The 144,179-nt window shown below is 35.9% G+C and overlaps 2 protein-coding genes, 1 non-coding gene and 1 pseudogene across 3 annotated transcripts; 2 read left to right on the plus strand and 2 right to left on the minus strand.

The window, feature by feature from the left end:
• The first annotated feature begins 14,960 nt into the window (after positions 1-14,960).
• LOC145562528 (disease resistance protein RPV1-like) lies at positions 14,961-22,395 on the plus strand. Its single transcript, XM_081622832.1, has 5 exons — positions 14,961-15,622; positions 17,945-19,067; positions 19,290-19,718; positions 19,883-21,448; positions 21,614-22,395. The coding sequence occupies exons 1-5, from the start codon at positions 15,075-15,077 to the stop codon at positions 21,629-21,631; spliced, it is 3,684 nt and encodes a 1,227-aa protein (XP_081478958.1). The 5' UTR covers positions 14,961-15,074; the 3' UTR covers positions 21,632-22,395.
• Positions 22,396-22,537: 142 nt separating this feature from the next.
• On the minus strand, positions 22,538-24,600 carry LOC145562529 (non-functional NADPH-dependent codeinone reductase 2-like). The gene is made up of 4 exons (XM_081622833.1): positions 24,101-24,600; positions 23,472-23,715; positions 23,063-23,236; positions 22,538-22,963 (listed from the first exon to the last, which is right to left on the minus strand). The coding sequence occupies exons 1-4, from the start codon at positions 24,430-24,432 to the stop codon at positions 22,739-22,741; spliced, it is 975 nt and encodes a 324-aa protein (XP_081478959.1). The 5' UTR covers positions 24,433-24,600; the 3' UTR covers positions 22,538-22,738.
• A 15,513-nt stretch (positions 24,601-40,113) lies between these two features.
• LOC145565390 (non-functional NADPH-dependent codeinone reductase 2-like) lies at positions 40,114-88,620 on the minus strand (annotated as a pseudogene).
• LOC145565903 (small nucleolar RNA R71) lies at positions 48,620-48,726 on the plus strand. Its single transcript, XR_014095260.1, has one exon. It is a non-coding gene; the product is annotated as a small nucleolar RNA R71 (small nucleolar RNA).
• Positions 88,621-144,179: the final 55,559 nt, after the last annotated feature.

Here is a 144,179-nt window from a genome sequence, read left to right on the forward strand (position 1 = left end):
TTGCTTAAGAAATAGTCACTAGAGAGAGAGAGAGAAAGAAAGAACAAATAAGAGAGATCATTTGACGATGTCAAGATCACTTAATAAAGTAAGAAAAATTAGCTTAGGTTAAAGAGTTTATAATTAAATGCTACAGAGAGAGAGCCCACTTAAGATAAATCAATAAAGAAGAAAGAATATTCTAGAAGAAAGACCACTCATTTAACAAAAGAAAGATTACTTAAGAAGAAAGGTCACATAAGAAAAGAATGATCACTTAAGAAAATCAAGAGATTAGAAAACTTAAGAAAAATTAGGGTAATTAGGGAAATTCGCTTTAGAAAGAAAATTGAGGCAATTATCTTAGGATAAGGAAAGTTATAGAGAAACCACTTAGTCTTTTATACAAAGATGCTCAGATACTAAATATTGTGTCATGAAAATTACTATTAGATAAAATGTGTTACTGCTACAAAATTCTTAAAATAATTAAATAAGTCAGATTTTAACTAAAAGAACAAGGAAAAATTGACACATAAGAGTATGATTGAGAAGAGGATCATAAGGATGGGAAAACTCGTGTAACTCTACCTAACAACAGCTCGATCAATGACTCAACTTCGATCTCCGGACACTGTGTATGAATCAGTATGTGTATTTCTAAATTACGTATAGTAGTAGATAATTTCTTATTAATTTCTCGATTATCCGTTTCTTTGATTATAAATTTATTTGCTAAGTGCTCTTATTTAATGGTTAATTACTTGTCAGTATAATCAAATTGTGATTATTTTAAGGTAAACTATCAAACTATTAGTTATACTTAAGTTCTGAAATTTTATAATGAGAGGTTTTTTTTTGCTAAATTACTCTCTTACACTACAAGAAAAAGGGTAATTAGCGACGGCCAAAGTAGTCGCAAATCCGTCGCAAAAATAGATTTGCGACGGATTTGCAACTACTTTGGTTCGTTGCCAAAGACCTCGTCGCAAATCCATTTTTGCGACTAATTTTTGGACAGTCGCAAATTTAGCGACGGATTTGCAACGTCTTTGCAACTACCATTTAGCGACTAACTTTCAAATTTTAGCAACTAAATTATTGTCCGTCGTAAAATATTTGCGACGGATTAACAACTACTTAGACCAAACTTTTGCGACTACGAGACCAAACTTTTGCGACTACGGAGACTAGTTTAATTGCGATGGATTTGCGACTACTGAGACTAATGTTTTTTGCGACGGATTAGCAACTACTTACGAAACAAATTTTTGCGACTACAAAACTAATTATTTGTGACAGATTAGCGACTACTGAGACTAATGATTTTGCAACTAACCAATCAGTCTCTAAACCAAATTTGCAGTCGCTAAATATTTGCGACTGACAATCAATATTTGAGACCATAATTTAGCGACAACCAATATCAATCACAAAAAAAAAGGTACCCACGCATAAATTCAAATAACCAAAATGTTAACTTTATTCAAATATCCAAAATATCATCAAATTTGTATCAATGTATTAAAAAACAATATTTAACTCATATGAATAACTATTTCAAAAGTCACCTCCCATATAAAGAAAGCTACTTCAAATAAGAACCAATAATGACGATGTAAAAAAAACCAGTTGTTCACAAAATTACCACCAAGAAAATAAAAATCACTTAGTTGTATCACGAGAGCGGGTGACTGTAGGCGTAGGAGGCTTACAAGGACGGTAACCTTGTTTAACAAGTGATACCATTTCCTGCAATGTTTTTTGCATAGCTAATTTTTCCTTCTTCCATGTAGCCTTTTCGATCTCATGATTTTCGACGAATTCCTTAGCATATTTAAAGCTCTCTGCCGCTATTTTTTGGCTTTCTTCTACCTTGTTATGGTTTTCGTCTGCCATCTTCTTTAATTCTTCAACTTGAGAGCTTAATTGAGAAATCATGGAAGGAGTAGAAGATGATGCCGAAAGTTGAGAAGCAAGATCGCTCTTGTAATACATTTGTGAAGCACTCTCTAAACCGTAGACTTTTCCTTTCTTTTGCCCACCTACAACCTCCAAATAGACTTTGTCGGGGTTTATCTCAATTCCTTTATTCTTATGTTCCTCAAGTTTTTCCATATATTCTCCCTGCATTAAGATATGTATTAGTAACTATGATCTCAAATGTTAAAACTTAAAAAGACTAAAAACATCAAAAAAAAAAAAAAAAAAAAAAACCAAAAAAAAGAAGTTAACATAAAAAATGCAACACTTATAGCAAAATAATTTATGTAAGCAGTTATTAGTAAAAATTTCGGCAGAGTCTCCTTTGTAAATTGAAGAATCCCCTCCTATAGGGTATGGCTTCAAAATAAACCTGTCTCAATTCACATTGTGCCATACCACATTAATCATATGATTAATGCCGACAAATCATTCTCATCCTCCAACTCAATCACATAAACAAATAAACAATCTATAATATCTCCACACATTAACTACCATATATTTTTTTTTTTTTGTAATCTTAGCAAAATATAGAAGTATACTCATACCATGACTTTTTGAGACTTCTCACCCATCAATTCAACTTCATCATTGCCCACACAAACAGAATGAGTGCTCTCATAAACTTCAGCAGCTGTTGGTAAAATTCCATCCTTTTTCTTTGCCTTGTATTAGAAGAAGTTGTTAGCACTAAAAAAAATACAACAAAAAATAGGGGACAAAGATTACAGAGCAATTATAACAAAGACTAGTTATTGTCATCTCTTAGTGGCTAAAAATTTTCTACTTGCTTCAATCTTATATAAAATCATAAGTTTGCTGCTAAAATCATACACTTACCATTTTTTTAATCACTGTAGATATGCTACCTTGGCGCAGGGTCAAACTTCTCTAATGTTTGGCCAAATAACCGATTATCTCTTGCTTGGTTAGAACGTTTCAGAAAATTAGGATGCTTACGCTTATTTATGAATTCAGCTCGAACACTGTCAGTCATGAAACTAACTTCCTTATGGAGAGGCATTTTGTAAACTTGGTTCAATGTGCCCCTAAGTCTGTCCCCAGCTTTTTTGTCAAATTCTCTCCTAGCCTTAGCATCGAACTTCGCTACACATAATTAACATGTAAAGCTTATAATTTTAACTCAAAATAGCATATTATACATAAATAATTTTACATGGGCACTCTGAACATCTAAGTGAGTTTTTGGTTGCATTTGTAGTGAGATGTGGTTGTGATTACTTACCAGAGTCTTAGCAGTTTACAAATCGAAGCTGCATGGAAGTTGGCATCCTTAGTTGGTAACTCAGGAGTCGTTGGGCCGAACATGTAATCATGGAATATCTAACTTGCAATAGTTTTTGGTTTGTCTATCTTTGACACCTAGGCACCCCCTTTCCTAGTTTCATAGATTGCTTGGAAGGCTAGTGTTCCTCTTAATATGCACCTTGGTGTTTGGTAAAATTAACATTAATGATATGATTTAATGCCTTTTGAGAAGACAAGGAATGGTTATTTCACAGGATGTTTGCATTTTGTGTCATAGTATTAGTGAGTCTTGCTCTCATCTGTCTTCAATGTGAAAGGGCAAAGTTGGAGGAGCCTATTGGTTGTATATGCTGCAAGTTCGCTTTGTGATTTGAACAGGATGCACTGCTTCAACTAGTGCTTTGTTGTAGGATAGCATAATCTATTTTCCTTTATTTGTGGGCTAAGGCAGGGGAGGACTTTGAAGTTGGTGGGGGAAATTCAGTGGGATCGTGCTAATATGTAATTTGTTCATTGCTGTTTTGAGGGTAATTTGTCTTCTGTTTTAATTATTATTAAAATAAAATATGCGTTTAGTATACTTAACTTTATTAAGCAAATCAAACGTTGTGGTAATTCATTTGCAACATAGAAAATAATATCATAAATTTCTTGAACAACATTTGTTGTGGACCGAGTTTGATTCTCTGTATCTTTTCCCTGTCAGAGGATTTTAATATTAGATGTCTTAATACCCCCCCTTTTGCACCAGAAGGTTTATAATTTACCAATATTTGCTAATGGCTTGCTATGGATCGTGGCTGTTGGAGGTGCCCTGCTGCTGGCACTGTGTGCATCAACACTGATGCATCGGTGTTGGAAGGGTGGGGTGTGAGCTTGGGGCTGTGATTAGGGACTCTGATGGCAGCATTATGGCTGTGATGGTTCGTAGTGTGAGTGCTCAGGTCCGTGTGGCTATGACAGAGGCTTTGGAAGCACGAATGGGGGTGGTTTTGGCTACTGAGTTAGGCTGTCAGAGGGTGGATTTAGAGTGTGAGTGCTCATTATTGGAACTGTTGGAAGTTACTGGAGTCATACAGAAAAAGACTACTAATTCTGGGTCAAGCACAAAAAGTACCAAAAGCAGATTCAGAGAGGTTAGTCTCTGACAATATAACTGTCTTTGATAAATTCTGTTACATGTTACAATAATCGTTGGATTTTTTTGTGCTTAATGTCTTTGATTATGGTATTGCTGTGAATTGGTGATTTGATTGCAGAGTGCCGAAGTGAACTGAAGCTGAAACTCTTATCATAGTATAATGAAAACTCTTGTCTGGCAAAGATTTTTAGATTCTCTTCTATATGTGTAATAAACTGAAATTCTGGGCAAAAATAAGAGGGAGATGAACTTGATTGATTATATGAGAATTACCGAAGATATAATTGATATTGAGCTTTTAAGAGTATCTCTCTCAGGTACAAATTGAAACTAAAATGAAACTTGATAAAATTCTTCATCATTTATGTCTTCCTAATTCCTCTGATTATAGATTAACTGATCTTCCTCTTCTTGCTGCTAAAGCTACTTTTAATTGAATTGTAATTCAATTCCTAATTTGTCCATCCCCTATATATCTAGCTATCCCCAATGCATTACACATAGCAGACATGTCGTAAAACTGCAGAATTCAATATTCTAGAGACGTGTTCTAGGATAAAAAGAAAGCATGAAAAGATATCACAGTGCAGAATGGTTGTCTTATTTATTTTGGCTCATGATTTTGGATTTTTAATACAGTCTGCATTAGAACACTTGTTCAGATTCTGGTTTCTCTGATCCTTGTCTGGTCCGAGTGTTTTGATAGGTATACATATGTATTAATTATACTTGCAGGTAACCTGTGGTATATATGATTGAGTGATTCTCTTCACTATAATAAGTGTCTAGAAGTTAAACCACTAGACAGAGCCACATATCATTTTCTCTTCTTTTTAGCATGATACATTGTCTAGCATTAGTAATTAGGTGATGTACTAGGCCAATACATAAAAAGATTAAAGACAATGTCTCATGTTACCCCCATATCCCCAAAAAATTGATGGGTTATATCACAAAATGAAGTTTATGTTGTACTAGTGCACCAGAATTGCAAGTGAGACTATGAGAGGGACTGAGGAAGAGCAAGAGCAAGAGACATATATTCAAGCAGAGGTCATGTTTAGCATTCAGTACTTTTTAAGCCCATAACAGAAATCCAACGATGACAGCTATTCCGTTACAGAAGAATCAAACCTAAGTCTTCTAGGACTGATAGAATTACGAAGTTCATTAAGTCAATGCACCAAACAGAAATTAGTAATCAATCAAGCTTTCCTCTAAATTCTTAGTTAATTTGAGAAATACTAATTCCTAATTCTAGTTACTTAATTCGTATTATTTTCAAGAATAATTCTCGCATCTGTGATATCATCATATTAAACCAATTTGCAATTCAATCAATAATCAGATTAATATCAATTCGCAATAGAAACCCAATTAAAATAAAAAAATTGGACAAAAAACTCAATTAACATACTGTTATTCTAGCCCCTAACTTGCTGCCCCACAACTCAATTAACTAACACCACATCATTCTAGAAACCACCCACAACAGTTGCCATGACAATCAACCAGCAGCAAATTAGGCTCAAAAACATAATAAAATCAGAGCAAACAAGAATTCAATTATAACTAGCGAGCCTGAATACCCTCTAATGAACAGGAATTCAGAGCAAAACGAGAATTCAATTAACAACAAACCCCCTCCCCCCCTCCCCCCCCCCCCCCCTCTTCATGAAATATACTTATATATATTTTACAAATAATAGTTAAAAAAAAGGGGTCGAAATAACTAGAAATGGGATTTTTACATTGAAAATCATTAGGGATTTTTGCATACTCAATCAATTTTGATTGATTTTAAATTAATTGACTTCAATCAGACCATGGAAACCAAATTAAAATCAATAATTGGACCCAAAAAAAAAATCAATGATTACCATAAAATTCATAGTCGACAAATTACAATAAGCGAAGGGTGGAAGGCATTTAAACTTACCTGGGAAGAGACGTGGTGGCGCAGCGGAGCTAAGGAAGATGAAGAACGACGGTGAGGGGCTGAGGGTTGATTCTCTAAAATTAACCCTTCTGCGTATATCTTTCAGAGTGATTAATTCTTTTTTTTTTCTTTTTTTTTGTTTTGTTTCACGAGATAAATGATTTAAGGGGATTTTTGAGGAAGAGTATGATAGTTCTTGTTTTTGACAGTGAATAAGAAGTATAAGACTGATTGATAATTCTTATTTTTTTGGTGGCAATAACCTTTTTTTTTCTTTTTTTTTAGGAATAAGGGGTGTTTTTATTTTTTTATTATAGTAAGGGTTTTTTTTAATTTCTTTTTAATAAATATTAAAAATAATAGTAGCGACTACCGTGTTAGTTGCAAATTATTACAAGAGCGTCGCAGATTAGCGACCGCATAGCAACTATTATAAATTCGGTTGCAAATTTTGTGACTACTCGTCTTTTTCTGTCGCAAAAATATTTTTTGCAACTGATTATTATAGTAGTCGCAAAAATCAGTCGCTAATTAACAACCGCATAGCAACTACTGCAAATTCGGTTGCAAAATTTGCGACTACTCTTCTTTTTCAGTCGCTAAAATTATTTTTGCAACTAATTATTATGGTAGTCGCAAAATTCCGTTGCTAATTCACCTTTTTCTTGTAGTGTTAAAGTCTTGATATCAATTGATTGTTTTTGGCTAATTACTCTCTTGAATTGATATTAATTAATTGTTTTTTGTCCACTTTTTAATTGAAAACAGAGAAGAGTCATGGATTACTCAACATGTTTAAAGGGTTATCACTTTTCTTAAAATAGAAAAACACTATGCCACTTAGTTTTACGGGAACAGTATATCAATATATGCCCATACGCAAAAAATACACGACAAATAATACATAATCATTTTAAAGTCAACCATGTATATAACACACATTTTTTGTTTTTGGATTAAAAAAAACACACCCAAATAACACCGAAATAAATTAACTTAAAAAATGTCATTTACTTTTCGCCAAAATAACCTCTTTACTATTTCGCCGCAGTTATCATTTTTAAAATATAGGTTAAATATTACAATTTACCATAAATAAAATATACAACAAACTATTTATCTTATCTCCCAAAAATCATCATATAATAAGTGCCTAATAACTATAAAATTACTTTAAGATAATCAAGTTAACATAACCAATACTCATTTTTTTAGTCAATTAGCCAAAAATAAGCTTATTGAAGCTGACCCAACTACAATTGCCCAATGGGTCCATTAAGAACATGGACCATCCCGTTTTCTAAACATGAACAACACTTTATTTACCCTTATTATCACCCTAATAAACAAATACCTTATGTATTGAGCTCAAAGAAATTCACATGAGATCACCTACAGCCAGTAAGCAAGAACATAATCAATTAACAAAATTGAATGTTAACCCATCGTAATTATTTACACAAAATTCATCATAAATATCCTTCATTATACAAAACTTATATCTCGGTGCAACGTATTAAAATCGCAATCATTTATGATTTTCCATTACTCCTTTTCCATAGAACAATATTTGCAAAAACTTAAAGTTTTTATAACCTAAATACATAACCTTTATATGATTGATAACCGAGTAAAAAGAAACTAAGTTACGACACTAAGCTAGCATTTGGCTTACAAAAAAGGTCCATATATTGTTTAGTAAATAGGCCAAGACTACAGGTTTGCTAGCAAAATTTAGATTGCCAACCAAACTTATACATTTGGGCTTACATGCAAATTGAATGCATCTCTACATTCTTTTTTTTTTTTTTTTAAAAGTATTATTCCTTAATAGAATGCACTTTATTTTCCTTACTTTACAAAAAACATCATTTTACTGTATTTGGACTTCAATCGGGTTTATACATTTAGGCTTACATGCAAATTGAAAAGCATCTCAAAACACCTATTGTTAACACAAAAATAACGTAACTAAAGTGATCATTTTTAACACTTTTTTCTTTTAAAAAAATAGTTTCTTAATAGAACACCCTTCATTTTTTTCCGTTACCAAAAACATTGTTATCAATTTTTTAAAACAATAACCATGCTCAATACTAATTTAGACACATATGTAACAAGCACTTGAACATAATTTTTTTTCAAACTCATTACGTATTTGGAAAAAAAAAAAAGAGCCCCCACATTGCCTCACCTCAATACAACAATTACATCTACAGCGATGTTCTAAACTTTGGAGAACACACTATTCTGTGTATAATTTTGTATATCTAATATAAATTCAGCGTCATTGACTAACTATAAAGCTTACAAATAATAATATATAAACATTGCAACAAAAAAATACCATTGCCTATAATTAAATTTAAATTATTGTTTTTATAATTGTCAATGATTCTTGACACATATCAACTAATTAGGCAAACACTTGATAGACAAACACTTGATGATGAACCCATCCATGAACATATTGCTAAGTCAGGCCCAATTCACATTACAATTCAACAATTTAATAAATGGCCCATAAGAAATTATCTTTTCTAGCTTTGGTCTAAGTACAAAAACCAATACTTATTAATTGGTTTACAAACCTATACCCTTCCATAGAAAACAATCAAAAAAACCTCTTAAAATGTTACAACAAACTATAAACTTATTTGAAATTATTTAATGTCTATCTTTTCAAATATAATCAAGATTATTCGTTTAGACTTACACGCAAATCGAAAACCGACTCTAAACACCTATAGTTACCACCAAAATAGCATAACTAAATGACCAATTTATTACACTTTGTTAATAGAACACACTTCATTTTTTCACCTTACAAACATCATTATCATTTTTTTATTTAAAATACCTAAGAAAAATTTATTTTCGAACTCATAACCTACTTGAAAAACCAAAAAGAAAACCCCCTATATTGCCAAACCTCAAAGCAAGAAATACAAGCCATAATTCAAACTAGCAACGCGCGCGTAGCGGGCGTGAACCACCCTAGTAAGAAATAAAAATGAAAAGAGAACAAGATCAACTTACCTACGTTGGAGGTTGCGAGTTGAATCTAGAGGTTGCAAGTTGAGTGTTGAGAGTATAGATTGTGTGAGAAGTTAAGGATGGGAAAAAAATGAATAGCCAGTAGAATGAATGAATGAAGGATGGGAAAACAATGAATGAAGTTTTTAATGCTAGTTTTATTCATCTCTAATAACATATGTATGGTAGGTAGGATATTAATTGCTCTTGTACTTGAAAAAAATGTGTTTTCATAATTTGTATACAAACAGTGATAGTAGTTGCTACATAGTACTAAATATGAAATGGTAGAAATTATTATTAATGAATGAAATTGTTTGACAATCTTCACGCTTATGACTCTAGAATAGTATTTATAGTTATCTTTTGAGTTTGGATAACTTCGGCTTGTAGCCATTATGGCAGTATGACTTGCAATTTATGCATCTTGAACTTTTAGCTTGTTGATTATCATTAATTATTTTAATTGCCTTGATTTTAAAAAAAAAATATATTTTAAGTATCATAATAAAAATAACACAGTACAAAGTATTATATGTAAATTATTATTTTACTCCATATTATAATGTTTCCATTCGATAATTCTCCAAATAATAATAATAATAATAATAATAATAATAATAATAATAATAATAATAATAATAATAATAATAATAATAATGATGATGTTGATGATGGTTTCAAAAAAAATAATAAAGTATGTATCCTGGTCCGATCTTATCTGAACTTTTCTGGTCTGATCTGAATTAATCTGATCTGGTCTGAGTAGTTCTGATCTGATCTGAATTAATCTGATCTGAACAAAAAATCTGAAATAAGTATCTGAAATAAGTTGAAGAGAACACGTCCTAACTTTCCGGACATGATTAACTATGACGTGAGCGGATGCGCGCGTAGCCTCCCTAATTAATACTTCGTATAAATGTTTTATAAAATAAAATAGGAAATTTTTTTTAATGATAAGCGTAACATGTGACACTATTCATTTGTGTGATTAATATACCGAATATAGAAGTGTAGATTTTTTTTACAAATAGTTGATACTTATGAGTATTTTAGATACTTCGCAAATAAATACAGCAACACAAAATTTTAGATACAAGTATTTGTATAAATTGTTCCGTAAAAAAAAAAAAAGAGTAAAGCATAAATACGGTCCTTGAATTTTTGTATTTGTGCACTTTTAGTCCCTCAACTTTCATTTGTGCACTTTTAGTCCCTCAATTTTTTGCGAATATCAACTACCATTTTTACATGGGTCAGGTTTTACAAAGCGATAATTGGAACCCGCACCATCGTTGCCGACTCACAAAACGGTGAACCATGTTGCCGTCCTTAAACTGTGGCGAAAAAATATTAAGAACTCGTTAGAAGATCTGAAAAAAAAAGAGGTATTAAATTTTGGAAATTGAAAAGGCATTAAATAGGTGGTTGAAGGTTTAAAACTGTATTTGAATTTCAAATTTTAAATTTTTAGAAATTAGATTGAAATTTTGAATGAAATTTTCAAGGGACTACTTTAAAATAGATGCTTTTTTAGCCAATGAGAGAAGAGTGTACAAATTCTTTTTGTATACCTTTTGTATCCCTACCACCTCTCTTTGTTTCCTCAACCACTACTCTTGGTGTTTTTGAACAAAAAGTTGAGGAATTTAGCCTAGTTAGCAAAGTTTAGGACTATAACTTATTAATTTATTTTTTTTCCATTTTTTTTTGTCAATTTTTTTTGTATTTAAAAAGGGATCTTTTCCCCTTAATTTGCTTTTATTTTTTGGACCATGACTTATTATAGTTTGCTTTTACTAAATTAAATGTCAGATAATTAAAAAACAAAAACAAACAAAAATTGTACTATCTGAATATGAGACCGTTAATTTGACAGAAAATCCAGAAGAATTCTCGGCATCAAATTAACTTAATTTGTGACGTTTTTAGTTTTTTACTTTGGGTTTAAAATATCATCAAATTTGCCTCAATTTTATGTAAATGAGATTTTCGATAAATCTCCTTCACATTCAATCAATTTTAAAAATACAGATGTATTCAAAAAAACATAATATTTATTTGACAAAGAAGATTTAGGAACAATGAAAATGAACTTGATACTAGTAAAGAGTCGGATCAAGTGTTGTATTATATATATATTTTATTGAATTATCCTCATCAAACACTAAACAATCCAACTAAACAAAAAAATAATTAAAATTCAATTGTGGTCACCTCTCAACTTGCCGCAACCGCAGCTCCCACCACTGCGCCACCTTACCGCATCTCCACCACAACAACCTCCACCTTCGCACACCCTAATTCGCGCAGTTGCATCTCCAACACCAGCCGGCAATTCCAACAAAAGATAAATCCGACGCTAGAATTAAAAGATGGTTATTGCTCAAAGTAGGGAATTGTTTCCCTCGTTAGAGCAGCAAAACTGAAAGAGAAGAAGAGGGGGTTGACCACTCACTCCTTTTTTTTTTGTTTTTTATTTTAGTTTTCTTCTTTAATTTTTCCCTTAATTCTTTCTTTATTTTCCATTTTCCTAATTCTTTAAGACAACATTTTTTTTTATAAAAAAAAAAAAACCAAGACAAGAAATTAAATTAAAGTAAAGCCCCTAAATTATTTGATCCTAAACTAACGAAAAGATATATTTTTTAATAAATCTAATGAAAATAAAAAAAATATAACTTTTGCTCACTTGGTTAAATCCCTCAACTTTTTGGTCCTAAGAGTGGTGATTGAGGAACCAAAAGACCAAAAGTGCACAAATACAAAAGTTAAGGGACCGTTTTTATGCTTTACTCGGGAAAAAAAAAGTATTTGTATAAATTGACTACAAGTAAAAAAAAAAAAAACACAGTTGTATAATTAATGCTCCGTACGTACTTGTATATACACGACGTGCGTACGATGTACTCCATACTAGACCTGGCAATTTTGACCCAGACCCGAATGACCCAACCCATACCCAAAATCGACCAGAAAATAGTGACCTGAAATTGACCCAAAACCCGAATCAATCCGACCCGACCCATATCCGACCCTAAGTGGAATTGACTCAACCTTAACCCGAAACCCGAAATGACCCGACCCAAAACGACCCGACCCAAAACGACCCGACTCGAGATGACCCGACCCGAAATTGACCCGAGATTTGAAATGACCCGACCCGAAGTGACCCGAGACCCGAAGTTGACCCGATACCCAAAGTGACCCGACCTTTAACTTGAATCAATTGACCCAAATAAACTCGAAACCCAAAGTGACCCGATCAAAATTATCTTATACCTTAAATGACCAGAATCTATTTAAGCTAACACTAGTAGAATAAACGCAATGGGAAGCCCCAAATGGCAAGCGGTTTTAAAAATCCGCTTGCCATTATACCCAATTTTTACAAAAAAAACCTCTAATATTAATTGCCAAGCGGTTTTGGCGCGAACCGCTTGCCAATATATATAATGACAAGCGGTTTGGGGTTGAACCGCTTGCCATTAGTTATATTGGCAAGCGGTTCAACCCCAAACCTCTTGCCATTACTTAAAAAACCCTAAGACTCCTCTCTCCTTCATCCTTTTATTTCACATTATCACGCTCTCTCTCCTCTCTCTCACGCCTCTCTCCTCTCTCCCCTCTCCCCTCCATTAATTCTCCTACCCACCCACCATATTCTTCTCTTTCATCTCAAGCCCCCCTTCTTTCCTCTTCCTCTTATCACCGACCACCCGCCGCGCGACAACCGAGCACCGCCGAGCAAAATCGAGCAAAAAAAAGGAACCAAAAATCCCAAAATCAAAGCATGCGTTTGGGTTTTCAGGTTTTTTAGGTTAAAATCGACCATTAAAACTCTAGATCTAGAGTTTTCATGGTCGATTTTGACCTTTTAAACCATAATTTCTAGCCAAATTGGGGTTTTGGTGGATTGTTTCAAGGTATTTTCCTTTTTTTTTCAAAGGTGGGTTCGGGTTAGGGAGGCTGGAGGTGTGGGGTGGTGGGTGGGTTCGGGTACGGTGGGTAGGGGTACGGTTCTGGTGGCTGGGGCTGTTTCCGACGTGGAAAATTAGGGAAGGGGGTGGCGTGGGGTAATCGGGAAAGAGGAAAGTGAGGGGTGGGGTGGGTTATTGGGTGCTCGTGGGTGGGCTTGTGTGTTAGAGGTGTGGGGTTGGTTGGCTGGGTGCTCGTTGTGTGTGGTGGTGGTGGCGGGTTGGGTTAATTTTCTTTTTTTTTTTTGAAAATAAATTATGTGGTGGTGTGTGGTGGTGGTGGTTGCTCGTGGTGTGTGGTTGTGGTGGCTGCTCGTGGGGGTCGTGGTGGGTGGTGGTGCTGGACGGTGTTCTGCTATTGGTGCCGGTCGTGGTGGGTAGTGGTGGGCCGGTAGTGTTGGTGGTCATGGCTGGTGGTACGGTGGAACATTTTTTTTAGTAGAGCTAATTTTATTATTTGTATTAGATGTATTAGTTTTATTACTTGTATTAATTTTTTTTGAAGTAAATGTTATATTACAACAAATAATTAATAAAAATATTAATGTTTTTACATATGTTTGGTTTGTGTATCAATTTATGTGAAAAAAACCAAAAAAAAAAAAAAAAAAAAATTTATTTTTTATACCCATAATGGGCAGCGATTTGGCGCCAAAACCGTTGCCCTTTCTCTAGTAATGGCAAGCGGTTCTGAACCGCTTGCCATTTAAATGGCTAATGGCAAGCCCCCTAACCCCATGCGGTTCAAAACCGCTTGCCATTAGGGGGTTTGAATCGCTTGCCATTACGTTTATTCTACTAGTGTAAAGACTTGACCTGATCAAACCGAAATAGAAAAAAACCGCAATCAAACTGACTTAATTTTTTTTTTATTAATTTGTAATGTGTAACAGTGTAAGTAATTTACATATTTTGAGCATTACTTTTCTCGATTTCTTCGGCCTTTTATCTCTATAAGTTATTAAAAAATCGTAAAAAAATTGAAATTTAACGACTATTCTACGGAGTTTGTCCATAAGATTAAAAAAATTAACTAAAGCTCGAAATAAAAGTCACAATTCTCACAAGTCTAGAAAAAAAAATAGTACAATAGTAATGCGTACATAACATAATGTTCAATAGCAAATGAAATTACAAAATAATCTAAAGTCAAACAATTACTGTATTCCATGAAAAAAATAGCTTTAAAAAATATAGTGAGTTTCTCGTTAAAAAATATATAAATATATACTACGTATATAGAGTTGAATTTAACCCAATGCATCGACCCGAATATGACCCGACTCGAAGTTGACCCGAAAATTGGATCCGAAGATTGACTCGACCCGAACTGACTCGACCCGAAAATTGACCCGACCCGAAATGACCCGATCCAAACTTGATCCAACCCGAAATGTTGACTCGAAACCCGACCCGACCCGATTATCAGTTGACCCGAAATCAACTCGAAACCCGAAATGACCCAACCCGACCTGAACTTGACCCGATAACTTTTGACCCGACTCATACCCGACCCGAATGACCCATTTGCCAGGTCTACTCCATACTAAACATTAAAATGGAAAAGTATTACTTCATCCGTCCCTTAATTAGATTCCTAATTCTCTCTATTATATGAGGAATAAATGCTAGAAATAGGAATCTAATTAAGTACGGAGGAAGTATAGGACTAAACATTAGCATTCAATTCCATTCATTTATCTCTTATCTCAACATCTCTATCATACTCTCACTCTCCCAAGACATGGAGGGAGGAGGCGAATATTCGCCGTCGTCACCATCATCGTACATGATTCCAAACATCGAAACGCCGCCTTATCTTCCACCATCAATGCTAGAAAAACGGGTAAACTGGGATGCATTCTTAAGCTTTCGAGGCGAAGACACGCGTCACAACTTCACAACACTACTACGTGACGCCCTCGAAATGAAGGGCTTAAGACCTTTCATGGACGACAAAGGCATGGAGAAAGGTGATAAAATACAGTCTACCCTAGACGAAGCGATAGTGGACTCCGCTCTTGCGGTGGCCATTATATCTCCTAAGTACGCTGACTCACGGTGGTGTCTCGACGAGCTGTCAAGACTTTTCGAGTGTCGAAAACGGGTCATACCTGTTTTCTACGGAGTCGATCCGTCCGATGTTCGGAGGCAGCGAGGGGAGCTTGGTAAGGGGTTTCAGAAACTTATAAATGATGATGCGAAGAAGATTAGTGAAGCTGAGATTGAGAAGTGGACAAGTGCTTTGAAAGTTGCCGGTAATATTTCTGGTTATACATGCTATTCTCAAAGGTAATTATTTAAGTACTAATTAATTCGGTTTGAATTTCAATTTGAGTTGATTCAATTCAATTCACGTACTTGTCGTGTTTGGAAATACCAAATACATTAGTTTATTTGAGTCGGCAGCACATGTATGATTATATATTGTCTTTAATATATTGATATATACTATATAACTAGGTTAGAATCCGTATAATACACGGTTTATATAAAACCTATTATTAATTTGTATATTTTAAAAATACATTGTTATTATACATAAATATAAATAAGAATTATGTATATTTTTTAATTTTTAAATTTTGTATTTTTATCAAAATTATGATATAGTATTTGTTCAACATTGTCTAATTCATAGTTCAATGAGGAGGTAATTTATTAGTGTGCTATTTAAAATTATTTCAATTTCCTACGATAAATTGATACGTTTAAGTTGTAAAGTAGAAGCTTTCAATATTTAAATTTCAAAAATGTTAAATATGAAAGCTCTACCAAAAAAAAAAAAAAGATGACATCATCATTGCATTTAGGCGGGAAAATTTTAATTGGAAAAGCGACACTTGAACAATTGTAACGTCAGCAATTTTTGTTTTAGTAATAGTTAATAAATGTTAATAGGTACGGAATGTACCTAGCTAAGATATGAACTTATCGACATTAACTTCTTCTACTAGATTATTCTCTATGCATAATCATCATATTAATGTATACTCTTATTTATAACTAGTTGGATTAATTAATAGAATCTCATCTTATATCAATTTCATTATGGTACAAGGATTTTTTTTTTTTTTTTTTAATTCTTTACCATAATTAAAATCTTATAAAATACAGTAATGAGCTAACAATTTTGGTATAATTTCAATTAGTTTACTGTTAAAATTTACGTTCAATTTATTTTACTGTCAACTACTCCGTAATTATTAAGTCATTCCTCTCTCTCTCTTTTTTGGGAAAGAAGACGTTCAAACACAAATGACTTGTGACTTGTTATTGTGTACTCCTTTTTTTTTTTTTTTTTTTTTTTTATTTTTTTTTTTTATAAACATCACTTTAACAAAATATTATTCATATATTATAGTTGACTTAATTTTTTCACCTTAACAAAATAAATATTACTATATAATATATTATTAGATTTGTCATAATGTCTAGTTTCATAATATAATTTTGTTACAATTTTTACTAATACACAATTAAAAATATTAATAGTCAAAATAATATCTCGGTAAGTATATCGATCAAAGTGATTGATATAAAAAAAAACAGAGGAGTAATTATTGAGTCATTTCATAGCTGTACTAGTCTCAGGATGTGACTTGACTACTATAGTGCCAATTTAAACTTTTTTATTTTTGAGACCATAGTGCCAATTTAAACTTGGTCCATACTCTGTATCTCTTTTTCACTAGTGCATCTTGAGTTATTGCATTATTTGAAAAATAAATTAAAAGTCTAAATAAGTAATGTTTCCTTAATGTTATAGTCAATGAGATCTTGTTAAATTCGTCTTATTTATCATATATTTTATTAATAGTTAATTTTTTACAAATTTTACACGTATTAAAATGAAGATAAAAACGTTTTAAAATATATTTTGAAAAGCGTAAAAAATCAATGAGACAAGATATTAGGGATGAAGGGAGTAGTACAAAGTATCGGAGTACATTATTAGGTTCCAATAGAAAAGTAAAAATCAGTAAAAGACGAATGTGAAATGTTAACATCATGGCATTAAAGCAAAAGCAAAAGCAAAAGCAAAAGAAATTTGTTTCTTTTGTCATCCTTTTTGGGCCAAAATTTGAAAATTACCTCGATTCCTAGCAAAATCTTGAGATGTGTAAACTGTAGTTGCTTGTTGTATAAGAAGTATTTCCTCAATTCTTTTAGATTGCTAACCCACACCTATGACTAATACTTTCTCCGTTTCTTTATATCTGCAATACTTTTTTAAAATAAAAATGTCACAATAGTTGCAACACACTGTAAAATGAAGATTTTTATGGTAAAAAAATTTACTATTACCTTTATTTAAAGCACATAACCCACTTGATTATACTCCTTACAACCTATTAACCCCATTTTAAGTGTATTATATTATGTAAGGTCCACTTTTTTTAAATATTATGATAAAGTGTGTGTTGCAATTATAAAGAAACGGAGAAAGTAATTATTTTACCATGTATAAACAATTTTTTTTTAAAAGTTGATAGTTGAAAAAATGTAGTACATGTAATTGTGTGTTACACTACAAAACACCTAAATGAACAAAACTTAATTCAATTCCTTAATGTTCCTACTAACAAAACTTAATTTCAAACACAATGACAGTAATGAAACTGAAGATGTTATACAACGTATAGTTCTACAAGTCTGGAATGAGTTAAAGAACACTCCAGAGTATGTGGTGAAACTTGCAGTTGGGTTGGATTCTCGTGTTGACAAAGTGATTGAAACGTTAGATCTTCGCTCACAGGGTGTTCGGTTTTTGGGAATCCATGGAACGCCAGGAATAGGCAAAACAACATTGGCTAAGGCTGTCTTCAATAAACTCGTCGTAAAGTTTAAGCATCGCTGTTATATTTCCTATGTCAGAGAACAACTATGTACTAAAGAGGGTCTTATGGGTGTTCAAGACAAACTCATAAGTGATCTTTCCTTAAAAACAATGTTATTTGTGAAAGAAGACGATGTTGTGAATAGACATAAGATCAAGATGATAGTTAATGAGAACCGAGTCCTGGTTGTGTTGGATGATGTCTCTGAAGCAGGCCAGCTTGAAAAACTTGGCATTGTAAGAGAATGGTTTGAAGACGGGAGCAGGATAATCGTTACAAGTAGAAATGTGAACGCATTACATGATTTTGCTCTTAATGATCGTGAACTATATGAAGCAGAGAAGCTTGATCCAGGGGAATCACTTGAACTTTTTAGCATACATGCTTTAGGAAGAATGGATCCTACACAAGAGTTTCGGGATGTTTCTGAGAGGATTGTTTCTCTAACGGGTGGACTTCCTTTGGCGTTAGAGGTGTTTGGTTCTTCCTTGGTTAAGAAGACAAAAAAGGAGTGGGAGGATGCTTTAATGAAATTAAAAACATTTCGACCATCTAATCTTCAGCAGGTGTTGAAATTCAGCTATGATGGGCTAGATGACCAAGAGAAAACTGTATTTCTTGACCTTTCGTGTTTATTAATTCAAATGAACCTAAAACGAGAGGATGTTGTAGACATTTTAGAAGGTTGTGGCTTAAGGGCCGAGTTAGCTATAGGTAGCCTTGTCACAAAATCACTCCTGAAGATAAAAAAAGACAGCTATAAGGAGCTGTGGATGCATGATCAAATTCGGGACATGGGAAGGCAAATAGTCATAGAGGAAAGCTTTCAAGATACTGGAAAGCGTAGCAGACTGTGGGACTATGAGGAGATAATGCATGTCTTGCGCCATGAAAATGTATATTCTCTCTTTTTTATATTGACATTGAGTAATAGTTTAACAAAATGCAAAATAAACTGTGGATCAGATTAGTTGTTTAGTTTTTTTCAATGAATCAATGATGCATCACAGGTACTGAGTTTCAAAATATTTCAATGATACTGAGTACTGAGTTTCACTCTTGATCATGGTGTTTCAGAGACATATATACTTAAATTTGTGCAATGTGATTCATCACAGGTAACAGATGCAGTACGAGGAATTGTTCTGGACATAAAAAAGCCTCCTCTAGACTCCTCTGATGAAAAGAGTTATTGGAACAACTTCAAAAGGAATCACATTATCAGTACATTTATCAGGTACGTGAAAGAAAAATTCAAGGGACTACTTTCACAGCATCTTCCAGATGAGGATCAAAAACCTGCTCTTCAAACAATTTGGTTTAAGAAGATGGTACATCTGAAACTGCTTCAAATAAATTACGCAAACTTGCAAGGAAACTTCAAATATATGTCCTCCGAGTTAAGGTGGCTGCAATGGAAAGGATGCCCTCAAAAGACTTTTCCTGCTACTATGCCAGAGCAAATTCGTGTGCTTGATCTTTCAGAAAGCAGAATAGAACATTTGTGGTACTCAGATCAGGCATGTTGGGGTTTCAATTTCAACAAGGTAAATGTCACACTGAAGTGTTCAATGCTGACATAACTCATAGTAGACTACCTCACCTTAAGTTTGGAGCTTTCTCTCTTATGGTTGAGGCCCAGGAATATGTTTTTATACACTATCATCTTTATTCTGTTGTAAATTTGGAATATTCTTGGCTTGGCTTTCAGGTGGTTGGGAACTTGGTGGTGATAAATCTCTATGGTTGCCCTTGCCTTAAAGCTCTTCCTGACATGTCTGGACATCGACATTTGAAAAAGCTTACACTTGAGCTTTGTATGGGACTGACTAAAATTCATGAGTCAATCGGAAATATGAGCTCCCTTGCTCACTTGAATCTAAGAAGATGCTCAAATTTGGTTGATTTTCCAAGAGATGTGACGGGGATGAAAGGTCTCAGGGTGCTGCTCTTATCTGAATGCAAAAAGTTAATAGGACTTCCCCATGATGTTCGTAGCATGGCATCGTTGATCCAACTACATCTCGATGACACAGCAATTTCTGAGCTGCCTGAATATTTATTTCACCTTACACAGCTTGAAGATCTTAGTCTACAAAGTTGCTACCAGATAACTAGGCTGCCTGAAGAGATAGGGTCTCTTATTTCTCTGAAAAAGTTATCACTTTCTCATACTAATCTTAAAGAGTTACCTGTATCTATTAGATCCATGACAAGCCTAGAGGAATTAAGTTTGTATTCCTGTTCCTCGCTTACAGCCCTTCCTGAATCAGTGGGAAGGCTCAAATCTTTGACTGAGTTGCACCTTAATTCTACTTCAATCCAGGAACTTCCTTCATCCATTTGTACACTATCCTGTCTGAAAGTCTTATCACTTGAAAGGTGTCATTCTCTTGTCAAGCTGCCTGATTCAGTTGCAAGATTAGCTTCTATTGTCGATCTCAAGCTAACTAATACACCGATTAAATCACTGCCAGATGATATTGGCTGCTTAAAATTTATTGAGAAGCTTCAGATGACTGGTTGTAGTTTCCTTGAAAAACTACCAGAAACAATCGGGAAAATGTCAAATCTTACCATGCTCACTGTTGCAGGCGCCGATTTAATACAGCTGCCAGAGTCCATAGGGGAGTTGGAGAATCTTACATGGTTAAACTTGAACAATTGTAAAAAGCTATGCAGCCTACCGGAGTCTATCGGATCATTGGGGTCCTTGTGTGTATTTATGATGGAGGAAACTGCTGTGACATGTTTGCCGGAAAGCTTTGGGTTGCTTGGTGACTTAAGGGTATTGAAAATGAAGAAGTCTTCCAATAAACTCGCAAGGCTTAGTGAACTTCCTGCTTCATTCTGCAAGCTTTCCAATTTGGAAGAATTTGATGCTCGGACTTGTGGAATTTGTGGTCAGATAAGTAATGATTTTAACAAGTTATCCAAGCTGGAGATTTTGAATCTTGGATACAATGATTTTCACAGCCTTCCTGTGACACTGGAGGGCCTTAGTGCTTTACAGAAGCTATTGCTGCGCTACTGTACAGAGCTAAGGTCCCTACCTCAACTTCCATCAACTTTGGTAGAACTAAACGCGGCTGACTGTTATGAACTAATGTATATAAGTGACCTCTCAAATCTTGAAAGATTACAAGAACTACAGCTTTCAAACTGCAAGAAAGTTATCGACGTTCCAGGTCTTGAATGCTTAAAGTCTTTGAGAAGGTTATTTATGGGGGGCTGTAACAAAGCAATTAAATCAGCTGTCCGGAGAAGACTACGTAAGGTATCAGTATCATTTCTTTATCAAGTTGCATTTTTCAATCAGATTGATTAGAATTTTCAGTCATTTGTCACTAACAGTCATCTAAGACAACAACTGTGGATTCTGAATCGTTTAAGAAGTAAAGCGAGTTGCTGGTAATATTGTATGTATCGTGTTTTTCTGCAGGCAACTTTGAGGAATTAGAACAATTTGAGCGTTCCGGGATGTGAAATTCCTGACTGGTTTTCTCAGACGGCTGTCACTTTTGCAGCTCATCCAAACCTTGCAATAAAAAATGTGATTGTCGCTCTTGTAGTGTCTGTGGATCCCGGAGTATTAGATGAGATACGAGTTCATCGGTATCCTGGCATCACTGATATTCAGGCTTGTATTTTCAGACTCGAAGAACCCATTTTCCGTACTACACTATACTTAATGGGAGTTCCACGCACGCAAGAAGATCAGCTCTATCTGTGCAGATTCAAGGCATATAATCCCTTGGTTTCTTTGTTACAAGAAGGAGATATAATCAGGGGAAGTTGGAGGAGAGGAACTGTCACCGGAATTGAGATCAAAAGGTGGGGAATTCATCTAGTTTTTGAAAATGATGATGATTTTGATGGTGATGAGGACTCGTTGTCATTAGTCGAAAGCCATCAATCTGTATCCCAGAGGCTGCTGAACTTTTTTCGCTCCATGGATCAATGATGACAAAATTTCGGCAGCTGTAACTTTTGAATCATTGATGGTGTTAGAATGAGTATGTTATGATGCGTGCTTGAAAGGCTATACATGATTTTATTTCTAGATTATATCAGATAATATTAGGATGAAACATGACAAGTATTTTAAGGTTTGATTTTCATGGAAGGTTGTGCATAACTTAGTAGGATTACGCTTCTCATTCTAGGCTCACCCAACAGTACATCTAATCTGACTCGACCTTCATTGAAAGCGTTACTACTAATTATAAATCACAACTTCTCATTCTAGGCTCATCCAGAGTACATCTAATCTGACACGACCTTCATTGATTGCGTTACTACTAATTATAAATTACAATCTTATCAATCTGCTTTATAATTGGGCTGGTATTATAGTATCCTTCATAATCTTCACAATCAACATTTTGCAAAATTACTAACAAACTGCTCAATAGTCCACAGATCATTTGAAAAGTATCTTAATCAACTCGCTCATTACTTATTCCTGGATATAGTAATTAGTAAACACTTGAGAAAGCGAGTTTTAAACAGTCCTAAATCACGAACGGAAGAAGAAAGAACTTAAGGGGTAGAAATTATGGGATTCTTAGTTTTCACCATCCCAAAGCTCCTCAATTGTATATATAGGACCTAAAGGTGAAGTGTAATCCAGTCCATCACATGTCCTGCCTTGTGGGATACAACGAATCCTCTCATGGTCATCTGAGCTCAGTTCACAGTCGAAAATTTCAAGGTTCTGTTTCATCCTGTCTTTATTGAAGCTCTTCACGACGACTGTAATGCCAAGCTCATATGCCCACCTCAGTGCAACCTACAAACAATAACTTGTTAGGGGACTTTTGAGTATAAAGGACTAAATAAGATGTTATAAGAGAGCCTAACTACTCCAATGTATGATGATTTGAAGTACCTGAGCAACACTCTTTCCTTTAGCCTTTGCTATGTCTTTGAGTATATCGGATCCCATTACTCTGTTGTGCCCGCCAAGAGGGCCACCCAACGGCGAGTATGCTGTTACTAAAATTCCTTTCTCCTTGCAGAAGTCTATTAGCTCCTTTCGTTGCCATGTAGGGTTAACTTCCACCTTAACAAATATTTTGACAGTAAAACAATGTTATTTTGATCTTATGAAGCAATCTTTAGATAATTTTAGCCATATATCTGTGTATTTTGTGATAATGTAATATGTATTCATAGTAAACCCGAATCACATTACATGTATGGAGCAAGTAGGCTAATGGCCTTGTAACACAAATGCAAGCAATTATTTTGAGACAGAGGGCTAATACATCATACGAAGTATAACATGGAGGACTCACCTGGTTGACTGCAGGTGGTATGGTTGCAGTTGCCATAAGCTGTTTAAGCTTCTTTTTAGTAAAATTGCTAACACCAATGGCTTTGGCAAGGCCAAGTCGTTGGCACTCTTCCATGGCAGTCCACACACCCTTGATGTCAAAAGGAAGGAACTCTTCTTTCTTAATAGGATAGGCTGGTGGTCCTGGCTTGGCGCTTACAGGCCAATGTATAAGGTATAGATCCAAGTAATCCAACTTCATATTCCTGTAAAAAGTATATAAAAACTAATGTAAGCTACCTTCATTTGTCTGGAAACAATAGTTACATATGCTATTTTAAGACAAATTAAGGGTAGGTTATCCCTTGTATTCCCTCGCCTCCTAAATAATATGAACTACTCATTTATAATATGTCACATTTTAATTTTGGATTTTTTGACACTCTTTGGAAAAAACTAATCCGAGCCGTCTTTTTTAACATAAAGGTTGAATCTAAGGGAAGATAATCACAAATTTTCAAGCTAATTCCTTAAATGAGCTTTAATTTGATTGAATGTGATTTGATACTTAGGGACGGCTAATTTAATCTATCACACAATAATTGATTAAAAAAAAAAAAACAATTGTTTGAAGTATAAGGAACAACTTACTGTAGGCTAGTTTTGAGAGCATGAACAACAAGGTTAGGATGTCCATCACTAACCCACAACTTAGAAGTGATAAAGAGGTCCTCTCTTGACTTAACCATCCCACGTTTAAGCACCTCAGAAATGCCCTCCCCTAGAGCCTTTTCAGTGAAATAGATGGTAGCCGTGTCAAAGTGCCGGTAGCCTACTTCCACCGCGTATAACACGGCATCTTTTGTTACTTCATCGGGTACCGGAGGGTTCGGGGCCATGCCTAGACCCAAAACTGGCATTGACACTCCACCATGGCTTAGCTGAATTGTTGGAATTTTTGATGAAGTTGCCTCACTTGTCATGTTTTTTTTTTCCCTGCTTCTCCAAATTTGCCCTGTTTCTTTGGTTTGGTGTTGTAGTAAGAGTAGCTAGTAAGCTGAGTGTAGTGTCTATTATTGATGATCACAAAGTTAGTGGGGTAATTGGGTACAAGTATCTTTTTTTTTTGGCTTGTATTTTGTGGAAGCCAAGTGCCACGTTAATGTTGGAGTGAAACTGAAAGTGATTAGTTAGATATGATATATATGTAATTGTTGCTAACATGTGAGAGTAACAGAGGACACATGTAGCATTTTAATTTGAACTCGTGCATGTACAACTTTCAATTGATCAATTGATGCTGCCAATTTCATGCTCGATCATATGTTTGATTTTTTAGTCATGGTTGGTTGAGTGACTTGAGTCTAGACCACAATCATATTCAAAAGTAGATTAGAACAACATCTTGAGCAAACCTGTTTATAATCTCACATGAGTTGTCTTACATTAAAAGGAAAAAAAAAAAATTACTTTATAAATTTGAAGAGTTACTTTGATTATCACCAATACATTAAGTATATATGAAGTCTCTTCTCGACATACAAATGACTAAATTCTTACTTTTTTTTTTTTATATTTTATTGTGTTGCCAAGCTCATTTCATATTGCGTGACCTCTCTTAATCAGTATCATATATAGAGTTTCATTATTAATTAGGAACAATATTCAAAGTACAACAATAATACCAATCTTGTCCTTTGGAGCCTTGTACAATTATGAAATAAATTAACAACTTATTGACATAAGTTACACATATGGATATAGGACTATAGGCAGAACAAGATCACGCACTACTAGAAAACAGACAAATAGTGATGGAATGGTTTCGATGAACACATTTTTCCGTCGCAAAAGTCAAAATTTCCGTTGAATTTTTATTCCGTCGGATATTTGCGACGAATTCAAAAATTCTGACGGATTATAAATCCGTCAGAAACTTTGAATTTTCCGATGGATTTTTCCGTCGTATAGTATCATTTCCGATGGAATTTAAATCCGTCGGAAATTTCCAACGGAAATTCCGTCAGAATATAATTTAAAAAAAAAACCCTTTTAAAGAAACCCTAAAACCTACGGAGCGTTCTGAAGGAGTTATGTTTTCGTCGTGTGCAATTACTAGATATATAATTGGATCAAATTATGGAGATAACTAAGTTCGTACATTTGGGTCGCCGTTTTTCCATAGCTAGAGGTACTAACGATCTTTGGAATAGTAAAATAGCCCAAAGCCCAATTGGACGGATCCTATAAGGTCACACAAAGGGGCTAGATCGAGCATTAGAGGATGAGGCCCATCATGGGCCTCATCACTCTAGGTGGTCGGCCATATGGAGGATTAGAAGGATTTTTTGGGCTTCGTGCCCTAGTCTAATTATAATGAGATTATAAATAGACTAGGTGCCTAGGTTTGCAAGCAATCAATTAACTGATCATTTGATCAAACCCTAATTAGCAAACACAAAACCCAACCCCTCTCAAAGTCCTCTCTCACACGGTTCTTTCCTCCTCCTCGGCACTGGTGGTGTCTCGTGGTGGTGGTGGTTCGTGCAGTGGTCGGTTGTCCGTAAAGGTGGTGATCGCGGTTTTCCTCAATCACTCGACCAATCTAGTATTGGTGGACGGCTCGTTCGAATCTCGTGGACTAAGTAGTGGAGCAATGCTCGGGGCTCTATTCTCTCCCTGATTTGCCTGTCGAATAGCTTCGTGGAATTCACGCATCAAAGGTATGATTATGTGTCTTGTGTGTTATGCATGCGATTTTGGATTAGGTGCTTAATTGAATATGATTCATATTATTTCCGCTGCGTAGTACCTATAAACTCCTACAGTGGTATCAGTTAGCCTCTTGCATGAACGCGCTAGATCATAATAATACGATTATTTGATGTCCATGTTAATTTTATAATCAATTAAGAGGGAGAAATTAATTTAATTATGGTTCAATTATTATTTTAATGTGATTAAACTTTTGGAATCGATTAAATGTGATTTAATTATGCTCAAATAGCCATGAAGATTACCGAATTTTAGCTCTAATATGTTTGAAATTTTCGAACCCCCTAACCCTGATTTTTGAAATTTTCGAAATTTGTAGCCCTAAAATGTGATTTTGTTTGCTTGATTTTTATTTAATTCGATTTATTTTATAATTCATAATTTTGATCGGATTGATTTATGCATAAAAGGGTTTTGTGTATGATCATCGAATTAATTTTAAAAGTTAGAATTAAATTGGGATTAATTTTATGAAGAACCCTAATTTTAAGATTGAATGTTGATTTAATTTTAATCTTTTGGACTGATTTAATTTAATTTTAATAAAGTTATTTTAATTAAATTCAAACACAAAAAAAAAAATTTAGAGGCGGCAGCCACGGCTGGGTGGCGCTGACACGGTGGCTGCCGCCACTGCTGGTCCAAGAGGGAGGGGAAGGGGAGGGCGGAGGTCGAAGGGTGGTTGTGGGCAGCAGCGTGCAAGCATTACACGGCTGCTGCCACGGCTGCCAGTGCTGCTGCCCTTGTGGTAGTGGCTGCCGTCAAGGCAGTCAGCCACCGTGGCTAGCTTCGGCTAGCCAACCACGATGGCCGGCGGTGGTTGACTCACGTTTTTCAAAAAAAAAAAATTTATTTTATTTTAAAATTATTTCAAGATAAATATGATTTATTTTGGATAGGATAAAATATTTTGAAAATATGATCTTTTATTTTAAAAGATAAAATCGGTTTTATTTGGATAAAATCTTTTGTTTTAGGATTAAATCAAATATTCAAAAGTTGTTATATTTGACATTATCCATATTTAAAGTTGTTAAATTGGTAATTATCCTAATTAAAGTGGTTAATTATGGATAAGATTGATTAGGATATTCTGAGCATATTCCAAAAGGATAATAATTGATTTAAATAATGTGATTATCCCATAATTAGATTAGGATATAATTAATTTTAAAATTATTTGATTGGCTAGTAATTAGAATAGAATCTCCTAAATTTGTTAGGATAATCATGGAAGATTAAATATGATTTATCTTTCTAGATTAAAATATGATTTGATTCTATCTCATGACTAAATTAAATATATGATATTTTATAAACGGTCACGAATAATATATGATATTATCTAATTATGATTAAAATATAAGATATTTTAGGAATGCGTTGATTTTATTATGAACATTCGATGTTATAGTTTAGACAAGCATGTTGAGTGATTTATTATATGACACTTTTATATAATATATGATATTATGTTGCTGTATATAGACTAGTATGGCCCATAGATTCTAAAATACGATCTGTGCATCGTGATATATTTTTGTAATCTAAATACGGTCTGCGTACCGTTAAGTATTTTTGTAACTTTTATTTAAAGTAAATAGATTAGTTATTTAAATAGTGTTAGTCCAAAGAAGCCCATGAAGTAAAGGCCCAAAGGAGCAAGGTGGATGGAGATCTATGATGATTCAAGTGGGAGCTTTTCATTTCTAGTTTTCTTAGGACTAAGGGGCCATGCTATGTCATGTTTTATTACATTAGTAGATTATGCATGTTAGATTTTATTTATGTTGATTGATGATGTGCTAGAGTTCACTATATAATCACACACATAAATGAATCTAGGTCCCAGAAATATTGAGATTGCTTTTCCAATTAAAAACCCAATGAAACCTTCGATTTTTATGATGGGTCATGCCAAAGCTGGGTGTCATATTATATCTTTGGGAAGTTGGGGTAAATCAAATTTTAAAATTTTAATTGGTTATGCTCAACAAGGTTACCTAAAGAGTTTAGAACCTTGAAGCAAAGGAAATAATTAAACATGCGATGATTAATTATTCAACCAAGAGTTACAAGAGTTGTAATCAGTAAATAGTTTGCTCACCTTGAAAATGTAATGGTTGATGGTAGGGCCAAAGTCCGGTCAATTATTGCACGAATAAAGGGTCTTGGAATCACTTAAATTCAATTGGGATCAATTAATTATTGAATAAAGTGTTTTAAAGTTACCTAATGAATGCGTTTATGGAACTTTAATTTTAATTAAACATAATTATTACACTTTGCCTTATTTTGACATAGATGGGTAGTCGTAATCACAATGACAACAACATTTACAATCTTCGACCTTTCCTTGAGAAGGATAGGTTGACAGGAGAAAACTTTTCCACTTGGGAAAGAATGCTAAGGCTCGTTCTGAAATCTGAAGGTAGAGAGGATGTCATTGACACCCCATTGCCAGGACCTCTGCCAAAAAATGCAACTACGGCAGAAGTCAAGAGGCAGAAGGAAGCTCATGATAGAGCTGTGCCTATCACTTGCTTGATGATTGCTACCATGGAACCTAGTCTTCAAAAGCATTTTGAGGATCAGGATGCGTACACAATCATGCAAGAACTCAAAGCCTTGTTTAAGAAACAAGCAAGAGTTGAAAGGTACGAGCTTCATCGTGAGATTCTGGATTGTAGGATGGAGAAGGGTGCCATGATCATGTTTTCAAAAATGATCGGCCTTATTCAAAGTATGGAGAAACTAGGGCACCCATACAGTGATGAGATGGCAACAGACATCATTCTCCACTCACTTCCAAAATTTTTTAACCAGTTTATCATGAATTTTAACATGACTGCGACTGCAAAGACTATGAATCAATTGCACACAATGCTGGTTAGTGCTGAAAAGAAAATCCCTAAGGAACCTAAGAAGGAAGTTCTTATGATTCAAAAGGGAAATGGGTTCAAGAAGAAGGGGAAAAAGGCTAGTGCCAAAAGCAAGGGCAAGCAAGTTGCCAAGGCTCTTGAGAAACCTAAGGCGAATCCAAAACCCAAAGCTGCAAGTGAAAGTGAATGCTTTTACTGCAAGAAGAAGGGGCATTAGAAACGCAATTGCCAGAAATACCTTGACTTCCTCAAGAAGAATGGAGCATCAACCTCAGGTATTATATTATAAACATTTTAACTTTCACTTAGGTATGTGATACCAAGTTGCAGTGCTTAACATTATTAATGTTGTACAGAAGCTGCAAAGAAGTGAGGCTAGCATGGAAATGGAGCTTGAAGGTGCACTAGAAGTGTTTGAGTGACAAGAGATAGCTTCATAGTTTTAATTTCTGAACATTTATCATGATTTTAGAACAATTTCCAGTTTTTGATGAGACAATTTTCAATGTTAGTTTGAATACTGATTTGTTTTTACTTGGCTTGGACAAATGTTGATCCATGACCAAGGTAAAAAATTGTTTTCATTTTGCTATATATGAGTTATTTTGCTTTATGACATTGATATAAGTAGATCACAAAAGCAAAGTTAGATGATTTAAAGTAAACTTACTTATAACAAATTAAGATTAGGTCACATAAACCATTTTGCACATCCAAAGTTATATTGGGTGGACTCTTATTCTTATATGATTAAGAATCACTTGAGAATTAGAAGTTATGCTTGATAAGGTAAGATGACTTATATGCCCATTTTATATAATGTTTTACCCCCGTCCTTGGTCATAATTGGTAGTGTTTTTGGCTCTTCAGAGCCATTTTTATTACTAATATGTGTTTTCTAGTGTTTTCGTAGTTTTGGTTGAGTTTATAGGGAATTTCACTCTTGGAGCATTTTCCCGGAATTTTATGAAGCGACTACGAGCATTGGAGGAGCACGACCACCTTTCGTAGACTAAGATCGGTTAGAGTCATCGAACCGGTGATTAAAGGCTCGACTTATGAGAAGATGAGGCATTGGACCGAATGATTAAAGCCCCAAGGAGGATATTTGGTTTGGGACGAGTTACAAGCCTAAACAAGGGTCTCCGCCCGATCGGGCGCGAGAAGAGAAGCTCACGAAGAAAAAAAGGTGGGCCCGATCGGGCGGTGCCTCGCCCGATCGGGCGCGTGTTTCTGAGGAGAAGTTTAAGCGTCGTTTAAGTTGTTTTAACTTAGGATTTTCGAGCTTAGTTTATATATGCTTTTGTTAAGCGAGTTTAGTATTCTTTCTCCCTTCCCTTACTCTCTCTCTCTTTCTCTCTCTAACTTTTCTCTCTCTCTCCTCTTAAACTCTAGTATTATTTTCTCTCTCTACAACTCTTTGTTTAATTCCATCTCTTGTTTCCTTCAACTTTGGTAACGATTTCTTCTCCTTTAATCTTAGTCATTTATTCTTTGTCTTTCATCATGACTTGTTTAATTGCTTCGTTTAGTTTATATTTAATTATGTGAGAGTAGTTTTCTTTTTAGGGTTGCGGGGATCCATAAATAATATGAAGGGGTAATTTATTATTGTTAATTGTCAATGCTTGATTAATTTCCTATTGATTGATTTAATGTTATGCGGTTAGATTTGGCCAGATTTAATTTGTATGAGTTTAGCAATATTGATTTGAGATTCGAGAGATGAGAACTGATGTTTAGGCTTAGTTTCAATAGACAGACTAATTTATAAATGGTTAAGTCGAGATTCGAGAGATGAGATTTAATACCGGTAAATTAACTTTGTGATTGTAATACGTAGCGAAAACCCTTTATGATCTGATTAATTGATGAATTGATAATTGATTGTTATGTTTTACCCTGGAATATTGTTTATTGGTGAACCTATGCCCTAGGCTTTTATTTCATTGATTTTCCTCCTACTTTTATTCCTTCCCACTTTTACTCTTAGTAGTTTAGTTTCCTTTTACAATAACAAATTGGTTACTTGATAATTTAGATTATATTGATTAATTAGGAATAAATTAACTCGTTTCCCTGTGGTTCGACCCTTCTTCCCTATCTGCATAGTTAGTGGATTTAGGTACTCCCTCCGTTTCACAATGTTAGTCCCATATGGAATCAATCACATAAAATAAGAAAAGAAATATATTTGGAATCTAACATTAAATTACAATATAATTCATAAGTAGTTTACCTTATTTAAATTTTTTAAATTTTTATTAGGAAAGCACAAGTCATAATTGCATAATTTAAGATAAAGATTTCCTTACTTAAAATCATGTCATCAATCCACAACTTATTAGTTAAAAAAAAAATCAAGTTATACATGAAATATATTCAATATGGGTATATCTTTTTAAAACGCCCAAAAAAGTATATGGGACTAACATTATGAAACAGAGAGAGTATTATTTTTGATTGGGTGACTACGACTTTAGCCTATCAAAATTTGGCGCCGTTGCCGGGGAAACGGTTTTATTTTTATTTCTGATTGTTTTTATAGTCTAGATTATTTTCTTTCGTCCCAGAGAACGTAGTTCTTTGGGACAATTCTCATATTTGTCGTCTAGTTCTTTGTTTATGCCTAGGTGTTCTAGATCAGGTTACATTCCTTTCGATCTTGAGATCGAGTGCTCTTTTCATAGACAAAAGAATTTATATAGGAAAATACTGGCAAGTTCTGGTGGTAATATTCCTAGCGGCCCTCAAGTGATTCAGAAGTACCTTCAGATTCAGAATTAGAGATGACGGCACCTAAAAAGCTCAGTGATTATTCGCAGCCGACGCTTACAGATTTTCCACATCTTACTCCCACTCCGGCTCTTGATGGGGTACAATTCGAGATTAAACCCCAATTTATCACGATGATAGAAAGGAAGCAATTCAGTGGAGCTAAGGGTGAAGACCCAAATCTTCATATTGCAAACTACTGTCAATATTGTAATACCATCAGGCAAGCTGGGGTCACATAGGATCAAATGAGGGAGATTCTCTTTCCTTTTTCTTTATGTGGAAAAGCCAAATTCTGGTATAATGGATTAAATAGAACTGCACTTGGCATTACTAACTGGGAGACTCTTGTTTTAAATTTTTATAATAAATATTACCCTGCAGAGAGAACAGCTTTGGTAAGAAGCGCAATTCAAAACTTTGCCTAAGAGCCAGATGAAACTTTGTATGAGGCTTGGGAAAGATTTAAAGATCTGCAGAGGGAGTGTCCCCACCATAATTTGGCAAAATGGCAGTTAATCCAAGCCTTTTATAATGGGATTGGAAATTCATCTAGAACAATATTGGATTCTGCAGCTAGTGGGAGGTTTATGAACCGTAATGTTAATGATGCAGGTCAAGTTATCGAAGATATGGTAATCCACAATTCCCAATATGGGAATCCTAGAGGCTTTGCTAACAAAGGGAAACATAGTGTCGACTCTGTATCCTTTTTACAAGCTCAATTAACCTCTATTTGTCAAAAATTAGATAATCTTAGTATTACAAATATAGCTAATGTTTTTGCAATTAATAATAATGCTAATGAGGCTTTATGTGAAAACTGTGGAATTGTAGGTCATTGGGAGCAAAATTGCAGGAGTTCCGTGGAGCAAGTCAATCCTTTCAAGCTTATAGGCAGAATGACCCATACTCCAACACCTACAATCCTGGGTTCCGGAATCATCCATATCTTTCTTACCGGAGCACCAATGTTCAAAATCCTCCACCTCCACAACAATCACAGGCGCCACAACAACCCCAGCAGAAATATTACCACCCCAATGCTGGCCAGAATTCCCAACCACAAACTCCTCCACCTACTGATCCTGCTTTGGCAGAAACAAGAGCAATGCTAGGAAGTATGCAAAAGCACATGGAGAGTAGAGATGCTCAAATTGATTCGATCATAGCACATAACAAAATAGTAGATAATCAAATTGCGCAGATTTCTTCTACTCAACAAGCCCGTCAACAGGGAGCCCTGCCAGCACAACCAACCAGGCCTATGGATCAAGCTTTCGGAATTACTCTAAGGAGTGGTTCACACTATGAAGGGCCCCCTATAGTATACCTTCTCAGATGTCCAAGGAGGGTAACATACTTCTAAAGAATACTTTCACGTGTAGCCTTCGAATTACCCCAATCCCTAAGCTAAAGCCCCCGCTTTGCAAGTATGCCCAGAGATGATGAACCCGTTTTAATGAATAATGCTAATCTTGATTCCATTAAACCTAACAATGTTGCTAATAGCCCTACAGGGCTAAAGAGTAGTACTAATATTTCTGATAATACATTGCAGGGTATAACTTCAAGGAAGATAGCAGCTCCAGATAAGAGCAGTTATGCTCCAAAGCCGGTTATCAAACTACCATTCCCCAATCGTCACTTAAAAACAAATTTGGATAAGCAGTTTGGTAAGTTTCTGGAGATGGTTAAAGATCTGCAGGTAACGGCTCCCTTCACAGAACTAATTACACAAATTCCTACATATGCAAAATTTATGAAAGAAATATTGACTAGGAAAAGGTCTATTAGTGAGGTAGAGACTGTCGCTTTAACTGCAGAATGTTAAATAGACAGACTAATTTATAAATGGTTAAGTCGAAATTCAAGAGATAAGATTTAATACCGGTAAATTAACTCTGTGATTGTAATACGTAGCGAAAGCCCTTTATGATCTGATTAATTGATGAATTGATAATTGATTGTTATGTTTTACCCTGGAATATTGTTTATTGGTGAACCTATGCCCTAGGCTTTTATTTCATTGATTTTCCTCCTACTTTTATTCCTTCCCACTTTTACTCTTAGTAGTTTAGTTTTCTTTTACAATAACAAATTGGTTACTTGATAATTTAGATTATATTGATTAATTAGGAATAAATTAACTCGTTTCCCTGTGGTTCGACCCTTCTTCCCTATCTGCATAGTTAGTGGATTTAGGTATTACTTTTGATTGGGTGACTACGACTTTAGCCTGTCAATGACCAAGTTGCCTTTTAGTTGAAAGGGTAAAAGAGCTAAAATGACCTTTTGGAACACAAACATATGATGTATGTGGACCATAAGTTCAAGAATTAGCAAAGAGATTTAACAATTTTATTGCGTTAACTAACGATTTAAGTAAATATATTGATAATTACTTAATGAAGTGAAGCTTGGAATCATTAAAAAGGTCAAGAATTCCAAAATGAAATGTAAAATCAGTTTGAGATAAGTAATTTAACACCACAATATGATTGTTGTGATAAATATTTAACTCAAAAAGTAAATGATCATCTAAATGAAATTGTTGAATTAGTTCATAATCCAGAAACATTACATTTAAAGCGTATGTAGAAAGAAGGAATCAAACTTTGCTTGCCATAGTTTGATCCTAGATTAGCTTTAATGATTTACAAATATCGTTTGAGGATATGCATTTACAAAAACAATTGCAAATATACTAAACAGGAAACTTAACCAAAGCAATAGAAAAGATGTCATAAGAGTTATGATTTGGAAATGTTCCAAAAGTTATTTTTTTTTAAATAGGATTAAGGTTTATGAAGTCGATGTAAAATGTTTACAAAGATGACATAATGCACCCTAAATCAGACAAATAGTTCTTCATGGGTTTTCTCATGGAAACTAAGAGGTATTATTCCTACAATCGCGTAGAAACAAAGTGTTTGTTGCTCACGATAGTGTCTTTATAGAAAGAAATCTCTTCCTACAAAGCCAAGTGAGAGTAAAATTAGATCTCGATAAGATTCGAGATGAGCAACAAATGGATGTGGATAACACTACATCAGAGATGAAGGCGTATGAAATCAGTTAATTTGATAAACCATGTGTCAAAGCAAGCTAATTCCACTAGCGAGGCTTCTATCGTCCCAACTTGAATGAAAGGCTTTAAAGAGTTGAAGAGAATAATTCTATTGTTGCTCATACCTATCGCAGGTTACTTGGGATCAAAACAAACAGTTTGTTGAAATCTTGAGAAAAGGTGGATTCTAAAATATTCCTATTAGAATGGTTAGAACCCATGCCCTACAAGCAAGCTTTGGATAAGTGCCAACTCAAGAAATGGCTTAAAGCCAAGAAATCTAGTATGGAATCCATGTCTGTAAAGATGTATTAGTCCATGATAGTCTTATAAATAGGGTCAAACCTAAGAGATGTGTAAGCCTATTCGGATTATTCTAGTTATGGGTATCAAAATCACCTTCTTGAAATGTTCTTGATGGAGGATATGTATATGATACAGCCTAAGAATTTTGAAATCCAGAAGTTTTGCAAACTTCAGAAATTCATTTAATGGATTGAAGTAAGCATCAGGGAGTTGAAACATTCGTTTCGATTAGGCAATCAAACAGTTTGATTTCCTCAAAGAATGAAAAGGAATCTTGTATAGACAAGAAGTTTAGTGGGAGCAATTGGTCTTCTTGGTCATGTACGTAGATGACATACAGTTCATATAAAATGACATATCAATGCTTGAATAAGTCAAGCAATGGTTAGAGAGTTGTTTCCATATGATAGACTTAGGAGATGTTCAGTACATATTGGGAATCAAGATCCACAAAATGAATCTTGAAGAATGATTGGAATGAATCGAGAGACTTATGTTGATAAGGATCTTGACAAGTTCATGAAGCAAGACTCTAAGAGAGGATGTCTTCCCATGTTTCATGGTATTACGCTCAGTAAAACTCAGTGCCTTCAAAAGCTAATAGAGTTGAGTTGTATGGATAATGTACCTTATGCTTTTGCATAAGGGTTCATTATATGTTCCATGATATGTACAAAGAAAAATGTTACATATGACTTGTGCATGTGTAGCAGTTTTTCAAGTAAATTCAGAACAAGCATACTGATAGTTGCAAAGAGCAAATCCTTGAGTACTTGAGAAGGACTAAAGGAATTTTTCTAGCTAATGGTGTTAAAAGTGAATAAGTTGTCAAAAGGTTATACGGATGCAAGTTTCCAAACAGGCAAGATGACTTTAGATAGTGATCTAGATACATTTTGTGTTTGTATGAAGAAGGACAATAAGCTTGAAAGAGTTCAAAGCATAATACAATCGCATACTCATTGTCAGAATATGTGTTAAGGAGGAAGTTTGGATCAAATTGTCTTATGAATAAAAGGACATCTTTGCCATAACGAAGGAGTTCGGGCCACATCACAAATCCAAATAAATAGATATGAGATATCACCTTGTTTATGAGATCAATGACAGGCGGAATGTCGTGATCTGCAAAGTTTTATTATGAGTGAGAAATCACTAAACCCCTTCTAAAGACTAAGGTATGAGAGTCATATTAAAGTCTTGGATTGAAGCAAGTTATGTAATTCAAGTTGTATATGTTTTGAGAAAACATGTTACATAAGGAATGCATCAATTTGCAGAATTATGTTTAAATAGAAATTATTATTTCTCTTATTTAATTATGGTTTTGGAAATTAAATAAAATGTCCAAAATAATTATGAATTGATGGGCTCATCAGGTTGATGACCTGGTGAATGAAACCCCACAGGTGAACAAAATTCATATATTATTTAAGTTCCTAGTTCGAAATCACTAAAGTGGACATAAATGATTTCAATAAATGGACTAGCATGTAAGATTGATTGAATAGCGCAGTTTCATAGGCTATAGGGGCATAGTGATGCTCGGTCAATCACTTGGATATGCATGAATGATGAATGATCGAACTATTGACCTACTTTGAAGTTCAAGTGTAGAGCTTCCAGATATATTAGTGGATTCCTTTGACATGAGTGGAACATTGATTTCATTCAATGATTGATTTAACTGTGGTACACTCAAACGTCTGCCCGTAAATGGAGATTATAAAGTGTGTTTCCCGGTTATTTCAAAAATTGAGTGGGAGCTTTGGTTGTCACAAGATTGGATTGAGTCTACCTATTGAATTAGGAAATGTGTCATGGCCGCTTGAAGAGGGAGAATTCAGAAAATACGTGGCCGCGTTCAAATGCATTACTTAGTAATCATTTGGTTTTGTAATTCTAACTCAGATTTCATGAAATGATTTGTAGATTAATATGATCTCGACATGTGATGCAATCATATTATCAAATAGACACATATTGACTTAAGGAATTTGAATATTGCACCCTTGTCTCAGACAAGTGGGAGATTGAAGGAGTTATGTCTTCGTCGTGTGCAATTACTAGATATATAATTGGATCAAATTATGGAGATAATTAAGTTCGTACATTTGGGTCGCCGTTTTGCCATAGCTAGAGGTACTAACGATCTTTGGAATAGTAAAATAGCCCAAAGCCCAATCGGACGGATTCTATAAGGTCACACAAAGGGGCTAGATCGAGCATTAGAGGAAGAGGCCCATCATGGGCCTCATCACTCTAGGTGGCCGGCCATATGGAGGATTAGAAGGATTTTTTGGGCTTCTTGCCCTAGTCTAATTATAATGAGATTATAAATAGACTAGGTGCCTAGGTTTGCAAGCAAGCAATTAACTGATCATTTGGTCAAACCCTAATTAGCAAACACGAAACCCAACCCCTCTCAAAGTCCTCTCACACACGGTTCTTTCCTCCTCCTTGGCGCCGGTGGTGTCTCGTGGTGGTGGTGGTTCGTGCGGTGGTCGGTTGTCCGTAAAGGTGGTGATCGCGGTTTTCCTCAATCACTCGACCAATCTAGTATTGGTGGACGGCTCGTTCGAATCTCGTGGACTAAGTAGAGGAGCAACACTTGGGGCTCTATTCTCTCCCTGATTTGCCTGTCGAATAGCTTCGTGGAATTCACGCATCAAAGGTATGATTATGTGTCTTGTGTGTTATGCATGCGATTCTAGATTAGGTGCTTAATTGAATATGATTCATATTATTTCCGCTGCGTAGTACCTATAAACTCCTACACATTCCCATTCTCTTTCCTCCTCCTTCTCTCTCCTTCTTCCTTCTCTGTTGCGCCTCATCTCTTTTTCCTCTCTCCTCTTCTTCTCTCTCCTTCCTCTTCTCCTTGTCAGCCTCTTCTCTTTTTCCTCTCTCCTCTTCTTCTCTCTCCTTCCTCTTCTCCCTGTCGGCCTCTCCTCTTCTCTTTCCTCTTCTCTTTCTCTCTTCTGTTCTTAGTTTGTGGTGTTCATGACGCCGACGGGTATGGTTGGTGGTGTTCAAGATGCCTGTGTGTATACTGGTGTTTAAGTCGGTTTCTCGTCAATTTCTCACCGAAATCTAGAAATTAATTGTTTTTCATGTCAAATTCGACCATGCTAGAGTTTTCATGGTCGAATTTGACCTTTAAATCCCAAATTCGAGCCAATTTCGGGGTTTTGTTGGTGAAATTCAAGGTATTTACTTTTTTCTTACTTATTTTTGGTTTTTGAGATTTTTTTTTAATTTTACGGTGAATTGTGGTTGTATTGCGGTGGAGGTGGACTTGTCAGTGGCGGTGGTCTTTTTTTTATGTTTGTTGGTGGCAGTTGTCTTGGGTGCCGCCAGGGCTAAGGGTTAGGGTAGGGTAGGGTGGATTAATTTGGTGAGAGAAGGTGGGCTTGGTTAGGGTTTGGTCAGGGTCTAGGTTAGGGTTTGGGTGTTTTAGGTGGGTGGATATGAGTATGGGTTTGGTGGGGTTTTGGTTAGTGTTCGGTCAAGGTTTGGGTGGGTGTGGTGAGGGTTTGGGTTGGTGGGTTTGGGTTCGGTTTGGGTGGGTGTGGTGAGGGTTTGGGTTGGTAGTGTGAGGTGGGTGCTGGTGGTGGTGTATGGTGGTGGTTTATGGGTTTTTGTGGGTGTTGAGGTCGGTTTGTGGGTGGTGTTGGGCGTTTGATGGGGTGGTGGTACGAGTTAGGTGGGCTGGTAGAGGTGGTGTGGTGCGTTTTTTTTAAAGCATTTTCCGATGGAAATTTCGTCGGAAATTTTCGACGGATTTGTATTCCATCGGAAATTTACGACGGACTTTTCCGGGCCGGAATATCTCTTCCGATGTATGATTTCCGTCGGAAAAGTGGTTCCGACGGAATTTCCATCGAAAAAGGTCATTTTTCCTACAAATTGTTTTCCGACAACCGGTTCCGACGGAAATTCCGTCAAAAACAGGTTTTTCAACAGAAAACAAGGTGTTTCCGACATATTTTTTCCGTCGCAATTTGGCCGTTTTCTAGTAGTGACGACAATCATTAAAATTAGAACAGAACATAACAATAATTGCAAGACATCAAGTGCAATTTGTCACATGATTATTTATTAGTAGAGAAGGTTTTGTGTGAGTCCGTTTCACGTGAGTCTGGTTTATAAAGCATACTCCCATCCCCTCCACTGTCACTGTTCAGCCCCTGCCGGCAGCCGGCGACCTTCTTCCTCCCATTCCCCGGTGCCGGCAACCCTCCCCCACCCATACTCCAGCGCCGGCGACCCTGCCTCTGTTAAACCGGATTATACAGCAAACAAATTTCCTCATAGATTTACTTAAGTTCCAGTACTAGAACTGCAAAGCTTCATCAGTAACAAATGCACGTTGGAGCTTGTTTGGATAATTATGGGAATATTGTGAGAATATATACTTGATATATATGCTATTTTCTTAGTTAGGCATATTTCTATCTTTTGCCTATACTGGCCGTAGGTTTAGGAGTTAATTTATGGCCTACATCTTGTATAAATATATGGTTGCATACATGAATGAATTTTAACTTTGACAGCCTGTCTTTACATATCTTTACAGAGCTGCTTCAATCTTTTCCTCACCTAATATCTGATATATATAACCTATTTTCTGACAATTATAATATAATATCTGACCATTATGTTCTAATTACAATTAAAATCTAATATCTGACAATTATAGTCTAATACCTGATAAGTATAATTTAATTTCTGACCATTATTATCTAATTTTTTTTTTATTTTGAAACAATTATTATTTAATTTCTGACACTTATAATCTAATATCTAACACTTATAATCTAATATCTGATTGTATGACCGGACTCACATAAAGTGGTCTCAGATTAAAGATCTCCATCCCAAAGCTCCTCGAAAGTGCGGTAAGGCCCAATGGGTGAAAGGTAATCCCATCCAGTCAATGTTCTACCTTGTGGGATTTTACCAATCTTCTCGTGGTCTTCTGAGCTCAATTCCCAGTCAAATATTTGAAGGTTTTCTATCATCCATTCCTTGATAAAACTGCTCACCACTATTGTTATGCCTTGCTCATATCCCCATCTCAATACAATCTTAATAATACCAATCAACCAGGCATGCATGTAGAGCACAAATTCATTAGTAGCTGGTTTCTTGGCTAGTTCGCTATTGTTAATTGTTCGCTATTGGCTTGTTCAACGATGAATGATATGTTCGTTTAAATCATATAACATTTGTTATACATGTAGGCGTATATGATGCAGTAAAAAAGAGCATTTTTAATCATGTGATGATATCTTTTGTTGATTTGAAATTTAGAAATTAGCAAAAAGCATTAAATGAAAAATAAATACAAATGAAATACACGTAACTCCAAATACACCTAAGTACATGTAAACATTCAGAAACTGTGGGGATGATTTCAATTTTTTTTTCTTCTTAATGTAACAAGCAATAATCAACATGGTTTGATAGATTCTCAATTCACTATGTGATCAAAATTGTCAGTGATCCCGAACATGTAGTCATTATGAAGAATTTTCATTGAAGGTGATACCAAAAAGAATATAATGATCAAAGAAGTGACAAAAATTAGGGATTATAATATGAATGAATCACCTACCTGGCTACCGGTGCAACGGATTTTCCTTTGGCTTTTGCAAAAGTGACAAAAATTAGGACCGCCCAATGATGACTGTGCTATCTGCTATCACCAAGACTCCATTGGTCTTGCAGAATTTTATGAGTCCCTTTTGTTGCCATTTAGGATTAACTTCGACCTTTTTCAAAATTTGCCACACATTTTTGTTATGTCTTTTCCTCTCCAATAGTCTCCAATTTCCGGAGGTTAAAATAAAACAAACATGGTCAAGAGTACTAGTAAGTAGTAACGACATACCATATTTAGAGTGATTATATGAAGCACCATCGTCTATATTTAAAATGTATGCACCAATTTTCGAGTTTGAACTTTGACCATAAACTTAAATATTACTGCATCGTGAATTGATACAATTATATACAAGTAAAAGTTAGCATGGTTACATAAATTTCAATACAAATCTAATATTCTAACAATATACTTTTGGAACAGTTTTGCAATTGCTAATCCTCATCATCATCTTCATCCATCCTAGCATAGCACCACCATGGCTAGAGCCGACACCTCCATGGCTCGAACCAACACCTCCATGACCCGAACCACCTGCAAATTAGTTAGGATCCACATTCCCCCCAATCCCACCAAAAGGAACATCGGTCCCATAACCATGGACCGAAGAATAGTCCACATAGCTACCAAAGGCACCGGGGATCGAATATCCTCCTTGTGGATATTGAAACCAATCGGGAACAAGAGCCTCGGGGGGAATAGCCCCTCGGCGTGCATAGTCATCATACATGGGGTATAAACCCCTCCCTAGGTTTCTCTCCACGTACCCAACCCGTCTATCTAGAGAACCTACTCTAGAGTCAAGGTCTTGAACTAAGCCCTCCACCCTTCCTTGCTCCCTCTCGATCCTATCAAGTTGGCTCCTAAAAGCCGAGAAGTCATATGGTGCATTGGGATCGATGTTGTAGTCAACGGAAGAAGTAGGGATATCATGCATGTAGGGTTGGGTTTGTGAAGGAGGTTGGAATTGGGGTTGTGGTTGAGGTGGTGAGCCTCTCCTTGGTTACCTAGTTCAAAAGTGTAGGTGGACTTACCCTTATCGAACTTGGTCAAGTTTGGATTAGGCAATGTGAAGGCTTGATCCCTCCTACCAGACTCCCTATGAATTATCCATCACATCTCATTGGGTTGAGTCATGTAAAGGGTAGGTTGGACCTAATTGAGGCTTCCTAGATATGTTAGGTCCATAAGGGTAGGGTCATCTACTCTCCTATGGTCATTGGGTGTAAAACCCATTAATTTTACCGCAATGTGGGTGACTAACCCACCAAAGTAGATAGGGGTCCTAGCTCTACCGGCCTCGACCTCCTTAGCACTTCTTTGGAAGTGTTGGGCCATCCTAAGTGGGATTTTTAGCTTCTTACTCCTAGGAATCATGTAGGTGGCCAATAAGTCTAACTCATCCCTCCTCACATTTTCCAGTTCATGCCTCCCGAAGATGGTGAAGCCAACAAACCTTTGCCAAAATTTTGGCACGGGATGTTGAATCCAAATTCCCTTGACATGTTGGAGGTCCTCTAACACATTCCCTGTTAAAGCTAAGTAGACTTCAACACAATAATCCCTAGGTGGTTCCATAGTCCTATCGGATTTTAAATCAAAAGGTTTACCAAAATCTTTAAAGGACATTCTCACATCATTGTTAAGTAGACGAAATTGAACATGATAAACAGATGCACTAGACTTAATCTAATTAAAGGTAGAGATAAATTCCACAGTCAAGTAATCATAAGTGTCATAATGCAAGTTAAATAGACCACTCATGCCAATTCCCTTAAACAAATTTTCAACTTGTTTGTCAATTCCTAGTCTAGACAAGGTAGGGTGATGAACAAAGCGAGTAGGAATTACCTGCCTCTTGACGAGGTTGAGCATCCCAGTCTTTTGCTCCATGCTAGTAACCACCACCTCACTCCATCCTGGAATTTGGAGCTCCGGGTCGACCGTGGGTGCCGGTTGTTGCCTTGATTGCTCACCCCTTTGAATTCTTGATCTTTTGAAAGCCATTTGAATTGATTTCTTGACAAATTTGAAGCTTTCTCTCTCTAGGGTTTTCGAAAAATTTGAGAGGAACAAGTGAAAATTAGATGGAGAATGTAGAAGAAGGTGAGAGGATGAAGAATATGTAAAACTTTTTGAGTTTTGATGGGAAAATTTGAGAAGATCTTGATTGGAAAAGTGAGTTTGAAGGTATGATAATGGAGGTTAGAGAGAGAAAGTGTGAATGAAAGAGATGAAAGAAGGAAGAAAGTGAAAAGAAAAGAGGAGAAAAGAGGTAAGTAGCCCGGAATAAAAAGGCGCGCCCGATCGGGCGAAACTCCAGAATTCTAGATTGTGAATTGCGCGCCCGATCGAGCGAGCTTCGCCTGATCGGGCGCGAGTGGGACTTGAATTTCTCTCGATCCTCTTGCCTGATCGGGCGAGCTTCGCCCAGGATATCTTTTTCTATCACTCAATTTCTCCATTTTTGCACCCGATCGGGCGAATTTTCCTTCGAATTCTTCTTCCACTTGCGCGCCCGATCGGGTGAGCCTTGCCCGATCGGGCGAATTTCAAACTCCAGATTGCTCGACTTGCGCGCTTGATCGAGCGTGGCTGCCCGATTGGGCGATTTAACGCTCGAATTCAGCTTCACTCTCACGCCCGATTGGGCGAGCTCCGCCTAATCAGGCCCCTGCCTAACTCGAAACATACACTTTTTTAACTTTTTTCTCTTTAAATCTCCTTACTTGTTGATTCGAAACTTGTACAAAAACACTTTGAAGGGGTAAAATTACACTCTCCTCACCTCTCTAAAAAAAGGAAAAATAAAAGAAAGGAAAAACTAGTATAGAAAGCAAGAAATACGGGTTGCCTCCCGCAAAGCACTAGTTTATCTAGGTCCCGCACGACCCTCTTACCACAATGTCACTCAAGATGAACCAGAATCGATTAGGTGAAGTAATTCTACCGCACCAATCATAGCCCCGTTAGGGTATAGCTTAAGTCTTTGACCATTTACCTTGAACTGATTACCATGCTCATCGATTAGTTCCACAAAACCAAATTTATTTGCCTTTTTAACAGTAAAAGGACCCGACCACCTTGACTTTATCTTTCCTGGGAAAAGTTTAAGTCTAGAGTTGAACAACAAAACCTTGTCACCCTCTTTGAAGTCTCTCGGAAGGATCATCTTGTCGTGCCATCTCTTAGTCTTCTCCTTGTAGACACATGCACTATAATAGGCCGTCAACCTAAACTCATCAAGTTGGTTAAGTTGAAGTAGCCTCTTTTCTCCCGCTAGCTTAGCATCCAAATTGAGCTCCTTAATAGCCCAATATGCCTTGTATTCTAATTCCACCGGGAGGTGACATGCTTTACCATACACAAGTCTATAAGGAGTAGTACCTATTAGGGTCTTAAATGCAGTTCTGTATGCCCAAAGGGTGTCATCTAACTTATCACTCCAATATTTCCATGATTTTGCTACCACCTCTAGAATGGCCTTGATCTCACGGTTAGAAACTTCAACTGGGCCACTAATTTGGGGATGATAGGCTAAACCTGTCCTATGGTATGCACCATACTTCTTGAGAAGGGTGTCTAACTTCCGCTCATGAAAGTGAGATCCTCCATCACTGATTATAGCTCTAGGTACTCCAAATCTTGGAAGATGGTCTTCTTGAAAAGTTTATGGACCACCTTGGCATCATTGGTAGGATTGGCTATGGCCTCAACCCACTTGGATACATAATCAACGGCAACAAGTATATAGCAATTCCCTCTTGAAGTGGGGAACGGTCCCATGTAATCAACACCCCAAACATCAAAAATTTCAACTTCTAAAATTCCAGTTTGAGGCATCTCATGCCGCCGCGAGATGTTACCAGTCCTCTAGCAAGGGTCACAAGCTTGCATAAAAGTGTTAGCATCCTTAAACATGGTGGGCCAATAAAAACCCGACTCATTAATCTTGGCCACCATTTTTGTGGGATCGTGATGTCCTCCATAAGGTGAGGTGTGGCAACTAGTAAGAATGCCGTGAACTTCCCATTCGGGAACACACCTGCGAAATAATCCATCTGCACACTCACGAAACAAAAAAAGATCATCCCAAAAATAATGCTTAACATCAAAAAGGAATTTCTTTTTCTGTTGGTAGGACAAGTCAGGAGGTAGAGTTCCACCCACTAAATAATTAGCAAAATCGGCATACCAAGGGTGTTACTCTACGGCTGCATACAAGTGGTCATCAGGGAAAGAGTCATCTATAGGAAGAGAATCCTTACCCTCATCATACCTGATACGTGACAAGTGGTCTGCCACAACGTTCTCTACACCTTTCTTATCCTTTATCTCCACATCAAAATCCTGGAGCAAGAGAACCCAATGAAGTAGCCTAGGCTTTGATTTTTCCTTGGCTATTAAGTACTTCAAAGCTGCATGGTCAGTAAAAACAATGACTTTAGAACCAACTAGGTATGATCTAAATTTTTCTAAAGCATAAATCACAGCAAGAAACTCCTTCTCCGTAGTGGCATAGTTGACTTGAGCTTCATCCAAAGTTTTACTTGCATAATAGATAGCATGTAAAACTTTGTTCTTTCTCTGTCCTACCACGACACCTAATGTGAAATCACTTGCATCACACATGATCTCAAAAGTAAGAGTCCAATCGGGTGCACATATGATGGGTGCCGATATCAATGCCTGCTTTAACCTGTGAAAAGCCTCAAGACACTCGTTAGTAAAATCAAAAGGAGCATCCTAGAGTAAAAGCTGAGTTAGTGGTTTAGCAACTTTAGAAAAATCTTTGATAAAGCGATGATAAAACCCCACATGACCTAAGAAACTTCTAACCCCCTTAACATTAACAGGAGGAGGCAATTGCTCAATCACAGAAATCTTAGCTTTATCTACCTGTATACCCTTATCAGATACAATATGACCAAGAACTACTCCCTCTGTCACCATAAAGTGACACTTCTCCCAATTTAAAACCAAGTTGCATTCTTAACATCTTTTCAAAATTTTAGCGAGATTTGCTAGGCATGCATCAAATGAAGACCCATACACACCAAAATCATCCATAAAGACTTCCATGATAGACTCTATGAAATCAGAAAAAATACTCATCATGCAACATTGAAAGGTAGCAGGTGCATTACATAAACCAAAGGGCATTCTACGATATGCAAAAGTACCATAAGGGCATGTAAATGTAGTCTTTTCTTGATATACAGGGTGAATCGGAATTTGGAAAAATCCCCAATACCCCATCAAAATAACAAAAGAACTTATGATTAGCCAACCTCTCAAGCATTTGATCAATAAAAGGGAGAGGGAAGTGGTCCTTTTTAGTGGCGATATTTAATCTACGATAATCAATGCACATACGCCACCCTGTAACAGGTCTAGTGGGAATCAATTCATTTTTATCATTTTTAATCATAGTCATCCCACCCTTTTTAGGAACCACCTGAACAGGACTTACCAATTTTGAGTCAGAAATAGGATAGATAATACTTGCATCAAGTAATTTCATTACCTCTTTCTTGACTACTTCTTGCATATTAGGATTCAACCTCCTTTGGGGTTGAATACATGGCTTGTAGTTGTCCTCTAAATGTATCCCGTGCATACAAAAATCAGGGCTAATACCCTCTAGATCATCAATACTGTACCTAATTGCCCTTTTATGGGTTCGAAGAACCTCTAGAAGTTGGAAAGTTTGTGGGTCATCAAGTGCAGTACTAATGATCACAGGGTATAGTTCCTGCTCATCAAGAAAAATATATTTCAAATGAGAAGGGAGAGGTTTTAGTTTAGGCTTCTTGACCTCTGCAGGTTTTGATTCCTGAACTAATTTCACTACCTTCATGGTCTCTTTAGGATCAAGCTCTTCTACTGAAAGAGCTTTTTCAATAGCATCCACCTCATTACTCCAGATGCTTGCATCACCTGCAGATAAATCTCCATAAAGAACTTCCTCCAAGGGATCCCTTGCAAGAACCTGTGGTAAGCTTTCTTCACAAATATCTTCCATTATATCAATGACATCAATTAAACAACAGTTTTCTTCTAGCATAGGTCCTTTTAAAACCTTCCCTAAATTAAAAGTGATATTATCATCTTCTACAGAAAGGGTTAGTTTTTCATTTTTAACATCAATAATGGCTCCTGTAGTATAGAGAAAAGGCCTACCTAATATAATGGGAATTTGTGTATCCTCAGCCATGTCTAACAGAACAAAATCAACAGGGATAAAAAATTACCAACTCTGACAGGGACATCCTCTAAAATACCTAGGGAGTATTTAACAGAACGGTCTGCCATCTGTAAAGTAATGTTAGTAACTTTCAAATCACCCATATTAAGCTTAGCACACACAGACGATGGCATAACACTGACACTAGCACCCAAATCACATAATGCTTTATCAATGAAGACATTACCAATATGACAAGGGATAGAAAAACTACCAGGATCCTTTAATTTAGGAGGGGATTTATTTTGCAATAAAGCACTACATTCCTCTATAAAAGCTACAGTTTCTACCTCATCAAAGTCCCTTTTCCTAGTCAAAATATCTTTCATAAATTTAGCATATGCAGGAACCTGAGTGATTAAATCAGTGAAATGAACTGTTACCTGCAAGTTTTTCACAACCTCTAAAAACTTACCGAATTGCTTATCAAACTTACTCTTCAAATGTCTATTGGGGAATGGTAGTTTGATAACTGGGCTCTGCACATCTCCACCCTTGTCTTGAGATTTACCCTACAAAGAAACATTAGAAGGTTAGTTTCCTTTTGTAGCCCTGCAGGGTTAGTAAGTAGCATTTGGTACAAGGGAATCAGGATTAGCAACAGGTCCATCATCCTTGGGCATAGGAGGCCCATCATAATGTGAACCAGTCCTTAGATTGATTGCATTAGCATGATCCGTAGGATGGATTGGTTGCGATGGTAGAGTTCCCTACTGACGGGTTTGTAGGGTAGATGAAATCTGCGCAATTTGATTGTCCATGATTTTATTCAGAGCTATAATCAAATCAATTTGTGCATCCCTACTCTCCATGTGCTTTTGCATGCTTAAAAAGCATTGCTCTAATTTCTAACATAGCAGGATCAAAAGATGAGGAGGATTGTGACTGGTTTTTCTGGCTAGAATTAGGATGGTAATATTTTTGCTGTGGTGGTGGTTGCTGTTGTGTTTGTTGTGGAGGTGGAGGGTTTTGTACGTTGGTACTCCGATAAGAAAGATATGGGTGGTTCCAGAGGCCAGGATTATAAGAGTTGGAGTATGGGTTATTTTTCCTATAGGATTGGGAGGCATTAACTTGCTCTATGGAACTCCTACAATCTTGCTCCCAATGTCCTACAATTCCACAATTTTCACAAAAAGCCTTATTATTAGCAACAGCAGAAACATTAGCTACAGAGTTAGGAACAGCAGTAAGATTATCTAGTTTCTAACAAATAGATGTTAACTGAGCCTGCAAAAAGGATACAGAATCAACATTATGCTTTCCTTTGTTAGCAAACCCTCTCGGATTCCCATATTGGGAATTGTGAATTGTCATGTCTTCGATAACCTGACCTGCATTTTCAACATTAAGATTCATGAATCTCTCACTAGCTGCAGAATCTAGAATTGATCTAGATGAATTTCCAAGTCCATTGTAAAAGGCTTGGATCAACTGCCATTGTGCCAGATTATGGTGGGGGCATTCTCTCTGTAGATCCTTGAACCTTTCCCAAGCCTCATATAGAGTTTCATCTGGCTCTTGGGCAAAGTTCTGAATAACACTCCTTAATAAAGCTGTTCTCTCTACAAGGTAATACTTATTAAAAAAATTCAAAGCAAGAGTTTCCCAATCATTAATACCAAGTGCAGTTCTATTCAAACCATTAAATCATAATTTAGCTTTTCCACATAAAGAAAAGGGAAAAAGAATCTCCCTGATTTGGTCTTGCGTGACCCCAGCTTGCCTAATAGTGTTGCAATACTAGCAGAAATCTGCAATGTGAAGATTAAGATCTTCACCCTTAGCTCCACTGAATTGCATCCTCTCTATCATCGTGATAAATTGGGGTTTGATTTCAAATTGCACTCCATCAAGGGCCGGAGTAGGAGTAAGGTGTGGAAAATCCATCAGGACGGCTGCGAATAATCGCTGAGCTTCTTAGGTGTTGTCATCTATGAATCCTAATTAATTAAGAGTAATCTAAATTATCAAGTAACCAAAATTGTTGTTAATTAAAGGAACTATACGACGAAGAATAAAAGTAGGGAGAAATAAAAGTAGGAGGAAATCAATGAATAACAAACCTAGGGCATAGGTTCACCAATAAACAATATTCCAGGGTAAAACATAACAATCAATCATCAATGCATCAATTAATCAAATCATAAAGGGCTTTCGATACGTATTACAATCATAGAGTTAATTTACCGGTATTAAATCTCATCTCTCGAATCTCGACTTAACCATTTATAAATTTGTCTGGCTATTGAAACTAAGCCTAAACATCAATTCTCATCTCTCGAATCTCGAATCAATATTGCATAACTCATACAATTAAACCAGGCCTAATCTAATTGCATAGCATTAAATCAATCAATAGGAAATTAAGCAAGCATTGACAATCAACAATAACAAATTACCCCTTCATATTATTTATGGATCCCCACAAACCGTAGAAAGAAAACTACTCACGCATAATTAAATCTAAACTAATCAAAGCAATTAAACAAGTCATGATAAAATAAAGAAATAAAATTACTGAATTAATAGAGAAGAAATCGTTACTAAAGTTAACAAAAATAATGAGTTGAAACAAGAACAAAGTGTAAAATTGTAGAGAGAGAAAATAAGAGAGGAAATAAAACTAAGTGGAGAGAGAAAGTCTAAGAGAAGAGGTAACTTGTATCAAAAACACTAAATCGTACTTATACAAAGCTCCTAACAAATCCTAATTATAAACTAAGTAAATCGCCGAAAACGACCTCTTAGAAACACGCGCTCGATCGGGCGAAGGGCCGCCCGATCGAGCCCGCCTTTTTCTTCGCTCTCTAATTCTGGGCAGCCGCCCGATCGAGCCAAAGGTTGCCCGATCGGGCTCGGCTTTGCTTGGACTTGGATTGGGATTCACTTCTTAGCCCACTCCGGATTTCCACTCTGGGGCTTGAATACTCGGTGTCCAATGCTCGATATTTCATATGTCCAGCCCTTAATCACCGGCTCGATGAATCTAACCGGCCTTAGGCTATGAAAAGTGGTCGTGCTCCTCCAATGCTCGTAGTCGCTCCATAAAATCCCGGGAAAATGCTTCAAAAGTGCAATTCCCTACAATACTCAACCAAAACTACGAAAACACTAGATAACACCAATTAGTAATAAAAGTGGCTCTAAAGAGCCAAAAACACTACCAATTATGACCAAGGGACGGGGGTAAAATAATATATAAAATAGACATATCAATAATTCTCACGAATTACTTTCCTTTTTTTTGGTTTCTTGGGGGTCCACGTATATGCATACTTGTATATATGTATTTGCTGACCAAAAATAAGATCAGACTACTTTTTATTTTCTTCACTTGTTATTATTATACATTGATTCGTCCATTATTATATTTTGTTCTTCATCAATTAATTTTGGAGACTAAAAATAAAAAACCCAAAACACAAAACTCAAACCTACCCTTTGAGATTTGAACAGTTCTTGAGCAATTCCAACCTTCGAGTTCGGGTACAAGAATTACGATGATCGTTGTGTAAATCTTGGGGGGCGTGCATCACTAGGATATCTGTATTGGTGGTGGCGTATTTTGCTTCTAAGACAATGGGGCCCAAACCACGGCACAAGCGAAGGAGGACATGTCTTTGATCAGGAAAGTACTTTAATTTATTATAGTCTTTGATTTCAACAGGTATTTTTTCCAACAATTTAGAAGTGAAATAATTTTTTAGATCTGTTGATATCATGGCTAGCAACTCTCAATCTCGTTTATACCTAGATCTGTCCAACATTTAGTCTCTTGATGGAACTAATTACAAGAGATGGTCACAAAGAATGTTGATTGCTTTTGAACAAGTGGAAGATGATTATTTTTTGTTTAATGATGCCCCAAAACCTATTAAACAAACCAATGTTGTTGTGGATGTACCTAGTACCCCCGTTACTAGTAAAAAATAAATTACTTCTTCTAGTCAAGATATAACCACGACTATTATTGTTAACGAATCTAAAATCAAGAAATATGATCTTGATAATAAGTTTGTTAGGGGTCATCTTCTAAATCTGATGAAAAACAATATTTTTGATCAGTATGTGAAAATTAAGTCTGCTAAGGCTATGTGTGAAGCCCTAGAAAAGAAATATGGGGCTGATGATACTGGGAAAAAGAAATATGTGATAGGGAATTGGTTGAATTTTAATATGGTTGATTCAAAGCCTATCATGGATCAAGTCCATGTCTATGAAAATCTTGTAACTGAAATTCTTGCTGAAGGCATGAAGATGTGTGAAATCCTACAGGCAAATGTTTTGATTGAAAAGTTACCCGATTCATGGTCTAATTATCGTAATCATCTCAAGCATAAGAAAAGGGACTTGACCCTCGAAGAACTTGTGAGTCACATGAAGGTCGAGGAGGCAAATGGGCTAAGGACTTCGCCTCTAAGCCAAAAAATGAATTATTTGTGAAAGCTAATCTCGTTGAATCTAACTTTGACTCTGATAAGAAGACAAGTGAGAATCGTGCCGACAAAGGGAAATTTGAAACGAAGATGGGTAACCTTAAGCCAAAGAGCAAGATTGAAAAGAAAAAGGCTACAGTTAGATGTTGGAACTGTGACAAAGTTGGGCACTTTCCTTCAAACTGCAAACTTAAGGGAAAAGATGAAAAAAAGGCAAGCGAAGGGAAGAAAGGAAAATCCAAAAATCAAGCTCATCTGGCTGAGGATGAGCATGATGATGCGATTGCTGCGGTTGTTTCTGAGGTAAACTTGGTTGAGAATAATACTGAGTGGATTGTTGATACAGGAGAATCCAAACAATTTTGTGCCAACAAGGATTTGTTTGCAAATATGGAAGAGGCCAAAGAAGGTGAACAAGTTTACATGGGAAATTCTAGTAGCTCGGTTGTGCTTGGAAGAAGAAAGGTGGTCCTGAAATTAACTTCAGGAAAGACTCTGGCTCTGCATAATGTATTGTATGTTCCTTCTCTTCGTAGGAACTTAATTTCTGGTGCTTTGTTAAATAAAGTAGGTGTTAAGCTAGTATTTGATGCTAATAAACTTGTGTTAACCCGCAATAGGGAGTATGTAGGAAAACATTACCTTAGTGAGGGTTTGTTTGTCCTTCACATTGTAACCGAATCTTTTATGAATAAGAATTCTTCTTCTGCTTATATTGTTTGAGTCTTTTGAATTATGGCATGCTAGATGGGTCATGTTGGTGCTACAAAATTAAAACGAATGAAAAGTTTAAACTTGCTCCCAACCATGTCATTATATGGACTAGATAAAATGTCAAGTTTGTGCAGAATCTAAATTTGTGAAGAAACCATACAAATCTGTCACTAAGAGGGAGACTTCACCACTTGAGCTAATTCACTCTGATTTAGCTGACTTTAAGAAGTTGGAAAGTAGGGGAGGAAAATGATATTGTGTTACTTTCGTTGATGATTACTCTAGATACAGCAGGTTTTATCTTTTAAGGTCAAAGGATGAAGCTGAGTCCATGTTTCTTGTTTATTAGGCAGAAGTTGAAAATCAGTTGGATTGGAAAATTAAAAGGGTTCGATCAGACAAAGAAGGAGAGTATGGCTCTAGTTTCCTAAAGGGTTTATGTGAGACTAAAGGAATTATTCATGAAGTCTCGGCTCCATACACGCCACAACAAAATGGGATCGCAGAACGGAAAAATAGGACTCTAAAGGAGATGATGAATGCAATGCTCTTGAGTTCTGGTTTGCTAGACAACATGTGGGGGGAAGCTGTTTTGTCAACAAATTTTGTTCAGAACAGAGTTACTCACATAAAGTTAGATAAGACTCCATACGAGCTATGGAAAGGTTATGCCCCAAATCCGAGTTACTTGAAAGTGTGGGGGTGTCTAGCAAAGGTGGGATATCCTTCCTTCAAACGGTCGACAGTTGGTTCAAGAACGTTTGATACGGTGTTTATTAGATATGTTGAGAATAGTGCTACTTACAGGTTTATGAGTTTGGGTGACAACGTCATTAGCGAGTCCAGTGATGTTGAGTTCTTCGAACAAGTGTTTCCTTTGAAGAAAATTGATGTTACTAACAATGTTTCTTCAATTCCTTTGTCTACAGAGCAGGTTAAAACTTATCCCAAGACTGAGGAGTTAACTCAGCCTAGGAGAAGTAAACGACAGAGAACAGGATTTCCTTATAGTGTTCCTAATTGAGATGGAAGGTGAAGGTGATATGGATGAGGTCATGGTTTGTCTTCAGGTTGTAGATGAAGATTCTAAAACGTTCGAAGAAGCAATAAGCTCGGTTGATGCAAGCCTTTGGAAGGAAGCAGTTGACAGTGAACTTGAGTCCATCATGCAGAATGGTACTTGGGAACTTGTTGATTTACCAAAGGGAAGCAAACCTATAGGGTGCAAATGGATTTTCAAGAAGAAAAATGAGGACAGACGGCACTTTAGAAAGGTTCAAAGCCAGATTGGTGATTAGAGGATTCACTCAGACATATGGCATTGATTATTTCTGTACTTATTCTCCAGTGACTAAGATTACTACTATTCGTACTTTATTTGCCTTAGCTTCATCATTTAACTTGTTTGTGCATCAGATGGATGTCAAGCCAACTTTCTTGAATGATGAATTGGAAGAGGAAATTTATATGAGTAACCTCCAGGGTTCGTTGTTTCTGGGATGGAGAATAAGGTCTGTAGACTCAAGAAGTCCTTTTATGGAGTGAAACAAGCACCAAAGCAGTGGTATGAAAAATTTCATAGTACCATTCTTAGTTTCGGTTTTATTGTCAATGGTAGTGATGCATGTGTTAACTAAAAAATGTTTGGTAATCATTGTGTGATCATATGCCTGTATGTGGATGACATGTTGCTGATTAGTGCTGATTTGAGTGTGTAGACACCCAAATGTGTCTCCCCAAAACCAAATCCAGTGATGAATATCTTTCACGTCGCTTGATTATCGAACAAGGTGAAAGTGTGAAAAGTCTAGTGATGTGGATGTTTTTATTAAAATACTTCTTTTGTTTTTGAAAATATTTCTTCTCTTACTCTATTTATGAAAAATAGCCAGTCCAATTTGGTTTGGTCCATGATAACGGTCCAATAATAGTGTAGTTGGATTAGGCTCGAAAAGAGTTTTCCACAATGATATATTATAAGCCCAATTCGATGAATAATGAGGAAGTTATGGATTAAATTAAATTGGGCCTGAAATGATTTTTATATGCGGCCCAATAATCTAGAGGAGGGCCTATTAATTATTATTCCTAAAGTTATTAGGATTGATTTTAATCTTCTAGAATATTTAGAAGGTTCCTTTTTAATTCTAATGAGATTATGAGTGATAATTATATTTTAAAGAGTTTTATTAGGAATAAAATAAGTGTTTTATCACAAACCTGATTTTAACACGGAATTTGCTGCTTAATCATATTAAGAAGAGGATTCCGTACAAAAGCGCGTTTTATCTTTTAATTAGCGCCAAACGCCAAAGTCTGTCGCCTAGCGCTAACATCTGTCGCCTGGCTCTAAGCTTGTCGCCTGGCCTTGATGTCTGTCGCCTGGCGACAGATGCTAATTTTATTTCGAATATGACTTGATTTGATACCGTGTTGTTTTCTTATAAATAAGGGTCGTATCTTCCTGTTTTCATTCATCAACAAACAATAATCATCAACAATAATTCACATCAATCATCTCTATTCTCTCTCTAAAAAAGCTAGAAGCTTTTCTCTCTATTCTTTTTCAATTATTTTATTTAATTGTTTGATTTTATTATTTTCCTTGAAGTTACTAACGTGTGTATTTTGTTGTTACAAAGAGATACGAGGCATCCAAGTAAGTGATTTAATTGTTATTCTTTTGATATAGAAATCATGCTTAGATTATTTTGTTGATTCCTAGTATCATGTTAGGATGTTTCATTGCTTCCCAGTATTATGTTTAGGGTTAACTAAAATTTCTAATATCATGTATATTTTATTATGATGCTTCCTATTTCTTTCCTAGTAGCATGTTAGTATCATGTTAGGGATAAAGCTTTGATCTTTATTGTTTAGTGACATGCTAGGGTTTGTTACGTTATTAATCTTGTTCGTATCATGCCTAGGATCTTGCTATTAGTATTAAGCTTTGATTATGATGATAGTTATTATGTTGCTTGACATATTTTTATTGTTATTGCTTGATCACGCCTTTTATGCATGTTCAAAGGGAATTTGTACTTGTAATCAAGCTTAATAAGATAATTAATAATCTTGTTTAGGCTAATATGATTATAATTCAAGTGATCACCAATAATAGATTTGTTTGTGCATTAATATTCAACCAACATAGATCAAACAGGTTTAGGGTAAACCTATTGATTGCATGTTAGTCAGAAAGCGCACATGAATACGAGAAGAATAAAGTAGAGGCCTATTTTTAGGGCAAGTTCAATCTCTTTTAGGTTGGATTTGTACCTTCATCCCCGAACTTCTAGTCATGGTTCCAGACCTATTGGAGTTAACGATCTCCTGGATCGTTAATGGGTGTAACCTTCATCCTGTGAACAATTTACAAGTTCCTAAAACTTGTTGGCGACTCTTTTACTCTAGCTTCCTTCCCTTTGGACGCCACCATGCTTAAGTGTAAGATCATAGTGGGGCTCAAGTGTGGGATGCTTGAAATATTCCCTACAGTTTTTTGGCGACTCCGCTGAGGAGGATTTCTATTTTAATTCCTAAAATTTATTTTGGCAATGATTTAGAATGAGTAGATGAGACTCGAAAATTTCTAAGTATTTCATGTGCGTAATTTTGATTAACATTGTGGCATATGCATAAAAAGGTCCGCATTGGAAAGGCCATTCGAAATACGTCAAAAACGTAGGATTTTTACACGTAGGAAATTAGCGAAATATCTTTCACAACTAAAGTCGAAATAACACTATGAAAAAAACTGGAAAATTCAAGAACAGAAAGCTGCCGAGGCATGTAAAAATTAGCGCTGAGAAAACAGCGTCAGCGCCAAATGATGGCGTTGTCGCCTGGCGACCGTCTTATCGGCTGGCGACAGACTCTATTTTCTCGCACCGAATTCTTCCAATACCGAGCCAGAAATCTACCTTCTTGTTTCGACTAGTTTTCTAGTACTGTTTGCTCGGTTTTACTTCCTGATTGAGTTTTTCCCTTTTTTCTGAAACCCATATGTTTTCTACATATGGCCATAACCCTCTGGGGATTCACGCTCCATCTACCCAATCGAACGCTCCTGGCAACGAAGGGTACATCCGAGTTTGTTGAATTCACCAAACCGTGAAAGCGAGTTTAACTCGTGGGGTCCCATCCACTCACGCCAACCCTTCCAAAGGTAAGGCTTCCGCGCGGTGCATCCGGACTCATAACCATGGACCCTCTTTGACTAACCCATATCCTGAACTTTAGAGATCTAGAGCCATGGTTAGGTTGCAAACTCATTGCATCATATTATGACTATTTGACTACTTGTGTATTATTTGTTTGTGCATAACCTATATGTGTTTCCACTAACCGTTTGTTTGACTTGTGAATGAGTTTAAATAAACTAATTAATGACTAAAGGACTTTGCTAATTTAATTAATTAACAAATGATTAAAGTCTAAATAAATTGATCAAACTTGACTTAGTATGGCTTTTAGGCTTGTCCCTTTAGAGTAAAAAACTGGAAACAGTCTTAGATCGATGTTCCAGTAATGGCGCAGAGATCTGGAATGCGGCGCCATGCGCTAGTGATTACCGCCAAGCGACAATATTGTCGTCTGGCGCTGACCTTTAGCGTCTGGCGACAGTTCTGTCGTCTGACGACAACCCGTATTTTTGCTCGAGTCTTCGCGACGAGTCTGACTAATCAGTTTGCTTAATCAGTTTAATCAGTTTATTATTGACAATAATCATGTTCAGTCCTTAATTAAATCACATAGTCTAGTCACATGGTCATGACACGAGTCAAACATGTCACCTACACTCACTAGTCTTAGTACACACTTTGTGTATATATCATCATGACCGTGTCTTAGGTTCATGCATGAGTCGACTTTTCCGTCATTTGAGTTGGGGGTTCACTCTATTCCTAATTTTTCCATATCTCTCCATCTACATCATCTCTCCATTCTCTACATGCTTTCTCCATATCACAACCTTCATTCTTCCTACCTCCTTCTATCTACTGCATGTTGAATAGAGTTTGAGTCAAATAATTAACAAAAAGTATCCATAACTTCCCTTTTCACAGCACTTGGTCAAGAAGAGAAGGGAGATTAATCAAGGAAAACACCTTTGTTCAAATACTACTTTTTGATAAACCAGTCAGTTGGAAAAGAAAAGCCAAGAAGATAATGGCGTCTCAAGAAGAAGTTAATGAACTCAAGAAGGACGTGGCCAACCTAACTGAATTGATGAAGAGTATAGCTCTTCAAGTCAATGTGAGGCAACAACAAATGGAGCTCATGAAGCTTGAGCAAAATATCCAATGACTATAAATTCTAGGGCATTAGCTCACAAGGGGTCTCAGTGGACAAGGAACTTCTTCCGCAGAAGTTCAATGCCAGTGACATCCCCAGGTTAAAGGCAACAGATAATCCTTAGTTCCACTTAAGAGCGTTCTAGACAATAATGAACATTAAGGGGATAGATAAAAAAATTTTTCATACACTGTTTTCTTTATCACTCGAAACCGTTTGACAACAATGGTTCTTTTTCCTTGACAAAGAGAAGACCTCTACTTGGGATGGAATAATAAACGCTTTCATTGATAGATATAAGTGCAACATTCAAGTTGAAACAGACCATAGATAACTTGAGATGTTAAAGCAAAAGGAAAATGAAGGATTCACTTCTTTCTTTAACAAGTGGAGGGAAACTTCCGCTAATATGGCCGAGGTCCAACTGAAAAGGAGTCTATAAGGATGTTCATCAAGAACCTTCAAGACAAGTATTCGAAGCATTTGAAATATCAACACAACTAGAATACTTTCAAAGTCGTCTATGACATAGGTATTGAAATCAAAGATGACCTTGCAAAGAAAAAAGTTACTAACAATAGCAACAACGGTGGCTGGAAAGGAAAGAAGAACGACAATCCTTCTTCTTCCGAAAATGCCCACTCTAGTAACAATGTTAGTACCTTTGATCTCAATGAAGTCTTAGACATGGAAAATCAAGGGTCTAAAAAGCAACTAAGAAAAGATTTCACTCATATTGGGATGAGTTATGATACTACCTTCGAGCAACTCCATGGCAAAGGACTCATTACTCCCATTAGACCTATTCAAGATCTCGCACCTGAGAAGAGATAGCCTAGTTGGAACCCAGATGCACATTGCAAGTACCATCAAGGTAGGGGTCATACTACTGAGAGTTGTTGGAAGCTAAAAGAGGCCATCCAATACTTGATCGATAATAACAAGCTTCCCATACCTCCAATCGGCAAGAAGACCGAGTGATGATCAACAAAAGACACGAGGCGAGCTTCAACGACAAGATTTCGTGACCTCTTTTTTTTATTTTCTTTTATTCTTTCTTTCCCCAGTAATTCTAGCATAGGTACCTGTTATTTTCCTTAGATTTTGTTTTGTAGGATTTTTCTTCCTTTCCTTTTAATAAAATGAGCATTTATTTTCTTGCATATGATCATTGCATTGCATTAAAAAAAAAAAAAAAATTCTATGTCGAACTAAGCACAAGGTATACTTATGATTTGAGGCACCCCTTGTAGCCATATCATATTACCTTTCACCCTTCAAATATACAATCCTTTCTTGATAAACCACTTTGAGCCTTGTCTAACGATAGACCTTTATCTTTTCGACCCACATCTACCTAACCTTGGGATGGGATGGTGTGCAATCTATGCAATTTTTAAAAGAATAAAAGCTTGAGTGATTAAAAATAGCAAAAAAATAGACATAAAAAAAAGTGTACAAAAGGGAAAGTGTTCCAATGTCTTTGATATGAATATATCTTTGATAAGAACACGTCTCGGATTGCGTCTCTTATCGAGTGCTTGGTACCGTGCCTGAGAAACATGAATGCCAAGTGAGTGGTAGACCGCATGATCGAGATTGCCCACGCTTATCAAAAAATGCAAAAGCAAAAAAAGAGAGCAAAAAAATAAACAAAAGAAAGAGAGTTAAAAAAAGTGAGGAAACCTCAAGCATACAAATACAAAGATTCAAAAGCAAGGTTGCACACCTTGGGGGCTAATCTAGGGTCTTGAGCCTTTATACCTTTCTTCTTCAACCTTTAGCCTAACCATAATACAATCCTTTAAAGACCTCTTTGAGGTATACACATACTTGTGCGAGGTTCAGCTAGAGCTACGTTCGGCCTGATTCCTAACGGATATGTAGGCAACCTCACATTGGGGTGCGGCCGTAATAAAAATGCATTCATATTTACGTTCATAATTGATCATATCAAGGATCTCATATGCTTATCCCTATCCTTAGAGCTAGACTTGGGGGCTTGATCCCTACATCATTAGCTTATCTAGCCTAAGAGTCACCATCATTTGACTCTTCTTGAAATAATACTTTTCCATACCGCTAGGCTTTGCAGCCTAACTTTAGTATCACTTACACACATGTCACAGATACATGACCAAATAATCCACCTCTTAGGAACCTTTTGTCATAAAGTCTTAACACAACGTTGAAGCAAGCATGCCTTGTCATATCAAAATCACTCATCATTGCATCATTAAGTATGAAGTACTTAGCCTCCGTGCCTAAGTTACCTAAATACTTTCACTATCGAGTCAACTAGGATAGTCTAGGATGTTACAATCCTTGCACTATGAGATACAACGTGGAAATCTATGAGATACAACGTCGACGCCTACACTTGACTAAGCTCATTCAACATACACCTTCAAAAACTTCACTTCTTCCTTTTTTGCGTCTTTCTTTTTCGGGAGAAAGTCGGTACTGTAGACACCCATTTGTTTCTCCCCAAAACCAAACCCAGTGATGAATGCCTTTCACGTTGTGTTATTATCGAATTAGGTGAAAGTGGTTTGAAAGTGAAGTGTTGCGGTTTAGTTTTAATTAAATTCTTTTCTCTCTGTTTTTGAAAATGACTTTGTTTATTTTAAAATAGCCGAACCAGTTTAGTTTGGTCCATAATTAAGGTCCAATAATAGTGTAGATGGATGGGGCTCGAAGAGACCTTTCCAATGATATATTATAAGATCAATTCCGATGAATATTGAGGAAGTTATGGCCAAAATACTAAACTGGGTCTGGTTAATTATTTAAATACGGCCCAATGATCTAGAGGAGGGCCCAATATTAATTATTATTCCTAAAATTATTAGGATTAATTATAGTTTTCTAGAAGTTTCTAGAAAGTTCTTTTTAATTCTAATATTATTAGATTTAATAATTAATTATCTTTAATAGATTTTTATTTGGAATAAAATATCGTTTTGTTATCTTAAAAATATATATTTTATCTTCTGTACGGATTCCGTAGATCAAGTTGATTAAAGATCGGATTTCGCGTGAAGGAAAACGCGCTAATACAGGTTGTCGCCAAACGACAAATCTGTCGCCACGCGACAGACTCTGGTGTCGCCTCGCGACAGACTCTGGTGTCGCCGCGCGACAGACCCTGTCGCCTCGCGACAGACATTGTCGCGTCGCGACAGAGTTGATTCCTGGCGACAGCGTGGAGTTTTATTCCTTATCAAATTTTATGATTTTTCTGGACTATTTTCATTATAAATAGCGTCCGAATCCCTGTTTTCACAATAATCAATTCACAATAATCATTCACAATCATCAACTCTTATCCTTAATTCTTATTATTTCTCTCTCTTTTTCTAAACTAGCTTTTACATACAATATTCCGCATTCATAAGATCTTAGAGTCTCTTAGCCAAGTTCGAAGTTGCCTTCGCCCTAGATGTGCAAGGTTGATAATTTCTGAGGGTTTGGTCCAAAACTAGTCAAAACTTTATTTAATTTGATTCTAATTTAATTCTTTAATTTCTTTATTTATTTTCATTGAAGTTTACTAACTTGTGTATTTTGTTATTAGAAAGAGATACGAGGCTTCAAAGTATGTAATCTTATTACTCCCTTTCAACGTAGAAAGCATGCTTATTATTGTTTTATATTCCTAGTATCATGTTAGGATGTTGTCTTATGCTTTCTAGTATCATGTTAGGATGTTATTATTGCTTTCTAGTATCATGTTTAGGATGCCTTTACTCTTTCTAATATCATGTTAGTACCATGTTAGGTTTAAAGCTTTGATCTTTATTGTTTAGTGACATGTTAGGGTTTGTTATTAATCTTGTTAGTATCATGCCTAGGATCTTGCTATTATTATTGAGCTTTATTATGCCTTATCATGCTATTATCATCGTTATTGATTTATTATGTTGCTTGATATTATTTATATTTTATTGTTATTGCTTGATCACACCTTTTATGATTGTTAAAGGGAATTTGTACTTGAAATCACGCTTAATAAGATAATTAATAATTTTGGTTTAGGCTAATGTGATTTTAATTCAAGTGATCGCCAATAATTGTATTATTTGTGCATTAATATTCAACCAACATAGATAAACAGGGTAGGTTTAATATAATGTTTGTATGTTATTCGGAAAGCGCACATGAATACGAGCAGAACAAAGTAGAGGCCTATTTTATAGGGCGGGTCCTTTCTTTTGTAGATTGGATTCGTACCCTCATCCCCGGACCCTATTTGGTTCAAGACCTTATGGAGTAGTTGACGGTCCTTTGGATTGTCTTTTGGGTTTACAAGTTCCTAAAACTTGTTGGCGACTCTTTTTGCTCTTTGTCTTTCCCTTTGGAACGCCACCGTACTTTAGTGTATGATCACAGTGGGGTTCAAGTTTGGGGTTATCATAATGCTTGAAATATTCCCTACACTTTTTGGCGACTCCATTGGGGAGGATTTCTATTTATATTCCTGAAATTTATTTAATTTTGGCAATTATTTAGAATGAGCGGATGAGACTCAAAAAATTCTAAGTATTTCATGTGCGTGATTTGATTAACATTATTGTCATATGCATTAAAAGGTCCTCATGGGAGCACCCCATGAGTCAATCCATAGGAATTTTACACGTAGGAAATTTGAGAAATATCTTTCATGACTAGAATCGAAAAGATGATGCGAAATCTGGAAAATTCGAAGAACACAGAAACTTGCCAAGGCATGTAGGAACTAGCGTCTAGAAAACAGGGCTTGTCGCCCGTAAAAAGTTTCTGTCGCCTGGCGACAGTTCTGTCGCTTGGCGACAGGAGCTTTTTTGCGGCGACAGTCCCTGTAGTCTGGCGCCAAGTTCTTCCAATACCGAGCCTGGGGTCTGCCTTCTTGCTTTGACCATTTCTAGCGTTGTTGGCTCGATTTTGCTTATTGATTGAGTCATTTTCTCACTTTTCTGAACCCATATGTGTTCTACATATGGATATAACCCTCTGGGGGTTCCTGCTTCACCTGCCCAATGGAATATCCCACTATCATGTGCAAAGTTCAGATTTGGGTACGTGTAATGTTTGTGAATCCACCAAACCATGGAGTCGAGTTCGATTTCATCACGAACTCGCGGAATCCTGTCCATTCGCTCCAACACTCCCGGTAGGCTTGTGTGCAATGCATATGGATTCATAACCATGGACCTTTTTGAATTAACCCATATCCTCGAACTTTAGAGAACTAGAGCCATGGTTAGGTTGCAAACTCATCTTGTGACTATGTGAACTACTTGTGCACCCTTGCTTGTATTTATTATATGTGTGTTAACCGTTTGTTTGACTTGTGTTCAAAACTAAATAAATTGACTAATGACTGAAAGGACTTTGTCTAATTAATTAATTAATTTTGAATTAATTAAAGGCTAATAAATTAATCAATTCGACTTAGTACGACTTTAGGCATGTCCATTTAGAGTGAAATTACTGGAAACAGTCCAGCTTAATGTTCCAGCAATGGCACAGGAATTTGGACTGTGGCGCTGCAGTCTAGTGTCTGTCGCCCGGCGACAATTTTGTCGTCTGGCGACAGGCTCTAAACCGTGGCGACAGTTTTGTCGTTTTAGCGACAGTCCAGTTTTCTTGCTCGAGTCACCACGACGAGTCTAATTAACAGTCTACTAATCGGATTAATCAGTTTGTTAATGGTACAAACCATGTTTAAGTCTTAAATTGAGTTTAGGCACTTAAAGTCCAATGGTCATACACTAGCAGTTAAAGCATGTCACTCACATACACATAAAGCACACACATAACATGTTTGTCACATTATGACCATGTCTAGAGAGTCTTGAATGCGTGTTTTCCGTCTTTTTTTTTTAGGGGGGTAAGTCGGATATTAATCCTCCAATTTTTTAAATTCCCTCCATTTTTTTAAATTCCCTTAAAATATATACCCCATTTTTTCTTTTTCTTTTAATCTCTTGAACATAAAGTCAAGTCAATTAGAGTCGAGTATTAAAACAAATATGGTTTAAATTACAGCGCGTGGTCAAGAAAGGAAGGGCGTTTAATCAAGGACAACACTTTTGTTCAAGTCTTACTTTTTGACAAACCAATCCGTAGGAAAAGGAAAGCTAAGAAGGCAATGGCTAGTCAAGAAGAACTTAATGAAGTCAAGGGACAGGTAGCCAACTTGGCTGAAATGTTGCAAAACCTATCGCTGCAAATAAGTAATCCTGAAAAACAAAAACAAATGGACCTAATCCAGGAAAGCTTGGGCAAACTGTCCAACGACTTTAGATTTCAAGAGATTAGCTCCCAAGGGGTCTCGGTGGATAAGGACCTTCTCCCACAAAAGTTCAATCCCAATGACATCCCTAAGTTCAAGGCTATGGACAATCCTTATTTTCATTTAAGAGCTTTTGAAACTGTAATGAGTATTAAGGGGATAGATAGAAAAGCATTTCATTCTGTATTTTCATTATCCTTAGAAGCTGAATGTCAACAGTGGTACTATTCACTTGATAAAGAAAAGACCTCTAGTTGGGAATCCATTGTGAGAGCTTTCATTGAAAGGTATAAATGCAATATACAAGTTGAAACCGATCATAGAGAATTAGAAATGCTAAAACAAAAAGAAAATGAAGGTTTCACCTCCTTCTTTAATAAATGGAGGGAAACTACTGCAAAAATGGTTAAAGTGCCTAGTGAAAAAGAATCCGTTAGGATGTTCATTAAGAACCTCCAAGAAAAATACTCTAAGCACCTTAAGTACCAAAGCAACTTAAACACTTTCAAAGCTGTATATGATATTGGAATTAATATTGAAGATGACCTTGCTAAACAAAAAGCTGCTAATAACAACTCAAGCAGTGGCTGGAAAAATAAGAAGAACGACAATCCTTCTTCATCCAAATCTACCCACTCAAATAATGTTAGCACTTTTCCTCTAAACGAAGTTTTGGCAATGAATAATAATCAAGGACAAAAGAAATCATTTAGGAAGAATTATACTCCTATTGGTATGAGTTATGACACCGCATTTGATCGCTTACATGCAAAAGGTCTTATAACTCCTATTGGACCATTTGGAGACCCACCTGTCGAAAGGAGAACGGCTAGCTGGAACCCAAATGCACATTGCAAATATCACCAAGGTAGGGGTCATCCTACAGAAAATTGTTGGAGACTAAAGGAAACCATTCAAGACTTGATCGATAGTAACAAGCTCCCATTGCCTCCTGCAAGTAAGAAGCCAAGTATCAATACCGCACCGCTATCAGATTCTTTGGCCATTTCTGACGAAGAAAACCAAGAGGATCCATCTAGCCTCATAGAGCCTATCGAGACCATTGAAGAAGAAATCTTCGAAGATGCTCTCGAATTCCTTGGTCAGGGACCTGCAACTAAACAAGAAGTATTGGCGTTGACATCAATATTGACAGAATTGAAAAAGTTGATCTCACAAACCTTTGAGGCTATAAAAGAGAAAAATGAGTTACTTAGAAGTAGACCCCCACCTAAACAAAAGAAACCCTTTCCTCTCCAAGTAATTGACACTCCCAAAAAGAATAATAGAAAATATACTCCAATTGGGATGTCATACACAAACATGTTCAAAATGCTCTTCAAGAATGGAAAAATTCAACCTCTTGAACAAGACCATTTGAATCACTGAAAAGAATAGACAAATACTATTGTTCATATCATCAATCAGGGGGACATACGATAGAGCAATGCTTCAAGTTTAAGGACTTGGTTCAACGTTTGATTGATGAGAAGAAATTAGTTCAACTTCCACAAGATGCCATGATTAATGGAGTATGGGACATTGACGATGAGGATGTTTACCTTAAAGACATTGAAGAAACTCCTCTTTCAACAATATACCCAGTAAGTGACATTTCGGACGAGGAGGATTCGCCCATAGATGTCCTCACTAGGTCCGGGAGAATACAACCTCCCATTTCAACACAACCTATACCTTCTATTCAGCAAATTCCCGTGCCTATTATGGAAGACAACGATGTTGTCAAACAGTTAAAAAAGACTAAAGTGGAAATGAATGTATGGACACTACTCCTGAGGGACTTGCTAACTTCCTCACGAGTGACCTTCCAAGTCCAATCAATTTAGTCATTTTTTCGGATAAATATCTACCACCGGAAGGTGACAAACACAATAAAGCTCTAAACCTCACAGTCATATGCAAAAGAATGAACGTCCCCATGACTCTTGTGGATAACGGTTCAGCAATTAATGTGTGCCCACTTAGAACCGCAAGAATGTTGGGAATAAGAGATGAGGATTTATTCCCATCAACCCAGGGCATAAGAGCTTATGATAACTCACGTCGTCAAGCACTAGGGACAATTACCATGAATATAACGGCGGGTGCAATTGAGCATGCCACTACATTTCAAGTAGTAGATATCAAGGCATCTTTTAACTTACTATTGGGACGCCCTTGGCTTCATGATTTAAAGGCCGTCCCTTCATCTCTTCATCAACAAGTAAAGGCCATAGTTGGAGGCATTCCAATTACCATTGATGCTTCATCTATGAGAATCAAACAGTAGAAAATCCACTAATTAATGTGGAACATGATGAAAATGATGAAGATTTGTGGGGCTTTAGCGAAGAGGTCTCCTTAATAGAGGAAGATGAAAGGACCTCTCTTCATTACGACCTCCACTCAAACATGACAACAAATGCTATCCTAAGAAAGCAAGGACATTTTCCTGGAATGACTCTAGGAAAGAAGAAAGGAATAGCTAAACACATGGGCGTACCTGGCCTCCCTAAATTGGATACTTTCGGACTTGGTTTTGAACCAACTCGCGAAGACCTTAAGCGGGCCCAGGAAAAATCAAGAGCACGAAGAAATGCCCGCACACAAAAAAAGGAGATACCCATGGACCAATATCCTCTCATTTTAAATGGACAATTTATAAGAGAAGGAGAGGACTACCCTTGTCATGAATTTCCCGAACCCTTCGTTGTAAATGGTATAAGACAACCTGGGTTCGAAATCTTTTTGGATTGTTGCTTCCTAGACGAGATCCCAGCTCCAATTTATAAGGAGAAAGCACCTCCTTGTTTCGACTTTAATGTCATGGGACTCCTCTTTGGAAGAGAAAAGAATGAATCAAGATACACGGAGGATGATTCTTCACTTATCCAAACGGTTCTCCAAAGTGAAAGTTTTAACCCCTCCGAATTTATCACTCCAATAAAAGATCAAGAGCGTGGATGGCGCAAGACGGTGAAGATAACCACTACAAATGGAAAGAAGATTTCAATAACTACAGGACAAGGACCAATGTTCGAAGAATCGTCTGAGTCATAGTCTGAGTTAGAGTCTTCCCCTATCGAGTCTTCTAAGCCTTTAGCTGTAGCAACCTTATCTTCCATTTCTACTCCTAGGATAGTTAGTAATCAAGTCCCGACGGACATTTCTTTATTTGATGTAATGATTTCTGAATTTAATAGTATGTCTTCTTCCCCGTATTCTTCTTGTTCTTCTTTATCTAAAGATGACGAGCATTGCTTAACTAATGATGAAAATGATAAAGAAATAATTAAAGCAGTGGAAACACTTGAAAATAAGACACCAATAATTGAGGATACAGAAACGGTTGATATCTCAAAAGATCCAACCATTAAAAGAGAAGTTAAAATCGGACTAACACTAAACAAAGAAGAAAGAATCGATTTAATTAATCTACTTAAAGAATTTATCGATGTATTCGCTTGGTCATACGAAGATATGCCAGGCATTAATAGAGAAATAGCTCAACACACAATACCATTAATTCCAGGAATGAAACCTGTAAAACAAAAGTTACGTCGAATGAAACCCGACGTGGCTCTTAAGATAAAAGAAGAAGTACAAAAACAAATAACTGCAGGTTTTATCAGGGTATCCAAATACCCCGAATGGGTCACCAATGTTGTCCCGGTTCCGAAAAAAGATGGTAGAGTTCGAATGTGTGTCGACTATCTAGACCTAAATAAGGCAAGTCCAAAGGACGACTTCCCTTTACCACACATCGATATTTTGGTAGATAACACAGCAAACCATGCACTTCTCTCATTTATGGATGGGTACGCAGGATACAATCAAATCCTCATGGCCGAAGAAGATATGGAAAAGACAACATTCATAACACCTTGGGGTACTTATTGCTACACGGTAATGCCATTCGGGTTAAAAAACGCGGGTGCTACTTACCAACGAGCAGCAACTGCCCTACTCCATGATATGATGCATAAAGAAGTGGAGGTCTATGTGGATGACATGATTGTAAAATCAAAAGACCGCCAAGGACACCCAATAGCCTTAAAAAAGTTCTTTGAAAGACTAAGAAAATACAACATGAGATTAAACCCCTCCAAATGTGCTTTTGGAGTTACCTCAGGGAAACTCTTGGGATATGTCATAAGCTCTAGAGGAATAGAGATAGATCCCACCAAAATTAAAGCAATCATATCCATGCCACCGCCAAAAACCGAAAAGCAAATCTGAGGATTTATTGGCCGGTTGCAATACATAAGTAGGTTCATATCCAAGTTAACCACGATATGCGAACCAATATTCAAGAAGCTTAAGAAAAATGTACCAATCATATGGGACGATGAGTGTCAAAAAGCCTTTGAAAAGATCAAAGCCTATTTCTCGAATCCTCCTGTATTAGCTCCAGCACTCCCCGAAATACCCTTAAGACTATACTTAACCGTCACAAAGGAAACAATGGGAGCTATGCTTGCACAAGAGGTAGAAAGCAAAGAAAATGCTATTTACTACCTAAGTAAGAAAATGCTCGAGTATGAAACACGCTACACACCATTGGAAAAGTTGTGCCTCGCGCTGGTGTGGGCCACAACTAAATTAAGACATTACATGCTCGTGCATACCGTTTACGTAGTCTCACGAATGGACCCCCTTAAATACCTATTCGAAAGATCTACACTTAATGGGCGTATCTCAAGATGGATAGTAAATTTGGCCCAGTTCGATATAAGGTTTATGCCTCAAAAGGCGATTAAAGGATCAGTGGTCTCGGATTTTCTAGCAGATTTCCCAATAGAAGATTCGGCACCCTTAGAAGAGAATGAATTCCCAGATGAAAGTTTAATGATGACAGAGGATGATACATGGACTCTATATTTTGATGGAGCCTCAAACCAAAAGGGATGCGGCGTAGGAGTCTTGTTAGTATCACCTAAAGAAGAACATGTCCCTATATCCATTAAATTGGATTTCGACGTCACTAACAACGCAGCCGAATATGAAGCATGTGTGGTAGGCCTCGAAACCGCTTTAGCCTTAGGCGTAAGGAAACTCCGGATATTTGGAGATTCCTCCCTAATTATTAATCAAATTTCCAAAAGATGGAAGGTTAGGAGTGAAAGCTTAGCTCCTTACCAAACGTATTTGGAAACTCTCACCGATCAATTGGAGAAAGTGGAATACACTTACCTACCTAGAGAGGAAAACCAATTCGCCGATGCCTTGGCAAGACTAGCCTCAATGGTCTAAATACCTAAAGAAATTGAGCAAATGCCTTTAACCATAGAAAAAAGGCATAGACCAGCATATATTCAAGCTATAGAAGATGATGAAGTGATTCAAGAAGAGGAACCTGAAGAAGAACCATGGTTCACGGATATATTAAATTATGTCACCAAAGGAGAATATCCTCCTCATGCTGACAAAAGAGCGAAAAGAGTATTAAGACTTTTAGCTTCCCAGTTTGTACTCATAGGAAATGAACTACACAAAAGGGTACCTAAGGGTCGAGCTCTATTATGTGTAGACAAAAAGGATGCCCAAAGAGCTATGAGAGTAATCCATGAAGGTATATGTGGAACACATGTTAATGGCAAAATGCTAGTCCAAAAGATAATGCGAGAAGGATATTACTGGACTACCATGAATAGAGATTGTCATCAATATGTAAAAAGATGCCCAAAATGTCAAATTTACGCAAATTTGCAACATATCCCACCTTCTCTTCTCTACACCTACACTTCACCATGGCCTTTCTCTACATGGGGAATAGACATAATTGGAAAGATTACACCTCCCGGAACAGGAGGTCATGAATACATCTTGGTTGCAATAGATTACTTCACAAAATGGGTGGAAGCACAATCATATGCCAAACTCACCGCCAAACATGTAGCACTCTTTATCGAAAGAAACATAATTTGTCGATACGGAGTCCCACATGAAATGGTAAGTGACAACGGAACTCACTTTCAAGCCAAATGTGAAGAATTGCTACAAAAATATGGTATTCAACATCACCATTCTTCACCTTATAGACCTCAAGCAAATGGAGCAGTTGAGGCCGCTAATAAAAATTTGAAAACGATCATTGAAAAAATGACTGAAAATTATAAGGATTGGCCTGATAAACTTCACTTCGCACTGTGGGGTTATCGCACGTCAATCCGAACATCAACAGGAAATACACCATTCAACTTAGTATATGGAATGGATGCCGTACAACTTGTAGAGTTAGAAATACCTTCTCTACGCATTGCGTTAGAAAGTAAACTTGATGAAGTCGAATGGACTAGAGCACGATATGAAGAGCTAATCCTACTCGATGAAAAGCGACTAGAAGCTCTACATCATACTCAATGTTATCAAACCCGCATGGCTAGACATTTCAATAAAAAGGTCAAGACTAGAAATATCAAGGTTGGGGACTTGGTATTAAAAGCATTAAGAAAAAATGTTTTAGATCCAAGAGGCAAATTCAGGCCTAATTGGTCCGGACCATATACTGTCAAAACAATCCTGTCAGGGGGCGCGGCTAAATTAACTGATATGGATGGCAATGAATTTTCAAACATGACAAACCTTGACCAACTTAAGAAATACTACCCATAAGTACTTGAGTGAAATACTCAAGAGAGCTACGTTTGGCCAGATTCCTTAAGCAAAGGATACGTAGGCAACCCAGACAGGGTGCGGCCACTTTAATCTCTTCAAATTCTGTATCCCCGAAGTAAAAAACGCATGTCTGCAAAATTTCAAGACCGGCGCCAGAAAATAGACTTTGTCGCCAGACGACAATTTTTTCGCCAGGCGACAGAGCCAAATGGTCAGCGACAGTGAATCAGATAGCAGCGCCAGCTTTCTGCGAGTGTCTAGACCAGTTTCGCATGTTCTGGAAATTTATTCGACTTCCGTACTCGAATTAATTCTCCGAAAAATAAATGTTGTAATTGTTTTCATTGCTTTAATTAAAAGTTAATCAAAATAAAAGCTGAAATTTTATTAATTAATAAAAAAGTACATTATTGATAAAATAAAAGCTGAAAAATTAACTAAAATAAATTAACTTTGTCTAATAAATCAAAGGAAAAGCAATGCTCTAGTCTTTTTTCTCTCTCTTGATTCTCTTCCAATTTGTGTCTTCATTTTCTTCCTCTTGATCCATAGCCTTTGCTAGGAGACAACCATTAGAAGACCTACACTCTATCTTAGTATAGATGGTTTCTCCCTCCGCTAGAACTCCATGTTTCTTCTCTACCCAAGCTTCCTTCTTTGTAGAGTCAACTTTTCTTTTTCCTTGATTTTTCTAAGAACTTTTCTTTCCTGGCATAATAGGAGTTTTGAATTCAATCCTTTCCCCTAGACGTTCTTTAGCAGGGACCTTTTTGTCACCTAGACGATCCTTCACATTGGTCTTCTCAATTTTGACTTGAGATTTTTGAAATCTTCCATCAAGCCATTGTTTCACTTTATTTGACAAACAAGGTGGTTCCTTGTGGGTAATCACTCCCCATAAGGGCCTACCACTCCAGTATCCGTCAAAACGCTCAATCTCTTGTGACACAGGAAATTCATAAGGACGGCGGAGATCTCCTATAGGGATGGTTTGTGCAAGACCATATTGTCTCATAACTCTACAAGGAAAATAAAAGGTTAATCTTGACAAGCTCGGGAGACGACAATATGCTTGGTTACTGCAACCAACCATTGCCTCAATCTTCCACCAAGGAACAATCCAGCTTATGGTAAAGTCACCGGCAGCAAACACCTTGCTCCACTCACGGCGACCTATTTTCAAAAATCGTTTCTTTCGCCGGACTATGCAATTTGGAACATATGTGTGTATATCGTTAGGAGGATTAATAAGCTTTAACCTCTCCATGAGCCATATCTGTAAAATATGTATTGAATTAGTATTATAGTGTAAAATAATATTCTTTAATTCTTGGTAAATTAAAAATAGCATTATTTTATACCTGTAATAAAATTGGAGAACCTCGAAAAGGTGCTCTTGGATTCTTTCTTAATGCATCCAACCATAGCATAGTCTCTCCAATAATTAGCGGCATTGGATTTCTCCCAGATTCAACTTGTTCTATAACAGATATAATCATTGATTGGCCTTCATTATCCTTACCACTAACTAAGAGTAATTGGTTAAACAAGCAATAAAGAAAAGCCCTTCTCTTATAGACACGAAAATCAGGATTAGGATTATCATAAAAATAATGTGCAAATTCTGTCAAATCAACTATATTCCCATGCACTATATGTTTTAAAGCCGTACCCCTCAAATCAAAAAAGCATTCAAAATCTTTATAATAATATTCATTGATTCTAGGCATTACCGCAAGATCTGTGGAATAATAACCTATAATGGCTCCAAATTCTTCCGGTAAAGGACATATTTCATCATGGAAAAATCTAAAACAGTGAGTATCAATATCCCAATAGTCTATGGCAGAATAAATAAAATCAATGTCAAGACTCATCCCCTTGATTCCAAACATACCCCCCATATGAGAAATATCTAATGCTTTTTTATCTTTAGCAGTTAAATGACGACACCATTCATCCATGTATCCACAAAAAATTCTTTTAGCTAAAGGCATGATTTCTAGTTAATTAGCTAATTAATAAACTGGTTAAATTATGCAGTAAACGGATAATTCGGGTCTATTTATAACTTTTTTTCATGACAGACTTCAATTCCTGTAGGAAACAGGAAAGCGCGTCTGTCGCCAGGCGACAAAATTGTCGCGTGGCGACAGACCCTGTCGCGTGGCGATAGGATGAATTACACGACACCGGTTTATTTCTTTTCAGCGACACCTATTTCGCGTAGGAAACCGTGTTTTTACGTCCTTGATTTCGACTTTGACTTGACTTACTGTTCTATTCCTATTCATACACCTTTCTTATCATTATTATTACTATTATTATATTATTATTATTATTATTATTATTATTATTATATCATATTAAGCTTAATTAATTTTAGGCTTATCATATTTTCTTCCTTCATTTTTCTTTTTTCATTTCTTTTTTTGGGGGAGAGAGTCGGTACCCTCCACTAATATTAAAAATGACGGAAATTTTGCGGAAAAATTACACTTTCTCACACACTTACATGCACAACACATTTGTTACAAAATAATAAATCAGGCAAATAAAATGTTAATAAATAATAAAGTGCATATATATACAAATGCCTAGTACATAAATCATATGAATAAAATAGACAAAGTCCTACAAAAGTCAAAAATAAATAAACACAGGTACAACTATGGCGCCGGAGGTCGCAAGTCGCGAGGGATGCCGAATGTATCGAAAAATGTCCTACTCCGTGGAGTATGTCCATCATCGCCCCCTGAACCACCGGGCGGCGCGAACTGCAACTCAGGGCCAGGCCACCTAACCTCACCCTGAAATCCGGCGACAGAGTGCAGGGCCCCTCCTTATGGTTTTGTGGGCCTATTTTAGTGATTTGGGTTCCTTGGTACGCCAGTTAGCCCCTTTAAGCAAATTGACATGATTCAGTCAGCTTGATCGCAAAATGCACTAAGTGATCGACTTGATGAAAGATTGTCTCACTTAGCTTAAAGTGCCTAAGTATTGGCTCATAATAAGGCACCGAAATATCGGTTCAACAGATACACCGAAATATTGGTTCAATAGATGCACCAAAATAATGGTTTACAAAGGCAAAAAGCACCGAAGTATTGGCACAAATATACAAAAGCGATGATAAACAACGGTATATTAAGGGTCAATAGGCAAAATGATTCTTTGGCAATGTCTCAACATAGAGAGGAATTGTCTAGTGGCGAAGCACGGCCGTGGCGAGGTAGTGTCACAAATTTTGGAGATGGCGAAGCAAGGTCACCTTCGACGGTCACTCGAGGTAAAGAAGAGATTGTCTACATCGGCGATGCACTGCCGTGGCAACGTACGGCCACAACCTGAAGATGACGACATACAGTTATTTTCGACGATGTTCCCGAAATACTGTGGAGGATTGTCACAAGAGTATTGAAGACGACGACATACGGTTATTTTCAATGATGGCGTTCACGAGATACTGTGGAGGTTAACAAAAGCAATAGCAAAATGCTTACGTTCAGAGACGTGTGCTCGACGGTGCAAGATACGCGTTTCTTAACTCTTTTATCTGTTTAACTAATGATTAGTTTGCAGGTATCGACGTTATAAGAATGATTTGGAATCGCAGAAAGTTTTGAATCATTCTCCGTCCCTATCGATACTTTGACTTTCGTTTTCAAAACATAAGTTTCTTCAAACTCAGTCAAAGTGGGGGCTTCTGTAGACACCCATTTGTGTCTCCCCAAAACCAAACCCAGTGATAAATTCCTTTCACGTTGTGTTATTATCGAATTAGGTGAAAGTGGTTTGAAAGTCAAGTGTTGCGGTTTAGTTTTAATTAAATTCTTTTCTCTCTGTTTTTGAAAATGACTTTGTTTATTTGAAAATAGCCGAACCAGTTTAGTTTGGTCCATAATTAAGGTCCAATAATAGTGTAGATGGATGGGGCTCGAAGAGACCTTTCCAATGATATATTATAAGATCAATTCCGATGAATATTGAGGAAGTTATGGCCAAAATACTAAACTGGGCCTGGTTAATTATTTAAATACGGCCCAATGATCTAGAGGAGGGCCCAATATTAATTATTATTCCTAAAATTATTAGGATTAATTATAGTTTTCTAGAAGTTTCTAGAAAGTTCTTTTTAATTCTAATATTATTAGATTTAATAATTAATTATCTTTAATAGATTTTTATTTGGAATAAAATATCGTTTTGTTATCTTAAAAATATATATTTTATCTTCTGTATGGATTCCGTAGATCAAGTTGATTAAAGATCGGATTCCGCGTGAAGGAAAACGCGCTAATATAGGTTGTCGCCAAACGACAAATCTGTCGCCATGCGACAGACTCTGTCGCCGCGCGACAGACCCTGTCGCCTCGCGGCAGACATTGTCGCGTCGCGACAGAGTTGATTCCTGGCGACAGCATGGAGTTTTATTCCTTATCAAATTCTATGATTTTTCTGGACTATTTCATTATAAATAGCGTCCGAATCCCTGTTTTCACAATAATCAATTCACAATAATCATTCACAATCATCAACTCTTATCCTTAATTCTTATTATTTCTCTCTCTTTTTCTAAACTAGCTTTTACATACAATATTCCGCATTCACAAGATCTTAGAGTCTCTTAGCCAAGTTCGAAGTTGCCTTCGCCCTAGACGTGCAAGGTTGATAATTTCTGAGGGTTTGGTCCAAAACTAGTCAAAACTTTATTTAATTTGATTCTAATTTAATTCTTTAATTTCTTTATTTATTTTCATTGAAGTTTACTAATTTGTGTATTTTGTTATTAGAAAGAGATACGAGGCTTCAAAGTATGTAATCTTATTACTCTCTTTCAACGTAGAAAGCATGCTTATTATTGTTATTATTGCTTTCTAGTATCATGTTAGGATGTTACTATTGCTTTCTGGTATCATGTTTAGGATGCCTTTACTCTTTCTAATATCATGTTAGTACCATGTTAGGTTTAAAGCTTTGATCTTTATTGTTTAGTGACATGTTAGGGTTTGTTATTAATCTTGTTAGTATCATGCCTAGGATCTTGCTATTATTATTGAGCTTTATTATGCCTTATCATGCTATTATCATCGTTATTGATTTATTATGTTGCTTGATATTATTTATATTTTATTGTTATTGCTTGATCACACCTTTTATGATTGTTAAAGGGAATTTGTACTTGAAATCACGATTAATAAGATAATTAATAATTTTGGTTTAGGCTAATGTGATTTTAATTCAAGTGATCGCCAATAATTGTATTATTTGTGCATTAATATTCAACCAACATAGATAAACAGGGTAGGTTTAATATAATGTTTGTATGTTATTCGGAAAGCGCACATGAATACGAGCAGAACAAAGTAGAGGCCTATTTTATAGGGCGGGTCCTTTCTTTTGTAGATTGGATTCGTACCCTCATCCCCGGACCCTGTTTGGTTCAAGACCTTATGGAGTAGTTGACGGTCCTTTGGATTGTCTTTTGGGTTTACAAGTTCCTAAAACTTGTTGGCGACTCTTTTTGCTCTTTGTCTTTCCCTTTGGAACGCCACCGTACTTTAGTGTATGATCACAGTGGGGTTCAAGTTTGGGGTTATCATAATGCTTGAAATATTCCCTACAGGTACCCTCCATAAAAATGACATAAATTTTTGTTTTTCTGCGTTTTTGAGTCACACATTGAGTCATGAGTCAACACTTTGCACACACGAGTCACATGAAGTGAGTCATCATTAAGTCAAGTTTATACTTTGAGTCGAGCCATGACAAGTCATATATGTTGAAAACACATTAAATATTATGCAATGAATCAAGTAACACTAAGTCTTAGGACAACCCTAAAAAATAATAAGCAAAGTCCTATAGTCCAACATATAAATGCAGGTACAAAAGATTTGAAGCAAAAGGACGCAAATGGCTTAGCAAATCAACTAGAGTTGGCCTGATCGCAGTTAGATTGACGATCAGCCTGATTGATTGAGCACATCCGGATTTTGATCAAGCACCTCGTTTGGAATAGTAATTGGTCATAATCACGAATTTCCCAAGATGGAAGATCTCTACGGAAATTAACTTGGACTCGGTAAAATCTTGAAGGATAGTGTTTTCGACAGAGTTTCAAGGCATGGGAAGCTATCACTTCCAAAGAGCAAGCGAGCAAGAACATTCCCGGATTTTTCGAAAAACCGCGAATATAAACGCATGAAATTCTTATATGGATCGGTAAATTAAAGATGAGGAGCTTTAATTTGCAAAAGACTCGAGCGGATTTGGTTGAAAGGAAACGACCAAGTTGAAGGTTTGGAGTGAAACCGAGCAACAGACAACAGCAGCAGCGACTAAAGTGCCTGACGACAAGGTTGTCGTCAGGCTCTTAAGCTCGTCGCCTGGCGACGGAGAAAAATACTGGCGACAGTATGCACTCACGCGGAATGGTACAGCGACAAGATGCGTGGCCTCCATAAATGATTATGCGGACCTCATGCAGTAATTTCGGGTTCCTTGGTACGCCAGTTAGCCCCTATAAGCAAATTGACATGATTAGTAGTCCGCTTGATTACAATCGTAGTAAGTGATCGGCCTGATGACGATCATATCGAATGAACAACTTTTGACACATTTGATTAGTAGTCGACCCGATTACGGTCTTGATTGATGATCGGCCTGATGACGATCAAATTATCGATTGCATATTGATTAAGCGAATTTGAAAACTAATTTGAGTAGTGATTGATTGTAATCACAAAAGATTCCTAGGATGGAGATTTCTATAGAGATTGACTTCAAGATCGAAGAATCTCAAGATAAAATTCTTCGCAAAGCTAGAAAGGTCTATTACTCCTAAAAGTAAAGACAAGAAGATTTGAAAATTCAAGATGAAGAAGTTTTCAATATGAGGCTTTAAGATTAAAAGAGTCTCTTGCTTGGATTTGAGAAGGATGATTCGATATGAAACGGCCTTCGATAGCTTTCACTATGATTGGGGAGGTTATTATGTGATTTGAGAAAAGAATAATTCGAGATGAAGCGGTTTTTGATAGCTTTCGCTAGAATGGTGGAAATTATTACTAGATTTGAGAAGATGGCACGAGATAGGCGATCTTCGATGATGTTCGCTAAGATTGTGGAGGTTGTCACCTAGATTTGAGAAGATGGCACGAGATGGGCAGTCTTTGATGACGTTCGCTAAGATTGTGGAGGTTGTCACCTAGATTTGAGAAGATGGCACGAGATGGGCAGTCTTCGACGATGTTCGCTAAGATTGAGGAGGTTGTCACCTAGATTTGAGAAGATGGCACGAGATGGGCGGTCTTCGACGACGTTCGCTAAGATTGTGGAGGTTGTCACCTAGATTTGAGAAGAACGGTTCGTGATGAGGCTGTCTTCGACGACGTTCGCTATGATTGGGACGGTTGTCACCATGATTCAAGAAAATAGCTCGAGATGTAGCAGCATTTATCGATAATGTTCCCTAGGATGTGGAAGGTTGTCAGACAACCGAGGATGGCTTCAAGCGGAGTTATCTTCGATGGTGTTCCCTAGGATGAGGAAGGTTGTCAGAAAACAGGAGGTGACTTCAAGCGAATTTATCTTCGATCGTGTTCCCTAGGATATGGAAGATGGTCATAAAACAACGGAAATTGAAGGCAGCTGCAAGCGTAGCAGTCTTCAGGCGATATCCCCTAGCTTGAGGAAGATCGTCAAACAAAATCAGTTACTCCAGAGACGTGTGCTCGACGGTGCAAGATACGCGTTTCTTAACTCTTTTATCTGTTTTAACTAACACTAGTTTGCAGGTATCGGCGTTACAAGAATGATTTAGGATCGCAGAACGTTCTAAATCATTCTCCGTCCCTATCGCTACTTTAGCTTTCATTTTCGAAACTTGCGTTTCTCCAAACTTAGTCAAAGTGGGGGCTTCTGTAGACACCCAAATGTGTCTCCCCAAAACCAAGCCCATTAATAAATACCTTTCGCGTCGCTTGATTATCGAAGAAGGTGAAAGTGTGAAAAGTCTAGTGATGTGGATGTTTTTATTAAAATACTTCTTTCTGTTTTTGAAAATATTTCTTCTCTTACTCTATTTATGAAAAATAGTCAGTCCAATTTGGTTTTGTCCATGATAACGGTCCAAAAATAGTGTAGTTGGATTAGGCTCGAAAAGAGTTTTCCAATGATATATTATAAGCCCAATTCCGATGAATAATGAGGAAGTTATGGATTAAATTAAATTGGGCCCGAAATGATTTTTATATACGGCCCAATGATCTAGAGGAGAGCCTATTAATTATTATTCCTAAAGTTATTAGGATTGATTTTAATCTTCTAGAATATTTGGAAGGTTCCTTTTTAATTCTAATGATATTAGGAGTGATAATTATATTTTAAAGAGTTTTATTTGGAATAAAATAAGTGTTTTATCACAAACATGATTTTAACACGGAATTTGCTGCTTAATCATATTAAGAAGAGGATTCCGTACAAAAGCGCGTTTTATCTTTTAATTAGCGCCAAATGCCAAAGTCTGTCGCCTAGCGCTAACATCTGTCGCCTGGCGCTGATGTATGTCGCCTGGCGACAGATGCTAATTTTATTCCGAATATGACTTGATTTGATACCGTGCTGTTTTCTTATAAATAGGGGTCGTCTCATCCTGTTTTCATTCATCAACAAACAATAATCATCAACAATAATTCACATCAATCATCTCTATTCTCTCTCTAAAAATGCTAGAAGCTTTTCTCTCTATTCTTTTTCTAAAACCTTCCCTCTCTGAAAATTCCTCAATCACAAGTTCTAGACACACCTAGCCAAGTTCGAAGTTGTCTTCGCCCTAGACGTGAAAGGTTTAATATTTCTGAGGGTTTGGTCCCAAATCCCTATTTCAATTATTTTATTTAATTGTTTGTTTTATTATTTTCCTTGAAGTTACTAACGTGTGTGTTTTGTTGTTAGAAAGAGATACGAGGCATCCAAGTAAGTGATTTACTTGTTATTCTTTTGATATAGAAATCATGCTTAGATTGTTTTGTTGATTCCTAGTATCATGTTAGGATGTTTTATTGCTTCCTAGTATCATGTTTAGGGTTAACAAAAATTTCTAACATCATGTATATTTTATTATGATGCTTCCTATTTCTTTCCTAATAGCATGTTAGTATCATGTTAGGGATAAAGTTTTGATCTTTATTGTTTAGTGACATGTTAGGGTTTGTTATTAATCTTGTTAGTATCATGCCTAGGATCTTGCTATTATTATTAAGCTTTGATTATGATGATGATTATTATGTTGCTTGACATATTTTTATTGTTATTTCTTGATCACACCTTTTATGCATGTTTAAAGGGAATTTGTACTTGTAATCACGCTTAATAAGATAATTAATAATCTTGTTTAGGCTAATATGATTATAATTCAAGTGATCACCAATAATAGATTTGTTTGTGCATTAATATTCAACCAACATAGATTAAACAGGTTTAGGGTAAACCTATTGATTGCATGTTAGTCAGAAAGCGCACATGAATACGAGAAGAATAAAGTAGAGGCCTATTTTTAGGGCAAGTTCAATCTCTTCTAGGTTGGATTTGTACCTTCATCCCCGAACTTCTAGTCATGGTTCCAGACCTATTGGAGTTAACGATCTTCTGGATCGTTAAGGGGTGTAACCTTCATCCTGTGAACGATTTACAAGTTCCTAAAACTTGTTGGCGACTCTTTTACTCTAGCTTCCTTCCCTTTGGACGCCACCATGCTTAAGTGTAAGATCACAGTGGGGCTCAAGTGTGGGATGCTTGAAATATTCCCTACAGAGTGCTATAACTAAAACTAAAAAAATTGCTTTCTTCTAAGTTTGAGATGAAAGATTTGGGAGAAGTAGATGTAATTCTTGGTGTTAAGGTGTTAAAAACCAAGAAAGGATATTTTGTGAGTCAATCTCATTATGTGGAAAAAGTGTTGAAAAAGTTTGATTGCTTTGATCTTGTGCCTTTAAAGACTCCGTATGATCAGAACACTATTCTAGTGAGGAATATGGGTGCGGCAGTTTCTCAGGGAGAATATGCTAAGGTAATCGGTAGTTTGATGTTTTTGATGAATTGTACTCGCCCAGATATTGCATTTGTTGTAAGCAGGCATAGCAGGTACACTCATTGTCCTAGTATTGAACACTAGAGCGCATTAAAGTGTGTGCTTAGGTACCTTCGAGGGACCATGAATTGGGGTTTGGACTTTATTGACCATCCTTTGGTTCTTGAAGGGTTTTGTGATGGAAATTGGATAACTTCTAGTGAGAAAGTGAGCTCCAGTAGTGGGTTTGTGTTTACTCTATGTGGGAGTGCAATATCATGGAAATCTGCAAAGCAATCATGTATAGCTAGATCTACTATGGAAGCAGAGTTCATAGCCTTAGATCTTGCTACCCAAGAAGCTGATTGGTTAAGAAACCTGTTAGCGGATATCCTATTGTGGGGGAAACCAACACCACCGATATTTATGCATTGTGATTCACAAGCGGCGATTTATGTTGCAAAGAACAGTGTCTACAACGGCAAAAAGCGACACATACATGTCAGACAAAAGTTGGTAAGACAATATATTGTGAATGGGGTTGTTTCTCTAGACTATGTTCGGACAGAGAGAAACCTAGCTGACCCTTTTACAAAAGGCTTATGCAAGAGAATGGTAGTTGAGTTATCATACGGAATGGGTTAAGACCTTGTGATGGACGCAATTTAATTGTAAGTAATAATTAATGTTTGATCTGAATAAATCCTTTATCTATTGATGATTGTCTAATTGTTAAAGTAGTTGGATTTATTGTCTATTAATTATGCTTATAATGCTTGAATCTAATATCTCTTTTGAGTGGTTGTTAACCAGGTAGATTCAAGACAGGTTGAGTGTGGCTCTTAATGTCACTTGTCCATATATTCTTTTAGTAGAGAGAAAATAGTGATTCTTAAATGTACCTAGAATCTCTAACCCAGATACTCTAAGAATAGGACTGATATTGAAACCGAATGTACAGGTTGAGCATACTCTAATATCTCTAGCCCAGTGGCTCAAGAGTTGGGAACGATAGTGATTCTTAAATGCACCTAGAATCACTAGCCCGGATACTACTTGAGTAGGGAAGGATAGAGGTACCGTAGAGATGAGGTTGGGTTTAGCCCTTAATGCATCTAGCCTAAGAGCTTGTTGAGCAGTGGCGAGATAGATGCACCATTGTGTTGATGGAGGTTGAACTTAAGTGTTCTTAATGTTCCAATTCCATTGTATGAATAGTCCTGGATATGCAAGGTCCATGTGAGGTACACATGTCTGCATGAATAGTCTTTGGATTTGCTGGGAATGTAAGGAACACCTGCGTGAGTACGAAGGGTGGCGCTCTTCTAGGGAGGACAAGTGTGGTTCTTTTGAAGTACTCGTTAGTACCCAAGTGTAGCCAAGAATCGCGGAGTTGCTTGAGCTCTAAAGTCAAGGTATGTGTTCCCAAGGTCCCTTCCTCGCTTCTAGGAGTTCAAACCTTTGGATACTAAATGGGAAAGTGTTAAAAACCTTGTGCACTAATGTGTTAGTTCAAACCTTTGGATACTAGCGTTTAAGTATTAAGACTTTCTTTCACTGTTCAGATCTCAAGTTATAGCATTTGTATGCATTAGTGGGGGATTGTTGAAATCTAGTAATGCATTCAAATGAGTTAGTTCATGATCCTTGTACTAAGCCATGTGTAACCTTGTTAATACCTTGCTTAATATCACTATCATGAACCTCTACGCGTCAAGAAACCCGAACCTCGCTGCATCGCTCCGCTTGTAGATGTGTGTGGGCTGCTGCGGGTAGGCAGTGGCAGCTGCACATCGTGAAGGTCGCGGGTCTGACCCGCGGGTTTGGAGCTGCCAGCGTGGGTTCGAACCTTTGGTCGCGGGATTTGTCGAGTGGTGAAGGCGGTGAGTGGGTTTGTTTCTTTGTCTTTTTCTTCAAGTAATCCTCACGAATTACTTTCCTTTTTTTTGGTTTCTTGGGCCCACGTATATGAATACTTGTATTAGTTGTATATATGTATTTGCTGAGCAAAAATAAGATCAGACTACTTTTTAATTTCTTCACTTTGTTATTATTATACATTGATTCGTCCATTATTATTTTTCGTTCTTCATCAATTAATTTTGGGGACGGAAAATAAAAAACCCAAAACACAAAACTCAAACCTACCCTTTGAGATTTGAACAGTTCTTGAGCAATTTCAACCTTCGAGTTCAAGTACAAGAATTACGGAGGTCGTTGTGTAAATCTTGGGGGGCGTGCGTCACTAGGATATCTGTACCGGTGGGAGCTAAGCTAAAATACGGTCCTTGAACTTTGGTATTTGTAGCATTTTAGTCCCTCAACTTTCAAATGAGGCAAAATGGTCCCTCAACCACCAATGACTCAGTTTGCAGGTATAAATTATCTGACTAAGCATAGTTTAGACACCTTGGTGCACATGTGGCAATAAATTTAATGATTTTAAATGCAAAGCTTAGGAATCTTTAGCTGATGAGTTAGCATTTAGTAAATTAGAAATGAAAGTTTAGGGACTTATAGGGTGAGGTGGATAATGTAATTATTATAAGCCAAAGGTTAGGGACCTTAAAGGAACACATGATGCTCCCATACAAGAGTGATTATAAGTTTTAACCCCTAAGTGTAATTTAGTTCAATTTAACTAATTTCATTTCAACTAAACCAATTTAATTTCAATAAAAATTATTTACTTTTTAAAAATATATAAGTGAGATAATTTACGCGTGAATGTATGGTCGTCGCCATTTACTTCAGTTAAATACATTTAGTTAATAATCTAAGGAAATTATTATTTTCTCCTAGAAATTAACACAAGACAAAAGAAGAAAAAAAAGGAAAACCCTTAAAATTGTCTCACATAAAACCCAAAAAAAATTGAAAATCATTTAGAACACAAAACAAATAGAAAAAAAAAACCTTGAAATTGACACACAAAAACCCAAAAAATTGAAAACCTTTTAGAACATAAACTCGTGAAAAAAATTAATTTTCAATTAATGAGAAAAGTGGGGTGGTATTATTTTTATTCTAGTTTCATAAATTTATTTAGTTTTATATCACAAAGTTTGGCTTTGTCTTACTCACTCACTTCGAAAACACATTATATTTTTTGATTTTTTTAATTTTTATTTAATTTATTTTGGTGTGTGAAATATATAAGGGGTTAAGAATTAGGATTTGAGGATGTGTGGTTAAGTAGTTTAGTTGGTATATATTGTATAAAATTTGATTACGAAAAAATGGTAGGAAGTAAAGGAATGATAAAAAAAAAAATATAAAATGTATCATGATTATCAAATTTTATTAGCAATTTTTATTCTTGCCAACTCACTTTTATAAATATTTGGTCAAAAAAACTCACTTTATGAATTCTTGAGCTTTTGTTTATATTGTTTCAAAAAAAAAAAAAAAAAACTTTTGCTTGTATTTTATTTAATAAATTGACTATGATTTAACAACTCCCTAAACTTTTGCTTGAAAAAAATAAGTATAGTCCCTAAAATTTTCTGACTCATTGCTGGAAGTCCTTGAACTTTGGCTTAGTTGGCATTGACATCCCTAAACTTTGTTGACTAGGAAGTTCCTCTACCAGAAATGGTGAGGCAAGGGTGGTTGAAGGGTCTTTTTGCCTCATTTCAAAGATGAGGGACCAAATGTGCTACTAATAGCAAAGTTGAGAGACCGTATTTTAGCTTAACTCATACCGGTGGTGGCGTATTTCGCTTCTAAGACAGTGGATCCCAAACCACGGCACAACTGAAGGAGGACAGGTCTTTGATCAGGAAAGTACTTTAATTTATTATAGTCTTTGATTTCAACAGGTATTTTTTCCAACAAATAACACCAAAACATAAAAATTGATAACAAAAATATTCGAAAACACCTTTTTCTGTCAACAACGAATTTGTCAATTACATCGATCTTTCAATTAAATGATTCATCAAAACAATAAAATCAACTCCGAAAATCACTTTGAAATTAAAATTTACCATAGTTTCTCTCTCTATAAACCCAATTTCTTTCTCTTAACAAAAAAAAATGAAATTTTGTTCATCAAAAGTAATATGGAATGTAAATAATAAATCAAGGAATAAAAATAACAAATCAATCTTTTAAATCAAGAGGAGAATCGTTTTGATTTTTTTTTTTTTTTTTTTTTTTGCTCATGTACTTTGTATTTGTATACAATATTCTTTCTGCATTTTCATAACTCATGTATTTTGACCGCTCATGGTACACCTGAGTGCATGATGAAATTTTCATTTTACTATCCATTCATTCTAATATTATACGTTACATTTGATTTTTATGATCAAACTTTATTGTTTAATTCTAATTTGTATATTTGTGCATTGTCAAAACGATTATGATTTCTATGTATGTAATGCACTTATATACTTGTATGTGCATTGTACGCCAATATGTGTTTAGTTAATAGCAAGAATGTTGATTATAACTCACTTGATTGACTGCAGGTGGGATGGTAGCAATGGCTAGAAGTTGCTCGAGCATTTTACCAGTGAAATTGCAAACGCCGATAGCCTAGTAAGGCCTAGCCTTTGGAACTCTTCCATGGCCGTCCAAACACCCTTAAGGTCAAATGGTAGGAAATCTTCCTCCTTCAGGGGATACTGTGGTGGTACTGGCTTTCCACTTACTGGCCAATGTATCATATACATGTCAAGGTATTCCAAATTCAAAGCCCTATAAATGTACCCAACACTTCTATGCATGATTTTGTCATAAATTTAATAACTGATATGAAGTTTATATGTTTTTTGAGACATGGGTTCGTCAAAGGTTAGGTCTTAATTAATATGGAGTATATTGGATATATGACTCCTTAAAAAAAAGTATGTAAGATGGATTGATTTGAATTAAACTAACCTTTTTATATCATATCATATATATAAAGGCTTTCTAAAATATATAGGTTTGTCATTTTGTCATATATATATCAAGAAAGAAACTAAAGGCTTCCTACCAAAGATTTGCAAGCTAAGGTTTATGCTCTTTATTTTGTCCTCACATAAGCCTACTAATGAAAACTAAGCTTAAAATGTTTAGACAAGTTCATTGTCAATAAAGGTTAATCATCTTTGATTCAGAATTACATACAATAAGCACATTTTAATAATGTAAGCTAATTGAGTTTGAAGCCAATAAATTTATATAAGTCAACTTTTCATGTCTAATATTTCTTGATTAGTTTATTCAAGTAAAATTCCGATGATTAAGACTTAAGAGAGAATCAACTACTGTACTATATTACTAGTGTCAATTTTAGTGGACCCGCTATTTATGACAAATCTTATCCAAATTTCATTTTTAATTGAGAAGTTAGTCATATGATACATACTCTTACAATAAAGTGTTCAGTTCGTACTCTGGATCACATTCTAGGCAATCCTACTTATAATTCTATTAAAGTTGAAAAGGGAAACTAATTAAATTAGCTTTTCGTTCTTAACATACTAAGTTACAAGCATTATCAACAATAACTATAGCATGCATGCAATATTGCACTGTTTGAATTGAAGTTGGTTCTAGTTTCTAATGTTGGTGATCAATTCTCATAATTATCATGCATGTTTAATGTTAACTAATCTCACCAATGTAAAATAAAAAATTGATTATAAAATCGATTAATAATTATCTAATCCCACCATCTTTTTAAAATTTGAATGCCATTGATTAAAAGTAGCACTAACAAAGTACAAAGTATTAATTTAGAACGAATACTATATAATGTGTGACATTGCTAATAATTATCATGCAAGCAATGCAAGAATTACGTACTGTAAACTCCTTTTGAGAGCAGGGACAACAAGATGAGGATGAGCATCACTACACCACAATTTAGAAGTCACAAAAATATCCTCTCTTGATTTAATCATCCCACGTTCAAGTGCCTCCGAGATAGCCTGACCAAAACCCTTCTCAGTCAAGTAGATAGGGGCCGTGTCAAAGTGCCGGTATCCAACCTCAATAGCTTCGAGGGCTCCTGGTTTCGACACCTCGTCTGGGACTCGTGGGTTCGGCCCCATGCCAAAACCCAAAATTGGCAATGACACTCCTCCATGGCTTAGTCTTGAACCATTGGTATACTTGGTGGACTTGCCACATCTCTCCCATTTTTCTTTATGTTCCCTTTTTTGCTTGCTTGTTGAGTGCTTAGGAGTTAGGAAATAGCAATATATGCTTAAATTAGTTTTTAAAATTTTAGTCCTTAATTTTTGGAAATCACTAGATAATAATAATAATTATTATTATTATTATTATTATTATTATTATTATTATTATTATTATATCAAAAATCAAAACCTACAGAGTCAATCAATTTACAAGAAATTGGTGGGGAGCCGAGATACAATCTGGGCCCCCATCCCTCTAGCTATAGCGAACCCTATCCTGCTGAAGATGTGAGCAGCTGCACGAGCACCAATATCCTGAGTCTTAGCGAAAGCCTGAACCCGCTTTAGCAACGCAACAACATCCTTCTCTAATTCCCCCAACGAAGAAAAGGAGAAAGGAAGAAAACCATAGCCAATAGCCTTGCAACGCGTCCCATACTTGTCCCGCTTCCGCTGAGCCGCCGCCGACACAACACGACCAGGAACGAAGTCAGACAACCCCGATTGCGTCAAAGGTGAAGACCCCGTCAAATCAACACACACATCAAGGCCTCTATCCCAGGAATAAAGCAGCACATCTGCTGGTCGTAGAGCCCCGTCATTTCCTCCAATCAACCCAATGTTAACCTCCTTTCGAGCAGAGATTCCAAACCGAAAACAAATATCAACAAGGGTGTCACGAACAATATTGTGCCGATGTTTAATACCCACCATCCCAGCACAAGACACTGCATGATCCCCATAAATATCCCCGTCGAAAACCCTTGAGCAAGCAGAACACGGAGTTGAAACGGAGAATAAAGGAACACCTAACCGGTAGCAAAGAACACTACGGTAAGTCTTACCATTCATAGTCTGACCCAAACCCGATATCGGGACCGTCCGCAACCAGGCTGAAGAGTGATCCCCCTGCTGGGACTTCCATAAGGCTACCTGACGTGGAGTTAAGGATAAAGTGGAATCCGCAGATGCAGTGACCTTCCCTTTCCCGGGCACCTCCTTGAAGTGTGTATGCAAGAAGAGATCAGGTGCTGATGGAAGCTTCCCTTGATTCTTTGCCGCCTTGCAATGTGAACAAGTGAACAGTATTATTAGATACAAATGTAATTAAGCACATATAAATACGTACATTCAATTTTTTATACAACAACTTACCAGCTTTTTTGCATGTTGTACCGCAGAGATGGAACCTTGAAAATGGGTCGGTTCTATTTCATTATCCATAGAGCCAGATCGTCGGTTCAATCTGTTCTGTGCTGACCTCTTCTTGTAAACGTCATCCACTTGGGGAATATCCATCATCATCTTGTGGATGTCTTTTGAGATCCAGTCTGGCTTTCTCCCTCCCATCCTTTTAGTGACGTTGTAGAACATTTGTCGCAACCGAGTTGCAGCATAAGTATCAAACGCCCTACGCACTTGCCCCTCCAAAGCAGGTGCCCAACTGTAATGTTGCTGAATATACAAAAAACTCTATTAGTTACATATTCATTTGGTTAAATTTATGACACCTATTATTTATAAGTTAAACTTATACCTTGAACAAGGTGAACCAATGTTCCTTGGTGGGACCTTCAACCTCGCTGTAGTTCTTCCAAGGAGCTTTGTAGTAGCCTTGAATTACATCAGTGACATTCCCCTTTACAGCGTCATTATCAAACCTATGAAACAAGGGTATTTGTATTAGCATTATATGAATAACAAATCAGAATTTGCCCTTTTCATTTAACATCTTACCAGAGCATAGAAGGTTCCAACACCGGCATGTTAGACCCGGTTGAGCTAGGTTGCTCAAGCTGAGTGTCATCCGTATCCATACTCGAACGGTGCACGGTACTCGGCTCCGCCTCTGAATGAGGGGTGGGTACCTGAGTGTCACCCAACCTGGTGGCATCCTCGGTGATGGTCCTTATCACTCCAACCTAACCCATCCTTGGACATCTTATCTCACTAGTGAATGTATGCCTAGTTTTCAATTCTATAGAAAATCCGACAGCATATCCCTACAGTTCTCCAAGTACACGATGTAGGTAATTAAACACACCAACATATGTACCCAGAGAACATTGTAGAGAAATGAGACGCCAAGATATTCCATAGAATCAAAAACATTGCATACATTCACCACCTAAAGTGAGATTAAACGTCAAAGGACAGTCCCAACCGGGGACTATTCAAGACATACTCCTAATGTGTATGTCTTGAACGGGTATCTAGGAATAAGAAGATGCAAATGCTTTCAAATCTTAGTGAACATATATAATTAACATACATACCATAATTGTTTAATTTAAACAAGTTTAAAGCAAGTGATGAAACACATATAATTAACACACAATTACCCACATTCAAATAAACATACATACACTAACATGTATTTTTAAATTAACATATATTTTAAACTAATCTAACATATATTTTAAACTAATCTAACATATATTTTAAACTAAACTAACATACATTATAAACTAACTAACATATATTTTAAACTAAAATAACATACATTATAAACTAATCTAACATATATTTTAAACTAAACTAACATACATTAAACTAATTCTAACATTGCAATATATCTTAAAAATTAAACTAATTCTAACATTGCAATATAAATTAAACTACACTACACTAAACACAAGTAATTAAATAATAAAATTTAGTTACAAATTAAATTAAAAAACATAATTAGAAAAAGTTAGGGTTTACATTAAAATTAAATTGAAAACAAAAACAAAGGGGGATAGTGGAATACTCACCGGGATTTGAGGGTGTTGTGGCGGAAATCCGGCTGCCGGAAGGAGGGTGGTGTGGTGGCTGCACACCGCCGGCGAACGGAGGGGCGTGAGTGGGCTTGAACGGAGGGGGTGGCGTGGGTGGGCGTGAGTGCGCGTGAGTGGGAGTGAACGGAGGGGGTGGGCGTTAGTAGGTGTGAGTGGCCGGATTCCGGTCGTTCCGGTGGCGACAGCGGCGGTGAAGTGGCCGGATTTTCTTTCTCTCTCTACGCTTTCCTCTATCTCTCTCTACGCTTTCCTCTTTCTGTTCTTCGTTTTCTTTTTCTCTCTCCTTCAGCGAAACTTCAGTTTTTTTAAAAAAAATTTAAAAACTTTTTGCGACGGAATTTCCGTCGCAGAATCCGTCGCAAAATGTTTTTTTTTATTTTTTTTTTTAATATTGTTTTGCGACGATTATTTCCGTCGCAAAAAGGGTTAATTTGCGAGGGAATAAATTCCGTCGCAAACTTTGCGACGGAATTTCCGTCGTTTAATTTAAACAAGTTTAAAGCAAGTGATGAAACACATATAATTAACACACAATTACCCACATTCAAATAAACATACATACACTAACATGTATTTTTAAATTAACATATATTTTAAACTAATCTAACATATATTTTAAACTAATCTAACATATATTTTAAACTAAACTAACATACATTATAAACTAACTAACATATATTTTAAACTAAAATAACATACATTATAAACTAATCTAACATATATTTTAAACTAAACTAACATACATTAAACTAATTCTAACATTGCAATATATCTTAAAAATTAAACTAATTCTAACATTGCAATATAAATTAAACTACACTACACTAAACACAAGTAATTAAATAATAAAATTTAGTTACAAATTAAATTAAAAAACATAATTAGAAAAAGTTAGGGTTTACATTAAAATTAAATTGAAAACAAAAACAAAGGGGGATAGTGGAATACTCACCGGGATTTGAGGGTGTTGTGGCGGAAATCCGGCTGCCGGAAGGAGGGTGGTGTGGTGGCTGCACACCGCCGGCGAACGGAGGGGCGTGAGTGGGCTTGAACGGAGGGGGTGGCGTGGGTGGGCGTGAGTGCGCGTGAGTGGGAGTGAACGGAGGGGGTGGGCGTTAGTAGGTGTGAGTGGCCGGATTCCGGTCGTTCCGGTGGCGACAGCGGCGGTGAAGTGGCCGGATTTTCTTTCTCTCTCTACGCTTTCCTCTATCTCTCTCTACGCTTTCCTCTTTCTGTTCTTCGTTTTCTTTTTCTCTCTCCTTCAGCGAAACTTCAGTTTTTTTAAAAAAAATTTAAAAACTTTTTGCGACGGAATTTCCGTCGCAGAATCCGTCGCAAAATGTTTTTTTTTATTTTTTTTTTTAATATTGTTTTGCGACGATTATTTCCGTCGCAAAAAGGGTTAATTTGCGAGGGAATAAATTCCGTCGCAAACTTTGCGACGGAATTTCCGTCGTTTAATTTAAACAAGTTTAAAGCAAGTGATGAAACACATATAATTAACACACAATTACCCACATTCAAATAAACATACATACACTAACATGTATTTTTAAATTAACATATATTTTAAACTAATCTAACATATATTTTAAACTAATCTAACATATATTTTAAACTAAACTAACATACATTATAAACTAACTAACATATATTTTAAACTAAAATAACATACATTATAAACTAATCTAACATATATTTTAAACTAAACTAACATACATTAAACTAATTCTAACATTGCAATATATCTTAAAAATTAAACTAATTCTAACATTGCAATATAAATTAAACTACACTACACTAAACACAAGTAATTAAATAATAAAATTTAGTTACAAATTAAATTAAAAAACATAATTAGAAAAAGTTAGGGTTTACATTAAAATTAAATTGAAAACAAAAACAAAGGGGGATAGTGGAATACTCACCGGGATTTGAGGGTGTTGTGGCGGAAATCCGGCTGCCGGAAGGAGGGTGGTGTGGTGGCTGCACACCGCCGGCGAACGGAGGGGCGTGAGTGGGCTTGAACGGAGGGGGTGGCGTGGGTGGGCGTGAGTGCGCGTGAGTGGGAGTGAACGGAGGGGGTGGGCGTTAGTAGGTGTGAGTGGCCGGATTCCGGTCGTTCCGGTGGCGACAGCGGCGGTGAAGTGGCCGGATTTTCTTTCTCTCTCTACGCTTTCCTCTATCTCTCTCTACGCTTTCCTCTTTCTGTTCTTCGTTTTCTTTTTCTCTCTCCTTCAGCGAAACTTCAGTTTTTTTAAAAAAAATTTAAAAACTTTTTGCGACGGAATTTCCGTCGCAGAATCCGTCGCAAAATGTTTTTTTTTATTTTTTTTTTAATATTGTTTTGCGACGATTATTTCCGTCGCAAAAAGGGTTAATTTGCGAGGGAATAAATTCCGTCGCAAACTTTGCGACGGAATTTCCGTCGTTTAATTTAAACAAGTTTAAAGCAAGTGATGAAACACATATAATTAACACACAATTACCCACATTCAAATAAACATACATACACTAACATGTATTTTTAAATTAACATATATTTTAAACTAATCTAACATATATTTTAAACTAATCTAACATATATTTTAAACTAAACTAACATACATTATAAACTAACTAACATATATTTTAAACTAAAATAACATACATTATAAACTAATCTAACATATATTTTAAACTAAACTAACATACATTAAACTAATTCTAACATTGCAATATATCTTAAAAATTAAACTAATTCTAACATTGCAATATAAATTAAACTACACTACACTAAACACAAGTAATTAAATAATAAAATTTAGTTACAAATTAAATTAAAAAACATAATTAGAAAAAGTTAGGGTTTACATTAAAATTAAATTGAAAACAAAAACAAAGGGGGATAGTGGAATACTCACCGGGATTTGAGGGTGTTGTGGCGGAAATCCGGCTGCCGGAAGGAGGGTGGTGTGGTGGCTGCACACCGCCGGCGAACGGAGGGGCGTGAGTGGGCTTGAACGGAGGGGCGTGAGTGGGCTTGAACGGAGGGGGTGGCGTGGGTGGGCGTGAGTGCGCGTGAGTGGGAGTGAACGGAGGGGGTGGGCGTTAGTAGGTGTGAGTGGCCGGATTCCGGTCGTTCCGGTGGCGACAGCGGCGGTGAAGTGGCCGGATTTTCTTTCTCTCTCTACGCTTTCCTCTATCTCTCTCTACGCTTTCCTCTTTCTGTTCTTCGTTTTCTTTTTCTCTCTCCTTCAGCGAAACTTCAGTTTTTTTAAAAAAAATTTAAAAACTTTTTGCGACGGAATTTCCGTCGCAGAATCCGTCGCAAAATGTTTTTTTTTATTTTTTTTTTAATATTGTTTTGCGACGATTATTTCCGTCGCAAAAAGGGTTAATTTGCGAGGGAATAAATTCCGTCGCAAACTTTGCGACGGAATTTCCGTCGTTTAATTTAAACAAGTTTAAAGCAAGTGATGAAACACATATAATTAACACACAATTACCCACATTCAAATAAACATACATACACTAACATGTATTTTTAAATTAACATATATTTTAAACTAATCTAACATATATTTTAAACTAATCTAACATATATTTTAAACTAAACTAACATACATTATAAACTAACTAACATATATTTTAAACTAAAATAACATACATTATAAACTAATCTAACATATATTTTAAACTAAACTAACATACATTAAACTAATTCTAACATTGCAATATATCTTAAAAATTAAACTAATTCTAACATTGCAATATAAATTAAACTACACTACACTAAACACAAGTAATTAAATAATAAAATTTAGTTACAAATTAAATTAAAAAACATAATTAGAAAAAGTTAGGGTTTACATTAAAATTAAATTGAAAACAAAAACAAAGGGGGATAGTGGAATACTCACCGGGATTTGAGGGTGTTGTGGCGGAAATCCGGCTGCCGGAAGGAGGGTGGTGTGGTGGCTGCACACCGCCGGCGAACGGAGGGGCGTGAGTGGGCTTGAACGGAGGGGGTGGCGTGGGTGGGCGTGAGTGCGCGTGAGTGGGAGTGAACGGAGGGGGTGGGCGTTAGTAGGTGTGAGTGGCCGGATTCCGGTCGTTCCGGTGGCGACAGCGGCGGTGAAGTGGCCGGATTTTCTTTCTCTCTCTACGCTTTCCTCTATCTCTCTCTACGCTTTCCTCTTTCTGTTCTTCGTTTTCTTTTTCTCTCTCCTTCAGCGAAACTTCAGTTTTTTTAAAAAAAATTTAAAAACTTTTTGCGACGGAATTTCCGTCGCAGAATCCGTCGCAAAATGTTTTTTTTTATTTTTTTTTTTAATATTGTTTTGCGACGATTATTTCCGTCGCAAAAAGGGTTAATTTGCGAGGGAATAAATTCCGTCGCAAACTTTGCGACGGAATTTCCGTCGTTTAATTTAAACAAGTTTAAAGCAAGTGATGAAACACATATAATTAACACACAATTACCCACATTCAAATAAACATACATACACTAACATGTATTTTTAAATTAACATATATTTTAAACTAATCTAACATATATTTTAAACTAATCTAACATATATTTTAAACTAAACTAACATACATTATAAACTAACTAACATATATTTTAAACTAAAATAACATACATTATAAACTAATCTAACATATATTTTAAACTAAACTAACATACATTAAACTAATTCTAACATTGCAATATATCTTAAAAATTAAACTAATTCTAACATTGCAATATAAATTAAACTACACTACACTAAACACAAGTAATTAAATAATAAAATTTAGTTACAAATTAAATTAAAAAACATAATTAGAAAAAGTTAGGGTTTACATTAAAATTAAATTGAAAACAAAAACAAAGGGGGATAGTGGAATACTCACCGGGATTTGAGGGTGTTGTGGCGGAAATCCGGCTGCCGGAAGGAGGGTGGTGTGGTGGCTGCACACCGCCGGCGAACGGAGGGGCGTGAGTGGGCTTGAACGGAGGGGGTGGCGTGGGTGGGCGTGAGTGCGCGTGAGTGGGAGTGAACGGAGGGGGTGGGCGTTAGTAGGTGTGAGTGGCCGGATTCCGGTCGTTCCGGTGGCGACAGCGGCGGTGAAGTGGCCGGATTTTCTTTCTCTCTCTACGCTTTCCTCTATCTCTCTCTACGCTTTCCTCTTTCTGTTCTTCGTTTTCTTTTTCTCTCTCCTTCAGCGAAACTTCAGTTTTTTTAAAAAAAATTTAAAAACTTTTTGCGACGGAATTTCCGTCGCAGAATCCGTCGCAAAATGTTTTTTTTTATTTTTTTTTTAATATTGTTTTGCGACGATTATTTCCGTCGCAAAAAGGGTTAATTTGCGAGGGAATAAATTCCGTCGCAAACTTTGCGACGGAATTTCCGTCGTTTAATTTAAACAAGTTTAAAGCAAGTGATGAAACACATATAATTAACACACAATTACCCACATTCAAATAAACATACATACACTAACATGTATTTTTAAATTAACATATATTTTAAACTAATCTAACATATATTTTAAACTAATCTAACATATATTTTAAACTAAACTAACATACATTATAAACTAACTAACATATATTTTAAACTAAAATAACATACATTATAAACTAATCTAACATATATTTTAAACTAAACTAACATACATTAAACTAATTCTAACATTGCAATATATCTTAAAAATTAAACTAATTCTAACATTGCAATATAAATTAAACTACACTACACTAAACACAAGTAATTAAATAATAAAATTTAGTTACAAATTAAATTAAAAAACATAATTAGAAAAAGTTAGGGTTTACATTAAAATTAAATTGAAAACAAAAACAAAGGGGGATAGTGGAATACTCACCGGGATTTGAGGGTGTTGTGGCGGAAATCCGGCTGCCGGAAGGAGGGTGGTGTGGTGGCTGCACACCGCCGGCGAACGGAGGGGCGTGAGTGGGCTTGAACGGAGGGGGTGGCGTGGGTGGGCGTGAGTGCGCGTGAGTGGGAGTGAACGGAGGGGGTGGGCGTTAGTAGGTGTGAGTGGCCGGATTCCGGTCGTTCCGGTGGCGACAGCGGCGGTGAAGTGGCCGGATTTTCTTTCTCTCTCTACGCTTTCCTCTATCTCTCTCTACGCTTTCCTCTTTCTGTTCTTCGTTTTCTTTTTCTCTCTCCTTCAGCGAAACTTCAGTTTTTTTAAAAAAAATTTAAAAACTTTTTGCGACGGAATTTCCGTCGCAGAATCCGTCGCAAAATGTTTTTTTTTATTTTTTTTTTTAATATTGTTTTGCGACGATTATTTCCGTCGCAAAAAGGGTTAATTTGCGAGGGAATAAATTCCGTCGCAAACTTTGCGACGGAATTTCCGTCGTTTAATTTAAACAAGTTTAAAGCAAGTGATGAAACACATATAATTAACACACAATTACCCACATTCAAATAAACATACATACACTAACATTTATTTTTAAATTAACATATATTTTAAACTAATCTAACATATATTTTAAACTAATCTAACATATATTTTAAACTAAACTAACATACATTATAAACTAACTAACATATATTTTAAACTAAAATAACATACATTATAAACTAATCTAACATATATTTTAAACTAAACTAACATACATTAAACTAATTCTAACATTGCAATATATCTTAAAAATTAAACTAATTCTAACATTGCAATATAAATTAAACTACACTACACTAAACACAAGTAATTAAATAATAAAATTTAGTTACAAATTAAATTAAAAAACATAATTAGAAAAAGTTAGGGTTTACATTAAAATTAAATTGAAAACAAAAACAAAGGGGGATAGTGGAATACTCACCGGGATTTGAGGGTGTTGTGGCGGAAATCCGGCTGCCGGAAGGAGGGTGGTGTGGTGGCTGCACACCGCCGGCGAACGGAGGGGCGTGAGTGGGCTTGAACGGAGGGGCGTGAGTGGGCTTGAACGGAGGGGGTGGCGTGGGTGGGCGTGAGTGCGCGTGAGTGGGAGTGAACGGAGGGGGTGGGCGTTAGTAGGTGTGAGTGGCCGGATTCCGGTCGTTCCGGTGGCGACAGCGGCGGTGAAGTGGCCGGATTTTCTTTCTCTCTCTACGCTTTCCTCTATCTCTCTCTACGCTTTCCTCTTTCTGTTCTTCGTTTTCTTTTTCTCTCTCCTTCAGCGAAACTTCAGTTTTTTTAAAAAAAATTTAAAAACTTTTTGCGACGGAATTTCCGTCGCAGAATCCGTCGCAAAATGTTTTTTTTTATTTTTTTTTTAATATTGTTTTGCGACGATTATTTCCGTCGCAAAAAGGGTTAATTTGCGAGGGAATAAATTCCGTCGCAAACTTTGCGACGGAATTTCCGTCGTTTAATTTAAACAAGTTTAAAGCAAGTGATGAAACACATATAATTAACACACAATTACCCACATTCAAATAAACATACATACACTAACATGTATTTTTAAATTAACATATATTTTAAACTAATCTAACATATATTTTAAACTAATCTAACATATATTTTAAACTAAACTAACATACATTATAAACTAACTAACATATATTTTAAACTAAAATAACATACATTATAAACTAATCTAACATATATTTTAAACTAAACTAACATACATTAAACTAATTCTAACATTGCAATATATCTTAAAAATTAAACTAATTCTAACATTGCAATATAAATTAAACTACACTACACTAAACACAAGTAATTAAATAATAAAATTTAGTTACAAATTAAATTAAAAAACATAATTAGAAAAAGTTAGGGTTTACATTAAAATTAAATTGAAAACAAAAACAAAGGGGGATAGTGGAATACTCACCGGGATTTGAGGGTGTTGTGGCGGAAATCCGGCTGCCGGAAGGAGGGTGGTGTGGTGGCTGCACACCGCCGGCGAACGGAGGGGCGTGAGTGGGCTTGAACGGAGGGGGTGGCGTGGGTGGGCGTGAGTGCGCGTGAGTGGGAGTGAACGGAGGGGGTGGGCGTTAGTAGGTGTGAGTGGCCGGATTCCGGTCGTTCCGGTGGCGACAGCGGCGGTGAAGTGGCCGGATTTTCTTTCTCTCTCTACGCTTTCCTCTATCTCTCTCTACGCTTTCCTCTTTCTGTTCTTCGTTTTCTTTTTCTCTCTCCTTCAGCGAAACTTCAGTTTTTTTAAAAAAAATTTAAAAACTTTTTGCGACGGAATTTCCGTCGCAGAATCCGTCGCAAAATGTTTTTTTTTATTTTTTTTTTTAATATTGTTTTGCGACGATTATTTCCGTCGCAAAAAGGGTTAATTTGCGAGGGAATAAATTCCGTCGCAAACTTTGCGACGGAATTTCCGTCGTTTAATTTAAACAAGTTTAAAGCAAGTGATGAAACACATATAATTAACACACAATTACCCACATTCAAATAAACATACATACACTAACATTTATTTTTAAATTAACATATATTTTAAACTAATCTAACATATATTTTAAACTAATCTAACATATATTTTAAACTAAACTAACATACATTATAAACTAACTAACATATATTTTAAACTAAAATAACATACATTATAAACTAATCTAACATATATTTTAAACTAAACTAACATACATTAAACTAATTCTAACATTGCAATATATCTTAAAAATTAAACTAATTCTAACATTGCAATATAAATTAAACTACACTACACTAAACACAAGTAATTAAATAATAAAATTTAGTTACAAATTAAATTAAAAAACATAATTAGAAAAAGTTAGGGTTTACATTAAAATTAAATTGAAAACAAAAACAAAGGGGGATAGTGGAATACTCACCGGGATTTGAGGGTGTTGTGGCGGAAATCCGGCTGCCGGAAGGAGGGTGGTGTGGTGGCTGCACACCGCCGGCGAACGGAGGGGCGTGAGTGGGCTTGAACGGAGGGGGTGGCGTGGGTGGGCGTGAGTGCGCGTGAGTGGGAGTGAACGGAGGGGGTGGGCGTTAGTAGGTGTGAGTGGCCGGATTCCGGTCGTTCCGGTGGCGACAGCGGCGGTGAAGTGGCCGGATTTTCTTTCTCTCTCTACGCTTTCCTCTATCTCTCTCTACGCTTTCCTCTTTCTGTTCTTCGTTTTCTTTTTCTCTCTCCTTCAGCGAAACTTCAGTTTTTTTAAAAAAAATTTAAAAACTTTTTGCGACGGAATTTCCGTCGCAGAATCCGTCGCAAAATGTTTTTTTTTATTTTTTTTTTTAATATTGTTTTGCGACGATTATTTCCGTCGCAAAAAGGGTTAATTTGCGAGGGAATAAATTCCGTCGCAAACTTTGCGACGGAATTTCCGTCGTTTAATTTAAACAAGTTTAAAGCAAGTGATGAAACACATATAATTAACACACAATTACCCACATTCAAATAAACATACATACACTAACATGTATTTTTAAATTAACATATATTTTAAACTAATCTAACATATATTTTAAACTAATCTAACATATATTTTAAACTAAACTAACATACATTATAAACTAACTAACATATATTTTAAACTAAAATAACATACATTATAAACTAATCTAACATATATTTTAAACTAAACTAACATACATTAAACTAATTCTAACATTGCAATATATCTTAAAAATTAAACTAATTCTAACATTGCAATATAAATTAAACTACACTACACTAAACACAAGTAATTAAATAATAAAATTTAGTTACAAATTAAATTAAAAAACATAATTAGAAAAAGTTAGGGTTTACATTAAAATTAAATTGAAAACAAAAACAAAGGGGGATAGTGGAATACTCACCGGGATTTGAGGGTGTTGTGGCGGAAATCCGGCTGCCGGAAGGAGGGTGGTGTGGTGGCTGCACACCGCCGGCGAACGGAGGGGCGTGAGTGGGCTTGAACGGAGGGGGTGGCGTGGGTGGGCGTGAGTGCGCGTGAGTGGGAGTGAACGGAGGGGGTGGGCGTTAGTAGGTGTGAGTGGCCGGATTCCGGTCGTTCCGGTGGCGACAGCGGCGGTGAAGTGGCCGGATTTTCTTTCTCTCTCTACGCTTTCCTCTATCTCTCTCTACGCTTTCCTCTTTCTGTTCTTCGTTTTCTTTTTCTCTCTCCTTCAGCGAAACTTCAGTTTTTTTAAAAAAAATTTAAAAACTTTTTGCGACGGAATTTCCGTCGCAGAATCCGTCGCAAAATGTTTTTTTTTATTTTTTTTTTAATATTGTTTTGCGACGATTATTTCCGTCGCAAAAAGGGTTAATTTGCGAGGGAATAAATTCCGTCGCAAACTTTGCGACGGAATTTCCGTCGTTTAATTTAAACAAGTTTAAAGCAAGTGATGAAACACATATAATTAACACACAATTACCCACATTCAAATAAACATACATACACTAACATGTATTTTTAAATTAACATATATTTTAAACTAATCTAACATATATTTTAAACTAATCTAACATATATTTTAAACTAAACTAACATACATTATAAACTAACTAACATATATTTTAAACTAAAATAACATACATTATAAACTAATCTAACATATATTTTAAACTAAACTAACATACATTAAACTAATTCTAACATTGCAATATATCTTAAAAATTAAACTAATTCTAACATTGCAATATAAATTAAACTACACTACACTAAACACAAGTAATTAAATAATAAAATTTAGTTACAAATTAAATTAAAAAACATAATTAGAAAAAGTTAGGGTTTACATTAAAATTAAATTGAAAACAAAAACAAAGGGGGATAGTGGAATACTCACCGGGATTTGAGGGTGTTGTGGCGGAAATCCGGCTGCCGGAAGGAGGGTGGTGTGGTGGCTGCACACCGCCGGCGAACGGAGGGGCGTGAGTGGGCTTGAACGGAGGGGGTGGCGTGGGTGGGCGTGAGTGCGCGTGAGTGGGAGTGAACGGAGGGGGTGGGCGTTAGTAGGTGTGAGTGGCCGGATTCCGGTCGTTCCGGTGGCGACAGCGGCGGTGAAGTGGCCGGATTTTCTTTCTCTCTCTACGCTTTCCTCTATCTCTCTCTACGCTTTCCTCTTTCTGTTCTTCGTTTTCTTTTTCTCTCTCCTTCAGCGAAACTTCAGTTTTTTTAAAAAAAATTTAAAAACTTTTTGCGACGGAATTTCCGTCGCAGAATCCGTCGCAAAATGTTTTTTTTTATTTTTTTTTTTAATATTGTTTTGCGACGATTATTTCCGTCGCAAAAAGGGTTAATTTGCGAGGGAATAAATTCCGTCGCAAACTTTGCGACGGAATTTCCGTCGTTTAATTTAAACAAGTTTAAAGCAAGTGATGAAACACATATAATTAACACACAATTACCCACATTCAAATAAACATACATACACTAACATGTATTTTTAAATTAACATATATTTTAAACTAATCTAACATATATTTTAAACTAATCTAACATATATTTTAAACTAAACTAACATACATTATAAACTAACTAACATATATTTTAAACTAAAATAACATACATTATAAACTAATCTAACATATATTTTAAACTAAACTAACATACATTAAACTAATTCTAACATTGCAATATATCTTAAAAATTAAACTAATTCTAACATTGCAATATAAATTAAACTACACTACACTAAACACAAGTAATTAAATAATAAAATTTAGTTACAAATTAAATTAAAAAACATAATTAGAAAAAGTTAGGGTTTACATTAAAATTAAATTGAAAACAAAAACAAAGGGGGATAGTGGAATACTCACCGGGATTTGAGGGTGTTGTGGCGGAAATCCGGCTGCCGGAAGGAGGGTGGTGTGGTGGCTGCACACCGCCGGCGAACGGAGGGGCGTGAGTGGGCTTGAACGGAGGGGGTGGCGTGGGTGGGCGTGAGTGCGCGTGAGTGGGAGTGAACGGAGGGGGTGGGCGTTAGTAGGTGTGAGTGGCCGGATTCCGGTCGTTCCGGTGGCGACAGCGGCGGTGAAGTGGCCGGATTTTCTTTCTCTCTCTACGCTTTCCTCTATCTCTCTCTACGCTTTCCTCTTTCTGTTCTTCGTTTTCTTTTTCTCTCTCCTTCAGCGAAACTTCAGTTTTTTTAAAAAAAATTTAAAAACTTTTTGCGACGGAATTTCCGTCGCAGAATCCGTCGCAAAATGTTTTTTTTTATTTTTTTTTTAATATTGTTTTGCGACGATTATTTCCGTCTCAAAAAGGGTTAATTTGCGAGGGAATAAATTCCGTCGCAAACTTTGCGACGGAATTTCCGTCGTTTAATTTAAACAAGTTTAAAGCAAGTGATGAAACACATATAATTAACACACAATTACCCACATTCAAATAAAGATACATACACTAACATGTATTTTTAAATTAACATATATTTTAAACTAATCTAACATATATTTTAAACTAATCTAACATATATTTTAAACTAAACTAACATACATTATAAACTAACTAACATATATTTTAAACTAAAATAACATACATTATAAACTAATCTAACATATATTTTAAACTAAACTAACATACATTAAACTAATTCTAACATTGCAATATATCTTAAAAATTAAACTAATTCTAACATTGCAATATAAATTAAACTACACTACACTAAACACAAGTAATTAAATAATAAAATTTAGTTACAAATTAAATTAAAAAACATAATTAGAAAAAGTTAGGGTTTACATTAAAATTAAATTGAAAACAAAAACAAAGGGGGATAGTGGAATACTCACCGGGATTTGAGGGTGTTGTGGCGGAAATCCGGCTGCCGGAAGGAGGGTGGTGTGGTGGCTGCACACCGCCGGCGAACGGAGGGGCGTGAGTGGGCTTGAACGGAGGGGGTGGCGTGGGTGGGCGTGAGTGCGCGTGAGTGGGAGTGAACGGAGGGGGTGGGCGTTAGTAGGTGTGAGTGGCCGGATTCCGGTCGTTCCGGTGGCGACAGCGGCGGTGAAGTGGCCGGATTTTCTTTCTCTCTCTACGCTTTCCTCTATCTCTCTCTACGCTTTCCTCTTTCTGTTCTTCGTTTTCTTTTTCTCTCTCCTTCAGCGAAACTTCAGTTTTTTTAAAAAAAATTTAAAAACTTTTTGCGACGGAATTTCCGTCGCAGAATCCGTCGCAAAATGTTTTTTTTTATTTTTTTTTTAATATTGTTTTGCGACGATTATTTCCGTCGCAAAAAGGGTTAATTTGCGAGGGAATAAATTCCGTCGCAAACTTTGCGACGGAATTTCCGTCGTTTAATTTAAACAAGTTTAAAGCAAGTGATGAAACACATATAATTAACACACAATTACCCACATTCAAATAAACATACATACACTAACATGTATTTTTAAATTAACATATATTTTAAACTAATCTAACATATATTTTAAACTAATCTAACATATATTTTAAACTAAACTAACATACATTATAAACTAACTAACATATATTTTAAACTAAAATAACATACATTATAAACTAATCTAACATATATTTTAAACTAAACTAACATACATTAAACTAATTCTAACATTGCAATATATCTTAAAAATTAAACTAATTCTAACATTGCAATATAAATTAAACTACACTACACTAAACACAAGTAATTAAATAATAAAATTTAGTTACAAATTAAATTAAAAAACATAATTAGAAAAAGTTAGGGTTTACATTAAAATTAAATTGAAAACAAAAACAAAGGGGGATAGTGGAATACTCACCGGGATTTGAGGGTGTTGTGGCGGAAATCCGGCTGCCGGAAGGAGGGTGGTGTGGTGGCTGCACACCGCCGGCGAACGGAGGGGCGTGAGTGGGCTTGAACGGAGGGGGTGGCGTGGGTGGGCGTGAGTGCGCGTGAGTGGGAGTGAACGGAGGGGGTGGGCGTTAGTAGGTGTGAGTGGCCGGATTCCGGTCGTTCCGGTGGCGACAGCGGCGGTGAAGTGGCCGGATTTTCTTTCTCTCTCTACGCTTTCCTCTATCTCTCTCTACGCTTTCCTCTTTCTGTTCTTCGTTTTCTTTTTCTCTCTCCTTCAGCGAAACTTCAGTTTTTTTAAAAAAAATTTAAAAACTTTTTGCGACGGAATTTCCGTCGCAGAATCCGTCGCAAAATGTTTTTTTTTATTTTTTTTTTAATATTGTTTTGCGACGATTATTTCCGTCGCAAAAAGGGTTAATTTGCGAGGGAATAAATTCCGTCGCAAACTTTGCGACGGAATTTCCGTCGTTTAATTTAAACAAGTTTAAAGCAAGTGATGAAACACATATAATTAACACACAATTACCCACATTCAAATAAACATACATACACTAACATGTATTTTTAAATTAACATATATTTTAAACTAATCTAACATATATTTTAAACTAATCTAACATATATTTTAAACTAAACTAACATACATTATAAACTAACTAACATATATTTTAAACTAAAATAACATACATTATAAACTAATCTAACATATATTTTAAACTAAACTAACATACATTAAACTAATTCTAACATTGCAATATATCTTAAAAATTAAACTAATTCTAACATTGCAATATAAATTAAACTACACTACACTAAACACAAGTAATTAAATAATAAAATTTAGTTACAAATTAAATTAAAAAACATAATTAGAAAAAGTTAGGGTTTACATTAAAATTAAATTGAAAACAAAAACAAAGGGGGATAGTGGAATACTCACCGGGATTTGAGGGTGTTGTGGCGGAAATCCGGCTGCCGGAAGGAGGGTGGTGTGGTGGCTGCACACCGCCGGCGAACGGAGGGGCGTGAGTGGGCTTGAACGGAGGGGGTGGCGTGGGTGGGCGTGAGTGCGCGTGAGTGGGAGTGAACGGAGGGGGTGGGCGTTAGTAGGTGTGAGTGGCCGGATTCCGGTCGTTCCGGTGGCGACAGCGGCGGTGAAGTGGCCGGATTTTCTTTCTCTCTCTACGCTTTCCTCTATCTCTCTCTACGCTTTCCTCTTTCTGTTCTTCGTTTTCTTTTTCTCTCTCCTTCAGCGAAACTTCAGTTTTTTTAAAAAAAATTTAAAAACTTTTTGCGACGGAATTTCCGTCGCAGAATCCGTCGCAAAATGTTTTTTTTTATTTTTTTTTTAATATTGTTTTGCGACGATTATTTCCGTCGCAAAAAGGGTTAATTTGCGAGGGAATAAATTCCGTCGCAAACTTTGCGACGGAATTTCCGTCGTTTAATTTAAACAAGTTTAAAGCAAGTGATGAAACACATATAATTAACACACAATTACCCACATTCAAATAAACATACATACACTAACATGTATTTTTAAATTAACATATATTTTAAACTAATCTAACATATATTTTAAACTAATCTAACATATATTTTAAACTAAACTAACATACATTATAAACTAACTAACATATATTTTAAACTAAAATAACATACATTATAAACTAATCTAACATATATTTTAAACTAAACTAACATACATTAAACTAATTCTAACATTGCAATATATCTTAAAAATTAAACTAATTCTAACATTGCAATATAAATTAAACTACACTACACTAAACACAAGTAATTAAATAATAAAATTTAGTTACAAATTAAATTAAAAAACATAATTAGAAAAAGTTAGGGTTTACATTAAAATTAAATTGAAAACAAAAACAAAGGGGGATAGTGGAATACTCACCGGGATTTGAGGGTGTTGTGGCGGAAATCCGGCTGCCGGAAGGAGGGTGGTGTGGTGGCTGCACACCGCCGGCGAACGGAGGGGCGTGAGTGGGCTTGAACGGAGGGGGTGGCGTGGGTGGGCGTGAGTGCGCGTGAGTGGGAGTGAACGGAGGGGGTGGGCGTTAGTAGGTGTGAGTGGCCGGATTCCGGTCGTTCCGGTGGCGACAGCGGCGGTGAAGTGGCCGGATTTTCTTTCTCTCTCTACGCTTTCCTCTTTCTGTTCTTCGTTTTCTTTTTCTCTCTCCTTCAGCGAAACTTCAGTTTTTTTAAAAAAAATTTAAAAACTTTTTGCGACGGAATTTCCGTCGCAGAATCCGTCGCAAAATGTTTTTTTTTATTTTTTTTTTAATATTGTTTTGCGACGATTATTTCCGTCGCAAAAAGGGTTAATTTGCGAGGGAATAAATTCCGTCGCAAACTTTGCGACGGAATTTCCGTCGTTTAATTTAAACAAGTTTAAAGCAAGTGATGAAACACATATAATTAACACACAATTACCCACATTCAAATAAACATACATACACTAACATGTATTTTTAAATTAACATATATTTTAAACTAATCTAACATATATTTTAAACTAATCTAACATATATTTTAAACTAAACTAACATACATTATAAACTAACTAACATATATTTTAAACTAAAATAACATACATTATAAACTAATCTAACATATATTTTAAACTAAACTAACATACATTAAACTAATTCTAACATTGCAATATATCTTAAAAATTAAACTAATTCTAACATTGCAATATAAATTAAACTACACTACACTAAACACAAGTAATTAAATAATAAAATTTAGTTACAAATTAAATTAAAAAACATAATTAGAAAAAGTTAGGGTTTACATTAAAATTAAATTGAAAACAAAAACAAAGGGGGATAGTGGAATACTCACCGGGATTTGAGGGTGTTGTGGCGGAAATCCGGCTGCCGGAAGGAGGGTGGTGTGGTGGCTGCACACCGCCGGCGAACGGAGGGGCGTGAGTGGGCTTGAACGGAGGGGGTGGCGTGGGTGGGCGTGAGTGCGCGTGAGTGGGAGTGAACGGAGGGGGTGGGCGTTAGTAGGTGTGAGTGGCCGGATTCCGGTCGTTCCGGTGGCGACAGCGGCGGTGAAGTGGCCGGATTTTCTTTCTCTCTCTACGCTTTCCTCTATCTCTCTCTACGCTTTCCTCTTTCTGTTCTTCGTTTTCTTTTTCTCTCTCCTTCAGCGAAACTTCAGTTTTTTTAAAAAAAATTTAAAAACTTTTTGCGACGGAATTTCCGTCGCAGAATCCGTCGCAAAATGTTTTTTTTTATTTTTTTTTTAATATTGTTTTGCGACGATTATTTCCGTCGCAAAAAGGGTTAATTTGCGAGGGAATAAATTCCGTCGCAAACTTTGCGACGGAATTTCCGTCGTTTAATTTAAACAAGTTTAAAGCAAGTGATGAAACACATATAATTAACACACAATTACCCACATTCAAATAAACATACATACACTAACATGTATTTTTAAATTAACATATATTTTAAACTAATCTAACATATATTTTAAACTAATCTAACATATATTTTAAACTAAACTAACATACATTATAAACTAACTAACATATATTTTAAACTAAAATAACATACATTATAAACTAATCTAACATATATTTTAAACTAAACTAACATACATTAAACTAATTCTAACATTGCAATATATCTTAAAAATTAAACTAATTCTAACATTGCAATATAAATTAAACTACACTACACTAAACACAAGTAATTAAATAATAAAATTTAGTTACAAATTAAATTAAAAAACATAATTAGAAAAAGTTAGGGTTTACATTAAAATTAAATTGAAAACAAAAACAAAGGGGGATAGTGGAATACTCACCGGGATTTGAGGGTGTTGTGGCGGAAATCCGGCTGCCGGAAGGAGGGTGGTGTGGTGGCTGCACACCGCCGGCGAACGGAGGGGCGTGAGTGGGCTTGAACGGAGGGGGTGGCGTGGGTGGGCGTGAGTGCGCGTGAGTGGGAGTGAACGGAGGGGGTGGGCGTTAGTAGGTGTGAGTGGCCGGATTCCGGTCGTTCCGGTGGCGACAGCGGCGGTGAAGTGGCCGGATTTTCTTTCTCTCTCTACGCTTTCCTCTATCTCTCTCTACGCTTTCCTCTTTCTGTTCTTCGTTTTCTTTTTCTCTCTCCTTCAGCGAAACTTCAGTTTTTTTAAAAAAAATTTAAAAACTTTTTGCGACGGAATTTCCGTCGCAGAATCCGTCGCAAAATGTTTTTTTTTATTTTTTTTTTAATATTGTTTTGCGACGATTATTTCCGTCGCAAAAAGGGTTAATTTGCGAGGGAATAAATTCCGTCGCAAACTTTGCGACGGAATTTCCGTCGTTTAATTTAAACAAGTTTAAAGCAAGTGATGAAACACATATAATTAACACACAATTACCCACATTCAAATAAACATACATACACTAACATGTATTTTTAAATTAACATATATTTTAAACTAATCTAACATATATTTTAAACTAATCTAACATATATTTTAAACTAAACTAACATACATTATAAACTAACTAACATATATTTTAAACTAAAATAACATACATTATAAACTAATCTAACATATATTTTAAACTAAACTAACATACATTAAACTAATTCTAACATTGCAATATATCTTAAAAATTAAACTAATTCTAACATTGCAATATAAATTAAACTACACTACACTAAACACAAGTAATTAAATAATAAAATTTAGTTACAAATTAAATTAAAAAACATAATTAGAAAAAGTTAGGGTTTACATTAAAATTAAATTGAAAACAAAAACAAAGGGGGATAGTGGAATACTCACCGGGATTTGAGGGTGTTGTGGCGGAAATCCGGCTGCCGGAAGGAGGGTGGTGTGGTGGCTGCACACCGCCGGCGAACGGAGGGGCGTGAGTGGGCTTGAACGGAGGGGGTGGCGTGGGTGGGCGTGAGTGCGCGTGAGTGGGAGTGAACGGAGGGGGTGGGCGTTAGTAGGTGTGAGTGGCCGGATTCCGGTCGTTCCGGTGGCGACAGCGGCGGTGAAGTGGCCGGATTTTCTTTCTCTCTCTACGCTTTCCTCTTTCTGTTCTTCGTTTTCTTTTTCTCTCTCCTTCAGCGAAACTTCAGTTTTTTTAAAAAAAATTTAAAAACTTTTTGCGACGGAATTTCCGTCGCAGAATCCGTCGCAAAATGTTTTTTTTTATTTTTTTTTTTAATATTGTTTTGCGACGATTATTTCCGTCGCAAAAAGGGTTAATTTGCGAGGGAATAAATTCCGTCGCAAACTTTGCGACGGAATTTCCGTCGTTTAATTTAAACAAGTTTAAAGCAAGTGATGAAACACATATAATTAACACACAATTACCCACATTCAAATAAACATACATACACTAACATGTATTTTTAAATTAACATATATTTTAAACTAATCTAACATATATTTTAAACTAATCTAACATATATTTTAAACTAAACTAACATACATTATAAACTAACTAACATATATTTTAAACTAAAATAACATACATTATAAACTAATCTAACATATATTTTAAACTAAACTAACATACATTAAACTAATTCTAACATTGCAATATATCTTAAAAATTAAACTAATTCTAACATTGCAATATAAATTAAACTACACTACACTAAACACAAGTAATTAAATAATAAAATTTAGTTACAAATTAAATTAAAAAACATAATTAGAAAAAGTTAGGGTTTACATTAAAATTAAATTGAAAACAAAAACAAAGGGGGATAGTGGAATACTCACCGGGATTTGAGGGTGTTGTGGCGGAAATCCGGCTGCCGGAAGGAGGGTGGTGTGGTGGCTGCACACCGCCGGCGAACGGAGGGGCGTGAGTGGGCTTGAACGGAGGGGGTGGCGTGGGTGGGCGTGAGTGCGCGTGAGTGGGAGTGAACGGAGGGGGTGGGCGTTAGTAGGTGTGAGTGGCCGGATTCCGGTCGTTCCGGTGGCGACAGCGGCGGTGAAGTGGCCGGATTTTCTTTCTCTCTCTACGCTTTCCTCTATCTCTCTCTACGCTTTCCTCTTTCTGTTCTTCGTTTTCTTTTTCTCTCTCCTTCAGCGAAACTTCAGTTTTTTTAAAAAAAATTTAAAAACTTTTTGCGACGGAATTTCCGTCGCAGAATCCGTCGCAAAATGTTTTTTTTTATTTTTTTTTTAATATTGTTTTGCGACGATTATTTCCGTCGCAAAAAGGGTTAATTTGCGAGGGAATAAATTCCGTCGCAAACTTTGCGACGGAATTTCCGTCGTTTAATTTAAACAAGTTTAAAGCAAGTGATGAAACACATATAATTAACACACAATTACCCACATTCAAATAAACATACATACACTAACATGTATTTTTAAATTAACATATATTTTAAACTAATCTAACATATATTTTAAACTAATCTAACATATATTTTAAACTAAACTAACATACATTATAAACTAACTAACATATATTTTAAACTAAAATAACATACATTATAAACTAATCTAACATATATTTTAAACTAAACTAACATACATTAAACTAATTCTAACATTGCAATATATCTTAAAAATTAAACTAATTCTAACATTGCAATATAAATTAAACTACACTACACTAAACACAAGTAATTAAATAATAAAATTTAGTTACAAATTAAATTAAAAAACATAATTAGAAAAAGTTAGGGTTTACATTAAAATTAAATTGAAAACAAAAACAAAGGGGGATAGTGGAATACTCACCGGGATTTGAGGGTGTTGTGGCGGAAATCCGGCTGCCGGAAGGAGGGTGGTGTGGTGGCTGCACACCGCCGGCGAACGGAGGGGCGTGAGTGGGCTTGAACGGAGGGGGTGGCGTGGGTGGGCGTGAGTGCGCGTGAGTGGGAGTGAACGGAGGGGGTGGGCGTTAGTAGGTGTGAGTGGCCGGATTCCGGTCGTTCCGGTGGCGACAGCGGCGGTGAAGTGGCCGGATTTTCTTTCTCTCTCTACGCTTTCCTCTATCTCTCTCTACGCTTTCCTCTTTCTGTTCTTCGTTTTCTTTTTCTCTCTCCTTCAGCGAAACTTCAGTTTTTTTAAAAAAAATTTAAAAACTTTTTGCGACGGAATTTCCGTCGCAGAATCCGTCGCAAAATGTTTTTTTTTATTTTTTTTTAATATTGTTTTGCGACGATTATTTCCGTCGCAAAAAGGGTTAATTTGCGAGGGAATAAATTCCGTCGCAAACTTTGCGACGGAATTTCCGTCGTTTAATTTAAACAAGTTTAAAGCAAGTGATGAAACACATATAATTAACACACAATTACCCACATTCAAATAAACATACATACACTAACATGTATTTTTAAATTAACATATATTTTAAACTAATCTAACATATATTTTTAACTAATCTAACATATATTTTAAACTAAACTAACATACATTATAAACTAACTAACATATATTTTAAACTAAAATAACATACATTATAAACTAATCTAACATATATTTTAAACTAAACTAACATACATTAAACTAATTCTAACATTGCAATATATCTTAAAAATTAAACTAATTCTAACATTGCAATATAAATTAAACTACACTACACTAAACACAAGTAATTAAATAATAAAATTTAGTTACAAATTAAATTAAAAAACATAATTAGAAAAAGTTAGGGTTTACATTAAAATTAAATTGAAAACAAAAACAAAGGGGGATAGTGGAATACTCACCGGGATTTGAGGGTGTTGTGGCGGAAATCCGGCTGCCGGAAGGAGGGTGGTGTGGTGGCTGCACACCGCCGGCGAACGGAGGGGCGTGAGTGGGCTTGAACGGAGGGGGTGGCGTGGGTGGGCGTGAGTGCGCGTGAGTGGGAGTGAACGGAGGGGGTGGGCGTTAGTAGGTGTGAGTGGCCGGATTCCGGTCGTTCCGGTGGCGACAGCGGCGGTGAAGTGGCCGGATTTTCTTTCTCTCTCTACGCTTTCCTCTTTCTGTTCTTCGTTTTCTTTTTCTCTCTCCTTCAGCGAAACTTCAGTTTTTTTAAAAAAAATTTAAAAACTTTTTGCGACGGAATTTCCGTCGCAGAATCCGTCGCAAAATGTTTTTTTTTATTTTTTTTTTTAATATTGTTTTGCGACGATTATTTCCGTCGCAAAAAGGGTTAATTTGCGAGGGAATAAATTCCGTCGCAAACTTTGCGACGGAATTTCCGTCGTTTAATTTAAACAAGTTTAAAGCAAGTGATGAAACACATATAATTAACACACAATTACCCACATTCAAATAAACATACATACACTAACATGTATTTTTAAATTAACATATATTTTAAACTAATCTAACATATATTTTAAACTAATCTAACATATATTTTAAACTAAACTAACATACATTATAAACTAACTAACATATATTTTAAACTAAAATAACATACATTATAAACTAATCTAACATATATTTTAAACTAAACTAACATACATTAAACTAATTCTAACATTGCAATATATCTTAAAAATTAAACTAATTCTAACATTGCAATATAAATTAAACTACACTACACTAAACACAAGTAATTAAATAATAAAATTTAGTTACAAATTAAATTAAAAAACATAATTAGAAAAAGTTAGGGTTTACATTAAAATTAAATTGAAAACAAAAACAAAGGGGGATAGTGGAATACTCACCGGGATTTGAGGGTGTTGTGGCGGAAATCCGGCTGCCGGAAGGAGGGTGGTGTGGTGGCTGCACACCGCCGGCGAACGGAGGGGCGTGAGTGGGCTTGAACGGAGGGGGTGGCGTGGGTGGGCGTGAGTGCGCGTGAGTGGGAGTGAACGGAGGGGGTGGGCGTTAGTAGGTGTGAGTGGCCGGATTCCGGTCGTTCCGGTGGCGACAGCGGCGGTGAAGTGGCCGGATTTTCTTTCTCTCTCTACGCTTTCCTCTATCTCTCTCTACGCTTTCCTCTTTCTGTTCTTCGTTTTCTTTTTCTCTCTCCTTCAGCGAAACTTCAGTTTTTTTAAAAAAAATTTAAAAACTTTTTGCGACGGAATTTCCGTCGCAGAATCCGTCGCAAAATGTTTTTTTTTATTTTTTTTTTAATATTGTTTTGCGACGATTATTTCCGTCGCAAAAAGGGTTAATTTGCGAGGGAATAAATTCCGTCGCAAACTTTGCGACGGAATTTCCGTCGTTTAATTTAAACAAGTTTAAAGCAAGTGATGAAACACATATAATTAACACACAATTACCCACATTCAAATAAACATACATACACTAACATGTATTTTTAAATTAACATATATTTTAAACTAATCTAACATATATTTTAAACTAATCTAACATATATTTTAAACTAAACTAACATACATTATAAACTAACTAACATATATTTTAAACTAAAATAACATACATTATAAACTAATCTAACATATATTTTAAACTAAACTAACATACATTAAACTAATTCTAACATTGCAATATATCTTAAAAATTAAACTAATTCTAACATTGCAATATAAATTAAACTACACTACACTAAACACAAGTAATTAAATAATAAAATTTAGTTACAAATTAAATTAAAAAACATAATTAGAAAAAGTTAGGGTTTACATTAAAATTAAATTGAAAACAAAAACAAAGGGGGATAGTGGAATACTCACCGGGATTTGAGGGTGTTGTGGCGGAAATCCGGCTGCCGGAAGGAGGGTGGTGTGGTGGCTGCACACCGCCGGCGAACGGAGGGGCGTGAGTGGGCTTGAACGGAGGGGGTGGCGTGGGTGGGCGTGAGTGCGCGTGAGTGGGAGTGAACGGAGGGGGTGGGCGTTAGTAGGTGTGAGTGGCCGGATTCCGGTCGTTCCGGTGGCGACAGCGGCGGTGAAGTGGCCGGATTTTCTTTCTCTCTCTACGCTTTCCTCTATCTCTCTCTACGCTTTCCTCTTTCTGTTCTTCGTTTTCTTTTTCTCTCTCCTTCAGCGAAACTTCAGTTTTTTTAAAAAAAATTTAAAAACTTTTTGCGACGGAATTTCCGTCGCAGAATCCGTCGCAAAATGTTTTTTTTTATTTTTTTTTTAATATTGTTTTGCGACGATTATTTCCGTCGCAAAAAGGGTTAATTTGCGAGGGAATAAATTCCGTCGCAAACTTTGCGACGGAATTTCCGTCGTTTAATTTAAACAAGTTTAAAGCAAGTGATGAAACACATATAATTAACACACAATTACCCACATTCAAATAAACATACATACACTAACATGTATTTTTAAATTAACATATATTTTAAACTAATCTAACATATATTTTAAACTAATCTAACATATATTTTAAACTAAACTAACATACATTATAAACTAACTAACATATATTTTAAACTAAAATAACATACATTATAAACTAATCTAACATATATTTTAAACTAAACTAACATACATTAAACTAATTCTAACATTGCAATATATCTTAAAAATTAAACTAATTCTAACATTGCAATATAAATTAAACTACACTACACTAAACACAAGTAATTAAATAATAAAATTTAGTTACAAATTAAATTAAAAAACATAATTAGAAAAAGTTAGGGTTTACATTAAAATTAAATTGAAAACAAAAACAAAGGGGGATAGTGGAATACTCACCGGGATTTGAGGGTGTTGTGGCGGAAATCCGGCTGCCGGAAGGAGGGTGGTGTGGTGGCTGCACACCGCCGGCGAACGGAGGGGCGTGAGTGGGCTTGAACGGAGGGGGTGGCGTGGGTGGGCGTGAGTGCGCGTGAGTGGGAGTGAACGGAGGGGGTGGGCGTTAGTAGGTGTGAGTGGCCGGATTCCGGTCGTTCCGGTGGCGACAGCGGCGGTGAAGTGGCCGGATTTTCTTTCTCTCTCTACGCTTTCCTCTTTCTGTTCTTCGTTTTCTTTTTCTCTCTCCTTCAGCGAAACTTCAGTTTTTTTAAAAAAAATTTAAAAACTTTTTGCGACGGAATTTCCGTCGCAGAATCCGTCGCAAAATGTTTTTTTTTATTTTTTTTTTTAATATTGTTTTGCGACGATTATTTCCGTCGCAAAAAGGGTTAATTTGCGAGGGAATAAATTCCGTCGCAAACTTTGCGACGGAATTTCCGTCGTTTAATTTAAACAAGTTTAAAGCAAGTGATGAAACACATATAATTAACACACAATTACCCACATTCAAATAAACATACATACACTAACATGTATTTTTAAATTAACATATATTTTAAACTAATCTAACATATATTTTAAACTAATCTAACATATATTTTAAACTAAACTAACATACATTATAAACTAACTAACATATATTTTAAACTAAAATAACATACATTATAAACTAATCTAACATATATTTTAAACTAAACTAACATACATTAAACTAATTCTAACATTGCAATATATCTTAAAAATTAAACTAATTCTAACATTGCAATATAAATTAAACTACACTACACTAAACACAAGTAATTAAATAATAAAATTTAGTTACAAATTAAATTAAAAAACATAATTAGAAAAAGTTAGGGTTTACATTAAAATTAAATTGAAAACAAAAACAAAGGGGGATAGTGGAATACTCACCGGGATTTGAGGGTGTTGTGGCGGAAATCCGGCTGCCGGAAGGAGGGTGGTGTGGTGGCTGCACACCGCCGGCGAACGGAGGGGCGTGAGTGGGCTTGAACGGAGGGGGTGGCGTGGGTGGGCGTGAGTGCGCGTGAGTGGGAGTGAACGGAGGGGGTGGGCGTTAGTAGGTGTGAGTGGCCGGATTCCGGTCGTTCCGGTGGCGACAGCGGCGGTGAAGTGGCCGGATTTTCTTTCTCTCTCTACGCTTTCCTCTATCTCTCTCTACGCTTTCCTCTTTCTGTTCTTCGTTTTCTTTTTCTCTCTCCTTCAGCGAAACTTCAGTTTTTTTAAAAAAAATTTAAAAACTTTTTGCGACGGAATTTCCGTCGCAGAATCCGTCGCAAAATGTTTTTTTTTATTTTTTTTTTAATATTGTTTTGCGACGATTATTTCCGTCGCAAAAAGGGTTAATTTGCGAGGGAATAAATTCCGTCGCAAACTTTGCGACGGAATTTCCGTCGTTTAATTTAAACAAGTTTAAAGCAAGTGATGAAACACATATAATTAACACACAATTACCCACATTCAAATAAACATACATACACTAACATGTATTTTTAAATTAACATATATTTTAAACTAATCTAACATATATTTTAAACTAATCTAACATATATTTTAAACTAAACTAACATACATTATAAACTAACTAACATATATTTTAAACTAAAATAACATACATTATAAACTAATCTAACATATATTTTAAACTAAACTAACATACATTAAACTAATTCTAACATTGCAATATATCTTAAAAATTAAACTAATTCTAACATTGCAATATAAATTAAACTACACTACACTAAACACAAGTAATTAAATAATAAAATTTAGTTACAAATTAAATTAAAAAACATAATTAGAAAAAGTTAGGGTTTACATTAAAATTAAATTGAAAACAAAAACAAAGGGGGATAGTGGAATACTCACCGGGATTTGAGGGTGTTGTGGCGGAAATCCGGCTGCCGGAAGGAGGGTGGTGTGGTGGCTGCACACCGCCGGCGAACGGAGGGGCGTGAGTGGGCTTGAACGGAGGGGGTGGCGTGGGTGGGCGTGAGTGCGCGTGAGTGGGAGTGAACGGAGGGGGTGGGCGTTAGTAGGTGTGAGTGGCCGGATTCCGGTCGTTCCGGTGGCGACAGCGGCGGTGAAGTGGCCGGATTTTCTTTCTCTCTCTACGCTTTCCTCTATCTGTCTCTACGCTTTCCTCTTTCTGTTCTTCGTTTTCTTTTTCTCTCTCCTTCAGCGAAACTTCAGTTTTTTTAAAAAAAATTTAAAAACTTTTTGCGACGGAATTTCCGTCGCAGAATCCGTCGCAAAATGTTTTTTTTTATTTTTTTTTTAATATTGTTTTGCGACGATTATTTCCGTCGCAAAAAGGGTTAATTTGCGAGGGAATAAATTCCGTCGCAAACTTTGCGACGGAATTTCCGTCGTTTAATTTAAACAAGTTTAAAGCAAGTGATGAAACACATATAATTAACACACAATTACCCACATTCAAATAAACATACATACACTAACATGTATTTTTAAATTAACATATATTTTAAACTAATCTAACATATATTTTAAACTAATCTAACATATATTTTAAACTAAACTAACATACATTATAAACTAACTAACATATATTTTAAACTAAAATAACATACATTATAAACTAATCTAACATATATTTTAAACTAAACTAACATACATTAAACTAATTCTAACATTGCAATATATCTTAAAAATTAAACTAATTCTAACATTGCAATATAAATTAAACTACACTACACTAAACACAAGTAATTAAATAATAAAATTTAGTTACAAATTAAATTAAAAAACATAATTAGAAAAAGTTAGGGTTTACATTAAAATTAAATTGAAAACAAAAACAAAGGGGGATAGTGGAATACTCACCGGGATTTGAGGGTGTTGTGGCGGAAATCCGGCTGCCGGAAGGAGGGTGGTGTGGTGGCTGCACACCGCCGGCGAACGGAGGGGCGTGAGTGGGCTTGAACGGAGGGGCGTGAGTGGGCTTGAACGGAGGGGGTGGCGTGGGTGGGCGTGAGTGCGCGTGAGTGGGAGTGAACGGAGGGGGTGGGCGTTAGTAGGTGTGAGTGGCCGGATTCCGGTCGTTCTGGTGGCGACAGCGGCGGTGAAGTGGCCGGATTTTCTTTCTCTCTCTACGCTTTCCTCTATCTCTCTCTACGCTTTCCTCTTTCTGTTCTTCGTTTTCTTTTTCTCTCTCCTTCAGCGAAACTTCAGTTTTTTTAAAAAAAATTTAAAAACTTTTTGCGACGGAATTTCCGTCGCAGAATCCGTCGCAAAATGTTTTTTTTTATTTTTTTTTTAATATTGTTTTGCGACGATTATTTCCGTCGCAAAAAGGGTTAATTTGCGAGGGAATAAATTCCGTCGCAAACTTTGCGACGGAATTTCCGTCGTTTAATTTAAACAAGTTTAAAGCAAGTGATGAAACACATATAATTAACACACAATTACCCACATTCAAATAAACATACATACACTAACATGTATTTTTAAATTAACATATATTTTAAACTAATCTAACATATATTTTAAACTAATCTAACATATATTTTAAACTAAACTAACATACATTATAAACTAACTAACATATATTTTAAACTAAAATAACATACATTATAAACTAATCTAACATATATTTTAAACTAAACTAACATACATTAAACTAATTCTAACATTGCAATATATCTTAAAAATTAAACTAATTCTAACATTGCAATATAAATTAAACTACACTACACTAAACACAAGTAATTAAATAATAAAATTTAGTTACAAATTAAATTAAAAAACATAATTAGAAAAAGTTAGGGTTTACATTAAAATTAAATTGAAAACAAAAACAAAGGGGGATAGTGGAATACTCACCGGGATTTGAGGGTGTTGTGGCGGAAATCCGGCTGCCGGAAGGAGGGTGGTGTGGTGGCTGCACACCGCCGGCGAACGGAGGGGCGTGAGTGGGCTTGAACGGAGGGGGTGGCGTGGGTGGGCGTGAGTGCGCGTGAGTGGGAGTGAACGGAGGGGGTGGGCGTTAGTAGGTGTGAGTGGCCGGATTCCGGTCGTTCCGGTGGCGACAGCGGCGGTGAAGTGGCCGGATTTTCTTTCTCTCTCTACGCTTTCCTCTATCTCTCTCTACGCTTTCCTCTTTCTGTTCTTCGTTTTCTTTTTCTCTCTCCTTCAGCGAAACTTCAGTTTTTTTAAAAAAAATTTAAAAACTTTTTGCGACGGAATTTCCGTCGCAGAATCCGTCGCAAAATGTTTTTTTTTATTTTTTTTTTTTAATATTGTTTTGCGACGATTATTTCCGTCGCAAAAAGGGTTAATTTGCGAGGGAATAAATTCCGTCGCAAACTTTGCGACGGAATTTCCGTCGTTTAATTTAAACAAGTTTAAAGCAAGTGATGAAACACATATAATTAACACACAATTACCCACATTCAAATAAACATACATACACTAACATTTATTTTTAAATTAACATATATTTTAAACTAATCTAACATATATTTTAAACTAATCTAACATATATTTTAAACTAAACTAACATACATTATAAACTAACTAACATATATTTTAAACTAAAATAACATACATTATAAACTAATCTAACATATATTTTAAACTAAACTAACATACATTAAACTAATTCTAACATTGCAATATATCTTAAAAATTAAACTAATTCTAACATTGCAATATAAATTAAACTACACTACACTAAACACAAGTAATTAAATAATAAAATTTAGTTACAAATTAAATTAAAAAACATAATTAGAAAAAGTTAGGGTTTACATTAAAATTAAATTGAAAACAAAAACAAAGGGGGATAGTGGAATACTCACCGGGATTTGAGGGTGTTGTGGCGGAAATCCGGCTGCCGGAAGGAGGGTGGTGTGGTGGCTGCACACCGCCGGCGAACGGAGGGGCGTGAGTGGGCTTGAACGGAGGGGGTGGCGTGGGTGGGCGTGAGTGCGCGTGAGTGGGAGTGAACGGAGGGGGTGGGCGTTAGTAGGTGTGAGTGGCCGGATTCCGGTCGTTCCGGTGGCGACAGCGGCGGTGAAGTGGCCGGATTTTCTTTCTCTCTCTACGCTTTCCTCTATCTCTCTCTACGCTTTCCTCTTTCTGTTCTTCGTTTTCTTTTTCTCTCTCCTTCAGCGAAACTTCAGTTTTTTTAAAAAAAATTTAAAAACTTTTTGCGACGGAATTTCCGTCGCAGAATCCGTCGCAAAATGTTTTTTTTTATTTTTTTTTTTAATATTGTTTTGCGACGATTATTTCCGTCGCAAAAAGGGTTAATTTGCGAGGGAATAAATTCCGTCGCAAACTTTGCGACGGAATTTCCGTCGTTTAATTTAAACAAGTTTAAAGCAAGTGATGAAACACATATAATTAACACACAATTACCCACATTCAAATAAACATACATACACTAACATGTATTTTTAAATTAACATATATTTTAAACTAATCTAACATATATTTTAAACTAATCTAACATATATTTTAAACTAAACTAACATACATTATAAACTAACTAACATATATTTTAAACTAAAATAACATACATTATAAACTAATCTAACATATATTTTAAACTAAACTAACATACATTAAACTAATTCTAACATTGCAATATATCTTAAAAATTAAACTAATTCTAACATTGCAATATAAATTAAACTACACTACACTAAACACAAGTAATTAAATAATAAAATTTAGTTACAAATTAAATTAAAAAACATAATTAGAAAAAGTTAGGGTTTACATTAAAATTAAATTGAAAACAAAAACAAAGGGGGATAGTGGAATACTCACCGGGATTTGAGGGTGTTGTGGCGGAAATCCGGCTGCCGGAAGGAGGGTGGTGTGGTGGCTGCACACCGCCGGCGAACGGAGGGGCGTGAGTGGGCTTGAACGGAGGGGGTGGCGTGGGTGGGCGTGAGTGCGCGTGAGTGGGAGTGAACGGAGGGGGTGGGCGTTAGTAGGTGTGAGTGGCCGGATTCCGGTCGTTCCGGTGGCGACAGCGGCGGTGAAGTGGCCGGATTTTCTTTCTCTCTCTACGCTTTCCTCTATCTCTCTCTACGCTTTCCTCTTTCTGTTCTTCGTTTTCTTTTTCTCTCTCCTTCAGCGAAACTTCAGTTTTTTTAAAAAAAATTTAAAAACTTTTTGCGACGGAATTTCCGTCGCAGAATCCGTCGCAAAATGTTTTTTTTTATTTTTTTTTTAATATTGTTTTGCGACGATTATTTCCGTCGCAAAAAGGGTTAATTTGCGAGGGAATAAATTCCGTCGCAAACTTTGCGACGGAATTTCCGTCGTTTAATTTAAACAAGTTTAAAGCAAGTGATGAAACACATATAATTAACACACAATTACCCACATTCAAATAAACATACATACACTAACATGTATTTTTAAATTAACATATATTTTAAACTAATCTAACATATATTTTAAACTAATCTAACATATATTTTAAACTAAACTAACATACATTATAAACTAACTAACATATATTTTAAACTAAAATAACATACATTATAAACTAATCTAACATATATTTTAAACTAAACTAACATACATTAAACTAATTCTAACATTGCAATATATCTTAAAAATTAAACTAATTCTAACATTGCAATATAAATTAAACTACACTACACTAAACACAAGTAATTAAATAATAAAATTTAGTTACAAATTAAATTAAAAAACATAATTAGAAAAAGTTAGGGTTTACATTAAAATTAAATTGAAAACAAAAACAAAGGGGGATAGTGGAATACTCACCGGGATTTGAGGGTGTTGTGGCGGAAATCCGGCTGCCGGAAGGAGGGTGGTGTGGTGGCTGCACACCGCCGGCGAACGGAGGGGCGTGAGTGGGCTTGAACGGAGGGGGTGGCGTGGGTGGGCGTGAGTGCGCGTGAGTGGGAGTGAACGGAGGGGGTGGGCGTTAGTAGGTGTGAGTGGCCGGATTCCGGTCGTTCCGGTGGCGACAGCGGCGGTGAAGTGGCCGGATTTTCTTTCTCTCTCTACGCTTTCCTCTATCTCTCTCTACGCTTTCCTCTTTCTGTTCTTCGTTTTCTTTTTCTCTCTCCTTCAGCGAAACTTCAGTTTTTTTAAAAAAAATTTAAAAACTTTTTGCGACGGAATTTCCGTCGCAGAATCCGTCGCAAAATGTTTTTTTTTATTTTTTTTTTTAATATTGTTTTGCGACGATTATTTCCGTCGCAAAAAGGGTTAATTTGCGAGGGAATAAATTCCGTCGCAAACTTTGCGACGGAATTTCCGTCGTTTAATTTAAACAAGTTTAAAGCAAGTGATGAAACACATATAATTAACACACAATTACCCACATTCAAATAAACATACATACACTAACATTTATTTTTAAATTAACATATATTTTAAACTAATCTAACATATATTTTAAACTAATCTAACATATATTTTAAACTAAACTAACATACATTATAAACTAACTAACATATATTTTAAACTAAAATAACATACATTATAAACTAATCTAACATATATTTTAAACTAAACTAACATACATTAAACTAATTCTAACATTGCAATATATCTTAAAAATTAAACTAATTCTAACATTGCAATATAAATTAAACTACACTACACTAAACACAAGTAATTAAATAATAAAATTTAGTTACAAATTAAATTAAAAAACATAATTAGAAAAAGTTAGGGTTTACATTAAAATTAAATTGAAAACAAAAACAAAGGGGGATAGTGGAATACTCACCGGGATTTGAGGGTGTTGTGGCGGAAATCCGGCTGCCGGAAGGAGGGTGGTGTGGTGGCTGCACACCGCCGGCGAACGGAGGGGCGTGAGTGGGCTTGAACGGAGGGGGTGGCGTGGGTGGGCGTGAGTGCGCGTGAGTGGGAGTGAACGGAGGGGGTGGGCGTTAGTAGGTGTGAGTGGCCGGATTCCGGTCGTTCCGGTGGCGACAGCGGCGGTGAAGTGGCCGGATTTTCTTTCTCTCTCTACGCTTTCCTCTATCTCTCTCTACGCTTTCCTCTTTCTGTTCTTCGTTTTCTTTTTCTCTCTCCTTCAGCGAAACTTCAGTTTTTTTAAAAAAAATTTAAAAACTTTTTGCGACGGAATTTCCGTCGCAGAATCCGTCGCAAAATGTTTTTTTTTTATTTTTTTTTTTAATATTGTTTTGCGACGATTATTTCCGTCGCAAAAAGGGTTAATTTGCGAGGGAATAAATTCCGTCGCAAACTTTGCGACGGAATTTCCGTCGTTTAATTTAAACAAGTTTAAAGCAAGTGATGAAACACATATAATTAACACACAATTACCCACATTCAAATAAACATACATACACTAACATGTATTTTTAAATTAACATATATTTTAAACTAATCTAACATATATTTTAAACTAATCTAACATATATTTTAAACTAAACTAACATACATTATAAACTAACTAACATATATTTTAAACTAAAATAACATACATTATAAACTAATCTAACATATATTTTAAACTAAACTAACATACATTAAACTAATTCTAACATTGCAATATATCTTAAAAATTAAACTAATTCTAACATTGCAATATAAATTAAACTACACTACACTAAACACAAGTAATTAAATAATAAAATTTAGTTACAAATTAAATTAAAAAACATAATTAGAAAAAGTTAGGGTTTACATTAAAATTAAATTGAAAACAAAAACAAAGGGGGATAGTGGAATACTCACCGGGATTTGAGGGTGTTGTGGCGGAAATCCGGCTGCCGGAAGGAGGGTGGTGTGGTGGCTGCACACCGCCGGCGAACGGAGGGGCGTGAGTGGGCTTGAACGGAGGGGGTGGCGTGGGTGGGCGTGAGTGCGCGTGAGTGGGAGTGAACGGAGGGGGTGGGCGTTAGTCGGTGTGAGTGGCCGGATTCCGGTCGTTCCGGTGGCGACAGCGGCGGTGAAGTGGCCGGATTTTCTTTCTCTCTCTACGCTTTCCTCTATCTCTCTTACGCTTTCCTCTTTCTGTTCTTCGTTTTCTTTTTCTCTCTCCTTCAGCGAAACTTCAGTTTTTTTAAAAAAAATTTAAAAACTTTTTGCGACGGAATTTCCGTCGCAGAATCCGTCGCAAAATGTTTTTTTTTATTTTTTTTTTAATATTGTTTTGCGACGATTATTTCCGTCGCAAAAAGGGTTAATTTGCGAGGGAATAAATTCCGTCGCAAACTTTGCGACGGAATTTCCGTCGTTTAATTTAAACAAGTTTAAAGCAAGTGATGAAACACATATAATTAACACACAATTACCCACATTCAAATAAACATACATACACTAACATGTATTTTTAAATTAACATATATTTTAAACTAATCTAACATATATTTTAAACTAATCTAACATATATTTTAAACTAAACTAACATACATTATAAACTAACTAACATATATTTTAAACTAAAATAACATACATTATAAACTAATCTAACATATATTTTAAACTAAACTAACATACATTAAACTAATTCTAACATTGCAATATATCTTAAAAATTAAACTAATTCTAACATTGCAATATAAATTAAACTACACTACACTAAACACAAGTAATTAAATAATAAAATTTAGTTACAAATTAAATTAAAAAACATAATTAGAAAAAGTTAGGGTTTACATTAAAATTAAATTGAAAACAAAAACAAAGGGGGATAGTGGAATACTCACCGGGATTTGAGGGTGTTGTGGCGGAAATCCGGCTGCCGGAAGGAGGGTGGTGTGGTGGCTGCACACCGCCGGCGAACGGAGGGGCGTGAGTGGGCTTGAACGGAGGGGGTGGCGTGGGTGGGCGTGAGTGCGCGTGAGTGGGAGTGAACGGAGGGGGTGGGCGTTAGTAGGTGTGAGTGGCCGGATTCCGGTCGTTCCGGTGGCGACAGCGGCGGTGAAGTGGCCGGATTTTCTTTCTCTCTCTACGCTTTCCTCTATCTCTCTCTACGCTTTCCTCTTTCTGTTCTTCGTTTTCTTTTTCTCTCTCCTTCAGCGAAACTTCAGTTTTTTTAAAAAAAATTTAAAAACTTTTTGCGACGGAATTTCCGTCGCAGAATCCGTCGCAAAATGTTTTTTTTTATTTTTTTTTTAATATTGTTTTGCGACGATTATTTCCGTCGCAAAAAGGGTTAATTTGCGAGGGAATAAATTCCGTCGCAAACTTTGCGACGGAATTTCCGTCGTTTAATTTAAACAAGTTTAAAGCAAGTGATGAAACACATATAATTAACACACAATTACCCACATTCAAATAAACATACATACACTAACATGTATTTTTAAATTAACATATATTTTAAACTAATCTAACATATATTTTAAACTAATCTAACATATATTTTAAACTAAACTAACATACATTATAAACTAACTAACATATATTTTAAACTAAAATAACATACATTATAAACTAATCTAACATATATTTTAAACTAAACTAACATACATTAAACTAATTCTAACATTGCAATATATCTTAAAAATTAAACTAATTCTAACATTGCAATATAAATTAAACTACACTACACTAAACACAAGTAATTAAATAATAAAATTTAGTTACAAATTAAATTAAAAAACATAATTAGAAAAAGTTAGGGTTTACATTAAAATTAAATTGAAAACAAAAACAAAGGGGGATAGTGGAATACTCACCGGGATTTGAGGGTGTTGTGGCGGAAATCCGGCTGCCGGAAGGAGGGTGGTGTGGTGGCTGCACACCGCCGGCGAACGGAGGGGCGTGAGTGGGCTTGAACGGAGGGGGTGGCGTGGGTGGGCGTGAGTGCGCGTGAGTGGGAGTGAACGGAGGGGGTGGGCGTTAGTAGGTGTGAGTGGCCGGATTCCGGTCGTTCCGGTGGCGACAGCGGCGGTGAAGTGGCCGGATTTTCTTTCTCTCTCTACGCTTTCCTCTATCTCTCTCTACGCTTTCCTCTTTCTGTTCTTCGTTTTCTTTTTCTCTCTCCTTCAGCGAAACTTCAGTTTTTTTAAAAAAAATTTAAAAACTTTTTGCGACGGAATTTCCGTCGCAGAATCCGTCGCAAAATGTTTTTTTTTTATTTTTTTTTTTAATATTGTTTTGCGACGATTATTTCCGTCGCAAAAAGGGTTAATTTGCGAGGGAATAAATTCCGTCGCAAACTTTGCGACGGAATTTCCGTCGTTTAATTTAAACAAGTTTAAAGCAAGTGATGAAACACATATAATTAACACACAATTACCCACATTCAAATAAACATACATACACTAACATGTATTTTTAAATTAACATATATTTTAAACTAATCTAACATATATTTTAAACTAATCTAACATATATTTTAAACTAAACTAACATACATTATAAACTAACTAACATATATTTTAAACTAAAATAACATACATTATAAACTAATCTAACATATATTTTAAACTAAACTAACATACATTAAACTAATTCTAACATTGCAATATATCTTAAAAATTAAACTAATTCTAACATTGCAATATAAATTAAACTACACTACACTAAACACAAGTAATTAAATAATAAAATTTAGTTACAAATTAAATTAAAAAACATAATTAGAAAAAGTTAGGGTTTACATTAAAATTAAATTGAAAACAAAAACAAAGGGGGATAGTGGAATACTCACCGGGATTTGAGGGTGTTGTGGCGGAAATCCGGCTGCCGGAAGGAGGGTGGTGTGGTGGCTGCACACCGCCGGCGAACGGAGGGGCGTGAGTGGGCTTGAACGGAGGGGGTGGCGTGGGTGGGCGTGAGTGCGCGTGAGTGGGAGTGAACGGAGGGGGTGGGCGTTAGTAGGTGTGAGTGGCCGGATTCCGGTCGTTCCGGTGGCGACAGCGGCGGTGAAGTGGCCGGATTTTCTTTCTCTCTCTACGCTTTCCTCTATCTCTCTCTACGCTTTCCTCTTTCTGTTCTTCGTTTTCTTTTTCTCTCTCCTTCAGCGAAACTTCAGTTTTTTTAAAAAAAATTTAAAAACTTTTTGCGACGGAATTTCCGTCGCAGAATCCGTCGCAAAATGTTTTTTTTTATTTTTTTTTTAATATTGTTTTGCGACGATTATTTCCGTCGCAAAAAGGGTTAATTTGCGAGGGAATAAATTCCGTCGCAAACTTTGCGACGGAATTTCCGTCGTTTAATTTAAACAAGTTTAAAGCAAGTGATGAAACACATATAATTAACACACAATTACCCACATTCAAATAAACATACATACACTAACATGTATTTTTAAATTAACATATATTTTAAACTAATCTAACATATATTTTAAACTAATCTAACATATATTTTAAACTAAACTAACATACATTATAAACTAACTAACATATATTTTAAACTAAAATAACATACATTATAAACTAATCTAACATATATTTTAAACTAAACTAACATACATTAAACTAATTCTAACATTGCAATATATCTTAAAAATTAAACTAATTCTAACATTGCAATATAAATTAAACTACACTACACTAAACACAAGTAATTAAATAATAAAATTTAGTTACAAATTAAATTAAAAAACATAATTAGAAAAAGTTAGGGTTTACATTAAAATTAAATTGAAAACAAAAACAAAGGGGGATAGTGGAATACTCACCGGGATTTGAGGGTGTTGTGGCGGAAATCCGGCTGCCGGAAGGAGGGTGGTGTGGTGGCTGCACACCGCCGGCGAACGGAGGGGCGTGAGTGGGCTTGAACGGAGGGGGTGGCGTGGGTGGGCGTGAGTGCGCGTGAGTGGGAGTGAACGGAGGGGGTGGGCGTTAGTAGGTGTGAGTGGCCGGATTCCGGTCGTTCCGGTGGCGACAGCGGCGGTGAAGTGGCCGGATTTTCTTTCTCTCTCTACGCTTTCCTCTATCTCTCTCTACGCTTTCCTCTTTCTGTTCTTCGTTTTCTTTTTCTCTCTCCTTCAGCGAAACTTCAGTTTTTTTAAAAAAAATTTAAAAACTTTTTGCGACGGAATTTCCGTCGCAGAATCCGTCGCAAAATGTTTTTTTTTATTTTTTTTTTAATATTGTTTTGCGACGATTATTTCCGTCTCAAAAAGGGTTAATTTGCGAGGGAATAAATTCCGTCGCAAACTTTGCGACGGAATTTCCGTCGTTTAATTTAAACAAGTTTAAAGCAAGTGATGAAACACATATAATTAACACACAATTACCCACATTCAAATAAAGATACATACACTAACATGTATTTTTAAATTAACATATATTTTAAACTAATCTAACATATATTTTAAACTAATCTAACATATATTTTAAACTAAACTAACATACATTATAAACTAACTAACATATATTTTAAACTAAAATAACATACATTATAAACTAATCTAACATATATTTTAAACTAAACTAACATACATTAAACTAATTCTAACATTGCAATATATCTTAAAAATTAAACTAATTCTAACATTGCAATATAAATTAAACTACACTACACTAAACACAAGTAATTAAATAATAAAATTTAGTTACAAATTAAATTAAAAAACATAATTAGAAAAAGTTAGGGTTTACATTAAAATTAAATTGAAAACAAAAACAAAGGGGGATAGTGGAATACTCACCGGGATTTGAGGGTGTTGTGGCGGAAATCCGGCTGCCGGAAGGAGGGTGGTGTGGTGGCTGCACACCGCCGGCGAACGGAGGGGCGTGAGTGGGCTTGAACGGAGGGGGTGGCGTGGGTGGGCGTGAGTGCGCGTGAGTGGGAGTGAACGGAGGGGGTGGGCGTTAGTAGGTGTGAGTGGCCGGATTCCGGTCGTTCCGGTGGCGACAGCGGCGGTGAAGTGGCCGGATTTTCTTTCTCTCTCTACGCTTTCCTCTATCTCTCTCTACGCTTTCCTCTTTCTGTTCTTCGTTTTCTTTTTCTCTCTCCTTCAGCGAAACTTCAGTTTTTTTAAAAAAAATTTAAAAACTTTTTGCGACGGAATTTCCGTCGCAGAATCCGTCGCAAAATGTTTTTTTTTATTTTTTTTTTAATATTGTTTTGCGACGATTATTTCCGTCGCAAAAAGGGTTAATTTGCGAGGGAATAAATTCCGTCGCAAACTTTGCGACGGAATTTCCGTCGTTTAATTTAAACAAGTTTAAAGCAAGTGATGAAACACATATAATTAACACACAATTACCCACATTCAAATAAACATACATACACTAACATGTATTTTTAAATTAACATATATTTTAAACTAATCTAACATATATTTTAAACTAATCTAACATATATTTTAAACTAAACTAACATACATTATAAACTAACTAACATATATTTTAAACTAAAATAACATACATTATAAACTAATCTAACATATATTTTAAACTAAACTAACATACATTAAACTAATTCTAACATTGCAATATATCTTAAAAATTAAACTAATTCTAACATTGCAATATAAATTAAACTACACTACACTAAACACAAGTAATTAAATAATAAAATTTAGTTACAAATTAAATTAAAAAACATAATTAGAAAAAGTTAGGGTTTACATTAAAATTAAATTGAAAACAAAAACAAAGGGGGATAGTGGAATACTCACCGGGATTTGAGGGTGTTGTGGCGGAAATCCGGCTGCCGGAAGGAGGGTGGTGTGGTGGCTGCACACCGCCGGCGAACGGAGGGGCGTGAGTGGGCTTGAACGGAGGGGGTGGCGTGGGTGGGCGTGAGTGCGCGTGAGTGGGAGTGAACGGAGGGGGTGGGCGTTAGTAGGTGTGAGTGGCCGGATTCCGGTCGTTCCGGTGGCGACAGCGGCGGTGAAGTGGCCGGATTTTCTTTCTCTCTCTACGCTTTCCTCTTTCTGTTCTTCGTTTTCTTTTTCTCTCTCCTTCAGCGAAACTTCAGTTTTTTCAGTTTTTTTAAAAAAAATTTAAAAACTTTTTGCGACGGAATTTCCGTCGCAGAATCCGTCGCAAAATGTTTTTTTTTATTTTTTTTTTAATATTGTTTTGCGACGATTTTTTGCGACGATTATTTCCGTCGCAAAAAGGGTTAATTTGCGAGGGAATAAATTCCGTCGCAAACTTTGCGACGGAATTTCCGTCGTTTAATTTAAACAAGTTTAAAGCAAGTGATGAAACACATATAATTAACACACAATTACCCACATTCAAATAAACATACATACACTAACATGTATTTTTAAATTAACATATATTTTAAACTAATCTAACATATATTTTAAACTAATCTAACATATATTTTAAACTAAACTAACATACATTATAAACTAACTAACATATATTTTAAACTAAAATAACATACATTATAAACTAATCTAACATATATTTTAAACTAAACTAACATACATTAAACTAATTCTAACATTGCAATATATCTTAAAAATTAAACTAATTCTAACATTGCAATATAAATTAAACTACACTACACTAAACACAAGTAATTAAATAATAAAATTTAGTTACAAATTAAATTAAAAAACATAATTAGAAAAAGTTAGGGTTTACATTAAAATTAAATTGAAAACAAAAACAAAGGGGGATAGTGGAATACTCACCGGGATTTGAGGGTGTTGTGGCGGAAATCCGGCTGCCGGAAGGAGGGTGGTGTGGTGGCTGCACACCGCCGGCGAACGGAGGGGCGTGAGTGGGCTTGAACGGAGGGGGTGGCGTGGGTGGGCGTGAGTGCGCGTGAGTGGGAGTGAACGGAGGGGGTGGGCGTTAGTAGGTGTGAGTGGCCGGATTCCGGTCGTTCCGGTGGCGACAGCGGCGGTGAAGTGGCCGGATTTTCTTTCTCTCTCTACGCTTTCCTCTATCTCTCTCTACGCTTTCCTCTTTCTGTTCTTCGTTTTCTTTTTCTCTCTCCTTCAGCGAAACTTCAGTTTTTTTAAAAAAAATTTAAAAACTTTTTGCGACGGAATTTCCGTCGCAGAATCCGTCGCAAAATGTTTTTTTTTATTTTTTTTTTAATATTGTTTTGCGACGATTATTTCCGTCGCAAAAAGGGTTAATTTGCGAGGGAATAAATTCCGTCGCAAACTTTGCGACGGAATTTCCGTCGTTTAATTTAAACAAGTTTAAAGCAAGTGATGAAACACATATAATTAACACACAATTACCCACATTCAAATAAACATACATACACTAACATGTATTTTTAAATTAACATATATTTTAAACTAATCTAACATATATTTTAAACTAATCTAACATATATTTTAAACTAAACTAACATACATTATAAACTAACTAACATATATTTTAAACTAAAATAACATACATTATAAACTAATCTAACATATATTTTAAACTAAACTAACATACATTAAACTAATTCTAACATTGCAATATATCTTAAAAATTAAACTAATTCTAACATTGCAATATAAATTAAACTACACTACACTAAACACAAGTAATTAAATAATAAAATTTAGTTACAAATTAAATTAAAAAACATAATTAGAAAAAGTTAGGGTTTACATTAAAATTAAATTGAAAACAAAAACAAAGGGGGATAGTGGAATACTCACCGGGATTTGAGGGTGTTGTGGCGGAAATCCGGCTGCCGGAAGGAGGGTGGTGTGGTGGCTGCACACCGCCGGCGAACGGAGGGGCGTGAGTGGGCTTGAACGGAGGGGGTGGCGTGGGTGGGCGTGAGTGCGCGTGAGTGGGAGTGAACGGAGGGGGTGGGCGTTAGTAGGTGTGAGTGGCCGGATTCCGGTCGTTCCGGTGGCGACAGCGGCGGTGAAGTGGCCGGATTTTCTTTCTCTCTCTACGCTTTCCTCTATCTCTCTCTACGCTTTCCTCTTTCTGTTCTTCGTTTTCTTTTTCTCTCTCCTTCAGCGAAACTTCAGTTTTTTTAAAAAAAATTTAAAAACTTTTTGCGACGGAATTTCCGTCGCAGAATCCGTCGCAAAATGTTTTTTTTTATTTTTTTTTTAATATTGTTTTGCGACGATTATTTCCGTCGCAAAAAGGGTTAATTTGCGAGGGAATAAATTCCGTCGCAAACTTTGCGACGGAATTTCCGTCGTTTAATTTAAACAAGTTTAAAGCAAGTGATGAAACACATATAATTAACACACAATTACCCACATTCAAATAAACATACATACACTAACATGTATTTTTAAATTAACATATATTTTAAACTAATCTAACATATATTTTAAACTAATCTAACATATATTTTAAACTAAACTAACATACATTATAAACTAACTAACATATATTTTAAACTAAAATAACATACATTATAAACTAATCTAACATATATTTTAAACTAAACTAACATACATTAAACTAATTCTAACATTGCAATATATCTTAAAAATTAAACTAATTCTAACATTGCAATATAAATTAAACTACACTACACTAAACACAAGTAATTAAATAATAAAATTTAGTTACAAATTAAATTAAAAAACATAATTAGAAAAAGTTAGGGTTTACATTAAAATTAAATTGAAAACAAAAACAAAGGGGGATAGTGGAATACTCACCGGGATTTGAGGGTGTTGTGGCGGAAATCCGGCTGCCGGAAGGAGGGTGGTGTGGTGGCTGCACACCGCCGGCGAACGGAGGGGCGTGAGTGGGCTTGAACGGAGGGGGTGGCGTGGGTGGGCGTGAGTGCGCGTGAGTGGGAGTGAACGGAGGGGGTGGGCGTTAGTAGGTGTGAGTGGCCGGATTCCGGTCGTTCCGGTGGCGACAGCGGCGGTGAAGTGGCCGGATTTTCTTTCTCTCTCTACGCTTTCCTCTATCTCTCTCTACGCTTTCCTCTTTCTGTTCTTCGTTTTCTTTTTCTCTCTCCTTCAGCGAAACTTCAGTTTTTTTAAAAAAAATTTAAAAACTTTTTGCGACGGAATTTCCGTCGCAGAATCCGTCGCAAAATGTTTTTTTTTATTTTTTTTTTAATATTGTTTTGCGACGATTATTTCCGTCGCAAAAAGGGTTAATTTGCGAGGGAATAAATTCCGTCGCAAACTTTGCGACGGAATTTCCGTCGTTTAATTTAAACAAGTTTAAAGCAAGTGATGAAACACATATAATTAACACACAATTACCCACATTCAAATAAACATACATACACTAACATGTATTTTTAAATTAACATATATTTTAAACTAATCTAACATATATTTTAAACTAATCTAACATATATTTTAAACTAAACTAACATACATTATAAACTAACTAACATATATTTTAAACTAAAATAACATACATTATAAACTAATCTAACATATATTTTAAACTAAACTAACATACATTAAACTAATTCTAACATTGCAATATATCTTAAAAATTAAACTAATTCTAACATTGCAATATAAATTAAACTACACTACACTAAACACAAGTAATTAAATAATAAAATTTAGTTACAAATTAAATTAAAAAACATAATTAGAAAAAGTTAGGGTTTACATTAAAATTAAATTGAAAACAAAAACAAAGGGGGATAGTGGAATACTCACCGGGATTTGAGGGTGTTGTGGCGGAAATCCGGCTGCCGGAAGGAGGGTGGTGTGGTGGCTGCACACCGCCGGCGAACGGAGGGGCGTGAGTGGGCTTGAACGGAGGGGGTGGCGTGGGTGGGCGTGAGTGCGCGTGAGTGGGAGTGAACGGAGGGGGTGGGCGTTAGTAGGTGTGAGTGGCCGGATTCCGGTCGTTCCGGTGGCGACAGCGGCGGTGAAGTGGCCGGATTTTCTTTCTCTCTCTACGCTTTCCTCTATCTCTCTCTACGCTTTCCTCTTTCTGTTCTTCGTTTTCTTTTTCTCTCTCCTTCAGCGAAACTTCAGTTTTTTTAAAAAAAATTTAAAAACTTTTTGCGACGGAATTTCCGTCGCAGAATCCGTCGCAAAATGTTTTTTTTTATTTTTTTTTTAATATTGTTTTGCGACGATTATTTCCGTCGCAAAAAGGGTTAATTTGCGAGGGAATAAATTCCGTCGCAAACTTTGCGACGGAATTTCCGTCGTTTAATTTAAACAAGTTTAAAGCAAGTGATGAAACACATATAATTAACACACAATTACCCACATTCAAATAAACATACATACACTAACATGTATTTTTAAATTAACATATATTTTAAACTAATCTAACATATATTTTAAACTAATCTAACATATATTTTAAACTAAACTAACATACATTATAAACTAACTAACATATATTTTAAACTAAAATAACATACATTATAAACTAATCTAACATATATTTTAAACTAAACTAACATACATTAAACTAATTCTAACATTGCAATATATCTTAAAAATTAAACTAATTCTAACATTGCAATATAAATTAAACTACACTACACTAAACACAAGTAATTAAATAATAAAATTTAGTTACAAATTAAATTAAAAAACATAATTAGAAAAAGTTAGGGTTTACATTAAAATTAAATTGAAAACAAAAACAAAGGGGGATAGTGGAATACTCACCGGGATTTGAGGGTGTTGTGGCGGAAATCCGGCTGCCGGAAGGAGGGTGGTGTGGTGGCTGCACACCGCCGGCGAACGGAGGGGCGTGAGTGGGCTTGAACGGAGGGGGTGGCGTGGGTGGGCGTGAGTGCGCGTGAGTGGGAGTGAACGGAGGGGGTGGGCGTTAGTAGGTGTGAGTGGCCGGATTCCGGTCGTTCCGGTGGCGACAGCGGCGGTGAAGTGGCCGGATTTTCTTTCTCTCTCTACGCTTTCCTCTATCTCTCTCTACGCTTTCCTCTTTCTGTTCTTCGTTTTCTTTTTCTCTCTCCTTCAGCGAAACTTCAGTTTTTTTAAAAAAAATTTAAAAACTTTTTGCGACGGAATTTCCGTCGCAGAATCCGTCGCAAAATGTTTTTTTTTATTTTTTTTTTAATATTGTTTTGCGACGATTATTTCCGTCGCAAAAAGGGTTAATTTGCGAGGGAATAAATTCCGTCGCAAACTTTGCGAGGGAATAAATTCCGTCGCAAACTTTGCGACGGAATTTCCGTCGTTTAATTTAAACAAGTTTAAAGCAAGTGATGAAACACATATAATTAACACACAATTACCCACATTCAAATAAACATACATACACTAACATGTATTTTTAAATTAACATATATTTTAAACTAATCTAACATATATTTTAAACTAATCTAACATATATTTTAAACTAAACTAACATACATTATAAACTAACTAACATATATTTTAAACTAAAATAACATACATTATAAACTAATCTAACATATATTTTAAACTAAACTAACATACATTAAACTAATTCTAACATTGCAATATATCTTAAAAATTAAACTAATTCTAACATTGCAATATAAATTAAACTACACTACACTAAACACAAGTAATTAAATAATAAAATTTAGTTACAAATTAAATTAAAAAACATAATTAGAAAAAGTTAGGGTTTACATTAAAATTAAATTGAAAACAAAAACAAAGGGGGATAGTGGAATACTCACCGGGATTTGAGGGTGTTGTGGCGGAAATCCGGCTGCCGGAAGGAGGGTGGTGTGGTGGCTGCACACCGCCGGCGAACGGAGGGGCGTGAGTGGGCTTGAACGGAGGGGGTGGCGTGGGTGGGCGTGAGTGCGCGTGAGTGGGAGTGAACGGAGGGGGTGGGCGTTAGTAGGTGTGAGTGGCCGGATTCCGGTCGTTCCGGTGGCGACAGCGGCGGTGAAGTGGCCGGATTTTCTTTCTCTCTCTACGCTTTCCTCTATCTCTCTCTACGCTTTCCTCTTTCTGTTCTTCGTTTTCTTTTTCTCTCTCCTTCAGCGAAACTTCAGTTTTTTTAAAAAAAATTTAAAAACTTTTTGCGACGGAATTTCCGTCGCAGAATCCGTCGCAAAATGTTTTTTTTTATTTTTTTTTTAATATTGTTTTGCGACGATTATTTCCGTCGCAAAAAGGGTTAATTTGCGAGGGAATAAATTCCGTCGCAAACTTTGCGACGGAATTTCCGTCGTTTAATTTAAACAAGTTTAAAGCAAGTGATGAAACACATATAATTAACACACAATTACCCACATTCAAATAAACATACATACACTAACATGTATTTTTAAATTAACATATATTTTAAACTAATCTAACATATATTTTAAACTAATCTAACATATATTTTAAACTAAACTAACATACATTATAAACTAACTAACATATATTTTAAACTAAAATAACATACATTATAAACTAATCTAACATATATTTTAAACTAAACTAACATACATTAAACTAATTCTAACATTGCAATATATCTTAAAAATTAAACTAATTCTAACATTGCAATATAAATTAAACTACACTACACTAAACACAAGTAATTAAATAATAAAATTTAGTTACAAATTAAATTAAAAAACATAATTAGAAAAAGTTAGGGTTTACATTAAAATTAAATTGAAAACAAAAACAAAGGGGGATAGTGGAATACTCACCGGGATTTGAGGGTGTTGTGGCGGAAATCCGGCTGCCGGAAGGAGGGTGGTGTGGTGGCTGCACACCGCCGGCGAACGGAGGGGCGTGAGTGGGCTTGAACGGAGGGGGTGGCGTGGGTGGGCGTGAGTGCGCGTGAGTGGGAGTGAACGGAGGGGGTGGGCGTTAGTAGGTGTGAGTGGCCGGATTCCGGTCGTTCCGGTGGCGACAGCGGCGGTGAAGTGGCCGGATTTTCTTTCTCTCTCTACGCTTTCCTCTATCTCTCTCTACGCTTTCCTCTTTCTGTTCTTCGTTTTCTTTTTCTCTCTCCTTCAGCGAAACTTCAGTTTTTTTAAAAAAAATTTAAAAACTTTTTGCGACGGAATTTCCGTCGCAGAATCCGTCGCAAAATGTTTTTTTTTATTTTTTTTTTAATATTGTTTTGCGACGATTATTTCCGTCGCAAAAAGGGTTAATTTGCGAGGGAATAAATTCCGTCGCAAACTTTGCGACGGAATTTCCGTCGTTTAATTTAAACAAGTTTAAAGCAAGTGATGAAACAAATATAATTAACACACAATTACCCACATTCAAATAAACATACATACACTAACATGTATTTTTAAATTAACATATATTTTAAACTAATCTAACATATATTTTAAACTAATCTAACATATATTTTAAACTAAACTAACATACATTATAAACTAACTAACATATATTTTAAACTAAAATAACATACATTATAAACTAATCTAACATATATTTTAAACTAAACTAACATACATTAAACTAATTCTAACATTGCAATATATCTTAAAAATTAAACTAATTCTAACATTGCAATATAAATTAAACTACACTACACTAAACACAAGTAATTAAATAATAAAATTTAGTTACAAATTAAATTAAAAAACATAATTAGAAAAAGTTAGGGTTTACATTAAAATTAAATTGAAAACAAAAACAAAGGGGGATAGTGGAATACTCACCGGGATTTGAGGGTGTTGTGGCGGAAATCCGGCTGCCGGAAGGAGGGTGGTGTGGTGGCTGCACACCGCCGGCGAACGGAGGGGCGTGAGTGGGCTTGAACGGAGGGGGTGGCGTGGGTGGGCGTGAGTGCGCGTGAGTGGGAGTGAACGGAGGGGGTGGGCGTTAGTAGGTGTGAGTGGCCGGATTCCGGTCGTTCCGGTGGCGACAGCGGCGGTGAAGTGGCCGGATTTTCTTTCTCTCTCTACGCTTTCCTCTATCTCTCTCTACGCTTTCCTCTTTCTGTTCTTCGTTTTCTTTTTCTCTCTCCTTCAGCGAAACTTCAGTTTTTTTAAAAAAAATTTAAAAACTTTTTGCGACGGAATTTCCGTCGCAGAATCCGTCGCAAAATGTTTTTTTTTATTTTTTTTTTAATATTGTTTTGCGACGATTATTTCCGTCGCAAAAAGGGTTAATTTGCGAGGGAATAAATTCCGTCGCAAACTTTGCGACGGAATTTCCGTCGTTTAATTTAAACAAGTTTAAAGCAAGTGATGAAACACATATAATTAACACACAATTACCCACATTCAAATAAACATACATACACTAACATGTATTTTTAAATTAACATATATTTTAAACTAATCTAACATATATTTTAAACTAATCTAACATATATTTTAAACTAAACTAACATACATTATAAACTAACTAACATATATTTTAAACTAAAATAACATACATTATAAACTAATCTAACATATATTTTAAACTAAACTAACATACATTAAACTAATTCTAACATTGCAATATATCTTAAAAATTAAACTAATTCTAACATTGCAATATAAATTAAACTACACTACACTAAACACAAGTAATTAAATAATAAAATTTAGTTACAAATTAAATTAAAAAACATAATTAGAAAAAGTTAGGGTTTACATTAAAATTAAATTGAAAACAAAAACAAAGGGGGATAGTGGAATACTCACCGGGATTTGAGGGTGTTGTGGCGGAAATCCGGCTGCCGGAAGGAGGGTGGTGTGGTGGCTGCACACCGCCGGCGAACGGAGGGGCGTGAGTGGGCTTGAACGGAGGGGGTGGCGTGGGTGGGCGTGAGTGCGCGTGAGTGGGAGTGAACGGAGGGGGTGGGCGTTAGTAGGTGTGAGTGGCCGGATTCCGGTCGTTCCGGTGGCGACAGCGGCGGTGAAGTGGCCGGATTTTCTTTCTCTCTCTACGCTTTCCTCTATCTCTCTCTACGCTTTCCTCTTTCTGTTCTTCGTTTTCTTTTTCTCTCTCCTTCAGCGAAACTTCAGTTTTTTTAAAAAAAATTTAAAAACTTTTTGCGACGGAATTTCCGTCGCAGAATCCGTCGCAAAATGTTTTTTTTTATTTTTTTTTTAATATTGTTTTGCGACGATTATTTCCGTCGCAAAAAGGGTTAATTTGCGAGGGAATAAATTCCGTCGCAAACTTTGCGACGGAATTTCCGTCGTTTAATTTAAACAAGTTTAAAGCAAGTGATGAAACAAATATAATTAACACACAATTACCCACATTCAAATAAACATACATACACTAACATGTATTTTTAAATTAACATATATTTTAAACTAATCTAACATATATTTTAAACTAATCTAACATATATTTTAAACTAAACTAACATACATTATAAACTAACTAACATATATTTTAAACTAAAATAACATACATTATAAACTAATCTAACATATATTTTAAACTAAACTAACATACATTAAACTAATTCTAACATTGCAATATATCTTAAAAATTAAACTAATTCTAACATTGCAATATAAATTAAACTACACTACACTAAACACAAGTAATTAAATAATAAAATTTAGTTACAAATTAAATTAAAAAACATAATTAGAAAAAGTTAGGGTTTACATTAAAATTAAATTGAAAACAAAAACAAAGGGGGATAGTGGAATACTCACCGGGATTTGAGGGTGTTGTGGCGGAAATCCGGCTGCCGGAAGGAGGGTGGTGTGGTGGCTGCACACCGCCGGCGAACGGAGGGGCGTGAGTGGGCTTGAACGGAGGGGGTGGCGTGGGTGGGCGTGAGTGCGCGTGAGTGGGAGTGAACGGAGGGGGTGGGCGTTAGTAGGTGTGAGTGGCCGGATTCCGGTCGTTCCGGTGGCGACAGCGGCGGTGAAGTGGCCGGATTTTCTTTCTCTCTCTACGCTTTCCTCTATCTCTCTCTACGCTTTCCTCTTTCTGTTCTTCGTTTTCTTTTTCTCTCTCCTTCAGCGAAACTTCAGTTTTTTTAAAAAAAATTTAAAAACTTTTTGCGACGGAATTTCCGTCGCAGAATCCGTCGCAAAATGTTTTTTTTTATTTTTTTTTTAATATTGTTTTGCGACGATTATTTCCGTCGCAAAAAGGGTTAATTTGCGAGGGAATAAATTCCGTCGCAAACTTTGCGACGGAATTTCCGTCGTTTAATTTAAACAAGTTTAAAGCAAGTGATGAAACACATATAATTAACACACAATTACCCACATTCAAATAAACATACATACACTAACATGTATTTTTAAATTAACATATATTTTAAACTAATCTAACATATATTTTAAACTAATCTAACATATATTTTAAACTAAACTAACATACATTATAAACTAACTAACATATATTTTAAACTAAAATAACATACATTATAAACTAATCTAACATATATTTTAAACTAAACTAACATACATTAAACTAATTCTAACATTGCAATATATCTTAAAAATTAAACTAATTCTAACATTGCAATATAAATTAAACTACACTACACTAAACACAAGTAATTAAATAATAAAATTTAGTTACAAATTAAATTAAAAAACATAATTAGAAAAAGTTAGGGTTTACATTAAAATTAAATTGAAAACAAAAACAAAGGGGGATAGTGGAATACTCACCGGGATTTGAGGGTGTTGTGGCGGAAATCCGGCTGCCGGAAGGAGGGTGGTGTGGTGGCTGCACACCGCCGGCGAACGGAGGGGCGTGAGTGGGCTTGAACGGAGGGGGTGGCGTGGGTGGGCGTGAGTGCGCGTGAGTGGGAGTGAACGGAGGGGGTGGGCGTTAGTAGGTGTGAGTGGCCGGATTCCGGTCGTTCCGGTGGCGACAGCGGCGGTGAAGTGGCCGGATTTTCTTTCTCTCTCTACGCTTTCCTCTATCTCTCTCTACGCTTTCCTCTTTCTGTTCTTCGTTTTCTTTTTCTCTCTCCTTCAGCGAAACTTCAGTTTTTTTAAAAAAAATTTAAAAACTTTTTGCGACGGAATTTCCGTCGCAGAATCCGTCGCAAAATGTTTTTTTTTATTTTTTTTTTAATATTGTTTTGCGACGATTATTTCCGTCGCAAAAAGGGTTAATTTGCGAGGGAATAAATTCCGTCGCAAACTTTGCGACGGAATTTCCGTCGTTTAATTTAAACAAGTTTAAAGCAAGTGATGAAACACATATAATTAACACACAATTACCCACATTCAAATAAACATACATACACTAACATGTATTTTTAAATTAACATATATTTTAAACTAATCTAACATATATTTTAAACTAATCTAACATATATTTTAAACTAAACTAACATACATTATAAACTAACTAACATATATTTTAAACTAAAATAACATACATTATAAACTAATCTAACATATATTTTAAACTAAACTAACATACATTAAACTAATTCTAACATTGCAATATATCTTAAAAATTAAACTAATTCTAACATTGCAATATAAATTAAACTACACTACACTAAACACAAGTAATTAAATAATAAAATTTAGTTACAAATTAAATTAAAAAACATAATTAGAAAAAGTTAGGGTTTACATTAAAATTAAATTGAAAACAAAAACAAAGGGGGATAGTGGAATACTCACCGGGATTTGAGGGTGTTGTGGCGGAAATCCGGCTGCCGGAAGGAGGGTGGTGTGGTGGCTGCACACCGCCGGCGAACGGAGGGGCGTGAGTGGGCTTGAACGGAGGGGGTGGCGTGGGTGGGCGTGAGTGCGCGTGAGTGGGAGTGAACGGAGGGGGTGGGCGTTAGTAGGTGTGAGTGGCCGGATTCCGGTCGTTCCGGTGGCGACAGCGGCGGTGAAGTGGCCGGATTTTCTTTCTCTCTCTACGCTTTCCTCTATCTCTCTCTACGCTTTCCTCTTTCTGTTCTTCGTTTTCTTTTTCTCTCTCCTTCAGCGAAACTTCAGTTTTTTTAAAAAAAATTTAAAAACTTTTTGCGACGGAATTTCCGTCGCAGAATCCGTCGCAAAATGTTTTTTTTTATTTTTTTTTTAATATTGTTTTGCGACGATTATTTCCGTCGCAAAAAGGGTTAATTTGCGAGGGAATAAATTCCGTCGCAAACTTTGCGACGGAATTTCCGTCGTTTAATTTAAACAAGTTTAAAGCAAGTGATGAAACACATATAATTAACACACAATTACCCACATTCAAATAAACATACATACACTAACATGTATTTTTAAATTAACATATATTTTAAACTAATCTAACATATATTTTAAACTAATCTAACATATATTTTAAACTAAACTAACATACATTATAAACTAACTAACATATATTTTAAACTAAAATAACATACATTATAAACTAATCTAACATATATTTTAAACTAAACTAACATACATTAAACTAATTCTAACATTGCAATATATCTTAAAAATTAAACTAATTCTAACATTGCAATATAAATTAAACTACACTACACTAAACACAAGTAATTAAATAATAAAATTTAGTTACAAATTAAATTAAAAAACATAATTAGAAAAAGTTAGGGTTTACATTAAAATTAAATTGAAAACAAAAACAAAGGGGGATAGTGGAATACTCACCGGGATTTGAGGGTGTTGTGGCGGAAATCCGGCTGCCGGAAGGAGGGTGGTGTGGTGGCTGCACACCGCCGGCGAACGGAGGGGCGTGAGTGGGCTTGAACGGAGGGGGTGGCGTGGGTGGGCGTGAGTGCGCGTGAGTGGGAGTGAACGGAGGGGGTGGGCGTTAGTAGGTGTGAGTGGCCGGATTCCGGTCGTTCCGGTGGCGACAGCGGCGGTGAAGTGGCCGGATTTTCTTTCTCTCTCTACGCTTTCCTCTATCTCTCTCTACGCTTTCCTCTTTCTGTTCTTCGTTTTCTTTTTCTCTCTCCTTCAGCGAAACTTCAGTTTTTTTAAAAAAAATTTAAAAACTTTTTGCGACGGAATTTCCGTCGCAGAATCCGTCGCAAAATGTTTTTTTTTATTTTTTTTTTAATATTGTTTTGCGACGATTATTTCCGTCGCAAAAAGGGTTAATTTGCGAGGGAATAAATTCCGTCGCAAACTTTGCGACGGAATTTCCGTCGTTTAATTTAAACAAGTTTAAAGCAAGTGATGAAACACATATAATTAACACACAATTACCCACATTCAAATAAACATACATACACTAACATGTATTTTTAAATTAACATATATTTTAAACTAATCTAACATATATTTTAAACTAATCTAACATATATTTTAAACTAAACTAACATACATTATAAACTAACTAACATATATTTTAAACTAAAATAACATACATTATAAACTAATCTAACATATATTTTAAACTAAACTAACATACATTAAACTAATTCTAACATTGCAATATATCTTAAAAATTAAACTAATTCTAACATTGCAATATAAATTAAACTACACTACACTAAACACAAGTAATTAAATAATAAAATTTAGTTACAAATTAAATTAAAAAACATAATTAGAAAAAGTTAGGGTTTACATTAAAATTAAATTGAAAACAAAAACAAAGGGGGATAGTGGAATACTCACCGGGATTTGAGGGTGTTGTGGCGGAAATCCGGCTGCCGGAAGGAGGGTGGTGTGGTGGCTGCACACCGCCGGCGAACGGAGGGGCGTGAGTGGGCTTGAACGGAGGGGGTGGCGTGGGTGGGCGTGAGTGCGCGTGAGTGGGAGTGAACGGAGGGGGTGGGCGTTAGTAGGTGTGAGTGGCCGGATTCCGGTCGTTCCGGTGGCGACAGCGGCGGTGAAGTGGCCGGATTTTCTTTCTCTCTCTACGCTTTCCTCTATCTCTCTCTACGCTTTCCTCTTTCTGTTCTTCGTTTTCTTTTTCTCTCTCCTTCAGCGAAACTTCAGTTTTTTTAAAAAAAATTTAAAAACTTTTTGCGACGGAATTTCCGTCGCAGAATCCGTCGCAAAATGTTTTTTTTTATTTTTTTTTTAATATTGTTTTGCGACGATTATTTCCGTCGCAAAAAGGGTTAATTTGCGAGGGAATAAATTCCGTCGCAAACTTTGCGACGGAATTTCCGTCGTTTAATTTAAACAAGTTTAAAGCAAGTGATGAAACACATATAATTAACACACAATTACCCACATTCAAATAAACATACATACACTAACATGTATTTTTAAATTAACATATATTTTAAACTAATCTAACATATATTTTAAACTAATCTAACATATATTTTAAACTAAACTAACATACATTATAAACTAACTAACATATATTTTAAACTAAAATAACATACATTATAAACTAATCTAACATATATTTTAAACTAAACTAACATACATTAAACTAATTCTAACATTGCAATATATCTTAAAAATTAAACTAATTCTAACATTGCAATATAAATTAAACTACACTACACTAAACACAAGTAATTAAATAATAAAATTTAGTTACAAATTAAATTAAAAAACATAATTAGAAAAAGTTAGGGTTTACATTAAAATTAAATTGAAAACAAAAACAAAGGGGGATAGTGGAATACTCACCGGGATTTGAGGGTGTTGTGGCGGAAATCCGGCTGCCGGAAGGAGGGTGGTGTGGTGGCTGCACACCGCCGGCGAACGGAGGGGCGTGAGTGGGCTTGAACGGAGGGGGTGGCGTGGGTGGGCGTGAGTGCGCGTGAGTGGGAGTGAACGGAGGGGGTGGGCGTTAGTAGGTGTGAGTGGCCGGATTCCGGTCGTTCCGGTGGCGACAGCGGCGGTGAAGTGGCCGGATTTTCTTTCTCTCTCTACGCTTTCCTCTATCTCTCTCTACGCTTTCCTCTTTCTGTTCTTCGTTTTCTTTTTCTCTCTCCTTCAGCGAAACTTCAGTTTTTTTAAAAAAAATTTAAAAACTTTTTGCGACGGAATTTCCGTCGCAGAATCCGTCGCAAAATGTTTTTTTTTATTTTTTTTTTAATATTGTTTTGCGACGATTATTTCCGTCGCAAAAAGGGTTAATTTGCGAGGGAATAAATTCCGTCGCAAACTTTGCGACGGAATTTCCGTCGTTTAATTTAAACAAGTTTAAAGCAAGTGATGAAACACATATAATTAACACACAATTACCCACATTCAAATAAACATACATACACTAACATGTATTTTTAAATTAACATATATTTTAAACTAATCTAACATATATTTTAAACTAATCTAACATATATTTTAAACTAAACTAACATACATTATAAACTAACTAACATATATTTTAAACTAAAATAACATACATTATAAACTAATCTAACATATATTTTAAACTAAACTAACATACATTAAACTAATTCTAACATTGCAATATATCTTAAAAATTAAACTAATTCTAACATTGCAATATAAATTAAACTACACTACACTAAACACAAGTAATTAAATAATAAAATTTAGTTACAAATTAAATTAAAAAACATAATTAGAAAAAGTTAGGGTTTACATTAAAATTAAATTGAAAACAAAAACAAAGGGGGATAGTGGAATACTCACCGGGATTTGAGGGTGTTGTGGCGGAAATCCGGCTGCCGGAAGGAGGGTGGTGTGGTGGCTGCACACC

The sequence above is a fragment of the Chenopodium album genome, chromosome 10 (genome assembly GCF_948465745.1).
Source record: "Chenopodium album chromosome 10, dcCheAlbu1.1, whole genome shotgun sequence".
In the NCBI taxonomy this organism is placed as follows: domain Eukaryota; kingdom Viridiplantae; phylum Streptophyta; class Magnoliopsida; order Caryophyllales; family Amaranthaceae; genus Chenopodium; species Chenopodium album.

Bases quoted from the DNA above. Each gene is read 5' to 3' on its own strand.
- LOC145562528 (XM_081622832.1), top strand. From the start codon at position 15,075: ATGGAGGGAGGAGGCGAATATTCGCCGTCGTCACCATCATCGTACATG. The intron at 15,623-17,944 runs GTAATTATTTAA...ACACAATGACAG, and splicing joins TATACATGCTATTCTCAAAG to TAATGAAACTGAAGATGTTA. The intron at 19,068-19,289 runs GTATATTCTCTC...GATTCATCACAG, and splicing joins ATGTCTTGCGCCATGAAAAT to GTAACAGATGCAGTACGAGG.
- LOC145562529 (XM_081622833.1), bottom strand. From the start codon at position 24,432: ATGACAAGTGAGGCAACTTCATCAAAAATTCCAACAATTCAGCTAAGC. The intron at 23,716-24,100 runs GTAAGTTGTTCC...TACTTTTTACAG, and splicing joins GCTCTCAAAACTAGCCTACA to GAATATGAAGTTGGATTACT. The intron at 22,964-23,062 runs GTACTTCAAATC...TATTGTTTGTAG, and splicing joins AAGGAAAGAGTGTTGCTCAG to GTTGCACTGAGGTGGGCATA.